Genomic DNA, 143,722 nt, shown 5'->3' with positions numbered 1-143,722 from the left:
ACAATGCTTCTGAATGCCAATTGCTGGAAACCCCAGGAAGGGAGATTGTTGCTCTTGTACTCCAATCCTGCTTGCTGGTTTCCCACAGGCATCTGGTTGGCTACTGTGAGAGCAGGATGCTATATTGAATAAGTCATTGGCCTGATCCAGCAGGTTCTTCTTATGTTCTTAGGGATGACATGGACAACTTTGAGGACTGACAGAGAAGCACTTTAGACCATTACAGATGTGCTTTGACACTAGCGAGCCCCAGGGACTAAACCTGCCTTAATTATTCATGTCTCCATTAAAAATGACTGAGCAAAGTTCTCATTCACCACATATAGCCATTGCCTGCCTTCCCTGAAGACATTAGCCTTTCGATATTTGATGCTACTTTGGACATTACACCCCTTTGCATTGTTGAAAGGGCAGTGACTAAGGGCATTTGCGCATTACTCCAACTGAATATAATACATGTGCTCTTCCAGAACTATCTAACCTCACAATCCAGACATGTGAGTTTCTTTTATGTTACTGGTGCTCCCTGCATTTCCCACAAAGCTGGCAGAAAAAGGTGGATGTGCATTTAATGTTGTTTTATTTCATTTATTGACTTTCTATCCCACCCTCCCTTCCCAAGGAACCCAGGATGATAAACAAATACAAAATTTTCTAATAAAAAAGTGATAAAAACATTTGAAAACAATTATAATTAAAGACACCCAAAAGCTGTTTCAGTTAAAAACATTATTTCATCTAACGATCTCAAGGTTGCAAGGCACAGTATTCTTCAGCTACCAAATGCTTGAGTAAAGATGGAAAACTGTGAAAAACAGTTTTTGTTCATTAAACAAATTAATAACTGACTTGAATGGATATAAATGGCTTGGTTTAAGGAAATGAAATGCTGTTAATCAAATTTGCAGATGACAGCAAACTGGGAGGGATACTTAATACCTCAAAAAATAGAATCTGGATTCAAGGTGACCATTAACAGATTGAAGAACTTGGACAAAACCAACGAAATGAATGTCGATGGGGACAAATGTAAGGATCTACATTTAGCTGGAATAATCAGATGCACAAATAAGATGGGGCGCACTTGGCACCTGGCTTGACAGCACAACATGTGAAAAGGATCTAAGGGTCTTGCTAGACCACAAGCTTAACATGAGTCCACAGTGTGATGCAGCAGCAAAAGAATGTAACATGACACGGCTATTCAGTTGGAAGGCTGTGTGGTACATCGTCATGACCGAGGCATGGACTTCGGAAAAACCAGAGGAGGGGGGCTGTGTGTATATGTGAACAAATGCTGGTCCAATAATTCTAAGACCGTTGGCAGTTACTGTTCACCGGATTTGGAATATGTGGCTGTTAAATGTAGACCAGCCTATCTCCCTAGGGAGTTTACAGCTGTTATGCTAACTGGTGTGTACGTGCCACCAGATGCCAATGCCAACTTGGCGCTGGGATGCCTGCAGAGCCTTATCAGCAGCCAGCAAGACAAGCATCCTGAAGCTGTGCACATCATTGCGGGAGACTTTAATCATGTTGAACTTAAAAAAGTGCTCCCAACGCTCTATCAGCATGTGAAATGTCCCACAAGAGGGGACAAGACACTGGACAAAGTTTATTCGAATGTAAATCACGGCTATAGGGCTTTACAGCTGCCACATTTGGGCCAGTCCGACCATATGTCTCTGTTCCTGGTACCAGCATATATCCCACTCAGGAAACGGGCTCCCACAATATCAAGGACTGTTAAAATCTGGCCTGAAGGTGCTATCCATCAGCTGCAGGACTGTTTTGAGAGAACCAATTGGGACATTTTCGATCGTTCAGACCTGGAGGAGCACACGGCGGCAGTTCTGTGCTATATCAATCATTGCACAGACACTGTCACAGTAAATAAATCCATCCGGTTTTACCCCAATCAGAAACCCTGGATGAATAGAGAGGTCCAGTGCCTGTTGCGGGAAAGGAACAGGGCTTTTAGGTCGGGCGAGGTGCAGCTTTACAGTGTGGCAAGAGCAAACTTGAAGAGGGGTATTCGACGGGCAAAACTGGTCTATAGGCAGAGGATTGAGGATAATTTAAGGAGTAACAACACAAGACAGATGTGGCAGGGGATTCAGCATATTACCAACTACAAACCTAACCTTGGTGCTGTCGACGGTGACCCTTTGCTGGCGGAGGAGCTTAACTTCTTCTTTGCTCGCTTCGAGAAGGAGCCACCTGAGACGCCGGTATTACAGCCACCAGCCCATAGGGGCCCCTCATTCACTGTAGAGGAGCATGAGGTGAGACAGGTATTGAGGATGGTGAATCCGAGGAAGGCTGCTGGACCTGATGGCATCACGGGAAAGGTGTTGAAGGGCTGTGCGGATCAGCTGGCGAGGGTCTTTACTAAGATCTTCAACAAGTCCTTACACCAGTCTATTGTCCCACCCTGCCTGAAGTCGTCAACTATTGTTCCTCTGCCTAAAAAATCCACAATCAGTAGTCTGAACGACTACAGACCAGTTGCACTGACTCCAATCATTATGAAGTGTTTTGAGAAACTGGTGCGCCGTCACATTATTTCCTGTCTTCCATCAACTTTTGACAACTACCAGTTTGCATACAGGGCAAATAGATCCACGGAAGACGCTATCACTACCACTCTCCATGCTGCTCTGTTCCATCTGGAGCAGCCGGGGAGTTATGTGAGGCTGCTGTTTGTGGATTTTAGCTCTGCTTTTAACACTATCCTCCCCCATAGACTGGTGTCCAAGCTAGAGGCGATTGGACTCTCCAGCTCCACCTGTCTCTGGGTTTTGGACTTTTTGTCAGAACGTTCTCAGAGGGTTAGAGTAGGGTCACATATGTCCACAGCCCTTAGCCTTAACACCGGCTCACCACAGGGTTGTGTGTTGAGTCCCCTGCTCTATACTCTCTATACGTATGATTGTACAGCCATTTATTCCAGCAACAAAATCATCAAGTTTGCTGATGACACTACGGTGGTGGGGCTCATTTCAGGAGGGGATGAGTCCGCCTAGCGGGACGAGGTGGAGCGGCTTTGTGCTTGGTGTGGAGAGAACAATCTGGCTCTTAATACGACTAAGACCAAGGAATTGGTGGTGGATTACAGGGAAAAAAAGGCGGACATTCAGCCCTTGTATATCAATGGGGAACGGGTGGAGAGGGTGGCGGAATTCAGGTTTTTGGGAGTGACTATCGATCAGGGCATGACTTGGAGCGCAAATACCACTGCTCTGGTGAAGAAGGCCCAGCAGAGAATTTATTTCCTCAGACTTTTAAAGAAGAACAATCTGAGTGAGAGACTGCTGGTGTCCTTCTACCGAGGCTCCATAGAGAGCATTCTCACATACTGTATTTGTGCCTGGTTCTCCAGCTGTACAGCTAGGAAGAGGAAGGTGCTCCAGAAGGTCATAACCACAGCCCAAAGGATTATTGGTCATCCCCTCCCATCTTTGGAAGAACTGTACGGTTCCCGTTGTCTTAGGAAAGCAAACAATATCCTGCAGGATGCATCTCACCCGGGACACAGTCTGTTTGTACTACTGCCTTCTGGCAGGAGATACAGAAACATCAAGTCAAGGACAAATAGACTGAAAAATAGTTTCTATCCAAGAGCTGTGGCCTTCTTAAATGCAGTAACTCGATAGTGTGACCTGGGAGTTTGATGGGTGTGGGTGTGGGTGTGGCTGGAATGTGGTTTGTTTGGTTGTTGTTGTTGTGTTGCTTTTGTTGTTTTTAAGGGATGGCATCCAATTTCGTTGCACTTGTGCAATGTTGCACTTGTGTAATGACAATAAAGAATCTATCTATCTATCTATGGAAGCTAGGACCCGAACCAATGGGTTTAAATTACAAGAAAGTCATTTCTGATTAAACATTAGGAAGAATGTTCTGATTGTAAGAGCTGTCTGACAGTGGAAGGGACTACCTCAAAAAGTGGTGGGCTCTCCTTCATTGGAGGCTTTTATTTATTTTTTAAAATAATATTTATTAAGGGTTTTTTAATTACAATATGAATAAACAAACAAAAATATTACATATCATAACATATTTTCTTATCTCCTTTGGACTTCCTCACATCTCCCGCTCCTGCGTTCCAAATTATAAAAATTAAACCAGCAATTTATCACCTTGTCTCCATCCTAACTGTCTATTTTTCCAATGTTATATCTCAAATTTTAGATACATTTATTTCACTCTTTAACAAATTAAACTTAACCTAATAATTATCTAAAAGTTTGTTTTTTCTTAAATTTAACTTATCTTCATAATTCACTTCGTCTGTTTTAATGGTGCCAAATTGTTTATAATCAAGCATCCTGCTTAACATTCATACAATTGACAATATTTTTGCAAATAAATCTTGAATTTCTTCCAGTCCTCCTCCACTGCCTCTTCTCCCAGATCTCGGATTCTGCCAGTCATCTCGGCCAGTTCCATGTAGTCTATCAGTTGCATCTGCCATTCTTCCAGTGTGGGTAAATCTTGGCTTTTCCAGAGCTTAGCTACAAGTATCATTGCTGCTGTTGTTGCATACATAAAAAATGTTCGGTCCTTCTTTAGCACCCCTTGGCCGACAATACCCAAAAGGAAGGCCTCTGGTTTCTTAGGGAAGGTATACTTAAATACCTTTTTCAGCTCATTATATATCATTTCCCAGAAAGCCTTCACTCTAGGACAAGTCCACCAAAGGTGAAAGAACGTTCCTTCATTTCCCTTACATTTCCCTTCATTGGAGGCTTTTAAACATGTTGGGTGACCATCTGTCAGGGATTATTTAGCTCTGGTTCCAGCATTGTCAGGGGGTTGGATTAGATGGCCCTTGGGGTCCCTTCCGACTCTTCAATTCTGTGATTCAATGGCTGCTTTACAACAGAAAGCCATTGGAGTGGTGTTAAATTGTACAGGCAGACTAAAACACAGCAATGCAAGCTCTAAAAATAATGAAATCAATTTAACAAACTCTAAAACAACAAAACCTATGGATCCTGCAAATCTTGGGCTGTCCTGCTCCATTTCTGACCCCCAGAAGGGCCTGGATGGACAGAGTCTCTACCACATCTGTGGGTGCATTAATCAGTGAATCTCCCTGCTCTCTTTACTCATTAATGCTGCCTGCTTAGCTACTTATTAAACATACTGCTATCCTTTGTACTTTTAATGTGTTTGTAAGTATCTCATTACACATTATTATTGTCCATGTGTAATCATAATAACTCTGAGTTAGGTGTCTGGATTTAGATATTGTGTGGCAGTTAAAACAGGATTCTTCCTGAACAATTTGATGGAGGCTTAATCTTTTATTTTCCACATAACTCAGGTTTTTAAAACATGTAATAGATGCATTTATCTCCTTATGCATTTAAGTAAAAAATAAATAAAAAACGGACCTGTCTCCAGTTTCACTCACTGCTGACTTCCCTGATTTCCCATGTGCTCTGACCAACCCATTAATCAAGGGTGAGAGCCATTGAAAGAAACGGATCCTTTTAGCAAAGCAAGTTACACAAGTTGTAGGGGGAGGGCTGTGGCTTAGGATCACAGATCCCATACTTGGGTTCTCAGCATAATTTTTCCCAAAGGCTTTATTCAAAAAGTCAGTGCATGGTATAAACATAAATCAGCTCATAGGCTACACTATTCATAAATTCAAAAGCAGAGCTCTAAGATACATGGCTCCATGCAAGCTAAGGTGTCTCAACTGCGGTTGGAATACTGGGTACAGGTTTGGTCACCTCACCTAAGTATGGACATTGTGTAGTTGGAAAAGGGATAGAAAAGGGCATCTCAAATGACCAAGAGGATGAATCAAGTACCCTATGAGGAATGGCTGCAGCATTTGCGGGTTTTTAGTTTAGAGAAAAGGCAAGTAAAAGGTATAATGGTGCTAGTTCATAAAATCATACCTGGCATGGAGAAAGTGGATAGAGAAAAGTTTTTCTCCCTCTCCCATAACATGAGAATTCATGGAAATTTGATGAAGCTGAATGCTGAAAAATTCGGGAAAGATAAAAGAAGGCACTTCTTGATGCAGTGGATAGTTAAACTATGGAACTCTCTTCCACAGGAGGCAGTGATGGCCACCAATCTGGATGGCTTTGAAAGTGAATTAGACAAATTCTAGAAGAAGAAGACTCTCAATAACTACTAGTTGTGATGGCTTTGCTCTGCCTCCCTAGCTGGAGGCAGCAATGCTTCTGAATACCAATTGCTGGGAACCACAGGAGAACAAGGTGCTCTTGCATTCAAATCATGATTTAGGGTTTCCATCTGGTTGGCTACTGTGAGAACAGGATGTTTGGCATCAGATTATGTGATCTCATCCCACTTCTCCTCTTCCAACCAATCCTGCCAGAATATTCCCAGAGGTCTTACAAGAATATCGGCACAACCAGATGCCAGGCTCATGACACCTATGCCCAATGTCTGGTCACAATCCAGTGGTCACAGCACCTGGGCTTGTATGCTATGCTTGCCCTACTCAAAGGAGACCCATTGAAACTAATGACCATTACTAAGTTAGGTCCATTAATTTCAGTGGGTATGCTTTGAGTAAAACCTAGTTGGGTGCAATCCATTGCTGGCATACAGCCCCTGACCACCATAACCATCACCACCCAGAATCTGACCAATGAAATGTTCAGGCTTCCCATGACTTACCAGGACCAGCCAAAATGCCACAAGTTTCGCAAGCCAGTTAGTAAATCGAACAGCTCAAAGCTGGAGTTCACTCTTTATTAAAGCATGATCTTCACAGACTTGGCAGAGTTTCAGGCATAATGACCACAGCAGCCCTGTAGGTCATGCCCATTGTTAATAAAATCAGTTGCCATGACTAAAAGTCCCCACACCGCCCCCAACCCATCTATGTCTACTCCTCTCTAGGGTTTCTTGCAAGCAATTGGAAACTGCACTTGCATGTAGACTGCCCTTGCTCCTCCAGTTTCATGCCTCTCGTGGTTCTGGGAGTCACTGGAGGAGGGGAACTTATCACAGCAGGAGTAGGAGACACCTGTGACTCTTCAATAGCCAGACTCATCTCTGCCTCTTGATCTCCCTACTCTCCTTTTCCTGCTTCTGCTCTGATTCTGGACCTGCTGTCCGCCACAGACTCTCCCTGCTCACCAAACACTGTTATCTCTTCAACTTCCATTGCCGCTTCCTCCCAGTCTTCTCCCTCTGACCATTCACCATTGTCCCACCACCACTCCCCAGGCTCTGAGCCTGGTTCTCTTGGGGGTTCCCCAGCTGGTTCCTCCCACCAGTCTTCTGTGTCCAACTGGTCCATGACAACTGCATGGGCAGTTCCAAAGTGTCCCCGACCTTAAGGAACTCAGCCGCATCTGCTCCCAGTTAGACTCATTTGAGAAAGAAAGGAAAGGGAAATGAGCAAGCCACACTTCACTCTGATGGCATAAACATTCAGTCAACAAAGCACTGCAGGCAGATCAGCCGGCCAACTGGCCAGCTTCCTCTCTGGCTGCTGCAGCTCCACGTTGTTCCCCCTTGTCATAATTTATACGCATCCCTCCGTGCCACAAGCAGCTTGATGCCAGACAATTAAGCCACAGCAGCCTGTAAAGGACATCAACAGGCCTCAATGAGCTCCTTGGGAAGCCACTGGCGGAAGCTATTGTTTACCAAATGTTCAAGAAAAAGCACCAGAAAAGGGCATGAATACTGGCAAAAGAGACCTTGTTTTGTTTTGTTTCCAACTAAAATCTTTTCAAAAGGGAAAAGGGAAAAAAACCACAAACCTCACCTGCTACAGAAGATGAAAGGTGAGTCATCCCTTTAAACTCTCCTGTTCCTTATTTAGATATCTGGTTTTTTTAGCAGAGGGAGGCATTAATTCCCCTCAACTTTCAAACAGGCCCTTCATTTATTCTTTATGCTTCTCTTGGTGACATAAATAGATGTACGTTAAATGCTGCCACAGCACTCTCCCAAATTGCCTGGCTGTCTCCACAGACACAGCAGCAAAGTTTATAGCATCCTTTCAGATGCACCTGAAGGGTCTGGTGGCTTGAGGGAGGGAGGCAGGGAGGGAGGGAGGGTGGGTGTTGGGAAGGAGGGTATCTTTTGGCCACCATAGCTGAAGGGAGGAAACATGAGAACAGGCTGCTGTACTCACATTGGTCACTCAGATGCCCTAATGGGAAACACTCAAGCAGGACCCAAGCACAAGAGCTCTCTCCTCTCACAGGAACGGGCCAGGATATTTTGCCTCTTGAGGCAAAACAGAAAATACTGGTGGGGGGTCCTGAGAGATCTGCATTGGCACCCTCACCTCTTCCTTCATCGCTGCCACCTGTGGTGGCCGGAGGTGGCCCAGGGAAGCGTCAGCACATTGAAGGTGGAGAAAAAAGGAGGCTGGAGAGGAGCATGAGTCAGTGGGGTGGGGGGAAGCAGTGGGGCACAGAGGCATATCTAGGGTCCCTTGCACCCTTGACAAGGAGATTCTGTATTTGATGAATTTTGGTAAGTAGGAGAGGATATATTAAGCTTAATTTATTTCCCCAGTCCAGTATCACATGAGTGAGGTTTAGATTTAGATTTGGAGGGATTAGACAATATGTTTGGTTGGCATGCATATTTATGGAATGACAAGGTAAAGGTTCATAAAGCTTTTAAAAACCATGCAATTAGAAAACCATTGTATAATGTATGGATAAAATATAAAGACCTTTTAGAAAGAAAGACGCCCAGATGGCTATCACCAATGGAAGCAAAGACTCAGAAAAAATTGAAAAAAATGTTGAAATATACATTTATAAAGAAACCAGAGGCCTTTCTTCTTGGAATAACAGGTTTGGAATTGCCCCCAAAAGATGTTAAATTATTTTTGTATGCCACAACTGCTGCTTGAATTTTACTAGCTATAAAAGTGGAAAACGCAAGAATTACCAATGGTGGAAGAATGGCAGGTGAAGATGATGGATTTTTCGGAGCTAGCGACCAGAAGGAGAAGGAGTATCAGGAAGAATGGGGAAAAAATAATGATTATTTAGTTAAATATGTTAAGTTAAATTAATGGGAAACAGCTTGCAGATACTTAATTGGCTAAGGACTATATATAAGTTAAGTGATGAATTAATATGTTTAATTCCAAAATGAAAAGATTTAAGGATGTTAATGTTCAAGTTAAATTTTATAAGAACTGTGATTTGGAAAACTGTTAAAAGGATATGCATTGAAATTCAACCAAGGGGAAGCGAGGAAGTCACTTAACAATGTTAATAAGAGTAATTTTTAATAAGGTTATGATGTTTGTTTTTCTTTGTTTATATTTTTGTGAAAATTAATTTTAAAAAATGGGGGGGAAGAAAGTCCTTAGATGGTGTTTGCTCTCAGGAGAGAGCAAACAACATGTCCATCCCCATCAGCAGATAAATGGAAAATGAAAAAGAACAGTGTCTGGGCAACAAGCATAGGAGGCAACAAGTGGTGCACCGCTGGGGTCCCAGATCTGCCACCCCTCCCAGCTATCCTCAGCCTGCCACTTGAGGCAACCGCCTCACCAAGCCATTCCTGCTTCCTTGTCAGGATTGAGAAGTCTGTTTGCAGAAACCTCATGGTATTCACATGCTGGGAATGTGATCTCCTATACAAAGAGAAGAGTCCTGCCCTTTATTCCAGCCATTTTTTCCCATCTGGTGCAACTGGACTTCTCTGCGACCCTTCGGATGGTCCGCACCCACCACTTAATAGATCCAATTGGCTTTCAGAGAGTGGTAGGGGATGTTCCAGAGAGTGGTAGGGTATGTTTTATCCCAAGTTGATGGCCTTTCAGCTGATTCCCTGGTGGCCCGCTGGAATGTGCAGTTAACCAGGGCTATTGACTGTCTGGCTCCGAAGCACCCTCTCCAGTTGCATGAAGCCCAGACAGCCCCATGGTTTTCCCTGGAGCTGAGGGTGATGAAACAATTGTTGAGATGGCTAGAGCGCCGGTGGCGGAAAACTCATTCTGAATCAGACCGGACACAGGCTAGAGCTCAACGTCGAGCCTACCAAGTGGCAGTGGTGATGGCGAAGAGGGCCTTCTTCGCTGCCTCCATTGCATCTGCAGAAAACAGCAGCAGGAGACTCTTTCAGGTGGTTCGCAATCTATCGGAACCACCTTCGTCACCGGGGCCTGGTAGGGACCCCAAGATCTCCTGCAATGCTCAGATTCAGAAAGAGGTAGACTCCACCATGGGAGCAGGGCCAGGCAGGAGAGTGCTAGAGTCCTGTCTAGTCCTGTCTAGTCTTGTTACATGGGATCAATTCCAATCTGTTACCTCCGAGGATGTGGACAGGCTGCTTGGACGAGTGAAACCGACCACCTGTCTCCTTGATCCTTGCCCATCCTGGCTGATAAAAGTGAGCCAGGAAGGGCTGGGCGATGGGCTCTGCAGGGTGGTGAATGCTTCCCTCTGTGAGGGAGCCTTCCCAGACCCACTGAAAGAGGCAGTCATTAAACCGCTTCTTAAAAAAACATCTTAGACCCAGCCAATATGGCCAACTATCGCCCCATCTCAAATCTACTATTCTTGGGCAAGGTGATTTAGCGGGTGGTTGCTGAACAACTCCAACCACGCCTGGAGGATGCAGACCATTTGGATCCCTTCCAATCAGGATTCAGATCTCACCACGGGACTGAAACTGCCTTGGTCTCACTCGTCGATGATCTCTGGCGAGCTAGGGACAAAGGTGAGAGCTGTTTCCTAGTTCTGCTGGATCTCTCAGTGGCCTTTGACACCATCGACCATAACATCCTTCTGGACCGTCTAGGGGGCTGGGAGCTGGGGGCACTGGAATTCAGTGGTTCCACTCCTTTCTCCTAGGCCATGTTCAGAACGTGGTAGTAGGGGATGAGTGTTCAGACCCCTGGGCTCTCACTTGTGGGGTGCCTCAGGGTTCCGTCCTCTCCCCCATGCTTTTCAACATCTGCATGCAGCCTCTGGGAGAGATCATCAGGGGGTTTGGGCTGAGTGTTCATCGGTATGCAGTTGACACCCAGCTCTACCTCTCTTTTAAATCAGAACCAGTGAAGGCAGTGAAGGTCCTATGTGAGTGCCTGGAGGCGGTTGGAGGATGGATGGTGGCTAACAGATTGAGGTTGAATACTGACAAGACAGAAGTACTGTTTTGGGGGGACAGGGGGCGGGCGGGTGTGGAGGATTCCCTGGTCCTGAATGGGGTAACTGTGGCCCTGAAGGACCAGGTACGCAGCCTGGGAGTTATTTTGGACTCACAGCTGCCCATGGAGGCACAGGTTAATTCTGTGTCCAGGGCTGTTGTCTACCAGCTCCATCTGGTACACAGGCTGAGACCCTACCTGCCTGCAGACTGTCTTGCCAGAGTGGTGCATGCTCTAGTTATCTCCCGCTTGGACTACTGCAACGCGCTCTACGTGGGGCTACCTTTGAAGGTGACTCTGAAACTGCAATTAATCCAGAATGCGGCAGCTAGACTGGTGACTGGGAGCGGCTGCCGAGACCATATTACACCAGTCCTGAAAGACCTACATTGGCTCCCAGTACGTTTCCGAGCACAACTCAAAGTGTTGGTGATGACCTTTAAAGCCCTAAACGGCCTTGGTCCTCTAATTCTGAAGGAGCGTCTCCACCCCCATCGTTCTGCCCGGACACTGAGGTCCAGCTCCAAGGGCCTTCTGGCGGTTCCCTCATTGCGAGAAGTTAGATTACAGGGAACCAGGCAGACGGCCTTTTCGGTAGTGGCGCCCGCCCTGTGGAACGCCCTCCCTTCAGATGTGAAGGAAATAAGCAGCTAACCTATCTTTAAAAGACATCTGAAAGCAGCCCTGTTTAGGGAAGTTTTTAATATTTAATGCTATATTGTTTTTAACACTCGATTGGGAGCTGCCCAGAGTGGCTGGGGAAGCTCAGCCAGATGGGCGGGGTATAAATAATAGATGATGATGGTGGTGGTGATGGTGGTGGTGGTGATCTGGCAGGCAGACTCTGAAAAGTTGTCCAGGGAGGAATGCAGTCCTCTGAATGCAATCTGTGGAAAAGGCCATGCAATGGGGAGATGAAGGACTCAGCTACATTAGTTTAAAAAACCTGTGTTTTGAATGTGTTATAAACAAGCAACACCAGATAGCACTGGAGAGTAAAAAGAAATTCCACATGATTTTCCACAGCATTTTTGTTTTGCTTTCTTACAACAATTTAATTTTTGACTTATTTATAGCTGGGGCTTTCCTGTGTTTAGATTCACCCGAAAGAGGGAGCCATGTGTCAGTTAAAGAGAGGCTGCTGGAGTGGGGCTGGAAGAAGAATGCTGGAAGGGAAAGGAGCAAAGTTGAGAAGAAACTGAAAAGAGGCTTGAGGAAGAAGATCAGGAAAGGAAGGGAAGGAAGTGGATTGATGAGGGAGCAGAAGGGAGAGCGGACTCCGACAGACAACCTGCCACTCAGCTAGCAACAACTAAGTGGCACTGTTTATTTGTTAATTCAACAAATCCGCTGTTGCCAAGGAACCAGCACTGGTTTGAGCTGGGTCATTGTGGGGTGTTTTGTTTTGTCTGTTTATTGTTATAATTGTTCCCTAATTGGCTGCACTAACTGCTCTCCCTCTTAAGAGATGAAAAAAGCATTGCTATATTCATTAGACTTCTTGCATGATTGCCAGCTCACCCATTCTCACCCTAATTATGGGACCCCAAGGCACTGAACATCAACTTCATAGCTCAGAGGGTGATGCCCTCTGGCTTAGCAGGATGCAGATTTATAGCAAGTTCCACATCTGGGCACCTGGACCACAGGACAAGCAATTGGCACCTTTCTCCCAACCTTCACAAAGCAACTCCCTATCTGCCTTTTGCTAATTCTTGCAGGGAAGGAAGCCTATTGTGGTTGCTTAAGGATGCTTAATGTCCAGGTGACCTACTTTTACTGTTGGACGCAACGTGCCTCTGAAGACAAGTTCTTGGGGAGCACAGGTGGGGAGAGTGGCTGTTGAACCTCAGCCCAGCTTACAGAATTACCACCGGAGCATCCAGTTAGCCACTGTGAGAACAGAATAGTGGACTAGATGGGACTTCAGCCTGACCCAGCAGCACTTTTCTTATGTACTTACTTGAACTGTGGGCTGCAGCCCAGTCCTGGGTCCTGAACCAAACCGGGCCAAGGGGATTTGTCCAGAGCAGGTTGAGGTGTCTCCGGATCACCCTGAATCAGACTGGGTCCACTCAGAGTGATCTGCAGTTGTCAAAAGTGGGAGGTTCAGCTGACAAAGAGAGTGGGAAGCAGCCTTCTTTCTCCTTCACCCCCCCTGCCCCACACAACTGCATGTTAAATTGGGTTTTTAAACCCAAACATAAGACTGCCCAAGGCCCCCAATGTGGTTCAGGATCCAGAGCCTGGTTAGATCAGCCCCAGATCATTCCAGGTCCAACTAGGGCTATTTCAAAATGCTAGACTGGGCAGGAGGAGGCCATGCACAGCTTCACTTATGTACTGGTGTGTCCACTCTTAAAAAAAACTTCATTAGATCCCTTAGACCTATCCAATTACCGCCCAGTTTCAAATCTTCCATACCTGGGTAAGGTAATTGAGAGAGCGGTTGCTGAGCAGCTTGGTAGGTTTCTGGAGGAAACATCGGCATTAGATCCATTTCAGTCCGGTTTCCGTCCTGGTTTTGGGACGGAGACGGCTCTGGTTGCCTTAACAGACGATCTCCGTAGACAACTGGATCGAGGCGGGTCAGGACTGCTGATCCTTTTAGATTTGTCAGCAGCCTTTGACATGGTCGATCATGATCTTCTGGACCACCGCCTCGCAGACGTGGGGATACAGGGCATAGCCCGTAACTGGTTGTGCTCTTTTATCTCTGGTCGGGGACAGAGGGTGGCACTAGGGAGGGAAATGTCGTCGCGCCACTCCTTGGTGTGTGGAGTGCCGCAGGGCGCAATTCTCTCCCCGATGCTTTTTAACATCTTTATGCGCCCCCTTGCCCAGATTATCCGGAGCTTTGGGCTGGGCTGTCACCAATATGCTGATGACACTCAGCTCTATCTGCTGATGGATGGCCACACCGACTCGGCCCCAAACACATTGACCAGATGCTTGGAAGCTGTGGCTGGATGGTTTCGTGGAAGCCGATTGAAACTAAATCCTTCGAAGACAGAGGTCCTATGGCTAGGTCGGGATGGCATGGGGATGAGGGACCAACTCCCTTCTCTTGCGGGGGTCCAATTAGTGCCATTGCCTTCCGTTAAGAGTTTGGGTGTAATCCTTGACTCCTCCCTTTCCGTGGAGGCGCAGGTTACAGCAACAGCCAAGGCGACATTTTTCCACCTTCGCCGCATCAAGCAGTTGGTCCCTTACCTTTCCCGCCCTGACTTGGCCACAGTGATCCATGCGACGGTCATCTCCAGGCTTGACTACTGTAATTCGCTCTACGCGGGGCTGCCCTTGAAGCTGTCCCAGAAACTCCAGCGGGTACAGAATGCTGCAGCGAGGCTCCTCACGGGGTCTCTGCCATGGGAGCATATTCACCCAGTGCTTTTCAAGCTGCACTGGCTCCCGGTGGAGTACAGGGTCAGATTTAAGGTGCTGCTTTTGACCTTTAAAGCCCTTCACGGCCTAGGACCCTCGTACCTCCGGGACCGCCTCTCCTGGTATGCCCCACGGAGAGCCTCAAGGTCCATAAATAACAACACCCTAGTGGTCCCGGGCCCTAAGGAAGTTAGATTGGCTTCGACCAGAGCCAGGGCCTTTTCAACTCTGGCTCCGGCCTGGTGGAACGCTCTGCCTCATGAGACCAGGGCCCTGCAGGATCTGATTTCTTTCCGCAGGGCCTGTAAGACAGAGTTGTTCCGCCTGGCCTTTGGCTTGGAGCCAGTTTGATTCCCTCCCTCCCCCCCCCCTCTCTCTCTCTCTTTTTTCTCCTTCTTTTCCTTCTCCTCCTGCGATGAGGCTACATTTTAATATTTTAATGTTCCATTATTTTAATTGTTGTGTTTTATTTTTGTTTTTAAGTTTGTAATCATTCATCTTGTTTTTATTATTGCTTGTAAGCCGCTCTGAGCCCGGCCTTGGCTGGGGAGGGCGGGGTATAAATAAAAAATTATTATTATTACTATTATTATTATTACTGCTGACTGAGTTCCAACAAATACAGATTCAGAATTGAACTCTCATTTGCAATGCAGGTTGTAAGATACTGGGGGCAGGGACCTTGCTGCTCTTGCCTTCAAACAGGGCTGGACCATTTACAAGGCAAGCTGAGGCAGCTGGATCCATAGGGCAGGAGCCTTCTGCATCCCCTGTAGATCTGCATCCCCTACCCCACCCCCTTGTTCCTGGTGTAGATCTTCGCTCACCCCTTCTTCCCTGCTGGAGAGGAATATACCTTTTGTGGTTCTCCTCAGGAAACAAAATGTCCTGGCCAGCTCTGCCTATGAAATGCTTACATTCCTGCCATCAGTGAATAACCCATCATTACTAGAAGTACCGGTAATAACTGTGCGTGACTGTTGTGACTCTAGGTAGCAATGCCTCTTTAATCTTCCTTTTCTGCTTTTTATTCAGGGATTTGTGACACAACATCTCTGCCCTTTGGATTTCAAAGGCTGGGACCAGGGGGAAAAATATATTCTGGTAAAAGGTGTCTTCACAATGTGCCTATCCCCAGAGATTCGCTGCTGCCCCCCACCCACCCTGCCAAAATGCAAATGGGCTGCTTTGATCCTCCCCCCCCCCCCATTTTAAGTGTGAAGAAAGCCATGCATTGTTACATACAAAGCTGGGCTTAATTTCAGAGCATATGGACCACGCCGTGTGTGTGTGTTTACTTCAATTGGAAGGCTTTAATTTGTCTTGGCAGCGGCTTCTGTTTGGGATAAGAGAGAGATGTATGGACACAGTGTAGGCTATGATGGAACATAATTAGGCAGCACAAGCTCTTAACCAAAAAAAGAAAGAAAACCCAAACCCTCCTTTCATCTAAAACAGTTGCGCACATTATGTAGCGCTGCAATCTGTAATAATACACTTCCCCTGCAGCTTAGCACACAGAGTCTCGGAGCTGTAGGCCACCTTATAATGCCTGTTTTTCAAAGAGACCTTCAGCATGCAAAAATAGAGAGCACTGGTGGTGCAAAATCCAAATTAGAAAAAGATTAGGTGGGAGAGCGGTAGCCCAGGAGTTGTAGAGTACCTGCTTTGCATGAAAAAGGCTCCAGGCCTCAATCCACAGCAATAAATTAGAGCTGAGAGTATCCCCAGCCTGAAAACCCAGGAGAGCAGCTGCCAGTCAGTGCAGACAGAGCAGACAATACAGAACTGAATCAGCCACTGGGCTGACTCTATGAAGCAGCTTCCAATTTTCCTCTGTCTTGTGCATTAAAAGTCCATTGAACAGTCCACAAAAGCCTTATTCGGTCAGCCCCAAAGTTCTCCTTTAGCTAGTCTTCCTCCTGCCCTAGCCAGCCAAGATTTAAGTTAAATTAAAATTCAGCACCCATCCCCATGCACCACTGAGTCTTCTTGTGTGCTGAGCAGCATGGCATTAGCACATCAAATTAGCCAGAGTTGGCTGGGGTACTGTTTGCTTTTTTTCTTTTCTTTTTTCATTCTTTTCCTTTTAGTGTCTGTTGCTTGATTATTCCCTCCTCTCTACATCTGTGTTTGTGGCTTGGGCAACTGGTGGAGAATCAAAAAGATAGGATTCCCTGGAACAGGAAGGAGATCATCCTGCCAGCAAGCTGCATGGAGCTGTTTCTGTGCACTTTATCCAAAAACCTGAAGACAGCACGTCTCCCTTCTTCTCCAAAGCATTTGGATGAGCAAGGCAGACACCCCTGGGACTTTGACACTCTGAGCAGCTGCCAGATTTGCTTCTGTGACCAGGCCAGCCCCGGGACAAAGTTTCAGCCAGTTGGCAGAGTAAAGTTGAAAGCAAAATGAAATTAGGCACAGCATATTGCCAGTGGGCATCCAACACCAGAGAGTAGGGAAGGGAAGACTCAGAACCAGTGTGCCCTCCTCGCTGCCAGAAGAAGAACTCAAAATTGGGTTTCTGTTTTGAAGGAGTGGAGACCAGAGGTCCACTTTGGAGAGCCAGGCTGGAGCCATTTTATAATCCAAAAACGCCATTTTAAAAGGAGCAAGCTACAAAGGCTAAAAGCTATCTCTCTTCTGTTTGCAAAAGCATTCTTTGCAAATGCAGCATGTGTGGTCAGAACATTTCACACCTGTAGCTAGCTATTGACCCAATTCCCGTAAACAGACCGAGAATAGAGCGAACAACAGGAAAGATGTAGCCCACCACAAAATAAGGTGAGAACACAGATGGTCAGGATGTGGTTTTACAAGGAATTGCAAATAGGTCAAGAGGATTATAAGCTCGCAGCGCCACCTAGTGGATAATGCAGCTTGGAACCGAAGGGCCACCATCAATTCTTTAATTGGTTGAGCTTCAATGAATATGCATAAAGGGGAATGTCGGGGGGGGGGCTGAACTTTGCTTTGCCTAAGGGGATAAAAACTGTCTGCCCCTGGTGTTCGGGGGCATTCTCTCATTTTTCCTGAATGCACCCCTTTGCTTTATTTGTCTGACAAATTAAACCAAAGTCAATAAAACTTGTGTTTAAAAAATATTGCTGCCTGGATTTTTCCATTCTGGTCTAGATTCTGAAGTTTCTAACATTTCTGGTGCCACAGGTGACTCGGATCAAGGACCTTAAGTCCTCAAAAAGACCAGAAGGCAGCTCCCTTGTCCTTTTCTAGGCAGGACGCAGGGGAAGAGCCAATAGGCCGCTTTCCTGGCGCCACCGAGGTTTTTCTTCGGAGGAGGGTGAAGCCAATTTGACCCTTCTGCTGGATCCTGTGAGAGGAGACAACGGATTGAAGGACCGAGGTTGACAGGGCAGGAGGAACCAGCCGGCTGGGGTGAGTACATGGCAAAGGGCCCTGAGGACATAGGAAGCCTCCTTATTTTAAGGAGAAGGGAGATCCTGATCACATCTCCAACGTGGCCAGTGGCATTAAGGGGAAAAGGATTGTCCCCTGATAACCACCCACGTTAAGGTATTAGGAAGAAGGAAATGGGGCAGAGGGAATTGGTGTTGGTGTTTGTGTGTTGTGTGTCAGATACTCCGGTGACTGAATTGTGAATGAGCGGTCAGGGTTTAGCATCCCTTTGGCCAAGCGAGTGCAGGGTTGTGCAGTTCCTAGTAGGGCGACCTCACCTAGGTCACAACCTGAAGTGTCTGGAGAGTGGAAGGAATTTTGAAACCCGGTTAGGAGCGGAGTATCTGAAAAAAAAAAAAGGGGTCTGAAGCAAGCCAATGTAGTCCTTTTGAATGCTTTTGATTTGGCCCAAACTGCTTGCAATCAGAGAGAGGAGGCCTCAAAGGAATAACCACCCCCAAATTTTTCTGATGCCTGTTCCTCAGTCATCAGGCATCAAATCTTTCAGAAGCATAGGGGCCCTAGCTGGGACAGGGCAACAAGGAGTATCTCTTTGAGGCTGAGTATCTATTTAGGGAAGAGTTTCAGACTCAGATTCAGCTTTGGGAGCGATGGAGGGGATCGCTCCAGAGATCCCTTAGGTTATCCAAGTTAGTATACAGAACTAGAGTGTATACAAAGGTTTCAGATCTCTGGACCTCAATGAAGGCAAGAGTTCAGCCAGGCAGAGCTGGAGAATTCTCTGCTGAGCTGTGGCTTTGGTAGTAAGGCAAGCCTCCTAGTTTCTCCAAAGCCCATTACTGAACTGGGAAGCACATGAGCCTTGCAGACCTCCAATAGTTTTGATCCCTATAGTAACTACAGCTTGACCAGGGAGGCCAACCTAAATCCCAGAACTTAGTTAGGGAAGAGCTGGGTACCTCTGTGACCAGCGGCAGTTTGGAACACATCAGGGAAACCACCAGCAGCCCCCTACCTTCTCTGATGACCAGTGAGAGGTGGTCTATGGCTAGGAAATACGAAATGGTTTCAGACCTATAGCAGTTACAGTTGAGACAGGGAGGGCAATTTAATTGGTGTCCTTAACCAGGCACCAGCTGGATGGCTCAGTGTTTAGGTGTGTCTCAGAGAACACTGCAATAGACCCCTAGTTTGAGGCTCAGGCAGAGGAGCCTCAAGAGAGGACCTGCATCTTTGTGGCCACCACAGTTGACAAGTTAGTTGCCACAGAAAAAGATGAAGGAAGAGATGAAGAAACAAGTCGGACACCTGAAGCTGACACAGGGTGTGAGCAGCCATGTGGCAGGTGTCTGTTGGAAGAAATATTAGAAGTTAAAAAACAAACAAAAAAAAACTGCACAGAACCAAAAGAGGAAGAAGAGCTTTCTCCATTTAACTTGGATGAGTTTGTGAACATGGATGAAGTTCTAGAGGTTCACGTGATAATAGAGAACCCCCCCAACCCCCTGGCTGAAGAAATATAAGACTGATCAATGCAAAATTAAGGAGCACAGGCAGGAAAACGCCTCAAGAAGCCCATTTACCAGGGATCCGAGGCAAAAGTCCTGGCCCCACCCCCATATGATCCAAGTGCCGTGGTGGCCCCCCTTGGGAGGACAGGGACAGCCCCATATCCTCAAAGCTCCACCGCTGCCCCGATATGCGGCCCCAGGAGCCGAAGCAGGAAAGGGGGGGGGCTGCCAGCCAGCCCAGAAGTACACAAGGCAGAGCCCAGTGACCAGGTCCTGGATGAATTATACCCCAGTCTTAAAGAATTGAGGAAAAAGATGAGCAAATACAGAAGTTCGACCACTATGTATCGAGATGCTGCAGACGCTTATCACAGGGGTCGAGAAAAAGCCTTTGGAAATTACCTAAAACAGTGCAGATCCAATCAGCCCACGTCCAATGTAGAGGCAGGGACAGCAGTCCTGACCCCCCTTCGCGTGGTTTTTGACAATCCACCACCTCCACCCCCTGCACCTCCGGCAGGGCAAGACGGTGCTCAAAATGTCCCTGCCCCACCTGCCCCGCCACCGCAGCCTAGGACATTCACCCTTCAATATGTCCCCTTCACCACCATTGATTTGATGAATTGGAAGACCAGACCCACACCCCTGCGTTTGCTGAGAAGCCCCAGGCAGTGGTGGACTTGCTGTCCTCTATATTTGCAGCACATGAGCCTACCTGGACAGACTGTCAGCAATTGCTGAACACTCTCTTTACTTCAGAGGAAAGGAGGAGAATTAATACACAGGCTCTAGAACACCTAAAAGAACAGCAGGTTCAGGAGGCAGAGTGGCCTCAACGATATCCCTTAACCAACCCACAGTGGGACCCAAATAATGTGGACAATCGCAATGCTCTAAGTACCTATCATAGGACAATGTGCAAAGGACATTAGAACCAAAATCCAAAAACAGCCTGGGTTCCAGGGCATGTCCAGATCTCAGATCATGGCCATCGCCCAGAAGGTGTTTGAACAAAGAGGAGATGTTGAGAAGAGGGAGAAAAAGCAGTGGAGGAAAGAAAAGGCAGCAGTGTTAGGCACGGCAATGGCTCACAGCCCAGGGATCCGAGGGGTCCGCCGTAGCCATTCAGAGACCCGCAGCCAAGGGGGAGGAAGATGCCTGCTCAGCAACAGCAAGGCCATAAGAATTACCCCTGTAAAAGGCTACATGGAGCCAATTGGGAAGCCTGGTCAAAACGCATGTATTACTGACTGGCAGAAAAGCAGCTATGGGAAAGTACACAAGCTGAAACAGGCTTTGCCCAGCCCATTAAGAAGTTTACAGGCGCAGTGGAGGCTTGTGAAGCAGACGTGGTTGATGCTCTAGAGCAGCCCTGGGTTGCGTGGCAGGGACTGAAGACGGCATGTCAGGCCGCAGTAGAAGCCAAACCAGAGGGATCTGGAAGCCCAGAAGGGTCTGTGGGATGCCCAGAAAGCCCAGAGGGGCCTAGAGGATGCCCAGAAAGAGTACCAAGCCCAGAGGGGGCTGAGTACCAAGCCCAGAGGGGGCTGAGGCTGCTTTGGGAAGTTGTTTCTACGGTTCAACGCATCTGTGTTGATGGACTGTGTGTTGGAGAAAGGCTGAAAAGGCAGTTGCAAGCTGTTCCTCAGGCAATAGAGCACCCAAAAGTGGGGGTGCAGGCCAGGCAAGCATTCCAAGAGTTCTGAGGAGGCCAAAGTCTCCAAGAGTTATTTGTCCTTTGAGGTGAAGCCCAACAGCGAAAGGCATTGCCATGCAATTGGCAGCTGGATGCAAGGCTAACATCTATACTGATTCTAAATATGCCTTCTTAACCCTGCATGCGCATGGCACCCTATGGAAAGAGCGGGGCTTGATTGGAGCCCACGGGAAAGCTCTGAAATACGGTCCAGAAGTTGAGACGTTACTAGAAGCTGTATGGGCCCCCAAAGAGATTGATGTGATGCACTGCAAAGGCCATGGCAGAGGTCGGGACATGGTCACTAGAGGCAACCGGAAAGCAGATAATGCAGCTTGTGAGGCAGCTCTGAGACCTCCACCAGTGGGCACCACCGCCCTCAACCCAGCTACCCTGTTGCCGGTAGGAGAAGGTGAGGAGCAGACGCACGATTGCATTGAGGTTATGGACACAAGACTGGACCAGGAGAAGTGGCCAGAGGAAATCGATTGGCAGACAGAGTGGCCAAGGAAGCAGGCCGGGAACCGGCCCCCGCCTCAGTTATTGGAGCAGTGGTCGCAGAAGTGATCTTAAGTACTGCTGACAAACCAGATACTATGAGTCCACCCACATGGGGCCAGATGCCACAACCAAGCAGCTGGAAAAGTATGTCTATATAGCCAACCTTTATCAACTGGCAGCCCAGATTTCCAGGAAATGCCTGCTATGCCAAAAGAATAATCCCAGAACTCACTCCAGATGATGTGGAACAGCGTTACACCCTTGATGAACATCAGTGGGCATGTCAAGAAGGAGCAACGCTCCAGGAAGGACCAGACAGCCGTGTTTTTGGTGCCCCAGCATCTGGCCAGCGTGATTGTGAAGGATTGCCACGAATCCAACCATTTGGGAAGCCCAGCTGCTAAAGCACACCTTGGGAGAATACTTTACATCACCAACCTATCTCGACTAACTGCTGCTATAACTAACTGCTGCTACATCCCAAAACTGTGTCCTGTGCACCAACCAAGAGACTGAGACTATCACCCTTTGAACTTTTTGTATGGCATGCCACCCCCTTTCGTCCAAGACATCCCCGCCAGTTTGGGGCAGATGAAAAAAAAACACATCACTCAAGGACAAGTACAATCCCTTTGTTTGTCGTGTGTGTGTTTGCTTCCTTTCCAGGTATTCCCTCGAGCGTACATCGTGCAGTCCCGCGGCAGTCTCGCTGAGCCGGTTCACCAGTTCCTCTGGGTGACAGCGTCTGGCGACCCCCTCATCCCCTACTGCAGTGAAAGTAGCCGAGGTGATCCCCTGGGTACATCACACGCGTCTGAAATCCTGCTGACCCTCTGAAGCTGATCATCACCTTGTGTCTGACGCTACCAGGAAAAGCGTTGGGCCACGGGCAACGAGATCCTGCGACTACTCATCACAAGGACAGTCACAAAGACTTTCTCTTTTCTCTCTTATTTTCTTTATTGACTTGCTCTATGTCTTATTGCCCTGACCCTACCGAGCCATACCAACCCTATTGGTCTGCTGATCTCTGCTATGACTGGTTCGTCTTGCCGGTGGTAAGAGACGGCATACTCGTTGGCTCTTGGGAACGAGGGTTCAATAGGGCGGCCGCAGTACAGCATCCCACTCTCCCACTGTGGCTCTTTATTCACTGCATTGCCCAGCGCACTTGGATGTGGCTCCTCCGGAGAGCTGCAGGATCGGTCGAAATCTATCGAGTTCTAGACTGCTCTTGTGGTTGTGGGAGAATAGCCCGCTGGTTGCATGGTAAAGCGATATATCAACCCCATTTGATAAACCAGGCCCAAATCTTACTCCGGGTGTTGCATGGGAGGGTGTCTGAATCAGGTGCACATTAAAATTGCTGAACAGGTGCCTGTAGATTCTGCAGTCCCACCTGTGACTATCGTGGTGGCTCGAGTCTCCCAAAATCCCAGAATACTGCCTGAACTACTGAGCCTGGTAACTCCACACCTAATACCCTTGAATGTGGCAGGGTATTCTTGTGGCTGCATAAAAGTTGCCACCCAATAGACAGACAGGGCACCTAGTTCCAGAAGAATTGGATGGGAGGGGTGCCCGAGGGCAGCATCCCCAACGTAGAAACTTGCTCTCCAGCAAATTTAGAGGCACCACTAGGACTTTTGGTATTGGGACCAGAACCCCTTGATATAGTCACCCCGTGTGTCAGGCCATTGCAGGGGTGAATATATTCTTGTGGGTGCAACATCATTTACGTGGAAGAAGAAGCCCCTTTTGGATATAGTACTCTCCCAGGAAACCACAGGGGTCCCCACCCACCGGGAATAGTTGGGAAGTTGATCCAAGTGGCAGGAGCTTCCGAAATAAGGTGGAAAATGACCCCAGAGGCCCAAGCGTTTATTGAATACGAATATCAGTGGGCCCTTCAGCGGTAAAAGAACATTAGGAATGGCCCCGAGTATTGGTGGGAGGAACTATGGAAATATTGAGGTTGGTGGGTAGGAGTGGTATGTACTGCCCTATTTCTTTGGATGTTCATGTATTTTTGCTGGCATTGGCCAAAGCGGGAAAGAGTCCCCTGGCCTCCCATGCCAACTTTTCCCATCTGGCTCTCTATGGCCTATAGATCCATCAAAACGAAAATGGAGACCGTAACGGTCGGCATTTTCGTGATGGAAAGGGGGGAATGAAGGAGTGGAGACCAGAGGTCCACTTTGGAGAGCCAGGCTGGAGCCATTTTATAATCCAAAAACGCCATTTTAAAAGGAGCAAGCTACAAAGGCTAAAAGCTATCTCTCTTCTGTTTGCAAAAGCATTCTTTGCAAATGCAGCATGTGTGGTCAGAACATTTCACACCTGTAGCTAGCTATTGACCCAATTCCCGTAAACAGACCGAGAATAGAGCGAACAACAGGAAAGATGTAGCCCACCACAAAATAAGGTGAGAACACAGATGGTCAGGATGTGGTTTTACAAGGAATTGCAAATAGGTCAAGAGGATTATAAGCTCGCAGCGCCACCTAGTGGATAATGCAGCTTGGAACCGAAGGGCCACCATCAATTCTTTAATTGGTTGAGCTTCAATGAATATGCATAAAGGGGAATGTCGGGGGGGGGGCTGAACTTTGCTTTGCCTAAGGGGATAAAAACTGTCTGCCCCTGGTGTTCGGGGGCATTCTCTCATTTTTCCTGAATGCACCCCTTTGCTTTATTTGTCTGACAAATTAAACCAAAGTCAATAAAACTTGTGTTTAAAAAATATTGCTGCCTGGATTTTTCCATTCTGGTCTAGATTCTGAAGTTTCTAACAGTTTCTGTCAAATTCTTTATGCCTATGTCGGAGGGCTCGGCCGCACTTCTACTTGTGCCATGCCTAGAAACCAAGCAGTTTCCCCCTTGTCCAGCACTGACTGTATGTGTTGGGATGCATGTGGAAGGTAGGAAAGGATATATTATTTATTAATTATCCTTCCTCTTGCTCACTTCAGTAATATTAGTGTCTAATTTAGCAGAGTTAAAAATATACCATACTCTGCAGCATTAACACAGAAACTTGGGACAAAGCTGTGCAGCTTTCTATAATTATGCAAGATGCCATTGGCAGACAGGATCTTCCCCTTTATTTATCCCTCCAAACAAAATAAGAACACAGAAGTCTGCAATATAAGAGTATAAAAATATTGTTTGCTTACATAAAGTTGCAGACTCGACTCAGGCAGAAAATAGCAGCAAAATAAGTTGGGCAAAATATCTTTCTAGATTACAAAATATATGATTTAGAGCAGTGTCTCTAAAACATGGATCTCCAGCTGTTTTTGGACTACAACTCCTATCATCCTTAGCTATCTGGACTAATGGTCAGGAATGATGGTCAGGGATGTTGTTAGGGGCCTCCTAACAACTCTGTGCCCTTGATGAACTACAGCTCCAAGAATTCTTTTGGAGAAGCCAAGGCTGTTTAAAGTAGCATCATGGTGCTTTAAAATATGGGGTGGATGGGACTGGTGCCAGCTGTTTCAGGTCTGGTCCTGATGGAACAGCTGTTAGGAAGGAGTCCAATTTGGGGAGAATTTTAACTGATTACTTTATTGCTGTCTTGTGGCACAGAAACAAAGCCCACCCTGCCACAGGGTAAGCATGACTCTGGACCACTCATCCACGATGCTTGAGATCCTTGAATGCCCTTTCCCAGGGCTTTTTTTCATGGGGGAAGTCACAGGAACTCAATTCCGGCACCTCTCAGGTGGGCATCATTGCCATTATAAGAGAACAAGAGAGGCGTTCATGGTGAGTTCCGGCACCTCTTTTTCTAGAAAAATAGCACTGTCCTTTTCCCTCTGCTGCCCACCTCCCTCTTTTCAGCAAGCAAGTGTGCACCATGCAACTAATGTCTGCAACTTCCTGCACAGTGAGAGATGCTCCAAAAGGGTTAGATGGATCTTGCTCAGGAGAAAGGAGTGGTGGTGGTGGTGAAGCCCAGTTCTTGTATTCCAGCAGGAAGAACAGCTGTAAGTCAACAATAAAGAGGTGTAATTATCATGACACTAAGTAAGAGCTCCAGTGATTTAAACTTTAGAGCAAAGCTTTGCCAGTCATTGCAGCGATTCCTAGTGCCATTAAACTTTAACATCTAAAGCAGCAAGAAGCATCTGGGCTCAGGAACAATTTTCACCTCCTCCAGCACCGACAAGATTTGCAAATGCTAAAATATGGAAAGGGATATCACTGTGCTCCCCTGGTTTGGCCTTGCTTCTCCCACTACCCACTCTCCCACTGGGCAACAAGGCAGGGTGCAGCCCACAGGTTCCATGTCAAAGTACTCTTACAAACCAGTTGGTATGAAAGGGGGGCTGCTAATAGGCAAAGAGGCAGCAGAGGGAGCTGGAGGTTTAAATGACTATGAGGCTTAGAAAAACGGGTATCCCTGGATAAAGTTCATTGATTGGGTTCAATTAATTAAACTAAATAGTTTTTAATTGGATTTTAAATAAATGTGCTATTAATTTTTTACTGTTTTTAATTTTATTGTATTACTAACTTTCTTAGTGGGTCATGCAAACCGCTATCCTTAATACTGTAATGCTTTTTATACTGCAAAAGGAAGTTCACTCTGTGTGCAGGAATCCAAAATAATACAGAAGCCCATGAATATCCTTCTTTTTTGCTGTAAGCATCCACACATCCTGAAACAACAAGTGTGGGACAACATAATCTCCTGCAAAAACAATTTTTACATCAAGATCCTGTTTGCCACAAACCCTCAATTTTTTTTAGCTTAGCCATTTTTAATTGAAAGCCTTTGGAAGCTCAGACCCTCAAAATTAGCAAACAAAAGGGAAAGTGGGATGTGGAGGAGGACAGGCAGGCATAATCCAAAGCGGCAACCTGTAGTAAGCATATAGTAAATCTGAAGGCAAACTCAGCTTGCATGCCCAAGCTCTGCACTCCCCCAGCTCTCCAAGTGGATAGTAAAGAAGAACACAACACTACTGCAAAGGGATCAAATCAGACCACAACTTTATTGACAACAGATGCGAGAGGTTTGGCATAGACATTGTGCAACCAGTTACTTCAAGGACTAACCCAAGAGTGGGGGATTCCTAAGACTTGCATCAAATATGGGGACCTCTGCTGGGATCATTGGCTCTGGCTCAGTCACCACTGGCTCTGGTGCCACCTTCTGTTGGGCTCCCTTGCCTCCTGCCCTGTTAGTTTCAGTGGGCACCATCCATCATTGGTCGTAGTGCTTTACAAAGTGACGGGGGGTGTCCCTTCTGCAGATGGGAAACAAGAGAGGAGGGGGTGGAGGCTGAGGGGGGGAAGTGCAATTATCTCAGTTATGCATACTTCAGCTTCGTTACATACTCTGTCTGTTAGGGCAGTGGGTGCATCTCTTTAACCTTGTGCAGTCATTGTTGTTGTTGTTTAGTCGTTTAGTCGTGTCCAACTCTTTGTGACCCATGGACCAGAGCACACCAGCCACTCCTGTCTTCCACTGCCTCCCACAGTTTGGTCAAACTCATGCTGGTAGCTTCGAGAACACTGTCCCACCATCTTGTCCTCTGCCATCCCCTTCTCCTTGTGCCCTCCATCTTTCCCAACATCAGGGTCTTTTCCAGGGAGTCTTCTCTTCTCATGAGGTGGCCAAAGTATTAGAGCCTCAGCTTCACGATCTGTCCTTCCAGTGAGCACTCAGGGCTGATTTCCTTCAGAATGGAGAGGTTGGATCTTCTTGCAGTCCATGGGACTCTCAAGAGTCTCCTCCAGCACCAGAATTCAAAAGCATCCATTCTTCGGCGATCAGCCTTCTTGATGGTCCAGCTCTCACTTCCATACATCACCACTGGGAAAACCATGGCTTGAACTAAACGGACCTTTGTTGGCAAGGTGATGTCTCTGCTTTTTAAGATGCTCCCTAGGTTTGTCAATTGCTTTTCTCCCAAGAAGCAGGTGTCTTTTGATTTCGTGACTGCTGTCACCATCTACAGTGATCATGGAACCCAAGAAAGTAAAATCTCTCACTGCCTCCATTTCTTCCCCTTCTATTTGCCAGGAGGTGATGGGCCCAGTGGCCATGATCTTCATTTTTTTGATGTTGATCTTCAGACCATATTTTGCGCTCTCCTCTTTCACCCTCATTAAAAGGTTCTTTAATTCCTCCTTACTTTCTGCCATCAAGGTTGTGTCATCTGCATATCTGAGGTTGTTGATATTTCTTCTGGCAATCTTAATTCCGGCTAGGGATTCATCCAGCCCAGCCTTAGGAAGGGAAAAAGAACTAGGTTCCTGTGGCCCCAAACATAGCCATAGCCTGCTATATTATGGAAATAATAATCAACACCAACAGCTTTTGCATAGATTCCTAGGGTCCTTGGGATATGCAGCTCAGTTTGCCACAAGTAGTTATTTATTAACTTGTGCCTAACTTAAACAACAGCAATTATTCATTGAGCAGGATATCCATGCAAGGAGGTACAAGAAGGAAATGCATGAGGGAAGACAGAAGTCATTCCCTGCTCTTGTTATCCATGAATGAACACATGAGACTGCTGTGCTCAAGTCAGAGCATGAGCTCAGTACTGTCTTCTCCAGCTGGGCTCTCCCCAAGGTCCTTCTCAGCCCTTCTATCTGACATCGCTCAAGGGAATGAACCTGGAACATTCTGAAGGCAGAGCATGTGGCCTCCCCTTGAACACAGAGGTTTCTCCTCAGCCTCAGCCAGAGAAACTGGGGCAGAACCGACGGCAGATTGCTGTGACTTATTTGCAAAGCATTTTGCAAGATCCCCACTGGGATCTTGACTCTGCTGTTACAGTAGATGAACCTCTTGTGGTGTCCACAGCACTGTCTAGTCCTTTTGTGTTGGATGAGTTTCACTTAACAAGGCTCAAGGATGAAGGCAAGGTGCTTGGATCGGTCAGAGCAACCACTTCCGCTCTGGACCCTTGCCCCTCTTGGCTGATAAGAACTAGTAGGGTGGGGACAGCTGGCTGGGCCAGGAAGGTGATGAATGCTGTCATTTCATGCTCAGGTGACAATGGTGGCACAGAGTGCCTTCCATCAGCTTTGGCTGGTACCCCAGCTGCAGCCCATCTGGAGAGGGATAGCCTAATTTCTGTTACCTATGCCCTGTTAACCTCTAGAATGGATTACTGCAGCACATTATACATAGGTCTACCTCTGCAGAATAACATGGCCAAGAGAGTTTGAGCATATTACTCTGATCCTGTTCTGACTGCACTGGCTGCCAATTTTCTTATGGGCCCAATTAAAACTGCTGGCTTTGACCTATAAAGCCTCCCCCTTATAAACTTCCCCAGACCCTGCAGCCGTCATCTGAGGCCCTTCTTCATGTTTTTCCTCCACGAGAGGTTCAGAAGGTGAAAATGCAAGAGCGGACCTTTTCTGCAGTGGCTCCCCATTTGTGGAATGTTCTCCCCTTATTTCTTCTATATTTTTAGGCACCAGGTAATAATGTTCCTCTTCAACCAGGCCTTTGGCCAATTAATATTCAACAGACTTTAAAATGTGTTTGTGTGAGTGGGAATTTTTGTTTTGTTCTGTTTAAACTATTTCTTTTTGTTTTTATTTTGCATTTTTATCTTGTGAACTGCCCTGAGATCTTTTGATGAAGGGTAATATATAAATCTGATAAGCAAATTGAACCCAGGATCTTCTGCATCCAAAGCAATTACTCTACCCACTGAGTTAGGGCCTGATCCATTAACCGCTAGAAACATGGGAACTTTCCTTTAGCAAGCCAGACATGGCAGCATTTATTTATTTTTCAGTTTAATGGATTTTCCCAAGAAAGGGAAAATCTGGATTAAACTGGGAAGGGGGAGTTTGTAGCCATGCATTTTGATGTTATGTGGATGCTGCAAAAAGTATGCATGCATGAGGATAAAACAACTGTTAGGTAGGTGGAATCCAGTTACTTTTCCCAGGAGGGGAACTGTCTTTTGAGAAATTTCTGCCCTGTTCCATAGAGCACGGGTGGTTCCTACCTGGTATATTTAGAGATTAAAGGTAAAGGTATGCAGATTAGTCATGTGGGTGGCGCTGTGATCTAAAGGACTGAGCCTCTTGGGCTTGCCGATCAGAAGGTCGGCAGTTCGAATCCCCGCGACAGGGTGAGCTCCTGTTGCTCGCTCCCAGCTCCTGCCAACCTAGCTGTTCAAAAGCACACCAGTGCAAGTAAGATAAATAGGTACTGCTGTGGCGGGAAGGTAAACGGCATTTCCGTGCGCTCTGGTTTCTGTCATGGTGTTTCAGTGTTCTGTTGCACCAGAAGCAGTTTAGTCCTACTGGCCACATGACCCGGAAAGCTGTCTGTGGACAAACACCGGCTCCCTTGGTCTGAAAGCGAGATGTGCGCCGCAACCCCATAGTCGCCTTTGACTAGATTTAACCATCCAGGGATCCTTTACCTTTTTTATTTCGAGATTAGCAGATTGCTGCCCTCTAGTGGCAAACATGAGTGAGAGCTGCCCTCACTGCATTACTAGAAAGGAATACAATCATGCATCCTGTAGCTTCGCTTTGTTATTTTAAACAGGCATTTGAATTGGGATGTGCGCACGAAGCTACTGTTGCTTCATCTCTAGCAACGGAGTCCTGGAAAGTGTTCTGCAGCACTTGAATCAAAAAGCTTGCAATCCCTTAAAGAGCTGCCTTTACTTAATCAAGCAGGATAAGTGGGTTTTGTTTTGTTTGTTATTTAACTACCTTAGAACACAGAGAACCATCGGCATTCAGAAATACCTAAACAAGAGATTTTCAATTTTTTTGAGTCCCACGGCTTCCTGCACTCTCACCTGCAGCTGCAACTACATTGCCACCACAATGCTGCAGTGAGGGTGCAATATTAGTGGTGAGAGCAAGGGTGTTGTGGGAGCAGCAGTGGGGCCACAGGCAGGGGCACAGCAGTGGTGGAGTGGGTAGAGGATTGGGTCAGATCTGCTGCCCGTGGCAAATTGCTTCACCTCACCTCACAGAAAGGCTGGCCTTGCAATGGAGGTAGAATGCAGCCATCATGGTGAGCAGCCATTAATAGTCTCATCCTCTATAAATCTTTGTACTGTTTATGATTCTTTAGCTTTTAGTGGGAGTTGGGTGACTGCTACTGGGGTGAGCTTGCTGAACTGCAAACAGAACCTTTTGTACAGATGGTTTTAGTACTATTGTCAGCCACCCCAAGAATCTTTGAAATCGAGTCGAGGAAGGTGTATATCAGGGGTCAGTAAACTTTTTCAGCAGGGAGCGAGGCCACTGTCCCTCAGACCTTGTGGGGGGCCAGACTATATTTGGGGGGGTGAATAAATTCCTATGCCCCACAAATAACCCAGAGATGCATTTTAAATAAAAACACACATTCTACTCATGTAAAAACACCAGGCAGGCCCCAAAATTACCCAGAGATGCACTTTAAATAAAAACACATATTCTACTCATGTAAATACACACTGATTCCTGGACCATCCACAGGCGGATTTAGAAGGCAATTGGGCCAGATCCGGCCTCCAGGCCTTTGTTTGCCTACCCATGGTGTATATGTTTTAAAACTGCCTTTCTCAACTTTGTGCCCTCGAGATGTTTTGGAATACAGCTCCTATCTGTCCCAACCAGTACAGAATGCTCCATCAGGGGCTGATACATCATACGTTTCATTTACTTAGTCATAGTTCAACATAAATCTCTAAGCAGTTTGAAGATCCTAACAAAAAGAATTGTGTGTGTGTGTGTGTGTGTGTGTGTGTGTGTGTGAGAGAGAGAGAGAGAGAGAGAGAGAGAGAGAGAGAGAGACTGTATAAAAGCAACCAAAAATCAAGTTTTAAAAAAAACTGGCCGGCAGGCAAGGACTCCTCAAGAGTCAAGGTCTCCTCAGGAGTAAGATCCTCCTCTGGAGGGGGACTGCTGATACCAGTCAGACAAGGGGTCATGATGTGTTTCTAGAAGCTCCAACTAAAAAACTCCAGTGCTAGGCTAGAAGAGCTGCTAGAACTCCGTCTATGGCTTCGGACCTTGACTAAATTGCACCTACTGGACATGTCCTTTGACTCCACTGAGTTAACCTCATCTCTCAACTGTGCCCTGTTTCCTGACCTTGACCTTGACCTTACCCCTTTCCTTATTACCTCGGCATTGACCCAGATGGGCCTTGGACATCACTTTTGCATTTGTCAATGCTGGTGTTGTTTCCATAGAGTACTTTGATCACTCAAGACCCTGTACAGAGCTGGGGGAATATTTTGATGCACTTTTCCGTAAAATATGCACTTTTAAGCACAACATTTCTACTTCTGCACACTGAAACTGCATTGCAGAGAAGTACATTATCTAGTCAAGACTTATGTTCTGATCTGCAAACACATCTGGGACCATCAAATCAGGCACTGAGGAAAGCAGATGGAGCCAGTTTCTCCCCGTTTGCGACATCACTCTAGCCTCTGAGCATCCATTACTACTGAGTCTGTGCCTTCTCCTGTCAAGCTCTCCATGCCTGCAATAAACCCTGCCATTCTGACAGGTTTTGGGAGCCTGCGTTGCGTTTAGATAAATGGCAGTGAAGCAGAGAGCACATCCGTTTCCCCCTCCCATTGTGTGCAAGGCTGCATTGTTTTTATTTCCTTTGCATTGATGGATCTGCGCCTCCAATTCAAGCTCAGGGCCCATCAACACAACAGCTGGAGAATTAAAAGATTAAGCTCCCCTCTCTGATTACTAATTATTTCCTTCTATTTTCAGTTATGAATAGAGGGCTGTCAGGGATGGAAACGGTCTGTGCATCTCACAGTTGATTGCCTTCATGCATACCCTCGTTTCTATCAGGATAACATAGATGACAAATCTCCCAGTGCAAAATAAAAATAAAAAATCTGTCTTTCTTTCCACCATTTGCAAGCTTCTCCAAAGCCTCTGTGAAAGGCTTTCAGGCAGTCACATTCCAACTTTTTCAGAGTCTGTGGTGTTCTGCCTGCTAGGAGGCCTTGTGTTCTGTAGCACAATTATCAGAGCAAGTTTCAGGGTGAGTGCTTGGATCACTCTGGAATGTAGGAAGCTGCCTTATACAGAACTGGGTCATTGGTGCATCTAGCTCAGTATTCTCTACACTGACTGGCAGCAGCTGCCCATGCACTGAAAGAGGAGACCTTCCCTGCTATAACTGGATATGCTAGGGATTGACATTGGACCTTGAACTGCATGCAAAGCAGTTGCTCTATCACTGAGCAATGGTCCTGGGGGGGGGGGGTGAAGGGCAGTGTCATCCTACCCACAGAAGTATCCATGCCGGAGTGTTACGCTTCCAGGTGTTGTCAAGGACCTTGAAGGCAAAAGGTGCTTTGATTTTGATGCTCTGCCCTCAGTTTGGGCAGACTTCACCTTTGAGGCTAAATGCCATGCGAAGGGTCACAGCTCAGTGGCAAAGCAACTGCTTTGTCCTGGGTTCAGTCCCCAGTGGCATCACCAGGTAGGACTGAAACAGACTTCCAGGCAGCTGCTACTGCCAGACAGAGTCAACAATACTGAGGTAGATGCTCCCATGTTCCTAAAGCAATGAACTGGAAAGCTACAATTCAGTAGGATTTGGCTAAAGAAGGCCAGTTATGATATGCCAGTTACGGTATGCCAGGCAATGAATCACACAGTTGTAAAGTTGAAAGGGACCCCAAGGGTCATCCAGCCCAACCCTCTGCAATGCAGGAATCGCAGCTAAAGAATCCCTGGCAGGTGGCCAGCCAACCTCTGTTTAAATGCATCCAGTGAAGGAGAGTCCCACCACCTTCTAAGGTAGTCTGTTTCACTGTCAAACCAGAGCCTTTCCCCATCCTAGTTGGAGATACTGGGAATTAAAGCTGGGAGCTTTTGCAAACAAAGTGAATGTTCTAACTTGAGTTATGTATGGCTCCTCGCAGGCAAATCAACATGCCCATGCGGTTTAGCCTTCTGCTTTCTACACTGGCCAACCAGATGCCTCTAAGACGTCAATGGCCAAGGCAAGAAGGTAATGAGTTCTCTCCAACTGTTGCAACCTAGCAGCTGTTATTCAGAGATCCATTGGCTTTGAACAGGGAGGCTCCATACACGTGACTCACTTCTTGTTTTGTACTAAGCTTGAATCCTAGAACAATAGGCAAGTAGGATCCTAGAATGCAACAACTGATTGGCTTGCAGCAGCAGCCCAATCAGACCCCAGGAGAAAGCTAATCAGCCTATTAGGCTGGTAGGATCGTAGAATGCAACCCCCTGAGGTTTGGGGGGAAATTCAATCACTGTTTTACAAGCTGCAATAAAGAGCATCAAATCACTGCAGGACTCCGAGTATATGTCACTTCTACTCCCCTTGTGTTCAACGGGACAATAAGATTATATTTTTTTCTAAATAAAAGAGCTGGGAGCTAATGAGAAGAGTTCATTATTTCTCTGAACATGCCCCACATCCAGCAAACCAGATGGATAAATGACCACATTTTGATTTTTCTTTTTAAAAAATGCATTTTCAAAAACAGGAACATAGAGCATATTTAACCCCCTCCCCTGCCCCTCCCCCACTTACGACTTCGTACCAAATACAGCATGTATACATATACCATATATACTTCCCTTTCACCCTTTTCCTAGTTCCTTTGCTTTTCCACTACTCTGCGTAATCCACTTATCATCCAGTTTGTTATCTATTAAATACTATTTCAAATATTGAATACTATTAAAAATCTATTTCAACTCCACTGGATTTACTCAAGACCTGCTAAGCTATGTATTTGTCTATACTGGTTCTTGAAATAGTCAATAAACCCTGTCCATTCTTCATCTTCGTTGTCTTTTATCCTGTTCGTCAGACCAGCCAGATCAATATACTCAAACATTTTACACTGCCATTCTTCCTTAGTGGGCACTAGACCTGTTCTCCACCTCCTCCAACTTTTATTTATTGAATTTTCAAATTTTACCCTTTTTTCTACAGAACTCCTCTTGTGATCTCCCATCAACTGTTCCATGATATCCTATGTTTTCCCTTAAATGCTGCATATCTTTGGCTCTTAATCTCTATATTTATTCATCTTAATATTTCTAAGCTGTTACTCATATTTCGAATCCTTCTCGCATTTTCATTTCAATTTTTCAACGGAAGATGCTAAGATGATAGGGGGGGGTGGAAAGCTGCAGAAAAAGTCCTGTGCTGCTGCAGCACATACAAGTTTCCACGAGTATTTATTACAAAAGATATTTTCAATTAGCACTGAAGTGCTTCTAATAGAGCAGGCTGGTATGTAAGAAATTGCTTTTCTAGGAACCAAAATAGGTTCTAATTGCCTGAAACATTTGCCAGGGAACTGGAATAGCTCCAACGCTCTGCAGATAATTGATTCTCACCTCAGAGTGCCCCCGTATCTTTTGTAAAGGGAAAGCACAGCCAAGCCATGTGCCCCAGAAGTGGAGTCCTCCTGCCACCAGAGAGACACCCTTCACACACACAACACTGGCTGTCCTCAGTTCCCCTTCCAAGGTTGCCAGGGCTGGCCCAAGACATTTTGGCACCTGAGGAGAACTACAAAATGGTGCCTCTGCCCAAGAAGAAAGGGCTAGGGAAGACCTCAAAAGGTCCCTCTATCCCAGCAGCCTGCTTCCCACAGTGGCTATAACTCAGTGGTGGAGCATCTGCCTTGCATGCAGAAGGCCCAGGGTTCAATCCCCAGCATCTCCAGGTACGGCTGGGAGACACCCCAGGCATGAAACACCAGAGAGCCACTGCCAGTCAGGGCCAGTCCACCCATGAGGCAAAGTGAGGTGGCCACCTCAGGCAGCAGGATCCACAAGGGTGGCAGATATGGCCCTGCAGTTCCCAAGCTGCATCTGCCCAGCGTGATTCAGAGCAGACACCTTTCCCCCCACAATGGGTAAGGCAGATCTGATTCCCCACCCACTTTGTTCCCAATGTGGATCTTCACTCCCTGCTTCTACCCTGCTGGTGGTGCCATTTTATGCTTTGCCTCAGGTGGCAACACGGACCAAGGGTCTGAGGAAATTTCTTATTTAAATCGGCCCTTTATGCAGAGCCATGAAAACTAGAAATCTTACTTTATTTTTAAGGGAAGGGAAATAGGTCAGTGGCTGAACATCTGCTTTGCCTGCAGAAGTTCCTGGGTCCAATTCCCAGCATTTCCAGGAAGGGTTGAGAGAAATCCCATGCCTGAAACCCTGGAGAGTCACTGCCAATCAGTGCAGACAATCCTTAGCTGGATGGACCAAGGATCTGACTCAGTATATAGGGCAGCCTCCCATATTTCTAATTTGCCTCCACTATGGTCCCAACTCAGAGCTGGTGGAGGAACCAAGCCTGGACTTGTTGCTACCAGCTTGGGAATTGCATACTCTCCAACCAGTGCTGTTTTTCTAGAACTCACCATGACCACCTCCCTTGTTCTCTTAGAATGAAAAAGGTTCCAGAACTGGGTTCCCACAAATTCCAGCTGAAAAAAAGCCCTGCCTCCAACATTCCTCAGATGAAAGTAGGAACATTTCTCACTCGCCCCCGACTGACCCTCCTTAACCCCCACATTTTTTGTGTGTTCCCACCCCACCCCCACCCCCCGCAGAGCATTTCCTGTCAGAAGAAGGCCGAGCGCTTCCACCACGACACTAACAGGACACAGCAGCAAACCTGTGCCATCCTGAGAAAACCCCTTTGTTATGTACTGAGTTGAATAGGATCCAAACTGCAGCAGTCTGATTGGTCCTAGAACAATAGGATCCAAATTGCAGCAGTCTGATTGGTCCTAGAACAATAGGATTCAGAATGCAGCAGTCTGATTGGTCCTAGAACAATGCAGCAATATGATTGGTTGGCAGGAACCACCCAATCATGCTCCAGATATAAGTGAATCCACAACCTGATTGGCTTACAGTAGAATTCCAGAATTAGCCAATCATGTGCAGCCCATTGTGTAAATAATGTATATAAAGCAGATACTTTGAGGGGACATCCATTCATTCCTCCTCACCACTATGAGCTGAATAAAGAGCATGAAATCACTTTGCGACTCTGAGTATATTTCACTGGCGACGAAGGTGGGATCCCGCTGAGCTGACTGCCACACACAGCACCGCAGCACCGCCACCTGCCGCACCGCTGCCTCGCACCGTGTATCCAGGCTTCAGCTCCGGGACACAAGGAACTCAGAATGGCAACCGACAGCAGCTTCTCGCCGTTCAACCCAGCAACGGGAGACTGGGAAGCGTACGCCTCCCGTTTCACTTTCCTCCTAGAAGCCAAAGGGGTCACCGATGAAGAAGACGCCAAGAAGAGGGCGATATTCTTCAGCGTCTGCGGAGAGGAGACGTTTGAAATCGCCCGGGCTCTCCTTGCGCCTGAAGACGTCGCTACTGTTCCATACAAAACAATAATGGAACAGCTGAAGGGGCACTTTTCGCCGCAACCCTCAGTGGTGGCTCGTCGAAATGCCTTCTATGCAAAGCGGCAAGCCCCTGGGGAAACCATAACTGGGTTTGTGACCTCTCTCCGCCAAGCCGCCCGGTTCTGCAACTTCTCAGAGCTGGAGAACATGCTTCGTGACCGCCTCGTCGGTGGCCTGAGGGATGAGAAACTGCAACAACGACTCTACGCTAAGAAGGACCTAACATTCCAGGTCGCTCTGGAGGAGGCCCTGGCAACGGAAGCTGCCAAGAGGTCGACGCAAGAGGCACGGCCGAGCCTGCCATCCCAACCGAGGGTCCACCACGAAGACCTCACTGACGACTCAGGATCTGACAGGGAGGAGGTGCACCGAGTACAGCAGCGCACTCAAGCAGCCCACATACCACAGCTGCCTCGACGAGAAGGAGGGAACTGCGCAAGCTGCGGGGAAACTCACGAGAGGAGGACCTGCCGTTTCCGCAATGCAGAGTGCAGGCAGTGCAGAAAATTGGGACACATCGCCCGGGTGTGTCGGGCTCGGCCCACCCGACGCCAGGCATCAGAGGACCAATCCAAGAGCCCCAGGTCCCGGGGCCCAACGCACCAAGGCAACTCGACGGAGCTCACGGACTTCCAGGTATACCAGTTGCCCTACCCCAACATAGAGAAAATTTATGTAGAGGTACGGATAGAGGGGGCCCCATGCCGCATGGAGCTTGACACGGGTTCAAATCTATCCATAATCTCGGCAAGGACCTTAAGGAAACTGTGTCCTACTGGGGGTCCCAAACTCAGGCCGGCCCCATTCACCCTCCGGGACTTCCAGAAACGTAAGGTCCCCACAATGGGGGTGGGGACCTTCAGGGTGCAATACCGAGGGCGGACGCGGCAACTGGACTTGCTTGTGGTCAAGGGCCCCTACATTAGCTTACTGGGATTGGCATGGTTTGGACCACTGGGACTAGCCATCACCGGAGTGAACCACACTACCTTACAAGTGGATGTGGACGCTATATGCAAGGAATTTCCAGGGGTTTTCGATGGGAAATTGGGACAGTATACGGGCCCCCCCATTGCTCTACAGCTTGACCCCGCAGTACGACCAGTCAGGCTCAAGGCCCGCCGGGTCCCGTTCGCCCTGAAACCACGTATAGACGAGGAATTGGACCGGCTAGTGGAGCAAGGAGTGCTGGAGCCGGTGCCTAATGCCCCCTGGGAAACCCCAATCGTCACACCCGTCAAGCCTAATGGTTCGGTCCGCATCTGCGCAGACTACAAATGTACTATAAACAAGGCCCTCACGGCCCATGCATACCCAGTGCCAGTGGTCAGCCATGTCCTTGCTACCCTGGCTGGGTCGAAAATTTTTGGCAAGCTGGACTTGGCCCAAGCATATCAACAGCTGCCAGTAGATGAGGCCACAGCAGAGGCACAGACGATTGTGACGCACAGAGGAGCGTTCAGGGTAAAGCGGCTGCAATTCGGTGTCAGCGTGGCACCAGGCATATTCCAGAATCTAATGGACTCGCTCCTTAAAGGGATTCCTGGCGTCACCCCCTTCTTCGATGATGTGTTGATTGCCGGGCCCACACCAGAGGAGTTTGAGGACCGCCTCCGCACCGTTCTGCACCGTTTCCAGACAGCGGGTCTCAAGGTGAAGCGGGAAAAATGTCTACTAGGAGTGCCTCAGGTGGACTTTCTGGGATTTATGGTGGACGCAGAAGGGGTCCACCCGACTGGGGACAAGGTACGGGCCATTTGTGATGCCCCAGCGCCCAAGAGCAAGACTGAACTTCAGGCCTTCTTGGGACTATTGAACTTTTACCATTCCTTCCTTCCCCACAAGGCGGCGGTAGCGGAGCCCCTACACAGACTCCTGGACAAGCGGGCCCCTTGGGTGTGGGGCCAGCGCCAGGAGGCCGCATTCCAGGCAGTCAAGGACTTGCTTGTCTCAAACTCGGTCTTGGCACACTTTGACGAGAGGCTGCCGGTGGTGCTAGCATGCGACGCCTCGCCCTATGGCATTGGCGCTGTCCTGGGACACCAACTCCCGGATGGGAGAGAGGTACCGGTGGCATACTTTTCCCAGACACTCAACGCAACCGAGCGGAACTACTCACAAATCGACAAGGAGGGTCTGGCAATTGTGAAGGGAGTAAAAAAATTCCATGATTTCTTGTACGGGCGGCCCTTCACCGTGGTGACTGACCACAAACCGTTGCTTGGCTTGTTTGCCCCCGAAAAGCAGACCCCCCAAGTGCTGTCTCCTCGTGTCCTCAGGTGGTCAATTTTCCTTGCCAGCTACCAGTATGCGCTGATTCACCGCCCGGGGAAGGCGATGGGCCATGCGGACGCCCTCAGCAGGCTACCACTACCGGAAACAGGCCCCGACCCAGCACCTGCACAAGAGGTTATGAGCCTGGAGCTGCTTCCCGACCGCCCCATTCAGGCACAAGAAGTGGCACACCACTCCAAGAAAGATAGGGTCATCTCCCGGGTCCTGGACTGGGTGTGGAGGGGATGGCCCAGCAGCAGGCCTGGGCCAGAATTCGCGGGCTACACAACCCGCAAACATGAACTGTCGGCCCACAAGGGGTGCCTTTTATGGGGAAGCAGGGTTGTTGTTCCATAGCCCCTCCGCAAAAGGGTCCTCACAGCCCTACATGAGACACACCCAGGGGTAGTAAGAATGAAGGCCCTTGCCAGGAGTTATGTGTGGTGGCCGGGGATCGACGGAGAGATAGAGGCCTGGGTCAAACACTGCCAGGCCTGCCAAGAATCCCGCCCAGATCCCCCAAGGGCCCCAGTCCAGTCCTGGGAGTCCGCCCGAGCACCATGGTCACGCCTGCATGTGGACTTCGCTGGCCCCTTTCAGGGGAAAACATTCTTCATAGTGGTGGACTCCTACACCAAATGGCTGGAAGTCGCACTGGTACCGTCCACTTCTACGTCCGCAGCCATCCGGGTACTACGCAGGCTGTTTGCAACCCACGGGCTCCCTGACACTCTCGTCTCAGACAACGGGACTGCATTTACGTCAGGAGAATTCCAAACCTTCACAGCGCAGAACGCCATCCGCCACATCCGTTCGGCGCCATTCCACCCTGCCACCAATGGCCAAGCAGAACGCATGGTGCGGACCACCAAGGACACCCTTCGCCGCATGACGCAAGGGGATTGGGAGTACCGCCTTGCCACATTCCTCCTAGCACAGCACAGCACCCCCAGCTCAACGACTGGCCGGAGCCCCGCTGAACTACTAATGGGTCGGCGCCTTGCAATCAGATTGGACCGCCTTCACCCCGATAGAGCTCAGGATGAGGTAGTGGTGGGGGAAGGCAGGAACCCCCGGACCTTCGAGGCCCAGGACCCAGTGTACGCAAAGAATTTTGGGGCAGGCCCAGCATGGGTACCCGCCACAGTCACCAGGGTCACTGGCCCTGTGTCGTACGAGGTGCTAACGGATGGAGGGCAATGCTGGCGCCGCCACTGCGACCAGATACGGCGACGATTCCCGGGAGAAACCCAGGAGGAGGAAAGGGCAGAGGAGTCCCAAGGGAACAGTGGGGCAGTGAGGCCCATAGAGCAGCAGGGGCCAGCAGGAGAGGCAGAATCAGTAAATACAGAGAGGACCCGTGAGGCCGAAAGGACACCGGAACCAGAACCACGACTGAGCGAGCCGGTTGCGCCAGACCAAACAGCCCCATCACAGCCAGCATCCTTGGAACACGAGCCAGAACCTGAACACCGGACCAGGGAACACCACAGGCCGCAACGGACACGTAGGCCGCCAGCGTACCTTGAGGACTATGAATGCGACCTCCCGGGCAGGACTGGAACTTAGAGGGGAGGGGTGTTATGTACTGAGTTGAATAGGATCCAAACTGCAGCAGTCTGATTGGTCCTAGAACAATAGGATCCAAATTGCAGCAGTCTGATTGGTCCTAGAACAATAGGATTCAGAATGCAGCAGTCTGATTGGTCCTAGAACAATGCAGCAATATGATTGGTTGGCAGGAACCACCCAATCATGCTCCAGATATAAGTGAATCCACAACCTGATTGGCTTACAGTAGAATTCCAGAATTAGCCAATCATGTGCAGCCCATTGTGTAAATAATGTATATAAAGCAGATACTTTGAGGGGACATCCATTCATTCCTCCTCACCACTATGAGCTGAATAAAGAGCATGAAATCACTTTGCGACTCTGAGTATATTTCACCCTTAATCCCAGTTTTGTTTTGTTTTATTCTTTGGTAGATTTGCTAAAAGAAAAACACACACCAGTAAGTACATTGCAAAATGGGCAAGATTAGATGTGGGCACACAAAGCATTTTTAAAGGGGGGAATCATGGCTCTTTGAGCCCCACTTTGCTCCCCCTTTCTTCCGGCCCAGGGTGGCCCTGCCCTCTGCCTGCCCCTCAGACCCAGCACAACGCTTCCTCCAGCCTCTCCTCTTCTTCACCTGCTCTCCAGCAGCCACTACGAGATGCCCTGGGGAGGAAGCTGGAAGGATGCTCCCGTGCGCTGCTGCCATTGCTCAGGACAAGCTCCAGCTCCTCCTCCTCCTCCCTGAGCTCAGTGGTGGCAGCTTTGGTGGGGGAAATAGGGGCATTCCAGGATCAAATCAGAAACCGGTGTGGCTTTTGTAGTTCCACGAGTGTCCCTGCAAAATTGGGACACTTGGAGGGTATGGAACTGGACCAGGCTCCTGACGTTGCTTGGGGCTGACGGGAATCGTAATTCCAAACGTATGGCGAGTATTGGGTTGGCAAAGCTTGACCAAGCAAGGCGTTTCTCCCAGAGCCTGAGCTTCCAAAGGCAAAGGAGGCAACCTTTGCGGAACTGCAATTATGGAGGCACATTAGTCAAGGAGCTGTTCTAAGTAAAACAAATTGAAATGGCCCTTGCAAGGGCAAGCTTCATTTCGCTTTAAATCCCAGAACCATGAAGGAGAAAAGGCTTCCATTGCCTGAGAAATGAAGCTTAATTGCAGCAGGAAGAGTCTTGGAAGCAGCAGACCCACAGTTATCAGAAAACATAATATTGTAAATAGGCAGCGCTGTTATTTAAAATACTTTAAATAAATGCACACTGAAAGCAGCTTAGGACAGAAGATAAAAATAGCATGAAATTTTAAAAGTTTTAAAAATCAGAAAACCAGCTGTGTTTCGTGACAATTTAAAAACGGGTGGGATATGGACATCACTGCCAACACTCGTAAAGGCAAGCCTGAAGGACATGTCCAAGCAAATATTATCAAAAACCAGAATCTCTTCGTTAATCATTGGAATGTAAAATCCCAGTTCAGTATCCAAGCTTATATATTATTATTTTCCCTCCTGTAATCTGACGCACAGCTAAAAATATAATGGTTACTAAGGGCACCTAAGAAGTGTATACAACACTTCTGAAGCTGTAATTGGCTTTTTGCATAAGAATACATGATATTATGAAATCATGCACATTAAATATATTCTTTGCAATTATCTTTTTTTTTACAATTATTTTTTTAACACTACACATTTTTAATGGAACCAGAGAGAACATAATTGAGATGGATTGTGAACCAGTTAATGATCTTCACACCTGGAAGGGCCATTGCCTGCTCTGGATTCATTTCAGTTGATCTGGCCACACTCTTGTCTACTTAGGGCAGGCAGGTAGGCATGTCCAAAGTCTGTTCCGGGGGCCCTGTGGCTGGCAGTTTACCTGGGGTAAAATCCTCAACAACTTCAGCCCTAAAAAAAGCTCAACAACTTCATTAATCCTTCATTCCTAAAAAAAAGGTTAACAATTTTGGTTGGCTTCATCAGATTCATCAGATCTGGACACCACTGTCTTAGGGAGGTGCTCTGATCACATAGAAAGGCTGCTGTGACAAGAGCAGAGTCAAGGCAAAAATGTGCCTTCAGCCTGGCACACTGTCAGTAATGGTAGAGGAAGTGGGGGGGGGGAGTGTCATGCTCTTGGGCCCAGAGTTCCTGAGCAACAGAAGTTCCAAGGAGGTGGGAATGTTGAGCAGTAGGGCGTCCATGTTTCCTGAAGGCATCAACAGAAGACTGACAACTGTGGGCAGGAAAGAGAAGTCCTCCATCACATTGGGGGGGCTGCTCAGGTCCAGCTTGCAGGATCCCCACAGGCATCTGCTTGGCCTCATTAGAACTGGATGCTGGACTAGACAGCAGAATCATCTTAGGTTCTTTCAACAGGTGTAGCAAGAACCAGTGACAGGAAGAGCCAAATAAATCTTGTTTTGTTCCCTCCTTCCTCCCTGAAGAGTTCTACGGTACAGGGGTAACACGGATACTGAGGAGAAGCAAGCTAGCAGCAGGTGCCATCTGGACTGGTTGCAAGCAGCAAGGCAGCTAAGGGGTGATAACATTGAAGGCAGATTAGAATGGGCAGTGCCCCATTCCTCCTAAGGAACCAGCCTCCACTCTCTTACACCATTAAGGTGTTGGGTTTTCTTATTATTGATGTGGTCAATGGTGCTACTCAGAGGTGTGTGTTTGTAATTATAACCTGCATGGCAGCACATCTGTGAGTTCTTGACAATTCAACACGCCTGTAGTATCTTAACAATTTAACTAATTAACTAATTAGCAGGGGGGAATTTACCTGCTGCACCAAATGCACCAAGGTGTGATAGGGTAATTGATTATTTTGAAAACGGTATTAAAGTTGACCAAATGCTTTGTATGGTACTGGCAGGTGTAGAGTGGTTAGTTGCAGCTGTTTGATTATTATCTTAAAATAAAAGATAAGCAAAGATATTGTGGGCAAGTTTTTATTCCATTGCCCCTGTCACTGCACAAACTCGGTTGGTGAAGAAAGTCCAACACAGGGCTGCTAGGCCTGCCCTCCCCCCACCCCTGCAATCACCAGCTCCTTGCACCCCAACCTCCTGCAAGTTAGCCTGCAGAAAAGCCTATGTTCTGGAGAGTGCAAAAAGCCTTTGGGAAAGCCTAGCTCTGCGACTTTTCCAGAGAGGCAGAGCTGCGCAGATGCCCAACACTTGGCTGATCTCCAGCCACAGGATAAATACGGTAATCAGGAAAGAGGTTATGGCCTCCCTCTGCTAGCAGGTGGGACGTAATTTCCCGCAGCCTGCTGGTCTGTTTACAAGAAAGGCAGCAGGTGCTTGATGGCCTCACTCAGTGGAGCAGCTCATAGGTTAACTGGACTCTCTGCATCACTGCAGAATGCTGGATGCTTACCTGCTTGGCCAGCGCACCAGCTCTATGCCCAGTGTGGATGGGTCAGAGAGGCAAGGTTGTGTCTGTTCGACCAGCAAAGTGAAAAGTCAGAAGGTTTGAATTGAAATGCCTGTTTCAAGTTTTCAAGTTTCCATGTAGAAGAGCATAGCTCAGAATGTGTGTGTGTTGGGTTGAATACAGACTTTGCTTCATCAAGCATGGGTTTTTTTGTTCGTATTTTGCTCCAGGGCTCATTATGGGGTGCAGCCCTCTTGTGGGTGTCTCCCCTCCCATCTTTAGCATACAGAGCCTTACACAAAAGTGGGGATGGGGGAGAGGTTTGGTTTGGGTTGCATTTTAATGCAAAACTACCTAATTTGCACTTGCCAAAACAATGCACAAACCAAAAGGCAGCCATCCTTTGAAATATGCAGTTCTGAATTTTATGATGCAATTATCCATATGGACAGAAATGCATGTATAGGGTAAGGTAAAGGTACCCCTGCCCGTCCGGGCCAGTCGTGACCGACTCTGGGGTTGCGCGCTCATCTCGCTTAAGAAGCCGGGAGCCAGCGCTGTCCAAAGACACTTCCGGGTCACGTGGCCAGCGTGACGAAGCTGCTCTGGCGAGCCAGCACCAGTGCAGCGCACGGAAACGCCGTTTACCTTGCCGCTATAAAGCAGTACCTATTTATCTGATTATCTGCTTGCACTTAGGGGTGCTTTCAAACCGCTAGGTGGGCAGGAGCTGGGACCAAACGACGGGAGCTCACCCCGCCGCGGGGATTCAAACCGCCGACCATGAGATCAGCAAGTCCTAGGCGCTGAGGTTTTACCCACAGCGCCACCCGCGTCCCTATGTATTAGGGTAAAGCGTGCATTAAAAAATAAATGTGTGAGTGAACATAACATACTAAATTGCATTCTGTTAACAGAAATTGCTTACAAAGGCATGTACATTACGGGGAACGTGCACTAAAACACTGACAAATTTTCTACTAGCTGCAGCAAGGTTGGAACAATTCACTTATTTGCCAATAGTGCATATCTATGCTGTGACCACATTTGGAATACTGTATAGAGTTCTGGTCGCCTCACCTCAGAAAGTCTACTGTAGCAGCAATGTAACTAAGGTTGCTGGGGCCCAGGATGAGCAAGCCACCAACACTTCCAGAGTCAGTGTCCCCCCCCACCCCACCCTTGAGCCGAGTAGGGCTGTGCCACCCAGCCTGCCTGCCTGGGCAGGGGGAGGCCGGGCCAGCTGAAGCGACGCTTAGCAAACAAATCCTATCAATGGCATTTTCATCTTGAGAGAATCTGCAGCTTTAAAGTTCCCCCTCAAGGAACAGAACTCCTAGACATGTTATAATGTACAGAACAGCGTACTTATTGCTTTAGTTTTAGGTTTATTAAATTTGTCTATCTCTTCCTGCTAAGGAAGCCCCAAAGTGGTTTACAATCAAATCAACAATTCAAGAACAAAATTGCATAAACATTATTAACATTACAATCATATAATTTATCCCCCTGGAGTAATTTTTCTGATATAAATTCCAAGAGGCACAAATCATTAAATATTCTCTATGTTGGTCCTAGGAGACCTCTCCCCACCCTCCAAAAAAATTGCATTTGAAGCCCTTCTGAGGTTGATTCAAAGCATAAACTCCCCCCTCCCCCAATTAAATAACTGTCTTCATTATCAATTGTGCAGGTCTCGTCATCAGCATAGAAAACTCTAAAATGATGTTTGGCATTTTTAATTTCTTGAAGAGTGCAATCAAGTGATAATGGAAAGTGCCTTGTTAAATGCACTGAAATCTTGTCTAAGAAATTCTCAGTTCATCATTAAGCAAAAATGTTTTCTCACATTCAAGCAGGGGGAGGAGGGAGTCAAATTAATCTTCCTTCAGATCATAGAATCACAGAATTGTAGAGTTGGAAGGGATACCAATGGCCATCTACTCCAACCCCCTGCAATGCGGGAATCACAACTAAAGTATTTGTGGCAGGTGGCCATCCAACCCCTGCTTTAAAACCTCCAAGGAATGAGAATCCACCACCTTCCAGTTCTTCCTGATGTTTAGTCAGAGTCTCCATTCTTGACTGAAGCAATTGTTTTGAGATTAGCCATGGCTGAAAAGAGTAAGCAGGAACCATCAATTGCAACAAGACAGAAAGCAGCAGAAGTGAAAAGAAGGGCCTCTGCTCAAGAAGAAACTGAAAAAATGGCCAAAGCAGATTTTTCAGAACTCATGGCATTACACTTTGCAGAATTCAAAAAGGGAATGGACCAGTCAGTGGAAAGATTAACTAGGGAAGTAAAAGCGGATATTGAGAATAGTACTGAGGTACTTTCTCAGAAATTTGATAAATTAGATGAAAAAGTGAATACCATAGAATCAAAAACTGAGAAATTGGGGAAGTCTGCTGGGGAGGTGGAAGATCTTAAGGAGGAACAATGTGCTGTGGGGGGGGGCTATAGGGGGTCTCTCTAACAGGCAGAATGAGCTGGAAGAACAGATTCTTCTTCAGTTAAAACAGAATGCTAATATGGTTCAAATAAGGGGATTGCCAGAATCTGAAAAAGAGCAAGGCTTGGCCACGTATTTAAGTAAAATTTTGGCGGACTGGATGGGGGAAGGGCAAGCATGGATGGAAGAATTAATTGAAAATTCTTACAGAATCAGGACAAGAGCGTCCAGAGAAAGAAAACAGGCTCCAGACATCCTGGTAACTTTTGTTACAAAAAGAGTGAAGGATGCAATCCTTCAAAAAAATTATGAAGAAGGTCTGCAGGTTGAGGGTAAAATAGTGGATATATTCTGGGAAATCCCCTTTAAATTAAGAATTAGGAGACAGAAGTATAAGATTTAGAAAAGCGGATATAAAATACAAATGGGAATTTCCAGGAGGAGTTTCCTTTACTTACAGAAAGAAGAGATACAGACTGCTAACAGAAAGTCAGGCCCATGAATTTCTGGAAAAACAAGGCAGAGACTTCGAGTTTAGAGAAGGGGCAAAAGAGTTGAAAAGTCCCTTAAAACAGCCAAGGGAGGCACTGGAACAACTGGAGGGAGCAGTAGGTGGAGAAACAGAGTTTTTAAAACAAAACTGACAAGGGCAAACCTTAAAGTATTAAGCTGAATGGATTGAATAACAATTGAATTGAATAGCAAAGTAAAAATAAATAGGATTGAACATGTAATTCTCAAACAGAACCTAGACATAATTTGCCTTCAGGAAACACATGCAGCAAAGAAACACAAAAGAATTCTGATTAATAAAAAACAGACAATGCTAAAAGAGGTGGTGTAGTATTTTATATCAAATCTGCACTTGAACCCAAACTAATCCAAAAAAATGACAAAGGGAGAATTCTAATGGTACAAATTAAAGTCCAGGGAGAAAAAATAATGTTGATAGAGTAGGTATTTATGCACCAAATGAAAATAAATCAAAATTCTTTCAAAAATTGGGAACACATCTCTTGGAGTTTGCCAACAAGAAGGTAATATTAATGGGAGACTTAAACGGAGTACTATCATTAGAGATGGATAGAACAATTAGGAAAAAAGATACTAAAGAAGGCAGGCTCCCGAAAACCTTTTTCGACATGACAGAGACATTGAATTTAATAGATATTTGGAGGGTAAAACCACCTATACATCATTTTCATGTAATTCTCTTACAACAATATGCAATCTGTAAATTTCAAATTCACTTTCCAAAGCCTTATCCATTCCTCAAATTGTATATTATGACATAAATCCTGTGCCCATTTAATAATAATAATAATAATAATAATAATAATAATAATAATAATAATAATAAATTTTATTTATATCCTGCCCTCCCCAGCTGAAGCTGGGCTCAGAGCGGCTAACATCAAATGTATAACACATTAACATAAAATCAGACAATCAATTAAAATACATCATTACTGATTTGACTTCTTCATCTTTAGCTTCCCATTCCAACAATGGGAACTATTCCTTCATTGCCTCGCTGACCATTTCTTTTCCCAGAAGGTGGAAGAAGCAACAAGGCGGTCATCTCTCTTGAACCTGGTTCTCGCTAACAGGAAGAAACTGACTGATGAAGTGAAGAACTGGGAACCTTGGTAGGAAGTGACCATATCATCTAGTGCATCATTAAACATGGGCAAGGAGAAGTTGAGTGTAGCCAGACATGCACTCTGGATTTTAAAAAGGATGATTTCTTAAAAACTTCAGGAACTACTGTGTGAAATTCCATGGTCAGAAATGCTCAAAGAGCAGAAGATGGATGGGAATTTCTTAATGGTGGTATACTGAAGGCAGAAAGGTGGACAATTCCAACAAGAAGCACCTAAAGAAACAAGTGTGAATACATAAGGAGCTTACAAATGAGCTAAAATGTAAGAAGGGCATGTATAAGAAATGGAAGGAAGGAGACATCACAAAGGAAGAGTATACACAAGTAGCCAACAGTTGCAGGGAGAGGTTCAGGTGGGCTAAAGCTCAGAATAAGCTCAGGCTTGCAAGAGAGATTGAAAATAATAGAGAGGGTTTCTTCAGCTATGTTCAAAGCAAGTAGTAGGTCCCTTGCGTGGAGAAGATGAAGAAATGCTACTGAGGGACAGAGAGAAGGCAGAACTGCTAAATGCCTACTTTGCCTCTGTCTTCACCCCCAAAAAAAGCATTGCCCCACCTGTTGATAACAGACTAAATAATGAAAGGAAGAATCTGCAACCCGATATAGGAAAATAGGTGGTAAGGGAACACCTGCGTACGTTAAATGAATTCAGATCTCCAGAGCCTAATGAGCTGCACCCAAGCGTACTAAATGAGCTTTCAGATGTAATCTCAGGGCCTCTCTGTCTTTGGGGATGATTAGAGAACAGGTGGTGCCAGGCAGCAGTGTCAGGAGAGGGTGCATCTGACTGTGTAGGCTTTCCTTCCTTTGATCTCTGTAGTTTAAGGGACTGCCAACATTAAAAACCAATTTACATCCTCCTGTAGTCTCTCCTCTTTCTTCATTCTCAGGCTTCTATCCATGGGGCAGGCATAAGTCATGCTCCTTTTGAACAAGGCCTTGAATTATTATGGTTGTTTAATGATAAATTGAAAAGCTAAACACTCTCAGACAGGGGTTTCTATCAAGCTGTGAGATCTTCTGCCTCCCTCTTGAGCAGATGATAGATTAACTTGGGATTTGGAATTGCCCAAAAGTCTTGTTACTGCTTAATGAATATTTCTTCTTTTTGTTGACTCTCTTTCTATATTAAGGGCAACATTACTCCTTCCTGCTTGCGTTTATATGAGCTTGTCTGGTGCTGTTTATCTGGCAGTCTTAAAACACTTCCACACTTCCCTTGAAAATCACCTGGGGCGACCATACATTTGCGCGCACACACACACACACACACACACACACACACTGGTACCTCTAGTTCAGTGTTTTTCAACCTTTTTTGGGCAAAGGCACACTTGTTTCATGAAAAAAATCACGAGGCACACCACCATTAGAAAATGTTAAAAAATTTAACTCTGTGCCTATATTGACTATATATAAAGTAATTCTCTTGAATAGGAATCAAATAAACACAAAGAAAGTATTTTATAATTACTTTATTATGAAATAGTAAGTAAACAGAAATACGAAAAATTATAAAATACTTTATTTTTAAATCTTTCGAATTTTCAATTTTTCCCACGGCACACCAGGCAACATCTCGCGGCACACTAGTGTGCCGCGGAACAGTGGTTGAAAAACACTGCTCTAGTTGCGGACTCAATCCGTTCTGGGGTACCGTTCACACCCTGTAAGTTCACAGCTAGAACGCCGCTTCTGCACACGCACATGGCATGATAATGCACTTCTGCACATGCGCAAAGCGTGCAGATCACTTCTGCGCATGAGCACGTGGTGAACCCGGAAGTAAACACTTCCAGGTTTGCCACATTCGTAACTCAAAAAGACGCAACATGAAGCGAATGCAACAGAAGGTATGACTGTATATCATTCAGAAGTGATAGTTTCTCCCACTTCAGAAACAAAAGTCTTGTGGCTCCTTAAAGACAGGCAAATGCCTGTTACCTTAACCAGTGTGACACAGTTGTTAGCGTGTCAGACTAGGGCCTGGGAAGCTAGGGTTCAAATCCCAACATGGTCATGAAGCTCATTGGGCGACGTTGGGCTCGTCCCTGTCTCTCAGTCCAACCTTCCTCACAGGGTTGCTATGAGGATGAAAGGGAGAAAGGAAGAGCATTACACACCACTTTGAGCTCCCTGGAGGGAAAGTGGGATAGAACAACAACAATAGGAAGAAGAGCAGGAGCAACTCAATGCAGTGCCAAGTTTTGGTCCCTTAATGGTGTATTTCTCATGCTAGTGGAATGGCTTGCACAAGAGAAGGGGAAGGATGTCAGCTTGGTTCTCAATGTGGGGTTTCCAGTCAAAATCACGAATGCATGATTTCCAGACAGGCACATGAGGGGCAGACACTCACAGAGTTCTGGAATCAATATAGAAAGGACTATATGGGGTCACTTCCTCAATACTTTGGCAGGAATTTCTAACAAAGAAGATAATCTTATGTATTTTCTTCTTGCCTAAGCTCTCTCTCTCTTTCTTTCAACCCAACAATGTGAGCAGACATACCTGCCTGGGCTCTGGACAGAGCCCAGACTCCATTTTAGAATTTCATAACTAAGAAGCATTCTTCTTTAGAAGTAATGGCTTCCTGCCATTGAATGTAAGCAAACCTTTTTATTTTTATAAATCTTTATTTTTATAAACCTTTTTTATTTTATAAACATGTGGGGGGTTTTCTTAGTAACAGGGACAAACAGCAGACAACAAATAAACATGGATTAAAAGTGCAGTTGCCTAATTTCCAGTTTCCAGGAACCTGCAAAAGCACCTACGTGTAAAAACAGAGTAAAAACTCTGCTAAAAAATGACTTCACAGCTGAATTACTCTCATATTTCTCCTGCATACATGGGACAAGAGGTTTAAATTTTAATTTAAAGATTTAATCCTCAGTCCATCTCCATCACTTATGGCTGGTTGCACAACAGATTGCTGTCACCCTGGATACACCGTTACACAACCTGTTGCACCACAAATCTCCATTAGTGCAAGCACTGCACTGGATTTCATATTATGCAACCATTATTCCAATGCTGACGCAACAGCTCTTGTACCAGTGGTCAGATAATGTTGGATCTGGAATCATAATCATAATATGCAGAAGGTCTCGAGTTCAATCCCTGGCATTTCCAGGTACAGCTGGTAATGTACCCTGCCTGAAATCCTGGACAGCAGTGGCCTGTTATAGAATTGTAGAGTTGGAAGGGTTCCCAAGGGTCATCCACTCCAAACCCCTGCAGTGCAGGAATCGCAACTAAAGCATCCATGCCAAGTGGCCAGCATAACCCAGGGTCACCAGTCTTTTGGGGAAGGGCAACAGCTGAGCAGCAGAGCTGAAGGCCCCTGTGCTTTTTAAGTGCACCCCCAAAACATCCTCCATAATTCTATGAAATATGCTCTAGTTCTTCGGCAAGGGTGTATGGGTTTCTCAGCTGACAAGTGTATTTGGCAAAGTGTTTCTGTCTGGAAAACACCCTCCTAAAGCATTTCAGAAATGCTCTCGGTGGCAGTCACCAGCTCTGCTCTGAGCAGGAAAACTACTCTTCCTTGACAACACTCGGCAAGACTGCCAGGGATGTTTGTGCTAATATTAATTAATCCCTGTCATTATCAGAGAAGAAGCGGTGGTAATTACAATCCCCAAATAAATGAGGGATCACAGGTAGCCCAGCAGATGAGTCAAGCAAAATGAAATGGCATGGAGAAATCAGGGAGAGAAAATGGTTCTTTCTCCCTCTTGCATAACACTAGAACACATGGGCATCCACTGAAGCTGAATGCTGGAAGATTTGGGGCAGGTAAAAGAAAGAGCTTCTTCATGCAGTGCATAGGTGGCTTCCCCAAAGAATCCTGGGCACTGCAATTCACCCCTTACAGAGCTACTATTCCCAGCACAAACTACAGTTACCAGGATTTAGGGGAAAGTAGTGTGATTTGAATGCAAGGTGTGTTTGCATCCTTAAGCCCACTATTCTTACCACAGACACCTGAGGAAGCAAAGAACAAATCTTTGCCCTATGAGATAGGCTTCTGATATTGGAATTACCCCCACACCACAGCCATCACTCCTAAGCATACCCATTTTGTTCAGTCTCTCCTCTGGTCCTGTTCCAATTTGTCCACCATAGATCCTTCTTAAAAGTGCAGCACCTGGAAACAGACACACTTCTCCAGACAAGACCTGACTACTACAGAATAAAATGGAACAAATTGCTTTTCATGACTGATTATATTAATGCAGCTTAAAAACACATTAGCCTTTTTTGCTGCAATACCACACTGCGGGCTCATGCTCAACAGCGAACTTGAAATCCTCTTGCTTGGCTGATTGGAGACTTTCTGAACCTTGGTCTCCAAGGTCCTAGCAGAGCATACAAACCAAGGGAAGGGAAACATGATGCCCTCCAGATTTTGCTGTACTGCTGTTCCTATCATGCTTGATCTGTGCCCATACTAGCTAGGGCTGATGGGAACTGGAGTCAAACTACATCGGGAAGGCTATTGGTTCCCCATGCCTGCAGTAACCAATACAATGCTGAACAAAGACTTTCTGTTTGTCCAGACATTTCAGCATTTTGAATACTTGTTGGTTGCTGCTGTTCCAGGGTTTCATGTTGCTTTACCATTAATGATTTGTTGTTATTATTTTATAGGTTTCTTCCTTCCTTTCTTTTCTCCTCTTAAAAGTCTGTTGCCCTGAGAGCTCCCTCTGAAGGACAGCTTATAAGTTTCCTTAATAAATTCAATTTAATTTAATAAGAGAGTCAGGCACCACCATCAAATCATCCCCTTACAGTAACAGCTTTCATCTCCGTGCAGATGCTGTCCCATTGGGAGGAAGGCCAGTTGGCGTTTATTAAGCCTCTGGCCACAAAGCCTTCATTTGCTAAATGTAACAGTGTCCACCTTGCAAGGCGCAACTGTTCTCACCCAACTCCATGCTCTAGGTCTGTATTCTCCCTGGGGCCAAGTTCTATGCAGCAGCAATAGAAATCATTTCATGCCAAATCAAACAATGCTGTTTGAATATGGAGATTCATCCAGTCCTTGCTCTTTGATGTCAGTGTTATCAACTCCTGTCAGAATCCCTTCCTTGCCAGAGGGAATATGTTGCCAGAACCCTGGAATAGGAGGCACTAGTGAAGAAATTAAATTTTGTAGCATTTTGAAAAGGAACTACTTAATCCAGTGGTTTTCAACCAGTGTGCAACCCTGGCCTCTGTCTCTCTTTCTTTCGTTCCCTCCCTCCTCTGATGCCCTCTCTCAAGCCTGCCAAAGGCTTGCCCAGCTGTTTGTTGCAGCAACCCTGGTTACAAGCTCCGCAGGCCAATGGTGCCTCTGGGGCTGGCCAGGGAGTGCCGGTTGCCAGGAGCAGAGGCAGCCTCAGAGTAAGCAAGCAAGCGGGCAAGGGAGCCCAGACAGCCAGTCCACCAGGCCCTGCTGATGAGAATGGAGAGACAAGTCTCAGGGCCCTGTGGGGCAGTGTGAGGAGGCACCTCTCTTTGGGGCAGGGGGGCAGCTCAGAGACTGGGGTGGCAGCAGTGGCTGCCTGGAGGACTCCTAAGGAGAGGGGAGAGGAGGAGACAAGGCTGAGGGAACATTCCACAAGGGAGGGTGTTCAATAAAGGGTGAGAGGCTGCCAGCTCTTCAGGCAAGGGGTGACAGAACTGGGCTCCTGAAAGAAAGAATGTAGTTGGTCAAAGGGATTGAAAATCTCTGACTTAATCCAATGCATGAAAGAAAACATGGCTGGATAGCCTTCAAAATTTGCACTTATCTGGATTCTGAGATGTAGTTATTTAACAGAAAATGCTTACAATGTGGGAAAGTGTCATATAAACAGAAATATTTCAATGGAAATAATTCACAAAAATGCATTACATATGGAGGAATTGTATGTTGGAAAGTGCCCAGAGTGGCTGGGGCAACCCAGTCAGATGGGCAGGGTACAAATAAAACAATAACAAAGCCACTCCCGACCTAAGGAGGGGGGGTTGCTGGCTCACGCCCCCGTCTACATTCTCGCGGGGCTAGCTCCCGCCCCGAGGGACTCAGGGATTCCCCACTCCGATTATTATTCATTACACACAGCGCCAGCCAATCGGCTGGTGGTAGGGGCGGGGTTTACAAAGGGCATTTAAGGTCGGGGCAGCCCTGGCTCGCCCCTTTCTTTCCTTACAGCAGCTGCGGTTTTCCCACCCACCCACCCTCTGGGTTGGCATTCGGAATTTGCTATGGGCTTCGGCTGGTCGCCGCAAGGGGCCTGGTAGGAGTTTTTCCACTTGGCTAATTGACTGTATTTTAAAAGCCACTTGGTTTTTTCGCCTACCTCGTAGCAAAACGCCACAACTCCTCGGTGTTGGCAGTAGGCATTGGCAGGGGTATTGTTATCCAAATGAAGTTGGGGGGGGGGGAGCGCCATCACCTCCCCAAAATCTTGAAGGGTAGTTCGTTAAAGGATTCCAGGGGGCGTCGCCTTGTCCGAAACCTATGGAGGCTAGGGCCTAAAGCACGCTCCCGAGCGGTAAGCCCTTGGGGAGCGCCTAGGGATGTGCATCTCGGGGGCTCCCCCTGTTGGTGCTTAACCCTTCCCAGTTTTATACCGGTTAGTCTGATAGGGCCAATGCCTAAAGCCAATACTGCTCTTACCTGTAATCAATAAAGTTGTGGCCATTTTCGCCCATTAACCTAAATTCTGGTGTCCGGTGTCTTTATTTACTCCATCTGTGGGAGGGGGCGGGAATTGCCACCCAATAACTTGCAAAAAACAACAACCATGCATTAGTCAAAAATACATACAAAAATATGTTTATTAAGAGAAATTTGCACTAAAATACTGGTGAATTTTTGCAAGATTGATTTTTAAGAAACAAAAGCAAATTGCTGCAGAAATCTGGGGAACTGAATTGAAAATGAGAATCATAAGAGCATCAAAACTAGCAGATTCTTTAGTCCCTACCCAGTAGCAACATACCTGCTTTGTGTGTTTTCCTTCTGAAGACAAGGATAAACTGCAGACTGACAGGGGAACAGGGTCTCCATTTCAGTCTCCGAGTATAATATATGAAAGCAAAATGCTCAGCCAGTAAGATTTACTGTGCCAACTAACACATTCATAATCCCACAGTTCTGCTTTCCCTGGACTGATTCTGATAGATGCTTCCAGGCAGCTTTAGGCATCTATTTATAGTTAAAACATGTCAAAAGTGGAATTTGACCAGAATAGGTTTGTGGTGGCACTGGGACTACTCTTAGGGAGGGGTGAGGAAACCTCTTTGGGTCCAAAGGGCCACATCATTCCCCTTGGGGCCACAACCTCTGAGAGTCACAGGGCAGTGGTGCCTTGTTTTTCAAGTCGGTATACTGGTGGCTAGTCTCCTTGCAAGAGAGACCCATAATCAAGATACAGCAACCAAGAGCCTGGCCCTTTAGTTGCTCTCTAAAACAGGGGGCAGGCAACCTGTGGCCCTCTAGATGTTGTTGAACTCCAACTCCCATCAGCTCCAGCTGTCAGAGATGGAGTGTGTTGTGTACAGCGGTGACACAAGACAAAGGAGTCTTGGTGGTGGCCCACCCTTAATAGAATTTCCTCTTGGGGGTGTTTTATTTTCTGAGGCCTTCAGGAGATAGAAAGTAATATCACTGACTCTTATTGCTGACTGTTCTATGTTTGAAAAATGGATGGCAATATTACTGTCTTTAGATACTGTTTTATGACTGTATTTGTGTTGCTTTGTGTGCATTTATGTTGTTAGTTGTCCTCTGTGTTAAAGTTGTAAGTTTAATGTACATAAAATGTTGTGTTTGAAAGCATTGTGTTTGACATGTTGTAAAGGGAAGCTTACCTTAGGCAAGAGGTTCCACTCTGGCGAAAGCATCAGAGAAGGCAGGTGTTTTTCCATTTCTGTGAGATAAGCTACCTAGTGACTCATCACAGGAAACACATGCTAAAGAGCTCTCATAGCGGGAAGCTGAAACTTGCACCTGTGTGTGTTTACTGGAGATGACTAGTAGTAGCAGCAGCTGTTGCAGAGAAGCTCAGGGGTGATGAACAAGCTTAGGATCTATCTCTGAGACTAGAGAAGGGAACGTTTACTGAACTACAAAAACCTCATTTCTTGTCTGCAATGTGTTTCTTGTTGTTTTGTTTGTTTGCCTTATTGTAACTAGTATTTAAGACTGTCCTGCAGTAAAGCTGTGAAACTCATTCTTGTTGGTGGAGAGAATTAATTTCTACACAAGGTCCAGATTACAGGTTCTGCTGATCAACTCTAATGCTCTAGTCTTTTGGCAGGAAGGGTAGGAAATAAAACGGATGTGTTTCCCCTCCCCCCAAAAAATTAATCAAATAAATAATGGTGAATAATTATAATTATAATCAAATAATAATTCAGAAGCTTCTGGAGGGCAACAGCTTTTCCACTGCCCCCCCCAAAATTCCACAGATGTTGAGGTTGCTACATAAACAATGAATAGTAATCCTATCAATTTTTCTGACTTCTTTGGGAAATTATTTGGGAAACACAGCAAGCATCTCTCCAACTGCAAAAATATCTGAAACCCCTTGGAACATAGGAAGCTGCCTGATACTGAGGAAAACCCTTAGTCCATCTAGTAGCTTCTGCTGCTATTATTATTATTATTATTATTATTATTATTATTATTATTATTATTTCTATACTGCCCTTCATCTGAAGATCACAGGGCAGTTCGCAATATTAAAGGGTCTGATATAATGGGTAGTCCTGTTTCTACCTGGAGATGCTGGGGGTTGAGTCTGAGGTCTTCTGCATGCAAAACAGGTGCTCTACCCCAGCAGCAGCCATCCCCCAAATTAATCCTTCCAGCAGGGAGCCTTGTAGAAACACAGCTTTCAGCAGTACAGCAGCAGCCGCAGCAGCAGAAAATATTCTGGCATAAAACCAAGATCCCCCTGAGAAAGGTTTCAAGACGACAGCCAGAGATATGCTTGACATGAAATGCAGGACCAGAGTTGGCCCTCGGGCAACACCAGATGCCAAGAAACTGAAAGCACATTACGATGCTCAAGGGGCCTGGGCATGCGCACTGGATGTTTTGCAGAAGCTGCACATTCCCCATAACCCTGTCCAAAGAAGCATCGCTCAGGCAAGATACAAGGAGAAAGCAGGGATGTCAAGGCATGTAAGATGCCACTTTCATGGGTTTGCCAATTTGACCATCTGAATGTGTTTGATATTTTCTGCTACAAAAGACATTTATAATTTCTACTGCAATCTCAAACCACTGGGATGCTTTCGCTTCTAGAATGACCTCCTGCAACTCAGTGACTTCCAGATGTTTTGGACAACAACTCCCATCAGCCCCTGCTAGGAGTTGCAGTCCAAAACATCTGGAAGTCACCTGTCTAGGCGAGGCTGCTGAGAGAAACAGCTTTATGCTTTGAGAACCATTTGAATTCTGCACCAAGCTGCCACACGGTGTGTGTTGTTCTGCAGGAATTCTATGATTCTATGAATTAGGCAGTCTTCAGTGCCACCTGCTGGATTTTGTATCAGCTGTTGCCAAAAGCATCACTCATCTTCCACACACAAAAAAGATGGATCAGGAAGAACATTAAGCACACCTTGCAAGGCAGCATTTCTAAAGGGGATAAAAATCAAGCATTTTCCATATAGGGCACTTCATCACTACCCCAGCACCTCGTAGAGTTTAAACAAGATCCTCCACGAAAAAGAAGGGGCTGGGAATTAAAATGTCAGCACATTTATGGTTTTGGGACCTGAATCAGAATACGGGTGAGATCGCAGTTGCATAAATGTAGTGGTAATTTAGACTTCACGAGCCCCAGCCCATGGCAAATGCCTGTGTTATGTAGTCACCCAGGATCTGCAGCCAAAAGCTCAGTGACAGGTTCATTCAAGCCCAGTCATGGCTGCTGACTGATTTCTCATTGTCCATAAATGAAAAGATCTTATTTGTTCTCACAGGAGCCCCCAGTGTTTAGAGGACCTAACCCTGTGTTCAGCATTCTGAGGAAAGGGTTGACCTGTTATCTGGGCCACAGTTTCTTATGTTTCAGAGAGCAAATAGCCAATAACTGCTACAGAGGTGTAGAAAGGTCAGGTGGTACCCGGTGCGGAAAATTTCTTGTCACCCCCCCCCATTGATTCCCCCCCCCCCCACTGCAAAAATGGTTTTGCATTATTTCATATTTACTTTCAAAGGAATGTGGATTCTGGGCCTCTTATAACAAGTGGGAGACCGTGGACAGATACTTAAATCTACAGGATGGTGTTTTTGCTTGTGTTATTTTATTTATATTTATTGTTTATTTATTTAATAAAATTTATTTTTAAAAACCTGCAAAGTGGTTTACCAAAACAAAAAACAAAAATACACCACATCAGTAAAATCAAGAAAAATAAACAATCCTACCTTAAAACATTGAAAAGCTAAAATATTAAAATTAAAATTACTTCAACTTCCTAAGCATCTAGGTATGCTTGCCTATAGAAGAATGCTTTTATCAAGTGCCCAAAAAGAGTCTAGCAAAGGCACATGCTTTGTTGCAATAGGCGGGGAGTTCCAAAGTGCAGGTGCTGTCACAGTAAACAATGCAGTACAGATATTATGTGGAACCTGTAATAGTGCCTGAAACTACTGAAGGGGAGGTTTTATTTATTGTGATTGCACTATGGTCTATATTATCTGAAAAGGAAAACATTTATTTTTTAAAAAAGGACTGCACAGCAGCAATCTAGTCTCATCATGATCAGTGGGACTTATTCCCGAGCCGACGGTGCATAAGATGGGCTACAATCCTATGCACCCCCTGCATCCAAGTTGTACCTAAAAATCTTCACAAACCTGCGCCAGAGAATTGTAGAGTTGGAAGGGACCCCTGAGGGTCATCTAGCCAAACCCCTGGGGCAATAAAGGAATCTCAACTAGAACATCCCTGACCAATGGCCACCCGTCTTCTGTTTTCCCCCTCAGCCAGGACACACAACGGATAAAGACACAACAATGAAGACTGGAGGTGGGGAACGGTAGGGCAGTAGGGCGGTTCATTTAAAAACTTTTTTTAAAAAAATGCCTGCTCCAAAGCTCATATCTTACTAAACTAGGGATTATATATATAACTATATCTGAAATTTCATGCATATCAGTTAATATCTTGACCCTGCTCCACTGAATTGAAATTTCAGCCTTCACAACATAAGAAAACGGCCAAGTAAACAGCTGTTTTCATGGAGGAGGGTCAAGATATTAATGGATATGCATGAAATTTCATATACAGCTATATAATCCCAAGTGTAGTAAGATAAGAGCTTTGGAGCAGCATTTTCGAAAAAAAAAGTTTTGTACTAACCACCCTAGTAGGGCAGAAGTTGTTCCTTGATAATTTGTCACCCCCTCCTCCATGGTGGTACCTGGGGTGCCCCCCCCCCCGCCCCCTTCCTATGCCTCTGAACTGCTATACTTGAGGCCTGAAAGAATTAGGATGTAGGAAAGCTTTGCAGGTCAGGCCTCACTGAATCCTATTTGGCTGCTGAGACTGAGGTTTCCCACACTTACTGGGCTGCCCAGACAAAAAGACTCACCCCCTCGGCCTCATTGATGTGGCGCAAAGGAAAGGAGAGCAAGATGTTTGGCACCAGCTTGGCTGCAGGACTTGCCGTAAGGAGGCATAGAAAATGCCATCCAACCTGGACCTCCATACTCAGTGCCTAAGCTTGTTGCCCAGGAAGGTTACCTCTCAAGATAGATGGATGCCAACAATGACTCTAAGAGCAAATGCACACCATCCAACTTTTTTCCAATGCAAATCCAGAACACATGTATTCTGGGATAGTCACATGACCCGTGCCTCACTCTCACCCCGAAAAAGTGCTGCTTGTGGGGCAAGAGCATGCAAAATCGTGGCAACCAAAATGGTCCCCAAGATATGAAAACAAATGGGATGTCCCTTTTTTCTAGGGCACTTGGAAGGTATGAGACAGCCTATATGTGAAGAGGCGTTTTTAAAAAGCATGTGGCAGGATGCTTTTAGGAGAGTCGGCTTACCTAGAGATTATTGAGAAAATGTCAAGGACGTTTGTGCTGGGAAAACATGGCCTTGTACTTCTGCCTGACAATTCTTCAGCTCTGATAATGCAGGCTGGCTTTTCTCTGAGAATGTGAGTTAAAGCTAAGGTGAGGGAACATCTGTGTAATTTTTAGGCCAGTGAATCCCACTTTTGTGGGTTCCCCAGCGGCCGTTGTTGTTGAGACCAAATAAAGCAGTCTCAAACATCACAACTGATGTGGCTGATTGAAGAAAACCCAACCTGGGAAAAAGCCTAATTGAACACAGTGGGCTTACTTCTGGGTAGACATTGAGAGGTTCAGCAGAGATTGGGGGTGGTGCACAGCCTTCATAACAATATGTCCTGGCTGCCACTTTCAAGCTGCCCAGAGTTTCTGGGATGGGATAATTTCATAATCTCAGTTTGTTAGGAACTTGTGCACCAACAGATCTCACAGTGGTTTGACACTTCTAACATCCTGAGAATAGTCACTGCCTACAGATCAAAGTTCTCCTCCAAGTTTTTGTTGCATTTCCCAGCATGCCATGGAAAAGAGGAGTGGAGGCTAAGCTTTTCCATTCGGCCCAAATGCTATGAATTGTTTTGCCAACACTTCTCTGCCTAGCGGCTGTCTTCAGAAGATGACATCGTGTCAAAGCAAGTGTTTGTCCCACATTTCCAGGACATTTCCCCCTCACTTTCCTTATCATCAAAAGTCCAATTTGGGGGGCAAAGCAGGTTTGTTGCATAAGACCTCCAAATCAACTGTAATTGCACAAGCTGGATTAGCCAGTACATTATTGAATCCCATGTGAAAATAGAGATGGCCTGGCAGTGCCCTTCAATCTGGCTTTTTTAATTTTCCTAGAAAAGGGAAGGCTTTGGGTTCACTGTGTAGCCAAGAAATATAGTATTTCTAGCCTTTGTGTGTTGTTTTCTCTCATGAAACAAGAGCCAGCAGCCCTAATGCAATTCCCTCTTACAGACTGGATGGGAAAGGTCTGCTTTTCCAAAAAATTTGAAAGGAACAATAGCTCTTAATCTTGCACATTTAGTTGTGTTTGTGTGGATCGTAGCACTGTGTGTGTGGTTTATAAATGCAATTTGCCACTTTAATCAATTCTCAGGCTGAAGCCTTCTTTTCTTCTTTAATAGAGAAAGCCCACTTTCAATGAAGAGGTGGCTATTACCATATGAATAGGTGTCTAATTGTCCCCTCTTCTAATTCTGGGAAGGAATTGGCAAGCAGTTTGAGTGGCAGGAAGGTTAAGGAATGTGCCCCATTTGCATTTATGATGTGAAATTGTTCCATCTTCTAAATTGCTCTTACCTCACCATTGTCTTCACTGAACAAAGTAAGAACTTGTCATTGCCAAAAGTAACAATAGCCAGAAAGCTTCTCTTAAAAGAATTCAAGTACAGGCTCCAGGTACATACTGCAATTAATGAAACTGTAGATGGGGCACTTAATTGAATTGGTCTGAATCCACAGAGGATACCGTAAGTCCCTGATGGCTCTCCTATCTGGAAAAGGAGGGATCATTACACCCATTCAACAGGAGATGGTGTTGAAGTCTCACTGCAGCAGTTTCCATAGACCAGTGGAAATCTCCAAAGGCCAAGGAAGAAGAATGCCACTGTTACTTTGGCTTCATATTTTTGCTCTTCATGTTCTCCTTTCAGATTTGTAAGCTTTAAACTGAATTAAGCATTTATTTTGCAAAAATTTGTTCATTTCCTTCACATATATTGCTTGAAATACGTAGTAAAAAGAAATTCCCTGTCCATTTCCTAGTCCAATATACAGCATGTTTTGGTTATAAACATAAAAGATGATATACTTATTTGATTAGTGAATATATTTACAGTTCTTGTTTGATATTATATTGTGAACCACCCTGAGATCCCTGAGAACCACCTGAGAACCACCTGAAAATTTCCATTACTTATTTCCATTAACTTATTTCCTAGACCTCCTCATACCTCCCTTTTTTGTATTCCAATTCAGATTGTTAGTTCAGCAAATCCTTATCAATAAATTTTAACCTGATTCTAAACCTTATTTTCCATATTCTCTTAAGGCATTACAGCTGGAAACCACTTAGTTTCTATCCAACATCATTCTAACATTCATTAATTTTGCAATATTTCTGTAAATAATCTTTAAATTTCTTCCAATCTTCTTCCGCCGACTCTCCCTGGTCTCGGATTCTGCCAGTCATTTCTGCCAATCCCATATAGTCCATCACCTTCATCTGCCATATATAATGAAATGAAAAAGGTATTTAAATATACCTTCCTGAAGAAACCAGAGGCCTTTCTCCTGGGCATGGTCGGCCAATTGGTGCCAAAGAAGGATAGAACTTTCTTTATGTGTGCTACAACAGCAGCAAGAATACTCATTGCAAAGTACTGGAAGACACAGGACTTACCCACTCTGGAAGAACAAAATTAATTTCTATAGGGACAACTTTAAGGTTCTGCACTTAGGCAGGAAGAACCAGATGCACAAATATAGGATGGGGGACACCTGGCTTACTAGCAGTACACGTGAAAAGGATCTAGGGGTCTTGGTGGACCACAACCTTAACATGAGTTAACAGTGTGATGCAGCAGCAAAAAAAAGCAACACTATTCTAGGTTGCATCAAGAGAATCAAGGAAAGTAATAGTACCACTCTTTTCTGCCTTGGTCAGACCACACCTGGAATATTGTGTCCAATTCTGGGCACCACAGTTTAAGAAGGATGTTGACAAACTGGAACGTGTGCTGAGGAGGGCAACGAAGCTTATCAAGGCTCTGGAAACAGCCTTAAGAGGAGCACGGTATGTTTAGCCTGGAAAAGAGGAAACTGAGAGGAGATATGATAGCCATCTTCAAATATCTTAAGGGCTGTCACATGAAAGAGGGAGCATGCTTGTTTTCTCCTGCTCTGGAGGATAGGACTCAAACCAATGGCTTCAAGTTGCAAGAACAGAGATCCCGACTAAACATTCAGAAAAACTTTCTGACAGTAAAAGCTATTCAGTCGTGGAACGGACTCCCACCAGAAATGGTTGACTCTCCTTCCTTGGAGGTTCTTAAGCAGAGATTGGATGGCCATCTGTCATGGATGCTTTAACTGAGATTTCTGCATTGCAGGGGGTTGGGCTAAATGACCCGTGGGGTCACTTCCAACTCTAAGATTCTATGATTCTACGAAGATTACCCAGGGGGCACTAAGAGGCAATAGGGTTTTATGTGGGTGCTAGAAGTGTAGATTACTATCAATCAGACTTTGACAAGCTGGTATCACTGGATCAAGTTCTTCAGTTTTGTTGAAATAATTAAACCAAATAGATTTAATAGGATTTTGAATAAATGTTCAGTTAATTGTTACTGTTATTAATTTTATTGTGTTATTATTTTCCTTCGTGGGCCATGCAAACTACTCTTCTGAATAATGCTTTTCTATAAGGTGCGCTAGAGGCCCCTGGGGATGAGTTTATGGAAGCAAGGGGGCAGTGGCACAAAAGAAATTGGGAACCACTGGACTAGATGCTACACAAACCAGAAGTAAGAGAAGGGGGATAGAATAGAAAAATTAAGCTGGGTGTTGAAGCCCTGAGGTCTGCATGTAGACTATCTGAAGATGGGGGCCAGATTAATCTCTAAGAAGTGCATGAACGTATCAAGTTAAACCCAGAATTCTGGGATGAAGAAGCAAGGACTGATCCCCATTTCTGAAAGCATAAAATGCATATGTTATACTGATCTCATGCCTTAGGCTTAATGGGAGGAAAACTGTGGCCCTCCAAATGCTTATTCGGCTCACAGATTGCCACTAGCCCCAGCAAGTACAGAATGGTCAGGAAAGTCAGAGTCCTCAATCAGCAACATCTGGAGAACTGGAGGTGCCCCAACCATGCCTTAAAAGGGGGAGGGAAAATACTGTTATTTAATTAGATGCTGGCATCCATCTGCGTAGGATCCACTACCCAGCACGCTCTTGACCTAACATCTTGTGGAATTATTCCCTGTTATAGATGTGCTCCTAACTTTCTGTTTATAATTTTTCCCATAGGCAGCCAGGCTTCATGGCAAGATTGCCACCAGCCCAGAGTAAAAGTGTCTGTGGCTCCAATATGCATGTAGCCTCCACCACCAAATCTGGAGCCACGGTGTGAATGTTTCCTTCTGGTCTAGTGATCCAGGAAGGAACAGAAAGCAACACATTGTTGGCAGAGGTGCAAGGCAGACAATTCCCTTCTCAAGCTCATGGGCCTACCTGCTCTTGTCCAAGGGGATCACAAGCACTGGTTGCCTCAACCTCATGCAGCACTCTTGCCACAGTTTAACTACCCACAATGCATCTTATCCACAAACCATCCTATACACCAGCAGCATGGAACCATCCTGGATAGCCACTGCCCATCCAAAGTAGAAATACTGTGCTTGATGGACTAATAGTCTGGACTGGTATAAGGCAGTTTCCCATGTGCCACAGACTTTGCATGCAGAATGTCCCATCTGCAAGCTAAAAGTTCTAGGAAAAGCCCCCTATCCTGAGATCTTGGAGAATAGCTGGCTGCCAGAACAGGCTACATGAATCGGCATATGCTTATATGTATAAACAGAACTTTGTGTGTCTGGCTGAGTGTACTAGCTCAGAGCCAATCTTCTCTTGCTTACCACAACATTATATATATATATATATATATATATATATATATATATATATATATTCATTTTCTCATCAAACAATAATTTCACTTTACATCACCAATCCAATCTTCCCTCCCCCCTTCAACAAGCTTTCTATTACCAATCTATATATCACATTTATAACTTAAACTATAAAGTCCACGTCATAGGAATTATTTCATTCCTGCTAGTGTCTTCAAACTTTAACAATGTAGTCAATAAATTTACTCCAGTCTCTCTGGAATTTTGTGTACTCCTGGTTCCTGACTCTGCATGTCTGTTTTGCCAGTTCTGCATAGTCCATCATTTTCATCTGCCACTCTGCAATCGTTGGTATATCCTGTAATTTCCACTTTGGGGCTAATAAAGTTCTTGCCACAACTGTGGCATACAAAAATAGTCTTTGATTTGCTTTCGCAATTTCTTCCCCCATCAACCGGAGCAGAAATGCTTCCGGTTTCTTGGGGAAAGTATATTTGAACATCTTTTTAAGTTCATTATATATCAGATCCCAAAAACATCTTATTTTGTCACATGTCCACTACATATGGTAAAAATCTCCATCCTTCTCTTTACATTCCCAACACATTCTATTATTCATTCTATACATTTTAATAATAATAATAATAATAATAATAATAATAATAATAATAATAATAATAATTTTTATTTATACACCGCTCTCACCAGGCAAGGCCGGGCTCAGGGCAGCTAACAAGCAATAATAATAAAAGTTGAATGAATACAACTTAAAAACAATATTAAAATACAACATTAAAATACTGAAACAATAATATATTAAAATGCAGCCTCATCACAGGAGGAGAAAGGAAAAAGAAAAAAGAAAGAGGGGGAGGGAATCAAATTGGCTCCAAGCCAATTTTAGCCAATTTTACTGGTGTCATATACCATCTGTACATCATTTTCATTACATTTTATTTTAATACACGCAAGCTGTAAATTTTAAATTTTTATTCCACAGTTTTAACCACGCATCATATTCAATATTATACCCAAAATCTATTGCCTATTTTATCATAACTTCTTTCGTCTGCTCATCCATTGTATACCATTCCAATAACAAATTATACATTTTTGATAACAATTTACATCTGCCTTCCAACAGCTCAATTTGAAATCTAGATTTTTTATTCTCAAAACCAATTTTCTTATTTCCCATAAAAGCATCATTCACCTGATGATATTGCAAGCATCTTGTAAAGTTCTCTTCTGTTTGGTCATATGGTTTCAGTTTCAAACCTGTATCAGTTTCCATCAATAGGTGGCCCACCTCCCTTCCATATTTAGTTTTTAACCATCAATACCTCTACCAGTGAAATCCACCAAGGGCCAGCACCACAACTTTAAAGTTAAAAACATTGGGAAGGGAAAATGCAGAGCATTCCTAATCCAGGTCAGCACACAGAGCTAAGGTAGACTCACCCCAGCTGCAGAATGGGAATGGCCTACTGCTGAAGTCACTAATATGGCGCCTCTGGTGTCCACAAAGACTCTGCACTCCCTCCCCACTAAATAACCCCTTTGTCATCCCATGGTGAGGGTGCTCAGCCTCCCACCCACCCAGAAAGAACATAGAGCTGAAGAAAGAATTTGGAAGAGTGGCATTCTTTCCCACCTCCTCTTTCAGCTTATGTTTTTCAAGGTTCAGTTTGGCACCTGAGCAGCTGAAGAGCAAGCAGAGTGAGAAGAGCATAGAAGTGAAAGAGGAGGGGTAAAATGCCAGAAACGGAGAGCGAGAGAAGGCATGAAAGCTACAGATAATCCTTATGGATTCTATACACTAGCTATGGTGGAAGCAGCTATGACACTTTTATGCTGTATCAGATTGCATGCATGTTTAAAGGTAAAGGTAAAGGTAAAGGGACCCTGACCATTAGGTCCAGTCATGACTGACTCTGGGGTTGCAGGGCTCATCTCGCTTTATTGGCTGAGGGAGCCGGCATACAGCTTCCGGTTCATGTGGCCAGCATGACTAAGCCGCTTCTGGCGAACCAGAGCAGCGCACAGAAACGCCGTTTGCCTTCCTGCCGGAGCGGTACCTATTTATCTACTTGCACTTTGACGTGCTTTCGAGCTGCTAGGTTGGCAGGAGCAGGGACCGAGCAATAGGAGCACACCCCATCGCGGGGATTCGAACCGCTGACCTTCTGATCAGCAAATCCTAGGCTCTGTGGTTTAACCCACAGCACCACCCACATGTTTACTTATTAGTAAATTCCAACGAGTTCAAGGGGATTTGTTTCCTTGTAAGTATGCTGAGGATTGTTGTTCTACATGACGACAATTGGCCCTTTAACACGTCGCAGAAAACCATAATGATTTACCATGAATGCACTGATCTCACCCACTGAATTCCTTCCTACTAACATGCATGGAAAACAAGCAACAATCTCCAGCCAAGCATTACATCAGGTATATACTGTGGGGGGTTTTGAGCGAAACAAACTCTGGGGCTTCGATGCAACGCGAAGCCAGTGACAGTGTGGGTGAAAGTGGACTCAGAACTAAGTTTTCCTCCCTCCCTCATTTGTAACACTAGAACTTGTGGAGGAGCAAATTGGGTGAGATCCATGCATACACAGTATACCATTAAGTAGCATGGCATGTGAACTGGACCAGGATCTTTCCTTAGGCAATCTGCCTGTACAAACTGCTCAGAAGCTTAGGCAACCAACTATTAAAAGTGTCATTTATTAGGGCGCCACAAACATTTCAGAAACAAAAGTAAATCACAAGTTAGAACTGAATGAGGGAAAACAATAGACTTGCTCAGGTGTGATAGTCAAAATGTCACCAGACCCAAGGCTGTGGATGGAACTTATAGATGCCTCTCAGCAAAGCTGAGTCACATCAGCACCATAAAACCCACTTGCATTTTTAATCAGTGCTTCTTCTTTTTCCCCAAAAAATTCCAAGCTACAATTCCAAGCATTTCCAGGGGAATGCCATTTTTTGATTCGCTTCAGTGGCAAAAAGTCTTGGACCATCAACATAGGCCACACTACAATATCCTTGATAGTTGCTTTTGCAAACTCAGCTCAAGCAATGTCACCTCAGTTTACCAGAGGCTCATGGTCCACAGTCTCTTGCATAATTAGCTTTATTATTTTTGGTTCTATATTCTCTAACCATTCATCTGTTGGACAAGGCAGCTCTGTAGATCCAGCCACATAAAATTTACACAGTGTTCCGAAATTTCCATTTCCCTCTTCTTTTGGCAAAGGAGGAACAAACTTTCCAAATAAGCACTGAGAGCTTCCAAGCCCCAGGCTGGGGCTGATTTGGGTAATTCTGCTTATCCACTCACAGCTGTTCTTTTGCTGTTTTGAAACCTGATGCTCGACTCTCACTGTTTTTGCTTCCACTCGCTGAAACGTTATTTCCTTCTTATTAGGATCAAAGGCAGAAACGGTATTACAACACACTTTCCTTTTCCTACGTGGCTCATCGCTGTGGGAAAGCTGATTAATTGGAAGATGGTGAATTCTGCCCTAAACCAGAGTTTCTCATGAGTGTCAGAGAGCTATTCAATGTTTATTCGGAATTTACAAAAGAAAAGGTTGCATGAATGGTTACATCACACACTTTACTTCTAGGCATAGGTGACAAAGAGGGAGCAGCTCCTATCTTCATTGAAGAAAGTATCCCCCCACTTTGATGACTTCTTAAAGCTGGTGGGATCCCAAGGATATCTGGTCCCCAATTTACACAATTTGATGAGGCAGCCCCAAGCATAGATCCCCCATCTCCACTGCAGAGGGTGAGCTTGGGAAGGCCTGAAATAACAGAGGCAGCAGTTCCCTTATCAAAGCTGGCATCAGAAAGCTCTGGGACTTTTTGCAATCCTGCCTCAACTCTTGCACACACCTCAGTTCCATCACATTACTTGTTGTCAACCCAGACTGCCACTTGTCACTGTCATTTTGCTGACATCTTGCCAGAGTTGTAATGTCTTTACCACAGTTATTCAAGCCAGTCATGGCACTGTCGCAGTCAATAGCTGTCAAGTATTTTTCTGCATATATTTTTTAATGGGTTCACAGCACGAACCTGGGAGATCTCTGATCTTAGCTACGTGTACTGAATGTGTAAAATCTGTGTATCATATGCATCCCCCTTCTGTCCTGGTGTAGAGGAGCAAGAGATAACAACAAAGTGATTCTTTTGCCATTCATTCAGGTGTATGTCACTGAGACTATTGGTCTGCATTATCAATGGAGAAACAGTAAAAAATGTTATGATGAGCAGTGACAGATTTACGTATAAGCTAAACAAGCTATAGCTTAGGGCCCCACTCGCTTGGGTGCCCCCCAAAAAATAAAAGGAAAAAAACTGGATATACAGTTCCAAAATATAAGATAAAAAAACAAATAAAATAAAACCTACATATAGTTAGAGCTTAATAATTATGTCACTATTAATATACTTCTTAATTGTATTTCACTAGTAATATACTTCTTCTTAATTGTATTTCAGTTCAACAATTACTTTGATAAAATACATATTTTGTTATGTGCAAATGGCTTTAGATACCTATTAGGTCCATCAATTGCCATATAGCATATATTCAACACAAAAAACAGTGACAATTTGTTGTTGACAAAAGACAGCTGGACATATGAAGGGCCCCATTACCTTTAGTAGTTTAGGGCCTCATCAAACCTAAATCCGGCCCTGATGATGAGGAGCAGGGGTGGAATTTGCCTTTGCCATTAGTTCTAGCTACAGAAGAGGCAGTCAAACTACAGTAATTTCTGAAGGAATACCTCTATTTTAAACACCGTGTTCTTAGCAAATATGCCACACAATCAAGGCAATCCAGCTCTGTATTACAGTGTTTCCAACCCTAACATGAGGACAAAGTCTTGAAAGTAGCATTCGGCTGGCCCTGGTTTCCAGGTGACTTGCATACAACAGTATTTATTATCAGACTCTGGGTGATCCAAACGCAGCTGGAAAGATCCAATTATCTTAGGGGCTCCAGATTTGTATAGGGTTTACTCTAGCTTTTTCTCATCCACAGCTGTCCAAAGCTTCTCCCCTCTCTGGGCCTAGAGCCAAGCATCCCAACATCAAAAGATAAGTGAGCCAATTAGCCGACATCAGATCAGGTGAGTACATAAACAAATATGAGCTCAGTCAAACAACTACCAATTATTTTTGGGGTTATCTTGACTGCCAAGATGGCGCCTGCAGACCTTCCAGATAACATCTTCACTTTTGGTTCAACACATTAAGTTCTTGCATTTTTCTCAGCTGGTGCTTTGTACCCATGGGATGCAGTGCTTTCCCCTGAGATTAACATATTTTCTTTTTTTAAAAAAAATATTTATTACTTTTAGAGGTTACAGAAAAAGAAGAAAAAAGAAAAATAGAGACAAGAAAGAAAGAAGAAAAAACGAAAAAGTGAAAAAACACCACAATACAATACAGTATACAAATAATATAAAACCCAACCCAAACCCATTAGACTAAACACATAAATAAATCAAAACAGAAACAGTTTAAAATGCATCTCTCCTTTTCTATGTTCTATCCTTCATTTCCTTGTTTCCTCGACTTCCTCACACCTCTCTTTTTGTATTCCAGTTCTTAATTGTTTCAGCAAATCCTTTCCATCTTTCTCTGTTTTTTATCATCTTGTAAATAACATATTTTTTTACCTTATTTCCCTTTAAGACTAAATTACTTATCTATACTTAACTTCTACTAACATTTCTATACTATCATTCCATGATTTTTCTAACAGCCATTAATTTTACAAAATTTCTGAATATGAACTTTAACTTCCCAATCTTCTTCCACCCTCTCCTCTCCCTGGTTTCGGATTCTGCCAGTCCTTTCCATCAGATCCATATAGTCCATCAACCTGGAGATCTTATGTCCGAGGCTCTTAATTCTTTTCCAAGTCCCTTCTGCGGATCTTCTTCATATTCTTTAATGCTCAGGAGCAAATCTCCAACCAAACAGAACTTTTATTCCTTCTGAACAGCTCAGCCAAGTTTCCATAATTGAAACTAAGGTCCATAGGGTATTTCAGGACGTATTTCAGGATTCCTCTAAATCCATAGGCCCCCAAAGCTTCAAGCTCCTCCAGGCCCAAACCCATGTCCCAGAAGTCAGTTAGTCCCTGGATAAAGGGATCTTTCCAACTTTCGTTCTTCAGTCCAAGCCAGGGTCCAATCCTCAAGATCTGGCTTTTGCTAGAATCAATCATGCAAGGCCTCAATTTATAATCCTCGATTTGCTTCTGTAGAACTGAGGATCCTTCTTGAACTACTTTAGGTTTCGCAGCGGCATCTTTCTCCTTTTCCTCCACCATTTGTCCTACCAAGGTATATTCCTGTACCAAGTCCTGAGTTATTTCTGTATTGTTGCTTGATTTTTTATTCAAGTTGGTCACTTTCTGCTCCCGGCTGTCAATTTTGGAAATCATGTCATCTGCCTTTTTATGCAACTGTTCAAGTGAATTGTTTATCTTATATAATACAGTCACAATAGCTTCTCCTATCAGCATTTTGAATAGTCCAAGGTCAATCTCTGATTCTCAGAAACTTTATCTTGCAGCTGGAGCTTACCCTGTTACACTCCTGTAACAGTTTCGCATGCTCCCTCTGGAGGGAAACAGTTTCAACTTATATCAGTTCGTTCAGGCACAGAAACAGTTTCGATTTTCAGTTATTTTTTTCCTCCCTTTAATAAACTCAGAAGAGATCAATGGAAACAGTATCTTTCTAATTTTAAGTAACTGTCAAATCTGTTCTGTCAATGAACCTTCCCCAAACGTCATAAGGCAGACCGCTCCCAGGCTCAGAGCAGTGGTAGTTTGCTTTTCACTCTCTCCTGCAGGTTCTCCCTAGGTCCACGACTTCCCCCCTCTTCTCCTGCTTCCAAGGAGGGTTTGATATTTTTAACCAATGGAATCTTAATCCTTTGTCAAAAACTTTCAGAGACTTTAGTTTGTAACGTCTTTGCTTCAGTCTATTTACAAAAGCGGAAGGCGGATTTCCTGTTTAGAGCGTTCCTGCTTCGTTGCCAAATTAAAATATTTGAAGATCCAAATTTTCCGGTCTACTCACGGGTAGTTGTTTAAGGTCCAATTGTCCACAGGAAAAAGTCAGCGCTCTCCGGCAGCAGCAATGCGGCGTCACTCCGTGAAAGAAGCAGTCGATTCAAAGCACCGCGCCACTCACCCCACGTCACTCCGGATCCCCAAAACAGGGTTTCCCCGCGAGTTGGGAAGGCGCAAGAGGTGCCAGCCAAATCCCAAGTTCACAGGCTTCTCCCGCCTGTGATTTCTATGGGTCTCCGCCTTCGCCGTGGCGGTCAGACCCTGCTTATCACAGAGCAAGTTCCTCCCGATCGGAGGAGCTCCGCCATTGCCGGAGGCGCCAACCCGGAAGTCCGATTAACATAATATTTTCTTCTGAGCTGGATTATATTGTAAAATGGGAGGCATTGCCCTCCCATTATGAGGTAGTTGGCATCAGTCTGTTTCAAGACGCAATAGAATACACCTCCAGGACTGAAGTCTATCTGCTGCATTAGCAGCACCAACGTAACATCTCTGGGTGCAAGCCTGGGCAGATGACAAGACCCCCTCTTGGCCTCACTGATGTGTTCCAAAGCAATATGTATGGCACTAGCTTGGCTGCAGGAGTTGCCATGAGAAATCACAGAATCATGGAATTGTAGAGTTGGAAGGGACCCTGAGGGACCCTTAGTCCAGTCCTCTACAATGCGGGAATCTCAAAAGAGGCATAAAAGAAGACATCCAACCACCTTACGGACTCCAGATTTGTGTAGGGATTACTTCTTCTCCTGAAGATCTCCTGCAAGGCAACAGAGGTTTAGGATCAGAGCTTTTCTTGTCCTAGATGAACTACCTTCTCAGGTTGACGAACTCAAATTGCCCCTCACTTCCCTCTGCAGCACATGCAAGGAACCAATCTCTTGACCATTGGACCCACTACTGGTTTCATCTACTCAGTCTACCATAAGCTGTCTTCACATGCAGGGGAAATCCCTAACTCACCAAGGGTTTGAGAGCTACCCTCACTTGGTTTAATTGGCCAGTTGAAGCAGTTTCATGAGGCACGGCCACTGTCTTATGCAGACAGCTTTTGGGAGCCCCAGCTGAGAGATGAGTGCAGGGTGGGGACCAAAAGTGGACAAACCACCCCAGAAGGAGGAGGTGTCCCCTACCAGAGGAACTACCCCTCCACTATCACCTCATGCATTCCTATATATAATTATATCAATTGGGGGGGTTGTTTGATATTGTATATACAGTGGTACCTTGGGTTAAGAACTTAATTCGTTCTGGAGGTCTGTTCTTAACCTGAAGCACCACTTTAGCTAATCCCGCTGCTGCACGATTTCTGTTCGTATCCTGAAGCAAAGTTCTTAACCTGAGGTAATATTTCTGGGTTAGCGGAGTTGTAACCTAAAGCATATGTAACCTGAAGCATATGTAACCCGAGGTACCACTGTATGAAGTTGGGGGGTTTTCAGCCGGAACTTGCCAGAACTCAGTTCCGGCACCTCTCAAGTGGGCGCCACAGCAGAGGTGTCCGACACCTCTCTTTCTAAAAAAATGTGTGTGTTACATTGTTTTTAATGAGACCTATCTGGAGTCGCTATTAGGGGAAAAGGCGGGGAATGAATGAATGAATGTTAAAGTTAGGAGAAAGAATCCTGTAGTAGCAAGTAATATAGGACAAAGAGTCTTGTGTAAGCCTTAAAGATAAACAACTGGCTGTCCACGTGTTCTGGGAACCAGGGCGCTCCATGAAATTTACTCCCAATTAATACAGTACTTCAGTATTAAGAGCATGGCAGGTATGGAAAAGACTACAATTCCCAGCACACCTTGCGCGGAGTTCCTGAGGCATAAGGCAGGATGATGCTCTTTGCGCTTCTTTGAGGACCTTTTCTCTCCGCCACGGCTTCCTTTTTAAAACCCCGGCCAGGCCTTCGGAGAGGCCCAGCCACCTGCTCCCTTGGCGGCAGGGACAACCAAAGCACAAGACGGCAGAAGGGCATCGCGGCTTGCAGTTCCCATGGCGATTAACGGTTCAGACGGACTACAATACCCAGCGTGCCGCTGCAAGGGGCTACTTCCGGCAGCCCTGTGCTGACTTCAAAGAGCTGCGTTTAAGCGGACTGCGTTACCCAGCATGCGCAGCGGTACAAAAGGGAAGCTGGAGGCTCAATGGGCGTGCTGGGGGATGCTGGGAACTGTATGCCTTGCCGCATGAGGGAACTCTTCAAACCCAAAAGTTGGGCTTGGGCCAATCACTGTCTCTCAGTGACTTGCGTGAGGATAAAAACAGGATAAAAACAAATGCACCTTAAAACAATTAAAGCAGTCTGAAGAAGATGACGTACTTCTAAAAGCAGTTGCCGTTCAAAAACATTCTTGGATTCAGTGATCTTTGGGGTGACCAGGAATTGTGCAGTTGTTTTTTTTTTTAAATTCCTGGAAGTTAATATGGTTGTTTTGTTTTGTTTTTAAATTCCTGGAAGTTAATATTGATGGACACAGGTGCATGCACCTCAATAGGGAAGCCATTCCGCAAATGGGGAGCCACCACTGAAAAGTCCCTGTCATGTTTAAGATAACTTTTGCAAAACAAAAAAACCGGAGGCTTTTCTTTTGAGAATTATGAGAATTACCTAGACAATATAGAAATGTATTTATGTATGCAGCCATGGTCTCCTGGATGATCTTTGCCCAAAGATGGAAAGCAGAAAACGTCCCAACAAAAGAGGAATGGTTACAGAAACAACTATGCAGAAATGGCCAAAGTTACCAAAAGAATAAGAAATCAAAATGATCGAAATTTTAAGAAAGAATGGAAATCATTTATAGAATACATACAAAATTATTATAAACAAATTAAGGCATTAGCAGGCTTAATATAAAAACATGCAGCAGTTGTGAGGGGAAGTCTATGGAACACAGGGGAAAATGATAATTTGGTTTAATTTGGAAATGCAGTAAAATATTGGTTTAATTTGGAACTGCAGAAGTGGGGAGGGGAATCGAAGTAAGAGATATATGATAAACCTTTTGCTTTTAAAGTTGGGGTTTTTTTGTATGTTGTAAAATAAATTATATAAATAAAATTATTTTTTAAAAAAAGAAAAGTCCCCGTCATGGGCCAATGATGACAGTGGTGGACCAGGGAGGAAGCCCAGAGTCAGTGGCTACCAGAAGGCTCTCTCATTAGGGGTCTACGGTACTTTGGAGGAAGGGTTTATTTTGGAGAAGGGAGAAGACCACCTGGAGGGAGAAGACACAATGTATAAGAGGTGACCCATGCTGTAAGCAATGAGCAAGGTAAGAATAATAGAATCATAGAATTGTAGAACTGGAAAAGACCCCGAGGGTCATCTAGTCCAACCCACTGCAATGCAGGATTCTCAACACACAGTTGCCCACCCCATTTGAAACCATACTGGACCCAGCTTAGCTTTGCAAATGTGCTAGCGGCTTTATTGCTACGCCACTAGGATGATGGCCCTATAACTAGATGAGCTTGGCTGCTACCGCCACTGGTCTTCTGCTCTTGGTCTTTCCTTCCCTAGGAATGACCTTCCAGCATTAATTCCAGGCTGGCCTTTAACTTTGTGGGTTACCCTGGAACCTTCCATCCAGCGCGGGGGCAGGGACTCGCTTCCTCGGCACTGTTACCACCAGAAATCACGTCTGCACACGCGCAGATGCTGAAAATCACCGGCATGCTCGCTTGCACACGCGCGCGCACACACGATCCAGCCCACGGAGGGATCTCTGCGGGACCGATCCAGCCCAGGCAAGATAAACCTTGCCAACTCCTGCCTAAGAGGGTGCAAGGCTAATCACACAGTGGGAGGGGCACCATTGCTTTCATCTCCCTCTGCCTCTGCCATCCTGCCTCCTCTCCATGCTGATAGTCCCTCCTTCCTCAATTTAGTTTTTGGCTTTTTGCCTCTGCTTTAGCACTGGTGGCCAATATCTCCCCATTTTCCTTCCCTGTCTTACTTTGTGTCATTTTTTGCACCCGGTTTAACACTGTTGGGCTCCCTCTCCCTGTTCTCTCCTTGGCTTTATTTGTGTTGTTGTTTGCAGCTGCAAAAAGTGCCAGTGGCCTTCCTCTCTGTGTCCTTCACCCGCTAACTTGAAATTTCTTGTTTTTTGCAGCCACTTTAGCTTCGGTGGCCTATTCCCTCCTTTCTTAATCTCTTGTTTCTTTTGCTGCTGCCTCCGCCCGACTTCTCTGCCTTGCTCTAACAAGTGAGGAGTTTGAGAGGTTATCCAGTTGGGTAGGAGACAGCAAGACCAGCCAGGAAGTTTGGGCTACTGTCTGTGCCACCAGTGACAAGCAGGGGCGTCCAAAGTGTGGGGCCTGGGACAGTCACCCCTATTCACACCCACCTTCCCAGGGCCAGTCCTGCATGCCCCTGCTAGAGTTGGTCATCTCAGCCTCCTGCCACCGCTCTCTCGGCTGGGACAGGGTAGAGACATAGGAACCTGCATTACACTAAGCTGGACTATTGGTCCTGCTCTAGCCCAGAGCTGCCTGCACGCACCGGCAGCAGCTGTCCGGGGTTTCAGACAGAGGTGTCTCCCAGCCCAACCTGGAGATGCTGGGGACTGAACCGGGAGCCTTCTGCATGCAAAGCAGATGCTCTACTTTTGAGATGCGGCCCTTTGCCACTAATGCCCAATTAGTGCCATTGCCTTCCGTTAAGAGTTTGGTGTAATCCTTGACGCCTCCCTTTCCATGGAGGCGCAAGTTACAGCAAGAGCCAAGGGGACATTTTTCCACCTTCGCCTCATCAAGCAGTTGGTCCCTTACCTTTCCCGCCCCGATCTGGCCACAGTGATCCATGCAACGATAATCTCCAGGCTTGACTACTGTAATTCGCTCTACGCGGGGCTGCCCTTGAAGCTGTCCCAGAAACTCCAGCGGGTGCAGAATGCTGCAGCGAGGCTCCTCACGGGGTCTCTGCCATGGGAGCATATTCACCCAGTGCTTTTCAAGCTGCACTGGCTCCCGGTGGAGTGCAGGGTCAGATTTAAGGTGCTGCTTTTGACCTTTAAAGCCCTTCACGGCCTAGGACCCTCGTACCTATGGGACCACCTCTCCTGGTATGCCCCATGGAGAGCCTCAAGGTCCATAAATAGCAACACCCTAGAGGTCCCAGGCCCTAAGGAAGTTAGATTGGCTTCAACCAGAGCCAGGGCCCTCTCAACACTGGCCCCGGCCTGGTGGAACGCTCTGCCTCATGAGACCAGGGCCCTGCAGGATCTGATTTCTTTCCACAGGGCCTGTAAGACAGAGTTGTTCTGCCTGGCCTTTGGCTTGGAGCCAATTTGATTCTCTCCCTCTCTTTCTTTTTTCTTTTCCTTCTCCTCCTGCATTGAGGCTACATTTTAATGTTTTAATGTTTCAATATTTTAATGTTGTATTTTGTTTTAAAGTTGTAATCATTCAACTTGTTTTTATTATTGCTTGTAAGCCGCTCTGAGCCCGGCCTTGGCTGGGGAGGGCGGGGTATAAATAAAAATATTGTTGTTGTTAATTATTATTATTATTATTATTATTATTATTATTATTATTATTATTTTATTATTATTATTATTTGCCTACAGCTCAGCTGCTCGTATAGCCAGGGACTATGCTGTGGCCTTGAGCAGGCACACTTAATCCTACTTGCAGCAGAGGCAGACATGAGGCAGCGTGATCAGTTCCACTGCACAGGGCGCCACAGAGCCCTGCGACTATGACAGAACTGAGCAGAAGGTGAGAGGCAGGAGCATGCTGAATTTTAACCTTGCACACGGCGCCACTGAAATTTGAAAGACTGAAGTCTGACAGCATATATGTCTCACCTCTGGAATTTTACTGGGTTAAGATACTCTTTTTTCAGTTCATTAATTCACACATCTTCTTGGCTCCATCAATGGGCAATTTATAGTATAAAAACAGAATACTTGTGGACGGTCAGTTGTTATTCCATAGCACAGAAACTCCCAAACCTGCTTTATATATTTTGCCTAAATTGTTCTAAATCCTTGCCTAAGTAATCTGCATCTTATGAGCCCCAATCTCTGAGAAGTATAAGATTCTTGGAATTTCTAGTGCTTACCCAGGGTTCATATTTCCTTCAAGGATGAAGCTCAGCGAAGACTGTGGTGTCTTTAAGATATATGGTTTGTTTACACATATACAGCCTGAGCCTATGATGGAAGGGCCCATAGCATTAACCCCCCCAAGAGGGACTTGTTTTTCCCATAGCCACAGTCTTGGATTCCAGCAGAAATCAACTATGGCTGTCTCTCTTCCTTTCCAGCTTCTAGGTCACATAACTCAACTCTAAACTGTCTTTTGTCCTCACTTTTGCAAGTTGAGGGAGGGACCCCACCCATTTTCTGCCTAGCATAGACCCCACTTTCCTTTGTTCTCTTAATGACCCATCACTCAGACAAGCACCTCAACACAGGAAGCTAGCCTGTCTTATATTTTAATACTTGCTAGGTCCAGGGGTTTGAAAGATCTCAATTCCCTCCCCCCACAAAAACCCAACTTCATAACAGTAGAATCATGAAATTGTAGAGTTGGAAAGGACCCCGAAAGTCATCTATTCCAACCCTCTGCAGTGCAGGAATCTCAACTAGATCATACATGACAGACAGATGGCCATCCAACCCCTGCTTAAAAGTCTCCAAGGAACAAGAATCCAAAACTTTCTGAGGCAGTCAGTTCCACTGTGGAACAGCTCTTACTGTCAAAAAGTTCTTCCTGATGTTTGGTCAGAATCTCCTTTCTTGTAACTTGAAGCCATTGGTTTGAGTCCTACCCTTCGGAGCAGGAGAAAACCAGCTCGCTCCATCTTCCATGTGACAGGCCTTGAGATACTTGACAATGGTTATCATATCTCTTCTCAGTCTCCTCTTCTCCAACCTAAACATACCCAGCTCCCTCAACTTTTCCTCATAAGGCTTCTGTGTTAGGTTGACTGGTACCAGAGTCGTGGCCTTCTCAGAGGTTGCCCCTTAGTTCTAGATGCTCTCCCCCATGGCGCAAGCTGAGTTAGAAGAGAACATACATTTAATATGTTATTATTCCAATCTTTTAATTAAGTTACTTTTCTTGATCAAGTTTTACTGCTAATTTTAAAGGGTTATGCTGCCAGTTTTAATCTTAGTATAAAGAAACTTATATAAGTTTCTCAGAAACTGTCCATACCCCCCAGGGAAGCTTTTATACCTATTAGGCAGGCAGAGGTTCTCCTTGAGGAGGAAGATGTGAAGGAGTATCATTAAAGGGCTACAAATGGTCAGACAATTAAGTTTTATGAATGTTTTACTACAAGAGAGGATATTGTTTGGGTTTCTTCTTGCCCTTGGTCCTGAAATAACTTGCGTATGCTTGTTAGAGCTCCTCTTGCTTGCTAGAGGAAGACAGAGTGGAATGAGCCGCCTGGGTGGTGCAGAGCTCCTTTTCTCTCCTTTTGGGGCAGCCCTCTCCTTTGTCTGCCTCCCTCCTCCGTCTCCTCCACTCGGAGCGTGGGCTGCCTGCAAACTTCAGGTCTGGGCTCTGAGTGAGTGACTCCCCCCACCCTCCGCCCCCCACCTTGGGCCTCTCCAGCCAGCCACAGAACAAGCTCCCCTGGCCTGTGAACTGAGTGGCTGAAGAGTGTGGCACAAAAGCGGCACCTTCCTTGGCCTCCAGCTGCAGCCCTTCAGCCAGTTCACGCGCTCTTGCCTCTCCCTAGTGCACCTAGCCTGCCTGGCCCTGCCCATAGGTGGCACACACACGGGTTTCATGCCAGCTACTGTGCAGGTGAGAGGAGACAGCCGGTGAGAGCAGAGCGAGGAGGAGGAGGAGGAGAGGAGGAGGAGGAGCATCAGCAGCAAAAGTTCAGTTTGGAAGAATAAAAGCAGCTGTCAGATAAAAGTGCCTCATCGGACTGCCTGCAAAAGAAGGGAGATCTGATCAGCCAGCTCTTTCTCAGCCTGTCCTCCAAGGGGACTGGGGCCTTGGTCAAGGTGAGTGAGGGGGCTGGGAGGAGCACCAGAGGTGCTGCAAACTGGGCAGTAGGCAAACTGCCTTGAAGCAAAATAGGCTCTTTTCTGGGACATAGAAAAGAAGGGTCCCTCCTTTCTCCAGCCCACCCAGCAAAAACAGGGGATGGTAATAAAGTAGGAATTGGGTTGTTTTGGTGGGGCGGCAGGAAGGGGCTGGAGAAAGGAGCTATCTTGTCTTCTGAAAATAAGCGTTTTAGTTTCACTTTCCAGCTTTAAATGGGGTAAATATTTGGTGTGGGATTCTGAAGGTGGGTCAAGAAGTTTCTCTCCAAGTTTTCCTTTCTTTTAAAAGAGCGAAACCATGACCTCCCCCTTTCTCCCCATCGTGGGAATGGGCACCACTGTGTGGAGTTTTCCTTAATAATTATATGCAATTATTCCATGTGCATTCCTCCACTTTCTGCGCCACATAGGGATTGTGTGTGAAGTTGGGCTGGAGAGGGTGGGGGAGGGAGAGGATACAATTAAGACTAGTTTATTTCCTAACTTTCTCTCCCCTTCCTCTGACTAATGTAATATTGGTCATTCATACTTAAAATAATTTTGTACAGCCAAACTTTTATTCAGAAGGAAAATGAGTTTTTTTCTAAACACATGACTCCTCAAAATGTTGCAATCTCTCTCCCCCCCCCCCCGGAAATAAGCTGGGGCCATGGCTGCCAGGTTTTGCAAGACTTGCAGTCACCCCACCCCTAGCAGCTCCTTCTGCCCCCCTCAGTGGGTGCCATGCTGTCCCCACCTGCAGTGGCAGAACTTGCAGTCTCAAATTTAAGCAGTGCCCAGTGCCATACCAAACCTCAGTGCCCCACTGCTTCTCACGCTCCATTGTAAATAAAAATTGTGGTGTCCCCCAGGCTCCATGCCTAGTGCAACCAAACCAGGGGTAGTCTCCCCCCACGCCTCTGCCCACCTGCCTTTACCCTGGCACTCTCAGATAAGGTGGCCTGAGAAGGCTGGTGTTTTTTGAGCAGAGTAGCCAAATGGTCGTGTTTTCTCCTCCTGCACCCCCACCACTGCCCCACATGCCCCTGTGCACCAAGGCCTGAAGTCTCTTTGGTATCCATAGCAACACCTTCCCCATGCCTGAGGGGCCTTGGCAGGGCGGGAGTGCTCCTTCCCTCTCAAAACTGCAGCGCCTTTGCATCTCTCAACTGCTCCACACATTACATGATGCAGAGACCATCCCCGTGTAGAGAGAGCGAGCTGTATCGCCATGTGTGAAAAGGAAGATCGTATGCGTTTCTGTTCTTGCTTCTTCTGACATTGGTTATGGGTAACTGCGGTAAACACACTTGTGCGTATTATGCCAGGCGCTGGATACGTCTTTTCCCAAAGCAATTATCTTGACATGGGGAGAAACTTAACCCAATTAAAGCAGGCTTCTGATTTGTAAGAGCATTTTGGGGGCTCATAGGTATTACTGGCATCATCATTATGAAATACCGTATACTGCCATTATGGTTTTTATTTGTGATTATTGTTACAGTGCCATTTGTGTACATCGTACTTTCCCAAGAGCAAGAATGCAGGTCCCTGCCCCAGTGGCCATACAGTCTGGGGGGGGGGGGACAGAGGATGTGGAGAGGGACATGGAGACAGGGTTTAATGGGAAAAGAAGCAGGTCTGCATGTTTTCCTTGCCCTGTTTGTGTGGCTGATGTTAGGTAGCTTGAGTGTGCTGGAATCTGCGTTTTGATTCAGCTGAGGACTTAAGAAGAGCCAGTGACCCATCTAGTCCAGCATCCTGCTCTCACAGCAGCTGGAGGAGGAGGAGCTGCAAGTAACAGGCTTCCACCCTTCATGTGCTTCACCTGTTCTGTAAACAGACGCTCCATAGGGGTTCCAAGAGCTCCACTCAGAGCTGCGACCTAGAATGCAGGAATAGCCTTTGCTTGTGCATGAAAGAAATGAATGAATGAGGCTAGTAAGTAGGGTTAAGTGAGTACGCAGGAAGCAGACTCTTCTCTCCAAAATGTGACTTCCGAGTATAAACCCTAACAACACCAGAAGCAGGGGAAGGAGGGGCTGTGTTTGTGGGTTTCCCCACACCCTCCTGTCCCGTTGCTCTCGTGTGTTGTGTCTGCCTCTTTATCTTTCACTCTCTGGAGGAGAGAGGTACGATTAAGCTCCATACTAACCCGACTCCTTGCAACGTGGGCCTGCCCCAGCTTGCAAATTTGGGGTGGGGTGCCCGGGGTGCAACTCACCAGGCAGGTTGAGTTCTCCCCCCCACCGCCGCCGCCACCGTGCGCAGGTTTCCGTTGGCCTGGTGCCTGATCTAGATTAGCCTCTTCTGGTATTGCACCCGCAACATATGCGCTGGGTGATGACAGTGGGGGAATGGAGCTTGGGATCTCGTTGAACTTCACACACTTCCGCACTCCCTTTTGCAAACCGCAACTGTTCCTGGTGAGTGGAAAAGAGCAGGAGAGGCGGAAGGCTGAAGACCCATTCAAGCCAGTGTGGTTTCTTTCCTTCCTTATTCCCCCCCCCCCCTTGCCACACCTATTCCTGCATTATCTGCCTCCTCCCTGCAAACTCCACGTGCCCTACCATGCAGTACCAATAGGCTACATGTGTTCCCCCCAGCAGGGCCTGGTGTTCTCCACTACTTGATGCACCATGGTGAAGGACGCAGGTTGCTGCAGCCGGTGTGCCACCTGCCTGCTGTGCCTCTACAGCTGCCGTTGGACTCGTAACAAGAAGGGCCTGGTAACCAGCAAGGTGAGTGGGCAACTCTTCTCCAGCATCTGTAGGGATGTGTTTAGAGAGTCCTGGCTGGCCTGGCTCTGTTGCGTCATGAGGCATGAGGAGAGCACTGGCATGTCCTGGAGAAGAGGGTCAGGGGGTGCCAGCCATGGACCCTTTTTCTGTCAAGGGGTTTTTTAAAGTTCATTTTTCACAGCATTTATTCCCTACCCCATCACCAAAAGGGCTCTCGGAGAGACTTGCAAAAATCAAGACAGTCCCTGCCCTCAGGCTCATAATCTAAAAAGGCATGACACACAAGGAAAAAGGAATAGAAGGGAGGAAAGAAACAGAAGCTCCAGCAAAAATTCAACAGAAGTCTTTGTTCTTAGGCAGCTGAGTTTTGACCTGTTTTCCCTAGTGTCCAATATGGCAGGATCCTCCAGCACTCTCTCTCTCTCTCTCTCTCTCTCTCTCTCTCTCTCTCTCTCTCTCACCACCCTCTCCTAGCATCCTCAGTTTTGGCCCACTCAGTGCTGTGCTCTCAAAAGTTCCAGGAGACCTGGTGCTGGAATTGGTCGGTCTGCCTGACTCTCACAGAGAAAGATGGCTTGCCTGCCCTGACGTGTTAGGAATTCCCTCTTACTGACTAATCATGGCCCCCTTCTCTTTCTTGACAGCAAAAGACAAACTGGTTTCCCAGCACAGAGGGGGAATGTAGCCATGCCTGTAAAGTACCCTGGTCCTCATTGTATCATTATTATCATTTCATCTTCATCATTATTTAGTTCAACAATTTTTAATGCTGCTTAAAACCCTTTTTCTAAGCAATGTACAATGTGGTTACAAATATATATATATAATACAGAGGGGGAAATCAGTTAAAATCAATAATAAAAAGCTTACTTAAAGTGCCTGCTGAATATTTCTTTTTTTTTAAACAGAAGTCTTCATGGAGGGAGGGAGGGAGGGGCCGCCTGGTAGGGCTGGCAGTTTCTGGTTTTCATCATTGTGATATATCTGCAGCTAAACATTGTGATATACTGATATATCACAATATCTGAAATAAGGATGTAACTATGTAGAGGCAAATAAGGCAATGTCTTGGCAACTGCTACTACTTAGGGGTCTAAGGGGTTTACTCACCTTTAGCATATCATTACAACTGTTATTTTATAGTACAGAGAGCAACAGGGGCAGCAGGAAACATAAGAGAAGCGATGACTGGCTTCACGGTTTTTCCCATTTCACAATTTTTTACATAGCACCCTCACAAATTGTGAATCGTGATATGTCGCCATGTCAAAAATTATAGAACCGTTCTCACAATGTGGACTTCGAACCAACTTCAGACGATGTATTGATACATGGCCCAGTCCTGCTGTCTGGTCTCAGTCAGGAGAGAATTCCACAATACGGGAACGCTTGGCTCCTGGCAGATGCAGGCAGTGCCATTCGGGACCCCTAACAGCGATTCCCCCAAATACACCAGGGATCAGGCAGGGATCGGGATCCAAGTACTTAAGGGCCTTGTGAATTAATGCAGGAACTTTGAACTTGACCCAGTAGCATATGGGCAGCCAGTGCAAGCTTTTGAAAACTGATAATCCATCTCCATCAACAGCCTAACTGCAGTGTTTTGCACTAGATGGAGTTTCCAGACCAGGCCCATGGGCAACCCCACATAATAATTATCATTATGAATTTCTAAACCACCCTCTACTAATTAGAATCCCTGAATGGTTTGCAACAACTACATTAAAACCATAATTAAAAAACAAACCATGGCAACACAGCAGGGCTAGGCAGAGGTGGGCAGGCGACGGGAGCTTAGAGGAAGTAGCAGCCATGGGCAGCCACAGAGTCTGTGGCTCCAGCTCCACCCCTTTGTATACTGGGTGACACAGGGGCGGAGGAAAGGGGTGTGGTGGGGCGGGCCACCCCGGGTGTAACCACTGAGACAAAATGCCAGGCGACACTCACCACGGGGCTTGCACCATGCCCGAGCCACGCATCTCTCCTGGGAGTGCCGCAGTGGCTTGGGTGCCCTTAGGCTCCACACTGCCCCCAAAGGTCCGCCCACCACCTCCCCCTCAGTTGTAGGGCAGCTGAATGGGAGAAGGCAGGCAGACTCCTCAGAGGCCCAGCGGGGCGTCCTGCCCCGCAGGTGGCTGGCCCCGCCCCTGGGTGCAGGGCATGCGCACTGCCCCAGGCGCCCGACTGGCTTGCTCCACCACTGGGGTGGCATGTTCAGCAAAAGTGAGAAGAAGCATTATCTGATCACGTGGCGGAAAGTGAGTTCCTGAGAATGTGGGTGGGAGGAAGCCAGGGGGGTTGGCCAAGGGGGAAAGTGTTCTTTCTGCTTCCCATCCCTCCTGCAGTGAGTGTAGGCCCTCTAAGCAGTGCAGGGCTGGAGACAGATGGCATGTTTTTCCCTCCAGAGAGTTGAAGGCCATTTGAAAGAGGGATTGCTGCTCACAATGTATATATTCTGCTCAGGTATGCCTCCATGTATAGGGCTTTTTGTGCGCTTTGGCCGGCTTCAGTTTATCTGCATGTTGCCTTTCTGTGGTAAACCAGCTCCTAAAGCATCAGTATACCATGCAATAACAATGTAATATAACAACACCTAGTAAAATATTTAGCATCTACTTTCCAAGGTAATCATTAACAATTCAAAATATATTGCTAAAATATAAACATAGAATCAACATTTCAAAAGGCCCACCGAAACACACCTAACAATCAGCTCAGTATTATACAACTGGGCCAACAATTAATCCTAAAGCTTGGGAATAAAACTACTAAAGACAAAATCCAAATTAACAGCAAAATAGTCTATCTACCCTTACTAAGAAGAAGCCAAAAGCATGGAAGAAAATACAAGATCTTTCATTTCAAGGCACATCAGCAAAATGATTTCAGAACTAATGAAATATGTATGTTCCCCAAGCGATGTAAAGCTCCTCAAATCACTTTCAAAATTATTATCTAATCTTCAGTCTAAGGCTAAGCTGTCCTCAGAGCTTGATTTAAGGTGGGCTATAAATCAGAATCTGCTGTCAGTGCCGCAGCTCAGCCTTAGAGCAAGCAAGGCAAAAGCATAATTTCATTCGTTATTTTTAACCCACTTTTCTGTGTGGAGACACAAACTGGCTTACAAGATTAAAACACGTTGTGTACAAATTTTCAGGTTTAAATATACCGTAGCTATTTGAATCTTTTCTCTCTCGCTTTGGATCAAAGCTAGTTGGGGAGGGAAGACATACCAAAGTTCAGATTTTATAAGGAATGACAGGATTGATGCCGGATAGTCCTGTTTTAAATGTATTCGGAGCTGTCGTTTTTTTATTTTAAAAACTGTTTTAAATTATTATTTTTGTAACTCACCTTGAGATGGCAGTTTAGAAGGCGATTAATCGGTGATTATGGTGATAATAAGGAGAAGGACTAACATCATATGTACACCACTTCCCAAACCAGTGGTGTTCTGCATCTAGAGCAAATGGGAGTGTGTGCACAGCCACAGCTTAATGGCACCAGATAAAAAACAAATGCAGTACCACAGGCACAGCAGATGGTAAGAAATAAAACCAAAAGCTTGCTGAAACAATTTCCAGGAAGTGTCTAAATCAGCCCTCAACAACTTGGTTCCCTCCAGTTGTTTTGGTGGGAACCACTCTCATTATCCCTTAGTGGCTGGGGCTGATGCAAATTGTAGTCCAAAACATCTGGAAGTCACCAGGTTGATCCAGATACTAAAGGAGAAGGAGGCTGATAGTAGGAGGAAATTCCACAGCAATGTCACTGAAAAGGAACCTGTCACAGGTACTTTCCTGTCTGATCTCACATATGACCACCTAAAGCACCTAGCCTAGGGCATGCCCTCCACTGTGTAGCCACAGCCAGCCTTGCACATCTGGAGATGCAAGTGGGGCTTCCAGGCCAGAGGGTGTGTCATCCAAGAGTCAAGAGCCACCTATTAAGGTGCATCTGCCGGTGGTTCATTTTCTAACCTGTTCCTCCTCTTCACAGTGCGACTGTGCCTGGTTCTTCTTCGTCTTCTGCGTGTGCCTTTTCGCCCTGGCCTGGTTCTACCTTGCCTTTGTCACCCTCAATGATTTCCACAATCTCAATGAGTGAGTAGAAGGCCCGGGGTGCCCCCCCCCCCACCTAAGATTCTCTCCAGCTCCCTTTGTCATAACCCTTCCTCACCTCGGGTTTTTTCCCCTGCCCAACAGATTCATTTTCCGCAAGACAGGATGGTGGCTTGACTGGTCGATGGTGATACTGTCTGGAACAACAACTCTAGTCACCTTCTCCTCACTGCTCCTGGTACACCCTTTTTATTTGGCTCTTTTCCCAGGATGCTTGCACCGTACCTCCAGAATTCCCTGGTCTCACTTTGGGGAGGTTGGGGGGTGGGGGGAAATCAACTTCTTAAAACCCATTTGAGAACATGCTGTTCTGTCTACTAAGGGCCATATAACCTATTTGTAGAGCATTTATCCTCATTTGTTAGAGGAGACGTTACATGATGTTGCATCAAAACAAGGGTTATCCCATACTCCAGCACATTTTCCCATCACTTTCCTTATTAGAAAAAGTCAGGTCTTTGGGAAAAGCAGGTTTGTCACACAAGACATACCTATCTATCTGAATTTGCTAGTATGTGATTAAGTCTGGGAACTCCAATTTTTTGAGAGAGCCAGCAATATCTAAGCCCAACATTTCATAAAACTTAATAAAGCTTTTTGGGAGAAAGTTAAATCAGCACATTGGGAATACCAGTGTACATTGGTACCTCGGGTTAAGTACTTAATTCATTCTGGAGGTCCGTTCTTAACCTGAAACTGTTCTTAACCTGAAGCACCACTTTAGCTAATGGGGCCTCCTGCTGCTGCCACGCTGCCGGAGCACGATTTCTGTTCTCATCCTGAAGCAAAGTTCTTAACCTGAAGCACTATTTCTGGGTTAGCGGAGTCTGTAACCTGAAGCGTATGTAACCTGAGGTACCACTGTATAAGTGAACATCTCAGAAGCCAGAAGGAAGGTTCTGAGAAGGGTGTCTAGTGGTTAGTGGCTGAGACTTTTGTGACAGTGGAATTTGTAATGCAAATAGGAAAGTATCTGCCAACTTTCATAATACAGGTCTGAAGGGTTTGGGTATAGAAAGCAGGTTGCCTAACTGCAGAGTTATGGCTTTTCTTCATTTTTGAATGGTGTCAACACCATCATCTTCGTATGAGAATGTGGTCCTCCTGCAGTCCTTGTCCCAGAATCCAAAGTGGGTTCTTGGTCCCAAGTCATATCACTCTCCCATTTTAATTATAGGTTCTGGCACTCTGCCTGCAGCTCTGGCACCAGCCCCTGAAGCTCCATTGGATACACAAGGTAAACCCCTGCCCCAAGCACAATTCCAACTTCCTACTGGGTTCCTTTGTGGAAGGCACAATCCTACACAAAAGTTTGTGCTGCTGCTGCATAATGTTGGTGCACACCAGATCACCACCATTAGCTAGGTGGATTCCCAGTATCAAATGAGCATGCGTTTATTTATTTTTGCACTTAGTGCTGAGATAAAGTACAACAGATCTCTTCACCTGATGTCATTTGATGTTAGGTGAATGACATGTGGGTGTGGTTGGCCCAAAATGGCCTGGTGGTCCTCCACTTCCTTCTCCTTCCTCTATTTCTTCTGTTACATTTTAGTCTGTAAGCTCCTTGGGACAGGGTTTCACTTTGCACAGTGCCTTGCACACTGATGGCACTATGTAAGTTTATTTTCCTTATTAAAATGTTTAGAGACTGTCTTCCATTATAAGATAACAAGGTAATTTACAGAATAAAAGCCAAACAATTAAAACGATAAGGCACTGTAAGCAAAAATACCACAGATTTCCAGACTTTTCCAATAAAGTCAGTAATGAGCTAATGTAACAATACCATTGAAGGGGAGAGGACACTGGGGGCTTGCAATGTTTTGTAAGGATGGAGGAAAAAATTGATTCACCTCACATTTAATAGAAACATGACTACAATGTGAGAACCAAAATACTGCCGTGCTTTGAAATTTACATTTCTCTATTTTTTTCTGTGCAGTTCTCCAGCCAAGCAATATGTTCAAAAATGCATACAGTAAAGTGTACATATAAATATGCACTAAAATGCTTAACGGCTTTTCACAAGGACTTGTAACTGATTTGGAAATGTAGGGAACTGAGCTTAAGACTAGAAAGATAGGAAACTAAAATAAACTGAAACTGACATATTCACCATTCCCTACAAAAATGCAAGTAGAACACACAGGTGGAAGTGAAAAGGATACACACATCAGCTTCCCCAGAGAGAAGCCTCACTGCACCCCAATATATGCATTGCAGGGGACTGGATAGCATGACCCTCAATGTCCCTTCCAACTCTACCATTCTATGATTTTATGTTCTGTTACTCACTCTCTCTCTCTCTCTCAAACACTCACAAGCAAACTGATTACTTTCCCATTCCAAATGCACAACAATCTCTCTAAAGATGTTCAACAACACTAGGCCCAGATCAGAACCCTGCAGCTCCCTACTTTTCACTCCCCCCCCCCAAAAAAATAATACATTTGTTGCCAAAGCAAGCACACTTTTTTTCCAGAATGGTGAGAAACCAATAGCTTTATTTAGTTGCAACAGTGTACAAAATAAACAAAGTGGTACAGTCCTTGCAGAAAGGTCTTGACAGTCTATACCAGGGGTCGGCAAACTACAGTCCGCGGGCCGGATCAGGCCCGCAAGGGTCGTTAACCCGGCCCAGCTGCTTTCTGAGCAGACAAAAAAGAGGGAAGCTGCCGGATGTTCTCACGCAAAGTCCTCCTACAGAAGGAGGAAAAGCAGGTGGAGGAGGTGCCGCTGGCAGGAAAAGAGGCACCACCCAGGGAGGGGGAGGGGGCAAGAGATTTATGCGGGGAGGGAAAAGAGAGAGGGTGGGGCCCCACCCCCGAAGCACGGAAGAGATGCCAGCAGCAGGAGGCCCAGCAGGCCGCAATGCAGCACCAAACCCAGGCAAGGACTCCTCATCCAAACAATGACTATCATCAGTGCAGGTAAGAATTTTTTAAAATTTTAATATTTATCATCTACAATGCTGCCTGGCCTGCATGGTGCTCTTGCGTGGAATGTGTCCTTTTAAAATGCATCTGTGGGTTACTTGTGGGGCCTGCCTGGTGTGCATAGGAATTCGTTCATTTTTTCACCCAAAATATAGTCCGGCCCCCCACAAGCTCTGAGGGACAATGGACTGGCCCCTTGCTGAAAAAGTTTCCCGACCCCTGGTCTATACATATTGCCTTCTTTTCAAAATAAAGCCCTTAAAGTGGCTTGAATACAATTGTCCCCGCCCCCAGGCACTTGATGCTGTCTTCTCTTCCTTCCAGGTTCTCCTGATCCTGACGGCACTTGTGGTGGCTTCTGCTTTTGTGGGGGTGGAGGTTCAGTGGGAAGAGCAGTGGGAAAGTGCCCGCATCTCCCTGCAGGTAAGAATCCACAGCTGATGGCATGATCTCAGAGAATATGAGCCATGGCACAGCTGCCACATGAACGCTGCCCAAAAATGAATTGAATGGTGAGCTTTTGGATATAACAAGTGTTTGCCATGTGATTTTGGCACAGGTTGTGTTTTTTTCCTTGCCTTCCCTTCTTGCTGAGCTGCTGCGCACGGCGTCTCTTGCAGCAGCAACTGAAACATGGAATGATTCATAGCAGCTTCTACACAGCAGTTAACTTGTGAACCAACCCAGTGGGTACATTCAGCAACAGTTGCTTGTGCACCTGTTGGACCTTGTTGGCCAGGCAACTGACAGACCCCCAGGAAAAGTCTGATACCCCCTGCCCTCTAGCATCCTACCCAATACAGGTGGTACGAAGCAAGTCAGGCAATCTGCCGGTGGTGGGGTGGTTCTTATGGCTGATGAAGACCGGACAGGAGGAGGCAAAGTTGATTGGAACACAGAATACCCTTGCGCATTTTGACCAAGTTTTATATCACAAAATAAAGGGGCTACAAAAATAAAATAATAGATATGTAATGTCTTAATAACATGTATATACAAAATGTCAGTTATGGTTTAAGGAGCATTATATAACCAGGCATCCTTGCTCGCTATTATATTTTAAGCAAAATGTCAAATTATAAGACTGAGAATACTAGATAAGGTTCAACATTGTTTTGGAATTTTGCATTCCAATAATGAACAAACGTACCCCATTTTTCAATAAAATTGGTTTTGTGCACATCCTTCAGCATCTGTTTTATAACATGCAAGTTTTGTCAACAGTGGTATATATTCCATATGTTTTATTACCATTGCAAGATGTCAGCTGGTTTATCTGATTTCCAGTTCCTTGCTGTGGCTACTCTGGCTGCAGTTTGCAAGTTCCAAACCTTCCACATTTGCTATGCATTTCAGACACTCCAGTAAAACATATTTGGTGGTTAAGATTATATCACCATAAAGAAGTTCGTCTATAATCCTCAACGTCTCTTGCCAAAAGCTTATAATCTTAGTACAGTTTAATTTCCAGATCATTTATTTAATTTATGAGTCATTCCTTGTGAAAGCATCTTGCAGCAATTAACACTAACTGTGGCTTTTCCTTCTGGGTGGGGACTCCAGCCCTTGATGCCCTCTGCCATTATCCTGCAGGGAACTCTGGGTTAAAAGCTTAGCTTCAGGGCCAGCCTATTCCCTGGCATTGCCCCTTCATTCTACCTGCTCTGTTTGTTCAGCCTGATATGACTCCCTTGGAAACTCCAAACCAATGGCTAACTCTTGTTTCTGCCCTGCCAGGCAACAGGCCCCTTCCTGCACATCGGAGCTGTGGTGGGCATGACACTACTTGCCTGGCCAGTGGCTGACTGCTTTTACCGTACATCCTGCTCAGGTACCAGGGAGGCCAAAGCTCTTCTTGTTCTATCCCAGTACAGGCCCCTGCAGCAGGCATTTCAGGGTCTTCCTTAGGTGCTGAACAATGTTTCAAGGCCACACGGGGTCCCTCCTAGGACTCATCTACCCTCATCATTTAAAATGTTAGAAATGTGTTATTAACATGTGACACCGGATAGTGCTGTAGAACAGTGAAATGTTGCCAATGAGAACTTGCATTGGGAAATATATAGTTTTCCAGATCAGTGTCGATCCAGCCCTAGTGTCTTTTTTTACCACTCATTCATGATTATTTGTGCTAGTGATGAGGCTACTCGGACAATTACACACAATCTCACTTCAAATACTGTTTGCACCTGCAAATGTTTGGGGCAGTCATACTGCTTCATTTCCAGCCAGTGCATATCCTGTTGAAATCCTATTTATTTGTACCAAAACTGAGAGAGTGAGGAGAAAGTCATCCCACTTTTGTCGTTTTATAGCCCCTCCAGACAACAATGACATAGTAGCGGTGGGGAAGCATCACAGAACAACTAACAAAGCAGACTAAATTCACCACTAATGCACCACTATTGTGCCAAGAGCATGTTGCAGACTACACTCTAAATAAAATGCCAGTATGGAGGGGCCCTACTTCTTGTGTATTGGCAGTATTGCATGCTGCAGTGTGGTGCTCAGCTATTTCTTTAGGGCTCTAGCAGGTGGCACCATTGCATTATTAGAGTTCCACTCTGAAGAAACAAGTAACCTCACTGGTGGGAAGAGACTAGGATGATCCCAAAGAGCTGGGGGCCCAATTCTGATATCTTACCTGGAATGTCTTCTCAATGCTAGTAATGAAGGTCTAGCTTGCTATTATCTTCTTCCAAGACTGCTGTTGCATTTTACCTGCATGTTCCATCTGTCTGTGTCTCCACAGTCCTCAGAACTCTTCTGTTGCTGTTGTATCTGGGTGCAGTGTTTGCTCTGTACTTAGCCCCACTGGGTATTGATTCCCCCTGTCTGTTGGAGTACAGCCAGCTGCCCCCCAAGCCAGCTCTGTTCGGGCACCGTGGAGCTCCCATGGTGAGTAGCCAGCACCTCCTTTGCACAGCAAGAAGCAGGATAATAGGTGGCATATCCAACTGGGGACAGGGAGACTGACTAAAGGGATCCAGAGGTGCCTTATCTCTTCCTCCACCACCACCACCACCACCTCCTCTTCTTCTTCTTCTTCTTCTTCTTCTTCTTCTTCTTCTTCTCCTTCTCCTTCTCCTTCTCCTTCTCCTTCTTCTTAGATTTATATTCTACCTTTCCCCCCAAAAGGACTCAAATAGCCTACAGACAAAAACAAGAAAAGACATAGAAAAATCCATCATTAATATACGATTTAGCATTGGTAGAATTAAAATTATACAAAAATCTATGCAGATAATTACAATGAAAGCAGCACAGTACCAGCCCTTTCATTAAAAGCAGTCAGTTCCCAAAGGCCTGTTGGAACAAGAAAGTCTTCACCGGCCAGCAGAAAGACAGCAGTTTAGCTTCTCTAGGGAGGGACTTCCAAAGTTTGGAAGCAGCCACCAAGAAGGCCCTCTCCCATGTCCCCACTAAGCATTACTTGCCATCCAGCACCAACCTTACTACCTTTGTCCTTCAAATGCACCTGTCATTTTATGTCCATTTTTAATCTCCATCCAGCTTGCACCTGAGAATACTCTGATGTCCTTCCGGAAGGCAGTTGACTATGGAGTGAGCGTCTTGGAGACAGATGTCCTGGTGAGGTAAGGGGAGAAGAGGTGGCAGATCAGCTGTCTGTGGGAGATGAAGAGACTTCCTGGTCCCCCAAGGCAACTTCTCCCTCTGGCAGTGAGATGAATCCATTCCCCAGACCAAGCTCTTTTCTCTTTCTCACCTGGCAGTGCCGATGGGGTCCCTTTCATCATGCATGACGAGAAGCTCATCCGGACCACAAATGTGCAAGAGGTTTTCCCTGCTCAAGCCCAGTCCAATGCCAGCTCCTTCAACTGGACGCAACTGCAGCAACTTGATGCTGGCAGCTGGTTTCTGCAGGTGAGAGCTGTGTGGTGGTGCCAAGTCAGCCCTGTGGAAGCTTGGTGGGGTGAAATAGGTGCTGCTGGGCTGACTTGCATGAGTGGAAAGCATTGGTTGCTCCCTGTGCATTTGCTCTCTGAAGGGATACAATACGGTGGGAAATGACTTCCTGTTGTGTGGGATGGAGAACAGACAAGAAGGTGCTGTATATCTGGCTATAATTCTTACTACCAGAATACACAGACCTGGGTTTGCCAGTGTGGACTTCTCCATTGTGCCCATCTGTACCTTTACGGCACCCGCAAATATCTCAGTATATATCTGCTCAAAAATCTGCAATACATGGGAGACGTTTAGTTCTTCCTGCTCAGCCCCTGTTTTCACCAGTTCAGCCTCTCCTACATGGGACATACCCTCCAGAATTGGACACCCACCCTCTTTTCCATTCTGAACAGAGGAGAGGTGCAAAGGGCTTCTCTCTGTCAAGATGCCTCCCCCCCCAGTGATGCTGGCAGGGGCTTGCCTTCAGCTTTCTCTGTTCTTTTAGGTGTGGCAGCCAATTTGCATTACACAATGTTTCCCTGCAACTCACACACAACAACATTTTGTGACTGGTGCCCATGGTACTTTCTCAAAATTCCAAATGTTCCTGTGGGCCCAGAAAGGTGATTGACACCTGGCTTAGTCCCTCAATAGGACCAGATCTAATGAATCCAATAGGGGCATGTGGGCTGTGGTATTTGCTGATGATGATCTGATCCCTACTGAGCCCGTGTGCTCAATAGGCTGTGCAGATGACTGCTCTGAGGTAGCAGAGCTCCATAGGCTGCATGCTAATTGGGTAAATCCTTTGATATCCTGATGTGGTCCTGCTCCAAATTCTGTCTTACTGTGAAGGTAAGTATCCTTCACAAAAGACCAGGGCTTTCTTTGAGCAGCCCTGATACTTCAGAACTCTCTCCCAAGGGAAGCTTATTCAAACACTTTCAAAACACTGTTCTTTTTCAAGAGGCCTTTGGTTTGGTTTGGTTTGGTTTGGTTCTTGTTTTGTATCACATACCCTTGCTTTGCAACTGCTTGTCAAAATGGTTATCATCAATAAACTGTTTCTATTGTTTACATTTTGGTTTGTTGAGCAATGCTGAATACCAGTAAATATCTTGTTGAATGAATATTATTGTGATTACCAGTCCCAGACCATGGAAACAGCATTCTCTCAAGTGCAATTGCCCTCTTACTTTCTCTTGTCCCATAGTAGTGAATGGTACAGTGTTCATTATGTTCCCTTGTAGGGAGCAAGATCCTTAGGTCTGACTGGGGAAGCCCTTGCATGCAGCAAAAATGGATGGGTGGTGATTGCCTATTCAGCCTCAATGGGGAACTAAGCCTGGGTTGGAGAAGCCTGGAGCTGCAGGGCTCTATGATGTCCTCTCTCACTGACTCCCTTCTTCCCCCCTACCAGAAGCCACCCTTCCCCACAGCACGAAGCCTCTCAAAGGCAGAACGAGCTTTGGCACAGGCGCAGCGTGTTCTGTCTCTAAAGCAGCTGCTGGTTGAGGCCAAGAGGCACAACGTGTCCATCATGTTTGACTTGCGTCCTGAGGAAGATCCCCACTACGAGGACCTCGTCAATGTCACTGTGGAGACTATCCTCCATTCAGACATCTCCCCGGAGCTGGTGAGTTGTCCTCATTGCTTGACAGGACACAGTGGGCTTCCCCTTGGAGCTGGTGGGGAAAGTGGGTGGACAGGGGTGAGGCTGGCATGCTTGCCTTGAGAAGTTCTGCCTGAATGCAAACAACAAGGAAGGCAAGTGCAAGCCAGCAGTAAATCACACTGACCTGGTTAGTGGGGTAGAAGTGGAAGGATCATTAGGTGCGAGTGATCATGCTCTTCTGAAGTTTACTATACAGCGGAAAGGAGCAGCCAAGCATACTAGGACTCAATTTCTTGACTTTAAGAAAGCCGACTTCATAAAACTTAGGGAAGTGCTGAGTGAGATCCCATGGACAGTAATACTAAAAGGAAAGGGAGTTCATGATGGCTGGGAGTTTGTTAAGAGGGAGATAGTAAAAGCACAACTTCAGGCAATACCAATGAGACGGAAACATGGAAGGTGCCTAAAGAAACCAGGGTGGCTATCTAAAGAACTTTTAACTGAGTTAAGATTAAAAAAGGATGTGTACAAAAAATGGAAAAGGGGGGAAACCACCAAAGAGGAATTCAAACAAATAGCCAGCACGTGTAGACACAAAGTCAGAAAAGCTAAAGCACAGAATGAACTCAGGCTTGCTAGAGAGGTTAAAAGCAACAAAAAAAGGCTTTTATGGGTATGTTCGTAGCAAAAGGAAGAACAAAGAAACAGTGGGGTCACTCAGAGGAGAAGATGGTGAAATGCAAACAGGGGACACAGAAAGGGCTGAACTCCTCAATGCCTTCTTTGCCTCAGTCTTCTCCGATAAAGAAAACAATGCCCGACCTGAAGAATTTGGAGCAAATGATTCAGCAGAGGAAACACAGCCCAGAATAACTAAGGAGATAGTACAAGAATACTTGGCTAGTTTAGATGTATTCAAGTCTCCAGGGCCAGATGAACCGCATCCAAGAGTATTAAAAGAACTGGCAGATGTGATCTCAGAACCACTGGCAGTCATCTTTGAGAATTCCTGGAGAACAGGCGAAGTCCCGGCAGACTGGAGGAGGGCAAATGTTGTCCCTATTTTCAAAAAGGGGAAAAGAGAGGACCCAAATAATTACCGCCCAGTCAGTCTGACATCAATACCAGGGAAGATTCTGGAGCAGATCATTAAGCAGATCATTAAGTCTGTGAGCACCTAGAAAGGAATGCTGTGATCACCAATAGTCAGCATGGATTTCTGAAAAATAAGTCATGTCAGACTAACCTGATCTCGTTTTTTGACAGAATTAGAAGCCTGGTAGATGAAGGGAATGCAGTGGATGTAGCCTACCTTGATTTCAGCAAGGCATTTGACAAGGTGCCCCATGATATTCTTGTAAAGAAGCTGGTAAAATGCGGTCTTGACTATGCTACCATTCAGTGGATTTGTAACTGGCTGACTGACCGAACCCAAAGGGTGCTCATCAATGGTTCCTCTTCATCCTGGAGAAGAGTGACTAGTGGGGTGCCACAGGGTTCTGTCTTGGGCCCGGTCTTATTCAACATCTTTATCAACGACTTGGATGATGGACTCAAGGGCATCCTGATCAAATTTGCAGATGACACCAAACTCGGAGGGGTGGCTAACACCCCAAAGGACAGGATCACACTTCAAAATGACCTTGACAGATTAGAGAACTGGGCCAAAACAAACAAGATGAATTTTAACAGGGAGAAATGTAAAGTATTGCACTTGGGCAAAAAAAATGAGAGGCACAAATACAAGATGGGTGACACCTGGCTTGAGAGCAGTACATGTGAAAAGGATCTAGGAGTCTTGGTTGACCACAAACTTGACATGAGCCAACAGTGTGACGCGGCAGCTAAAAAAGCCAATGCAATTCTGGGCTGCATCAATAGGAGTATAGCATCTAGATCAAGGGAAGTAATCGTGCCACTGTATTCTGCTCTGGTCAGACCTCACCTGGAGTACTGTGTCCAGTTCTGGGCACCACAGTTCAAGAAGGACACAGACAAACTGGAACGTGTCCAGAGGAGGGCAACCAAATGGTCAAAGGCCTGGAAACGATGCCTTATGAGGAACGGCTAAGGGAGCTGGGCATGTTTAGCCTGGAGAAGAGGAGGTTAAGGGGTGATATGATAGCCATGTTAAAATATATAAAAGGATGTCACACAGAGGAGGGAGAAAGGTTGTTTTCTGCTGCTCCAGAGAAGCGGACACGGAGCAATGGATCCAAACTACAAGAAAGAAGATTCCACCTAAACATTAGGAAGAACTTCCTGACAGTAAGAGCTGTTCAACAGTGGAATTTGCTGCCAAGGAGTGTGGCGGAGTCTCCTTCTTTGGAGGTCTTTAAGCAGAGGCTTGACAACCATATGTCAGGAGTGCTCTGATGGTGTTTCCTGCTTGACAGGGGGTTGGACTCGATGGCCCTTGTGGTCTCTTCCAACTCTATGATTCTATGAAATAGAGCAAGTAGCTGTTTATTAACAAAAACGGGATCTACACAGGAGTGTCTGGCCTAATGAGCACAGCAAGTCCTCTCTTGTAGGTCATGAAGCAGTGGGAGTGAGGAGGGATCACTTGCTTACCATTTCCCTCCTTCCCAGATCCTGTGGCTCCCTGATGAGTTTCGAGACTGGGTGAAGCAGCGGGCGCCCAGGTTCCAGCAGGTCTATGGCCGGAAGAAGCTGAGCAATGAAACAGAAGACCTTATGCGTATTAACCTGCCCTACCAAAATCTGAGCAGCACTGAAATCCGGTTAGTTGGGGGGAGCGATGCGCAGGAGGGAGGGCGGTGACAGTGGGGCAGGTTGGTGTCTGTCCCAGGCATAGGTCAAGGAGAGAGAATTGGCTAGCAAAGATAGTTTGAGCATCCTGAGACAATGTCTTTTCTTTTTGAAAAAAAAGTCCCAAGTTTTGTTACTCCATGGATAAGTTTGGAAATATAGAGTAGGCTCATCAAAATCAATGGACCCAAGTTAATCACGTCCATTAATTTCAATTGGATCACTTTGAGTGGAACTAACTTTGGACACAATCCTACATAAAGGAGAACAGTTTAGAACAGCACGTGCACAAAATCAATGCAGATCCAAGCCAGATATCTGCCAGGATAAAGATTTCCACTTAGAAATCTTGTTGAAAGAGGAATGTCTTTAGCAGGTTCCGAAAAGGCAATAGAGAAAGTACCTCTCTGATATGCAGTGGGAGGGAGTTCCAGAGGGGAGATACTTCCACACTAAAGGCCTGATTCCAACATGGTGCCGCTGAAACTTGAGACCCCAAAGTCCATCACTGTCTGCTGGATGCTCTCACACAGGGCATGCAGGGGATCTGACACCCTTTTGGGCTGAGCAAAGGATACAGTGGTACCTCAGGTTACATACGCTTCAAGTTAGAGACTCTGCTAACCCAGAAATGGTGCTTCAGGTTAAGAACTTTGCTTCAGGGTGAGAACAGAAATCGTGCTCCGGCAGCGCGGCGGCAGTGGGAGGCCCCATTAGCTAAAGTGGTTCCTCAGGTTAAGAACAGTTTCAGGTTAAGAACAGACCTCCGGAACGAATTAAGTACTTAACCTGAGGTACAACTGTATAAGATGATAAGCCCTGAACATTGTCCCAGAACACAGCAGCAAACTCTGTGGGTGAAAACTGTGGGGCTTACGCTCAGAGTCTCCCTTTGCCTCTGGGAGCCTGTCTTTTCCCTTCAGCATACCTTAGGCGCTGGGGTTTCTCCTCCCTTGAGACTTCATGGGAGTTTCCCTGTTCTGCTTTGGTGCCATGAATCCCACCTTCTTCCCTAGAGAGTATCGCCGTGACAACATCTCTGTGAACCTATACGTGGTGAACGCCCCGTGGCTCTTCTCGATCCTGTGGTGTGCAGGAGCCAACTCTGTCACCACTAACGCTTGCCAGGTGCTGCAGGGAATGGAGCGCCCCCTCTGGCTGCTGGTAAGACTGGTTGGGGCAGGGAAGGACTAGACTTGTATCACCACCACCACCCCACCCCACCCCACCCCCGTGTAGGCAGCTCCCCGGGGAAACTGAGAGCTGCCCGTTTGCCCTTTCTCCCACCCCAATGACCTCCGTTCCCCATGTTCCCTTCTCCACAGCCTCGTGCCACATACCAAATGATCTGGATTGTGACAGACTGTGTCTCCTTTCTGCTGATTGTCTGGGCCTTCTTCTTGCTGAAGTGAGTAGAGTGTGAGGAGCTCCCTTCTGCATGGGCAGGACGTCCTGCAGCTGCCAACCCCTAACTCGGCAGGGCTGGGGAAACCTGTGGCACTCCCGTGATTCATTGACCATTAGCCATTCTGCCTGGGGCTGATGGGAGTTGTGAGGGCCACTGATGATCGCCTTCCCTGCTATATAGCCATGTCTTCACAGCATCGGCTGGGCTCTGCCTACCAAGGGGGCATTTAGGAAAGCCAGTGCAAAAGTGTATTCACTTGGGCGCCACCCACCTGTCAGTCACCTGATGTCATGGACCAATCTGCCAGTCTTGCTGGTGTGTCCTTGCAGCCCTGACCTCACCTCGGCCCTGCTCTTCCCTGATCCAAACATGGCCTCAACACTGACACTGTTGACCTACCTAAAATATTTTTTCAGGTTCCTGAGCTCCATTGGATGGTTGCTCTCCTCTTTTTCTTGGAATTGTTGGTAATATGTTGCGGGTAAAATAATCCCCCTGTATTTGCAACATGGCTAGTGGCTGGTGTGATATATCCTAGCTTCCTCTATTCCACCAAGATCAAAATACTTCCCTTGTCTCTGGCAGAACCACAGACACTAGCGATGAAGCTGAGGGTGGGAGGGCACACCTGTCTCTGAGCTAACTTATTCCCCCTCCTTCCCCTTACAGAAAATGGTCCCGAAGAAAAGAGCCACAAGGTAAAGGGAGACGTTGGGCCTTCAGATCGGTGTGATATTTCTGCTATATTTTGTGTGTGTTGTGCTGTACAGAGAAAAGCGATCCACTTTCCACCATTGTTTGGGGTACCTGCACACTGACAGGGGTGACTTGAACTCTATTCAGCACCTGCTTCAACAACTCTATCAGTGGGCAGAGGCTGCAGTTATTTCTATTGCACCTTTCTTCGAAGGAGCTTAAGGGTAGTGTACATGGTTCTCACCCACAATGCTCCTGCAGGCGGAGCCTGACTGTTTAAAACATACTGTCAGAGCTGCCTCTAGGTCCCAGCTCACAGAGGACCAACGCTAGGCTGTAGTAATGTACAAAAGTCTTTATTGAAGTTCAGTTTCCATTTCAAAGCCACAGCGTGCAGCCCTACGTCTTAAACCCTAGATCGGCGAAGTCCCGTCTGAGTCTCCTCCCCTCTGACACCAGTTTAAGATCCTAGCCCTGCTCCACCTTTTCCGCTGCTCTCTCCTCCTCTGGGTCCTCCTGCCCGCTGGGGCATTGCCCTTTCTGGACTCTTCCGACGCTGAGTCGCTTAGCTCCTCCCCCTGCCTCCGGCGGGCTTTAGGACCCGGTTCCCACTCCTCATTCTCTGCTGTCCCGCGCTCCTGTACATTTGAACTTGCCTCTCGCGCCAACCCAGTGACCTTTCTCCTAACCGTTACACTACTTCTGTCACTGCTCCCCTCTTCCGTGATACTGGCCGGATCTGACCTCCCCTCCGTTGTCCGACTCTCCAATGGAGGCGTGGTCAGCCCTGCCTCATCTTCTCTCCCTGGTGGGGAATGCACTGGCCCCGATACTTAGGACTCTTCCCCCCCACTCTGCTCTGGTGGGGAAGCTGGTCCTGATTTCCAACTAATGCTCTGGGAGTCCCTGCTGCCCCCTTGCTCCTGGGGCGTTCCCCTTGGGAACCCCCTACCCCTGGCCACTGGCGCCCCCTTCTGTGAATCTTCCGATTCGCTGGAGAGGCTCATGGAATCCCTCGGGCCACTGTCCTCTTCTACGCTCCCCTCGGATTCTTCCCCTTCGCTCTCCATTTCCTCTCTTCCCTTTGCCTCTGCTCCTGAGCCCCTGACATCCATCCCCCCCGAAGCCCCCCCTTCCCCCCTCCCCCTCTTCCGGTGTGGGTTCTGGGTGCTCCAGTGTTGTGGGGGTGAGTGCAGGATACAGTTCTTCCCCCGTGGTGTGCAGCCAGCCGGTTAAATCCGGACAGTCCTCAATGGGCTCGTCGACGTCGATCTCCTCAGCTCCCATCTCTCTGGAGGTGTGTTCGAATCCTGGATCTTCCCCCAACGCGACCATGACCCCCTCTCCCCCTGTCGCCTGGGGTGACGCTGCGTGCGAGGGCCCACTCAGCAGTTCTCTGCGCCACCCCACCTCAGGTTGATCTTTCCACCAATAAGATCTGCCTGTGCCAAACCCTGAGAGGGATCCCTCTGGGGAGCTAGTCTCCGGCGCCGTGTCCTCAGCTGACGATAAACCCTGGAACGTGCTGGCTGAGAGTGTGGGTGTGAAAAGATATTCATCAAAATAATCTGCCGGCATGGGTCTGTGTGGGAAAAGTGCATGGAATTCGTCTTTGAGTAATTGCTCCTCCACGGCATAGTCCGGTACCCACCTGTTGGCACTGGCCGGGGTGTCTTCCCTGGCGAGGAGATATTCAATCCCTTCCTCCCCCCATCTCGAGTCTAAAATCTCTGTAGCCTTGTTGAGTGGCTCCACCCTCGGCGACCCCCCCTTCGTGGGCGCTTCCCTGAGCGGGTCTGGTGCTGTCTCTGGCGCCTGAAACCTGTGAGGTGCCTTGTAGGGCGTGAGCACTGATCTATGAAAGACTGGGTGCATTCTGGATCCCTCCGGGAGTGTCAACCGGAAGGCCACCGGGTTGATCTGTGCCTCGACTTGGTAAGGCCCTAGCTGCTTGTGTCCGAGCTTTTTCTTTGCTAACGATCTGGCCGGTACTGCCTGGGCCGCTAACCAGACGCAGTCTCCCACCTGTATGTCTTCCCCAACTCTCCTGTGTCAGTCTGCCTGCATTTTGTATGCGTGTTTTGCTAGTTCTAACTGCCTCCGGAGTTGCTCGTGGACCTCCTGTAACTCCGTTGCCAAGGCCTCTGCTCCCTGTGGTTCCCCCTCCCCCACTCTCTCTAATCCCGGGAAGGTTCTGGGATGCCGCCCATTGTTGACGAAGAACGGTGTTACCCCCGTGGACACGTGCTTCGTGTTGTTGTAGGCGAACTCGGCCAGCGGTAGGTAGTCCACCCATGTCGAAGGCTGCTGATTCGCGTAGCATCTGAGGTACTGCTGCATGATGGCGTTGACCCTCTCCGCTTGTCCGTTGGTCTGCGGGTGTCTTGCCGACGCTAGGTTGATCTTGATGTTCAGGATGCCCATCAACTTCTGCCAGAAGTTCGAGATGAACTGGCGCCCTCGGTCGGACAGAATAGACCGTGGTAGACCGTGCACCTTGAACACGTGGTCTATGAACAGCTTGGCGGTCTGTTCCGCTGTGGCCACCTTTGCGCAAGGAATGAAGTGGGCCATCTTGGTGAACATGTCCACGACCACGATTACTGCTGTTTTGCCCCAGGAACTGGGCAGATCTGTGACAAAGTCCAGGGCCACCCTCTCCCACGGTTCGAGCGGTGTCTGTAGCGGTTCCAGCAGTCCCGCCGGCGGCCTGTGTACTGGCTTGGCCCTTTGGCATGTGTCGCACCTCGTGACGTAATCCGCGACTTCCCCCCTCATCTTGGGCCACCAAAAGTCTCTGGCTACTAAGTCCGCCGTTTTGTCTTTGCCGAAGTGCCCAGCGCTGGGCGCGTCGTGTAACTGCTGCAGTACTTTCGCTCGGAGGTCGTCTCCTGGCACGTAGAGGGCCCCTTTTCTGAGGAGCAGTCTGTCACGTATCTGGAACTCGTCGTCCTTCGCTGTGCCGCTGCGCACCTCCTCCATCTTGGCTCGTGCGAAGGAGTCCATCTGCAGCGCGCGACGTACCGCGTCAAGGTCCACTGTGGCTGAGGCGCATGCCCACGCTTTCGGTGCGAAAATGTGCTTGGCCGCCGCCGGTGCCTCTTCCTCGAGATACTGCGGTTTCCTGGATAGTGCATCCGCCATGATGTTGTTGTCTCCCGGGATGTATTCTATCCTGAAGTCGAAATCTGCAAAGAACTCCGCCCAGCGGATGTGTCTCTGGTTCAGGAACCGCGCCGTGCGCCAGTACTCCAGGTTCTTATGGTCCGTGCGGACCTGCATTGTGTGTTTGGCTCCCATGAGGAAGTGCCGCCACGTCTTGAAGGCTGCGTGAATTGCCAGCAACTCCCTGTCCCAGATGGTGTAGTTCTGCTCTGACTTGCTGAGTTTTCTGGAGTAGAAAGCACACGGCCTCCAGTCCCCTTGCGGGTCTCGCTGCAACAGGACTGCCCCCACGGCTCTGAAGCGTCCATTTCAACCCTCATGGGTTTGCTGGGGTTTACGTGCAGCAGCTGCTCTTCGGACGTGAAGAGACGCTTGAGCGTCTGAAAGGACCGCTCCGCCTGCTCCGTCCAGATGAACTTCTTCTTCTTGGAGCTGAGGGTGTCCGTGATGGCCACCGTTTGCATGGCGAACCCCTTGATGAACTTGCGATAAAAGTTGGCAAATCCGACGAACTTCTGGACCTCCTTCCGATTGCACGGGCTCTTCCAGTCCAACACCGAGCGGACCTTGGCGCCGTCCATGGCGAGTCCCTTGTCGGATAGCTTGTAGCCCAGGAAATCCACCTCCGTCATGTCGAACTGGCACTTCTCCAGTTTGGCGTAAAGTCTGTGCTCCCGTAGTCTCTGCAGGACCTCCCCGACGTCTCTCTCGTGATCCTCCTGTGATTCCGAGAAGATCAGGATGTCGTCCAGGAAGCAGACGCACTTCTTGTAGAGGAGTCCCGCCAAGACGTCGTGCATGAAGGCTTGAAAACAGTGGGAACCATTTTGTAAACCAAACAGCATAACTCTATATTCATAGGTGCCTAGGGGCGTAAACATGGCCATCTTCCACTCGTCGCTCTCCCGCATGCGTATAAGATTGTACGCTCCAAGTAGATCCAACTTGATGAAGATGCGACCCTTCCTCACCGTCGCCAGCAGGTCGTCAATCTTGGGCATGGGGAATGCCGTGGGCTTGGTCCTCGAATTTATGACCCGGTAATCAACTACAAGCCTCTTTTGGGGCGTGTCTTTTTTCTTCACAAAAAACACGGGACTGCCCCCCACTGCTTTGGATTCTTGGATGAATCCCCGCTTCAAGTTGTGATCTATGAACTCCCTGAGTTCTTGCAGTTCATCCTCAGACATGGAATACAGTTTCCCCGTCGGCAGCGTCGCCCCCGGCAGGAGGTCAATCTTGCAGTCGTAGGGTCTGTGGGGAGGCAGCTTGTCCGCTTCCTTCTCTCAGAAGACCTCCAAAAACCCTCTGTACTTGTCGGGTACCGCTTGCAGCATGCCCAAGTGTAACTGCGGTCCATCTTCTTGCCCCTCATCTTCCTGGGCAGGCAGTATGCAGTTTGCTGCGCAGTAGGAGGAGCTGAAGGTCAGTTGGCGCTGGTACCATGATAGTGCCGGACTGTGCCTGTCCAGCCAACTCATGCCCAACACTATGGGCGTGTCTGACAGGTGGGTTACATTGAAGCTGATGACTTCCCGGTGATTTCCAATTTGCATCACCATTGGCGGCGTTTGCTGTACCACCTGTCCCCCCAGCAATTCTCTGCCATCGACTGTGACTACTTTTAGGGGCATCGTGGCCGGCAGGAGCGCTATGCCATGTTGCTGGATGAAATCCACTCCTATAAAGTCTGCATTGCTGCCAGAGTCAATGGTAATAGGGACTTCCATGGTGAGCCCATTGGGAAGTTGGAGGGATGCTGTGAGCTGCACCACTGGTTTGGGTGGGAGGGGGTCTGTGGGCTGTAAGATTCCTGGGGACTGCTTCACTGACTCGTCTGGCTGGGCCCCAGTGCCTCTGCCTCCAGCCAGACTTCGTCGTTTCCCTGCAGTGATTCCTCCTGCTGAACTGTTCCCTTTACTGTTGCTGAGGCTGCAGTGTGCTTGTGGATCCTCTGGGGACACTCTTTCGCCATGTGCTGCGCACTGTCACAGACGTAACACTTCCTGTTCCCTCTAGGAGCCTTCGTTTTGACTGCTCCCGGTGTCAGGGCTCTGGCTGCTGACTGAGCCCTGGCACCACCTATCTCCATCGGCTCCTCTCCCCCTCCCAGTGGAGGCGTGGATTGAGCGCGCGCTGTGTCCCTGGGAAAGAAAGGAGGTGCTCTAGCTGGCGTGCGTGCCCAACGCCCTTCGTCTTTGCTCCAAGGACGTTCCTCCAGCCTCACTCCAATCGCCAGCGCTCTCTGGACCACTTCTTTAGTGCTCTGGGGTCTCTCCCCCCTTGCAATTTCGTCTTTCACAGCCCCGTTCAACCCCTCCCAGAACAGGTCCCGGACGGCAGCTGAGTCTTTTTCCCATCCCAGCGCGTTGACCAATGCAAAAAAGCGGGAGTGATATTGCCTTACAGTGGCTCTGCCTTGTTTCAATCCATGTATCTCCTTTCTGGCGACATCTACATCTACCGCTGATAAAAAACAAGCGTCCATCGCCTTAATGAAGGCATCTGCATTTCGGAGGGCTGGGTCATTATCTCGCCACAGATTGCACAGCCACGCTTTAGCTTCTCCATGGAGATGAGTTAGTATGAAGCCTACTTTTTCCTGCTCATCTCTAAAGTCCTTCTCCAGTAACTTAAGTGCAAAAACCACATCTGCTCTGAAGTTAGGATACTGCTGCAGACTCCCATCGAAATGAGACACGAGGCTGCCTCCCCTCTTTCCTAGACCAATCCCCTCTGGTTTGGCACCCGGTAGCCCCTGTTTAGTCAACATTTCCAACCTGGTTTGCAGATCCCGGCAGGCAGCGGCTGCTTCGTCTTCTCTCTTTCTGGATGCTAATATTTCCATGTTAAGCCTTGTCACTGCGTCTTGCAGGGCTGCCATTTGTTCTTCGGTAGTCATCCTGTCCTGCTTTCGTGAGCTCGCGAAGCACCAATCTTCACCCCTCGCTGCGCCCACTCACGTTGCAAGGTTTTATGAGTGATGGGACTTACTGTCAGAGCTGCCTCTAGGTCCCAGCTCACAGAGGACCAACGCTAGGCTGTAGTAATGTACAAAAGTCTTTATTGAAGTTCAGTTTCCATTTCAAAGCCACAGCGTGCAGCCCTACGTCTTAAACCCTAGATCGGCGAAGTCCCATCTGAGTCTCCTCCCCTCTGACACCAGTTTAAGATCCTAGCCCTACTCCACCTTTTCCGCTGCTCTCTCCTCCTCTGGGTCCTCCTGCCCGCTGGGGCATTGCCCTTTCTGGACTCTTCCGACGCTGAGTCGCTTAGCTCCTCCCCCTGCCTCCGGCGGGCTTTAGGACCCGGTTCCCACTCCTCATTCTCTGCTGTCCCGCGCTCCTGTACATTTGAACTTGCCTCTCGCGCCAACCCAGTGACCTTTCTCCTAACCGTTACACTACTTCTGTCACTGCTCCCCTCTTCCGTGATACTGGCCGGATCTGACCTCCCCTCCGTTGTCCGACTCTCCAATGGAGGCGTGGTCAGCCCTGCCTCATCTTCTCTCCCTGGTGGGGAATGCACTGGCCCCGATACTTGGGACTCTTCCCCCCCACTCTGCTCTGGTGGGGAAGCTGGTCCTGATTTCCAACTAATGCTCTGGGAGTCCCTGCTGCCCCCTTGCTCCTGGGGCATTCCCCTTGGGAACCCCCTACCCCTGGCCACTGGCGCCCCCTTCTGTGAATCTTCCGATTCGCTGGAGAGGCTCATGGAATCCCTCTGGCCACTGTCCTCTTCTCCTACGCTCCCCTCGGATTCTTCCCCTTCGCTCTCCATTTCCTCTCTTCCCTTTGCCTCTGCTCCTGAGCCCCTGACACATACAAACACCTTGGCCCACAATGAATAGACCATAAAGCTAGTAGTCCCCTACCCAGGATCTCCTGTGTTGACATTCTTCTTTTTCCTTTCTGCACTTCCAGGTTATGACTCAGATGTGCTCCTGACAAAGATCCACAGCCTGTTGTCTGAGTGACATTTCAGCACAAACAGAGCAGAGGCCCTGTCCTTCCCATTGGTGAATGGGCAGGGCAGTTTTCACCTTTCAAAATGTCTTTTCTGGGGATGGCTTCTGGCTGTTGCTGAGACCTGGTTGTGGTGGCCTCTGCCCCCTGGAGCCAAGAGGCCTAGCCACCACAAGGCCTGTGGGGAGCATAGCAGGACTTCTGCAATTATCCTGCAATCATCTCTCTCAGCATGGCCTAGATCCTGAAACTGCCGGGAAAGGACTGTACCAGTTGTGGCAAAGAACTGGAGATTCCATCTGAAGGTTTAAGTGTTGTCCCTGGTTTGGGAGGTGATAGAAATTTTCTTTTTTCTTACGTGCTTCTGAAACTGTTATCAATAAAGCACCCTGCATGATTTGAGAAAGCTGAGTCAGGCTGCAATTCTTGTTCCAGGGGTGTGGAGGTCAAGGACGAAGAGAAAGTACATGCTTTCTTGCAGCTAGGCACTTTGCATCTCAAACATGGCTCTCATTCAGCCTTTGCCAGCCTGGTGCCCTCCAGCAATTTGGGACTGCACTTCCTATCAGCCCTAGCCAGATGGGAGTGTAATCCAAAACAGCTGGAAGGCACCACTTTGGTGAAGGCTGCTATAGGATGTGATCTAGCATAGAGCTACACTAAACCATTGCTTAACATTACATATACAAGAGTTGATCAGCCCAGCGCCAGCCTCTCCACAAGAGTGACGCCATCCCTTCCAAATCCCAACCTGCTTTGTCTGTGTCAAAAGTGCCAACCTGTTGTATCTCATTGTGCAACAGTGCCTTGTAGGGAAGGGAGGCCCCCCTCCCTCCCCATGAATCTGTTCTACCTGTGTTTCTAGCCAAACAGGCATACTTTTAAAGATACTTTGAGATCTTTCCCCTGCTCAAGAACCCCTTGCAGAATTCTTCACAGAAAAATGTGTCTTTTATTGGGAAGAGCAAACTTCTTAGTCTTTTGACATGTTGAATAAAAGAGGTTCTGGGTAAAGCTGGTGGTAGCGGCACAGTAGTGTTTTGTTCGCTAACCAGAATTAACAACCACATTTTGAATAAACATCACTTTGTTAAAAAAAAAAAAAAAAGCATTTACAAGTCTCAGGCTCGTACACTTCCCCCATCCTCTCCAATCACCTTGTAGCTGTGCCAAGCGCCTGCTTCCACTTTAAACTGCAATTTTTCATTTTATACCTGAAGGTGGACAAACTGTGATATTAACTGTGATGTATTGAGAGCAGCCAGCTTCAAGCTGTGGTTTGTGATCTTCACTCGTTTCAGTAAACCATGGGTACCACATAACCCCAAGGCTCTTCCCTGTGTGTTATGCTAAGGTAGAACCAAGCCAAAATATGCAGGGTGTGAAAAACTGCAGAATGCTTCCTGGAGGTTTAGTAAACTACCTCATACATTGCCATGCTACACCCTCCTCTGCTGTGTCAGGGACCAACTTCTAAGGGCCTGGAACCAGTTTACAAGACCAAGGTTTGGCTGCAGAGCATGTGAAAAGATTGTTTCTCTGTAGGTACAGAGTGCTATAGATAGTTCCTACTTGTTCCTGAGACCAAGGGCTTGAAAGAGGTTCCTTTCTTGGCTGCAGATTTTCAGACAGCCTTGAGGGATGCTGCATCAAGCACAAGAAAGGATCTTTTATTGAAACTTCACCATGGTTCTTTTAATAAGCTGAAGGAGCTGCTGCTGTTTTGATAAAGATCAAAAGTCACAAAAAATGTTGCAGCCCTAAGTCTCTGCTAATAGGACTTGCACACCTGCATAACTGGGCAGTAGGCTTATTTTTATGAAAGCGCTTCCTGTGACAAAGCACCATCTTAAGAAGCAATTTCTCTTCTAGAGGGAAAGCATACTTATTGTTTTCAAAACACTTTTACTGGTGTGCACATTTAGTTTGCTGATTAATTAACCTGCTTTGGAAGTGAGTTGATTTAAATAAATTGTAATGAGGTTGCAGTCCAAGTTTTATTAAAAACATAGGCTTGCAAATGTTGCTTTGGTATGGGCAAAGATCTTGGGGTGAAGGAGACGATGGCACAGCTTAAAGGAGGAAGCTATATACTAAATGCTTAGCATGGAATCTGAACCCGCTTAACAGGAAACTTTCCACAGTGCTTCTAGGAGGTATTTAGGTTCAGACAGCAGCAGCAGCAGACGTCTCATGGAAAGGGCACACAATTATCTGGCTGCCCTTAAGACCCATTTGAACTTTCAGCATAGCTGCTAAGGGCAAGGTGTCACGCAACTGACTTCAATGGCACAATGGGAATGAAGCAATAATGCAGCTCCAGAGGCAAACAAGGCTTGAAGTCAAAAGCTGTACGAGCTACAGCTCTGCCAAAATGTGCTACCACTTAACCTCAAGCAGAGATGGGCTACTGCTTAAGCAGCCAAAGCACTAACTATAACAGACTGTACCAGTGCTCACATAAGTGAAAACATGTCCCTGGCCAGCCAGATGGAGAATGTCCTGCGTATTGTGTTTGGGTGGGAGTTGAAATATCTCCTGGAATTCTTGACCACCAGGTGGCACCGCATCTCCAATAACTGCTGATTTGTTGGAAGCAGTGAAGATCTGGGCTGCTGCTGCTGCTGCTTGCCACCACCAATCATGGAACTTTTGAGGAGAGAAAAACCTTATTCTCATCCAAGCACAGAGAACATAGCATGCTTCTTTATACCATGTCAGACTATTTATCCATCTAGCTTAGGACCTAACCCTTTTAACTAGAAATGACAGACAGGGTTGCCATCTTGGGACCTTTTGTACTCATGTGCAAAAGGGGCCTTTAAACCAAGGATAGAATCACAGAACTGTAGGATTGGAAGTGATTCCAAGGGTCACCTGGTCCAGCCCCCTGCAAGGCAGGAATCACATCCCTGACAGATGGCCATCCAACCTGCTTAAAAGCTTCCAGTGGAGGAGAACCCACCATCTTCTTCTGAGGTAGTCCGTTCCAATATGGAACAGCTCTTACCATCGGAAAGTTCTTCCTAACATTTAGTCAGAATCTCCTTTCTTGCAGTTTGGTTTGGGTCATATGCTCTGGAGCAGCAAAAAACAAGCTTGCTCAGTCTTCCATGTGACAGCCCTTAATTGATATTTGAAGACAGCTATCATATCACTTCTCGGACTTCTCTTCTCCAGGCTAAACATACCCAACATCCTCAACTATTCCTCATAAATTTTCATTTCCAGACCCTTTATCATATTGGTCACCTTCCTTTGCTCATGTTCCAGCTTGTCAATGTCCTTAAAATGTAGCTCCCAGAACTGGACACAGTATTCCCGGTGTGGTTTGATCAAGGCAGAAGAGATTGGAACTATTACTTCTCTTGATCGGGACACTAGACTTCTCTTGATGCAACCTAGAATTGCATTGGCTCCCCCCCCCCCCCCGCTGCACCACACTGTTGACTCATGTTAAACTTGACGTCTACCAAGTTTAACCCCTAGATCCTTTTCACATGTGCTGCTGTCAGACCAGATGTCCTCATCCTATATTTGTGCATCTGATGATTCCTGCCTAAGTGCAGAACCCTGACTTTGTCCCCTGCTGAAATTCATGTTTTTTGGTTGTTTTGTCCAGTTCCCCAATCTGTGCAGGTCATCTTGAATCCCGATTCTATCTTCCTCTAACTCCCATCATTTCTGGGCAGCGGACAGGCTGGCTGGGCCAGATGGGAGCTGGGAGTCAAACAGCAACTAAAAAGTCACATTCCCCATCCCTTCCATCAAGCTATTCCCCCCAAACCCATCTGTCTCCTTTCCTGTGTCTAAGGCTCGGATGAAGAACCTGTGTTCCTCCAGAGGTTTCTGAGTTCCTCCCTCCCACTATCCCTGACCACTGGCAGTGCTTACAGGGGCTGGTGGAAGTTGGAGGTCAGCATCTGGTTCCCCACCCTTGACCTAAACTGCAGAGTATAAGTAAAATAAGAGAAGAATGCATGCAAACTGTTAGTATTTCACTCCTCCCATTTTAAGGATCATCTGATCCTATTGTTTACTTTCTGTTCCATGAGAAAGGAAGCCTGTCTGTGTGACTTCTATCTCTGGTACTACAGTATTGTACTTTTTCTTTCTGCTCTGGCTCTGTCTTGCGACAAGACAGGATGTCTGTATGAGGGCTGCTCCTCTCATACGTGTTGTATTTGTTTGTTATGTTCTTTAATCTGTAATTGGTAGAAATAAAGTTGGTATGCCCAGATACCTCCTCACCTGTCTGTGCTGCTTTACTCTGCTACCGGGTCCTCACAAGAGAGCAGCTGTGAGTCCCAGAACACCTTCCCAGGAATGCTGTGTAGCTGTTCCAGTTGCCGGAGGAGGCCATGGGACCTGCAGGAGTATTCCATTACAAATACCCACTTTTAACTCTTTTTCCCGCAGTAACATACGCAGCTCTTGGCCCCTTCCTTGGCTACACTGACACTTAACTGAGCCAAGTTTCTGTATTAGCATGATTTAGGATTATTTTTCTTTATGCAAAATGCTGAGGTTTAAAAGCACCTCAGGATACAGCATGCAACTTTGCAGATAAGACATTGATTGGCTGACTGGAGTGATCAGACCAGTCTATAGAGCTCATGTTTTCCACAGACCTGCATAGGCTCCATCTGGCTATGTACAGCACCAGACAGTAGGTCACAGCTGGCTCGGCTTCCTGAGGGTGGAACAGGCAAATGCAGCTACCTACCTTGACCACCACAGGGAGCAGGCGGCTGTCTTGACAGAGGCAGCAGGCAGAGGCTGCTCCCAGTCCTGCTGGTGGGAGGAAAAAAATGGAATGTGCTGGCCTACAAAGAGAAGCTCTCTGTGCTGGAATGCAGCCTGCTCCAAGGAGTCATCGGCTGTTGGCTGAACCACAGCTGCTCACTCGTTTACTCCACAAAGCAGGAGGGGAGGCTCCTCTTCCTTGTCCTGCTTGCACCCTCCCCTTTCCCAATTTGTCAAGAGAGAAATTACAGGCAGCAGAGCAAACCATCTCTGCTGTCACACTAGCCTAAGTCATGCTGGTGGCACAAGGCAGTTATTTCACTGCTTTTTTAAAAAAATGGAAAGGCTTGCTGGGTAGATTTTGGGGGCTTGCAAAATGCTTTTTCACTATACAGTGGTACCTCGGGTTACATACGCTTCAAGTTACAGACGCTACAGGTTACAGACTCCGCTAACCCAGAAATATTACCTCAGGTTAAGAACTGCTTCAGGATGAGAACAGAAATCATGCAGCGGCAGCAGCAGGAGGCCCCATTAGCTAAAGTGGTGCTTCAGGTTAAGAACAGTTTCAGGTTAAGTACGCACCTCCGGAACGAATGAAGTACTTAACCCGAAGTACCACTGTATATCCAAGGAATGGAATCACTGCTGCCAACACTTTTGGGAGCTTGGCCACTGGCAAAGTCACTCAATATGTTGATAATTCCGCCCTCCACCTTTAATAAGTGGGGTTTTCTCTCTTCCAAAAATACATCAACTGTACACTTCACTGCCACCAGAAGAGGCTAATCTGTTGGATTTCCTTGCTGCACTTGGCTTTCAGCTCCTTCCATCTCAGAAGCAGCTCTCTCTCAGCTGCTCCTGGGTGAAGCTGGAGCTAGAGCTAGAGCTGGAGCAGGTCCCACCTCCTTTCCCAGGTGGAAGTGGAGAGTGCCAGATGCAACACGCACAAACTATTCCCTTGAGGAATAGGTTTAGTAACAGCTATTAGGCAGACTAGCAAAGAACAGAACTTCCACCATCAGAACAGACAGAGCTGGTTCTCCCTGTATAATGAGAGCACTTGGGTGGTGGCTCCTTTTGGGAGGCAAGTCCTGAACTAAATAGATGTGCCCTTCTGCAGGCCAACTTATGATCCTTACTCACATAACAGAACCATTTATTTTTTTTGCAGCTCCCACCTCCAACTTAACACCTGTGGTGAGGGGAAGACTCACTGCATGGACTGACTGGTGTGGCAAATGCAGTCCACACTGTGCTCAGACACAGTCGCTGTGCCATAACTTGCCCCAGGCTTAAGCTTTGCAACCAGCATGTGTTGAACCATGGACTTTTATCTCCAATACTAGGCCCAGACCAGCAGGCAAGATGATCGCACCCAGCACAGCAACCTTTGCCACGGGGTCAAAGCTTCTCCCATACTCAATTGGCAGACACATTCACCAGAATCCCCGTTTCCTGACTAGTTACAGGGATAGGAAGCAAGAAATGCTATGACACTGGCAGATAATAGAGATTATAGATATTTATTTGTCACGTTTTGACCTCCAGCACATTCCACACAGTTTGGGGGGGGGGGATCGCTGGTAGAGACTGTATTGCTACAATTTATTTATGATTTATTTCATAAAATTTATATACCGCTTGATTGTAGAAAAAACCTCAAAGCGGGTTACAAAAGGGACAAAAGCAAAATAGAGCATTAGCATGAGGGATCACATCCTCAGGAGAAACAGGGTAAAGCCTGTTTTGAACCAGCTTCTCCCCAAGCCATCAACTGTACCAGAGCAGTCCAAGGAGAACAGACACACAGCAGGGGCCTCTTTGCCCATGGAGTCCACAGGTCCGTCCTGGAAAGAGGCCAGCCGAAGGTCACCTGCTGTGTCTAGACATTACTTCTGGGGAGAAGAGGCCTCAGCAGCCCACCCTGAGAGACACACAAATATCCAACATGCAGCTTCCACCCTGCTGCTCCCAAATCACCAAAGCTTCCCCCGCTGACTGTTTGACAAGCTAACTTAGCAGGAGCCCAAGATCATCAAAGAGGAGTGCATTCTACCACTGCACCACACTCTGTTGCCTTCATTTTTAATTATTCTGAGGCACCAAAACCAGCCCCACCTTCCTACTCAGAGTCCTCTGAAGCAGCTGGGGAGGAAAAGGCAACAAGAAGCAAGGGGTTCTGGGAGATCAGTTCATCCTTCATGTACTTTAGATCACCAACTGACCCCTTTTTTAGTGTGAACGGCCCTAAGGCTTTGATGTAGCCCACCTTAGGCATAGAAGTGAAGCAGAGCAGTGGCGGTTCTTACACAATTAACCAACTCTAAGTTAGAGGATGTTCATGTTACTTATGCTTCTTCCCCGGGCCCAACCTGGCTGAGGCCTGCCATGCAAAGTGAGGCAGGGGACTTCCCTGAGCAACCCTGGCTCAGAAGCAGGTTAGTTCCTGCCACTGCATAGCACTTGCTGCTCAACTCTGCTGGCTTCCCTCATTTTTAAAGGTAGGCTTACTACTACAGCAATGGCTGTCAGGGAACTGCTCTACATGTGTGCTGGGAGAGGACAGGAGTGCCGTTCTAAGCTAGGGGAGGTGACAGGGCCTGGGCTGAACCTGCAAACACCTAGTGTGACTCGCTTGGAGGTCACAGCAGGAAACGGCAAGAGCGTGCTACCAAGGACCAGGGCTGCTGCTGCAAGCAGGGGGAGCCTGGGTACTTCCTCAAGTCATGCCTCCCTAGCTGACATATTCTGCACATGTGCTTCAGAACACACCCTTTGCCTTGTGCTAACCACAAAGGACCTTTGTTAACCTAAGGAAGTCTCTGAGGAAAGTTTTTTAGAAAGTAAGTGGCTGAAGAGAAGGCTTGTGCTGTTTGCCCTTCCTGAGAGTGCTTCAGGGGGCTGAAGCCTCACCTGCTCCCACCCACCTACAGTAGCTCAAGTGAGACTCCAAACATATCATCCCCAGGGCAGAAAGGATAGCCTGCAAATATCGCCCCTTTCCTGAGCGGGCCCATACCAGACAGGAATCCACCCACGGTCCCCGTTTCTGACACCCTTAATTCTCCCATCTATCCAAGGAGCTACCAGATCTCCTCTAGAGTTTCCCTGGTTCCTCAAGGTACTTTTCTCATGGCAATAAAGTGGTCCCCCAACCCTCAGAATCCTAGATGTTATTTTATTTGTTCTGCCTCCCAAGCTTAACCGCGAAAGCTCACAGCAGGCAACCCACCCAAGGCCGTCACAGTTGCTCAGCAGAGGTGGGCCTGAGCCAGCCACTGCTCTGCCAGGGCTCTACACAAAGTGGGCAAGGGCTCAAAAGGCATCTGCAGTGGCAGCTGTGACCCAGCTATTCTAAGGCTTAGAGGACCCCAACATGTCCTGCTGGCAATTCATAATTAGCTACTGAAAAGCACAAGGTTGAAAGGAGGACCCCTCCCCATCCTCCCCCCAGCAGGGTAGCTGTCCCATAATCCCATCTTCACACCCATCCCTGGGCCTTGTGTGCTTTAGTGTTTTGTCTGGTATCAAAAGGTGTAAAGCTGCAAGAAAACAGGCTGCACTTTTAGCCAATAATGTCATAGGATTCTGCATTAAAATATAGACAGTTCTTCCCAACCCCGCGCCAAGGTTTACAAAAGCTTCTATTTAATCTGCTGCTAGCTTTGCAGGTAATTATCTATAACGTGCAACTCCACCACCTGCCCCAGTTCCAAAGAACGAAGCTGCTTCCATGCCCTTCTCTCCCCATTCCCATTCCCACCCCCAGCAAATGCACCCAAGGAGTTGCCACATTGTTCTTGATGCAGTTTTGAAAAGCAACAGCTACTGCCAGTAGTGCCATCTCTGAGGGAAGGAAAGGCACTCATAATACAGAGACACAAATAATACAGTTTGAAGGCTGCCACAGAAAGCCCTGCCTTCTGCCCATGTCAGGGGGAGGAGAAGAAAAAGCAACCTCCAAAATAGTTCATCTGTAGAAAAATGCCCTTCTGGACTAGAAAAAGGGAAAATGCAGATCAGGGCTCTGGTTAAGGCCAGATATGGGTTTTCCATTTCTCAGCTGCAACATAAAACAGCCCAGAAACGAACCCAAAGAGAAGTCATTTTGGTTTCTTAGCAACAGCTTTTAGCACCTGCTTGCCTGCTTTGGGGGAGCCATTGTTTCAGGGAAGTGTTGCCCAAGAACACATAGGTGAGGGCTTCACAAGGTCAGACTGGGCCTTAACTTCCAGAAGGCACCTGTAGGCCAGGTGCACAGTCAATAATGAGTTCTACAGCTTCCCACCACCACCACCACCCCAAACAGGGCAACTTTACCTCCCTCAGCCTCCTCCTCCTCCTCCTCCACCACCACCACCAGCTCCCATCAGAAAAGGAACAAGGGAAGTGCTCAAGAGGGGAGGGACTTCTCAACTCAGACAGCCACATGATTCACAGACCATCTTCTCACCCCATCCACAGGGTGTCAAGTCAAAGGGGAGTTGAGGCTGAGATCAGCTGGAGGGGTGATGCCAGCTCAATGCCCTCCCCCTTCAGACAGCTCTCTGACCTATCGCGGCCAGGCCAAAACCCCATCAATCCGGAGAATGCTTATGAAGGGCAGGAAGTGTCTTTGGCCATGGGTGGAGCACTTCCTGGGCCTCTTCTCGGGCTCCTGGATGGGGCTTGCAGGGCTTAACAGTAGGCTCAGGAAAAGATGTGGCACTTAACAGGATCTCTCTCTTCCAGTTGCCGTTTGCTTTGCCCTTGCTTCCAGCTGGTTTGCAGAACAGTAAGACGGACACCAGGTGCTCCTTGCATTCCAGACTCCTCTGGGAGTGCAATAACTCCAGGACCAGAAGGGCACTGTGGGGGGAGGGGGGAGAGAGAAGATGCTTAGTGCACTACTGCACATGGATGTACAACAGAAAATACACACAACAGAGTAAGAAACATCCAGCCTTGAGGGAACTCCGGTTTCCAGATATTTAGTATCACTGTTCCTTGAGCACCTCCATTTCTGAAGGTCTGATTCCCAGTTTAGAGCCAAAGCCTGAATCCACAGAGGTTTGCGAGCTTCAAGACTCCCACACCAGGCAAATGTAGGTTAATCTACCCCCAACAGAGGCTCCATATTAATCCACAACTGTCAGATTGCTTCTAGCCCCAAAGCCCCAGGGATTGTGCATTGTGTAATTACTACAACCTCTTGGAAGCCCAGACTCTTTTCACCTCTTGGTTCAAGACCATTCTGCCGTCAGTATCATTTCTGCTCCAACTTCCCTGAAGTCTCCTTCTTCCATATATGCACCCTCCTGCCCATCAGCACCTTCCATCCAAAGCAACCCTTTTATCTGCACATGGCAACAGAAATCAGAGTTCAGCAGAACTCAAGGAAGGGATGAGGGATGGTGTGAGACAGAGCAACAGCTCACAGCTGCCCATCACATCTGTCATATGGCCACAAGTATCGTACACTTCTGGTTACCCTAGTTTTGGGCCAGGAGGGAGGGGGAGAGGATTAACTCATCTTCTCTGCCATGTCCTGGTCATCCTCAAAAATAAGTATGAAACAGAATCAAACATGTGAAATGGTTTGCTAGCAGTACTGTCTTGAAGACCGAAGCAGGAACTAAATCTATGAAAGCAATGCTACAGAGAAGTTACAGTTCTGAGTCTACAAACAGCCTGTCAGTCACCTTACTGCCTGTGGTAGTAACTGCATCCAGGTGATCAGGCAGAGAAGTATAGAAAGGGGCCCTTGCGAAATGATAGCTCACTGAACGCATGGAGTGCATTAGGCCCTGGCTCATTCCCTAGCACCTCCAGGTAAAGAATTCTCAGGCAGCACAGCTGGGAAAGAGTTCTGTCTGATCCTGGAAAACTGCAGCCATTCTGAGTAGAAAATAGTGGATTTTCTCCAATGAATCTGAAAAGACAACTTCACAAGTTCTTTACAAAAGTTGACTCCTTTTTTATTTTAGGCCACACATGGCACACTTTTGAAGGCAAAGTATTTTTTTATGTACTTGTCCACAATTGGCTGACCCTTAAATAAAAGCATTTCTTAATTGGTCAGTTTCCATCTTTGCCACAGTTGGTGATGTCCAGCCTGCATGAATAATTAGGACTGCCAGACCATTGAATTTGGTCCACAAGGCCCTTTTGGGCAAATGATGCCCAGCTGGCAGTCACTTTACATGCATAGTGGAGATTTATTATCTGATCTACATCCTAAGTGCCAAGAGTGGAGAAATGGGATACAGGTGGCACTGTGGGTTAAACCACAGAGCCTAGGACTTGCCGATCAGAAGGTCGGCGGTTCGAATCCCCATGACAGGGTGAGCTCCCGTTGCTTGGTCCCTGCTCCTGCCAACCTAGCAGTTCAAAAGCACGTCACAGTGGAAGTAGATAAAGAGGTACCGCTCCAGCAGGAAGGTAAACGGCGTTTCCGTGTGCTGTTGTGTTTCGCCAGAAGCGGCTTAGTCCTGCTGGCCACATGACCCGGAAGCTGTACGCCAGCTCCCTCAGCCAATAAAGCGAGATGAGCACCGCAACCCCAGAGTTGTCCGCGACTGGACCTAATGGTCAGGGGTCCCTTTACCTTTTACCTACATCCTAAGTGCCAAGAGTGGAGATAAGGGAGCTCTTGAATCTTAGCACATAGCATCACAGTGCGGAGATCCAATAAGGTTATCTCCAGTCTTAGGTCTGTGGTGCTAAGATTGGATATAAGCCTTAGCAGCAGCTTTTTGTCACTGAAAAGCTAGCAGAAACGCTTCTCCCAATCATAGCACTGTGGGACTACAGTACTAAGATTGGCAATAAGCCAGTGTCTGCTCCTGTGGCTGTAACTTTGAATTGTCTGATGCCATATGGCAGGTGGGTGGCCTTGGAACTCCCTGCCTACAGACATCAGGGAGCTTTTTTCAGCACCTGCTTAAAGCATTTTTGTTAGGTAATGCAAGCCTACCCAGACATGCATAATGCTTTATTCTGTTTTCTTTTTATTGTTTATGTCAATGGTGTTTGAATGTTTTAAATATTTGTTAATAACAGCTTTTACTGATAACTTTATTGGTTTGCTCTTTTTCTAAATAAAACACCAAAAAAAATTGCTGCAGGGTGCCCACACAAAGTGGCTGCCATGGGCAGCAAAAGAAGAGGTGCCAGCACTCCATACTGGTAAGTACTGTCACACATAAAAATGCCTGGCTACAAGAATGGGGCCAGCAATAACTTACAAGGCATAAGGAAAATAGCCAGCAGGGAAGAACTCCATAATACCCATATATCGCCCTCCTTTTGAGGAAGAAACAGGATTTCTTGTGCTGTACAGAGGGCATAAGCATTTTAGGAAATCCTGCTCCCAACACCTGCCATACACAATTCGGCTCAGTTTTGCCAACATGATTAGGAACTCATTCTTAGGCAAAGACTCCTGTCTATAACCAAGAAGGAAAGGAGAGTTTGGGGCACATTTCTACTCTATGTCAGGAGTGTGGAACCTGTGGCCCTCCAGATGTTATTGGGTTACAACTCTCATCATATCTAACCCATGGGCCATGTTGGATGGTATTGATGGGCAGTGGAATCACCATCACCTGGAGGGCCACAGGTTCCCCACACCCGCTCTACAACCTCATTGTGTCTCAGGATGGAGGACAATGCTCTGAACACAAGAAAACTGGGAGGCCAAATGCTTGGCTAGAATAGAGGCATATTTGACCCAACCATCTGGGTGCCTGTTGCTGCTGTTTATGCTGTAGCCCCAGTGACATTAAAACAGGTTTAGAGCTAGGCACAATAAACCACCATCTAACAGGTCACAACCCTGTCTAAAGACATTTGCATGAGGTGGTGGCAAAGGAAGGTGACCTCAGAAGTTGGTGGAGGGCAACACAGGAAAGGGCATCCACTGTGGCAACCCCTAAGTTGTGAAATACCCTCCTCACAGAAGTGTGTCTGGCACATTCATTATGTACTTTTTGTCAGATCCTAAATACACTCCCCAGTACCCTGGCCTTTGACACCTAAGATATATATTTTAGGGCCACCTTATTCCCATGACTGTAATCCATCTGAAGTGGTTTCAATGTCATATTTTAAAATTGTTGTGACTCACCCTGGCACCTCATGGTGAAGGGTGGGTAAGAAATCCAATAAAATAATAATTTGCCCACTCTCAACCCTCCCAGAATCTGAATCACACATTTACAAAGGGACAACTTGCTTCCATAATACTGGACAAGCTTTCATTTCACAAAATCTAGGGCAAATACTTGGGGGAGAAGGGGGCCAAACACATGATTTTAAATGAATTACAGTAATGTGTTTAGTATTCATTTATTAAATTTATTTTGAAAAATATGAATAGTTGCTGTGTGGGTCCCCCTGCACTGGGGGGGGGGGGGTAAGCCTCCCCACTGCTATGAACCTAAGAACTCCCCTCTGCTGCCTTTTTATTTAGCAGGAAAACTCTCGTTGGATCCATTCCAGGCCCCCACCCTCTAGACTAGGGGTTGTCAACCTGATCCCTACCGCCCACTAGTGGGTGTTTCAGGATTCTAGGTGGGTGGTAGGGGGTTCTATGGCTCAAACTGAATCCTCCTTCCATCGAGGACTGGTGGGCAGTAAGGAAATTTTAACATCAAGAAAGATGCATTAGTGGGTGGTAGGTATAAAAAGGTTGACTATCCCTGCGCTAAAAGGTAAAGGACCCCTGACCATTAGGTCCAGTCGCAGACGACTCTGGGGTTGCGGTGCTCATCCCGCTTTACAGGCCGAAGGAGCCGGCGTTTGTCCATAGACAGTTTTTCTGAGTCAGGTGGCCAGCATGACTAAGCTGCTTCTGGCGAAACCAGAGCAGCGCATGGAAATGCCATCTGCCTTCCCGACGGCGTGGTACATATTTATCTACTTGCCCTTTTTGACGTGCTTTCGAACTGCTAGGTTGGCAGAAGCTGGGACCGAGCAACAGGAGCTCACCCTGTCATGAGGATTCAAACTGCCAACCTTCTGATCAGCAAGCCCAAGAGGCTCTGTGGTTTAGACCAGAGTGCCACCCGCGTCCCCACCCCTGCTCTAGTCTAGACCAAATTCTTCTCATGGGTCCCTCAATGGCTGTTTAGGTTTTATGTATTTCAAGAATGCACACATTAAATGTAATAAATTAATTTAATGTCATAGCTAGTGCTGCCCATATTAACAGCAGCACCAAGATCAAAAAGATGCTGAGATGGATGGAATGGAGAATTATTATATCATACTCCCTGTGTTCCTCACACTTTCTAAGGTATTAAGCACTCATGGTTTGTTAGCTTGACCATGCAATCACTTTATTGCAGAACAGCTGGTGGGATTAAACCAAAGCTGGAGATTCTGATTCAGCACCTCAATACCTGAATTATTTTTCAGCCCTGTGTAGGTGTCAGGAACTGATTGGATGCAGAGGAATGGTGGGCAGAACCAGCCGGAGAACTTCCAATGGTAAAAGCCTCAGAGCCAGGAATTGGTGTGGGATGGCGATGAGAGGGAGAAGATGGGGAAAAGGAGGTGCTGGAAGCTGAAGAGGTAACAGGCTTAGAGAACTGGGAGAGTCTGTGGCAGAGAGCAGTCCAGACTCAGAGGCAGAAGCTGAAGCTGAAGCAGGAGAGTGGGTTGAGGGAAGCCAAGAGGCAGAGATGAGTCAGGCTGGTGAAGAGTCACAGGTGTCTGTTTCCCCTTCTTGCTGTGGCAACCTCCCCCCGCCCCAGTCTCCCAGAACCCGGAGAGGCATGAAGAGGGTGGAGGAGAAATATTTTTTTATAATAATAATAATAATAATTATTATTATTATTATTATTATTATTATTATTTTATTTGTAACCCCCACCCATCTGGCTGAGTTTCCCCAGTCACTCTGGGAGGCTTACAACATATATACAGTGGTGCCTCGCTAGACGAAAAGAATCCGTTCCGCGATTCTCTTCGTCTAGCGGTTTTTTCGTCTTGCGAAGCAAGCCCATTGACAACTTAGCGGATTAGCGCTACAGCTGTCAAGCGGCTTCCAGCGATCAGTTGTTAAGCGGCTTATCAGCGGAACAGATGCAAGATTTTTTTCGTCTTGCGAAGCAACCCCATAGGGAAATTCGTTTTACGAAGCGCCTCCAAAACGGAAAACCCTTTCGTCTAGCGGGTTTTTCGTCTTGCGAGGCGTTCGTCTTGCGGGGCACCACTGTAAAGGTAAATGTAACAGTCGCGGACGACTCTGGGGTTGCGCGCTCATCTTGCTCTATAGGCCGAGGGAGCCGGCGTTTGTCCACAAACAGCTTCCGGGTCATGTGGCCAGCATGACTAAGCCGCTTCTGGCAAACCAGAGCAGCACACGGAAACGCCGTTTACCTTCCCGCTGGAGCGGTACCTATTTATCTACTTGCACTTTGACGTGCTTTTGAACTGCTAGGTTGGCAGGAGCAGGGACTGAGCAACAGGAGCTCACCCCATCATGGGGATTCGAAATGCCAACCTTCTGATCAGCAAGCCCTAGGCTCTGTGGTTTAGACCACAGCACCACTCGTGTCCCTACAACATATATAAAACATAGTAAAATATCAAACGAAAAACTTCCCTATACAGGGCTGCCTTCAGAGGTCTTCTAAAAGTTATGTAGTTCTTTATCTCCTTGACATCTGCCTGGTTCCCTGTAACTTCACTTCTCACAGTAAGGGAACCAACAGAAGACTGTTGGAGGAGACACCTCAGTGTCCAGGCTGAACAATGGGGGTGGAGATGCTCCTTCAGGTATAATGGGCCGAGGCAGTAAATTAGTGCCATGCAGGTGCAGGCACAGATTGCTTGGGGAAACCTGGGCGAGGAGAAGAATTAGGCAGCTGTGGGAAGGAGGGACCTTCAGTCTCTGCAACCAAAGAAAATTTGCTAATGCTCATTAGGCCTGACACTCCTGTGCAGATCCTGTTTTTCTAATAAAGAGTTAACTTCACTTATTTCATGTGATTTACTACTGGCTCACTCCTGATAGTAGGGGTAACCCTCACCACTGTGACTTTTCAGAACCTGTGACAATCTGAAATAGGAAAGAGCAGGGATTGGAGTTGTAGTGCAAAACATCTGGAGGGCACCAGGCTGGAGAAGTGTGTGTTGCATACATCCACCTACCTTTGTCAATCCTGAAGTTAACTGGGTACCCAGGTATGGTTGGAGGCCTGTGACGTGTTGGGATAGCTGGGAGCAGATGGAATGGGTTCAAAATTGAAGTCCAGGCCTTCTCCATCCATGAGGTCAGTGTTGATTATGTAATCCACATCACATTCAAGGTTTTCCATGTACATATCGTCCAAATCATTGGGCAATCTGTCCTGATTGCCTCCACAGGGGGCAAATGTAGCTGCAGACAGAAATGGCTGGGTGCCCAGCTGGACCGCCTGGGCAGGCTGTGTGGAGCCCGGTGCCTTCAAAGCTGACAGGCTGACTGTATTCTGAGGAGATGCCATTGAAAATGCAGTCGGCAAGGAAGCAGTGCCAACGGACTCCAGCTGCTGCTCCGGAGGCTTTCTTAATGGGTTAACTGGCCTCATCCTGTTTTTGGAGGACTGCTCCCCCAGAAGCAGAAAAGTCTGGCTGTTCAACCTGCCTCCGCTCTGCGGGAGGATCGGATCTACCTGTGTCATCATCACATCACTGGGTGGTGGTGAGTTGGATGTCAGGAGGGCTTCCAGGGTCTGTGGGCCAGAGAAGTGGCTGGCAGAGCTGTGCAGAGAGATATCAACAGGGTTGAAGAGGGAGCTGCCAAATGACGACGCCTGAGCAGCTGAGCTCTGGCTTCGCAAAGAGAAACTGGGATTCCTCTGTGCCAGACCACCTGGAGAAGACTGCTGAGTTGACAGCAAGGATGAGCTTGATGACATCAGATTCAGGCCGTCAATGAGTTCCAGCTCCTCTGTCACTGTGGGTGGGACACTGCTAGATGCGCTGGAGTAGACAAGGGATGGAAGGAGCGCCTCGTCTCCAAGGTCATCTGGCTCAGTTAGGATGGGGGAAAGCCTTGCACTGATGGTGCTGGCATTGGAGCTGGTCCGAGGCCGGATGCTGGTCCACACATCAGAGTCCTCGTTGCTTCTGGAAGAAGGGCTGCCAGGCCACTTGGAGTACTGGGAGCCTGGGCTGTCGGCAGTAGATTCTGAGGCCACTGGCATGGCTGCCTTCTTCCTGGGGGCTTTTCCTCTGGGCTTGACCAGCTTGCTGCTGTTGTCCATGGAGGCCGCTCTCCTCCGTGGGGCCTTTCCACTCTTGCCGCCTTCTGGATTCAGCATCCACCAAGAGCTCTTCCCTGTAGCCTCGTTGTGTACTTTAATGAACTTGCTATGCAGGGAGAGGTTGTGTCTGATGGAGTTCTGGAAGGAAGTGGGAAAGGGCAGTGTGTTAGCATCATTCCCATACAGCCCATTAGACCAGGGTTTCCCAAACTTGGGTCTCCAGCTGCTTTAGGACTCCAACTCCCATCATCCCTGACCACTGGTCCTGCTAGCTAGGGATAATGGGAGCTATAGTCAAAAAACAACTTGAGATCCAAGTTTGGGAAACCCTGCATTAGACCATTCTCCTGTCTCAAGCAGATATGGACAATCTTTTACTCTCACCCCCATATTTAATTTATGTACTTAAACTATGTATAGCCCACTCTTTGTTTTTTAAAAAAATGTGCATCCCAGAGAGTTACATTAAGCACCATAACACACGAATGAATGAATGAAGAATGAAAAGAGTTAACATTCAAAGCAAATCAGCAGCAATAATTAATCCAAAGGCCTGGGTAAACTCACAAAATGCATAGTAGTGGGTGCCAGCCTTGTTTGGGGTGGGGGGAGGCAGATTCCATAATAGAGGAGCCTGGACTGAGAATGCCCTCTCTCATGAAGCCCCACACTGAATTTCAGGTCTGTAACTCCCATCACCCTGGGCCACTGGTCATGTTGGTTTATGAGTGATGGGCATTCAAGACCAACAAGATCTGGGGGAAGGGGAAGTTGTCACAGGTTCTGTGTCCTTGCTCAACATAGACTTTAGCAAAAAAACAAAAAGGAAGAGGCATTGCTTGGCATCAAAGTCCATGAACATGCCTTTTTTTCTACACCAATCTAGAAAAAAACCTGCACCCAGCATTTTAAGTCTGGCATCAGAGACTAAGGTGACAGAAAAGGCAATTTGCCTTTCCCACTGTAACCAAAGATGTTTGGGAACTTCTGCTTGGGAAGTTCAAACCAACATAAATATCCAGGAATATCCAGGAAGCAGGGTACAGCAGTGAGCCAACAGTCATGCAGTGAGTTGTCCTTTCACAGCTGCCCTCATGGAAAAACTATCTAAACAAATGAGACTGAGATGTAATCCAACCAACAAAAAAGGCACTTTCCAGGAAAGTTGCTTTTCCTTTCTTTCTTATGTGCTGCAAATGTAACGTGATTGAAGACTACCATTGACCTGAGCATCGTTACTGAGGGATACTTTAGGATAATTTCTAATGTCTTTACAAATTCATTGAAATGAAACTGTAATCATTTACTTGAGTGCAAAGAACATTTGAGAACATGAATATGCATTTTATGTTTGTATGCTTCTTATTCTTTTTTCCCCTTCCCTTTTTATTTCCTTCTTTTATATTTTATCCTATCTTCTTCAAACAATTTGAATGTTTTCCTTTATTATAAAAATTGCAATAATACATTTACGTAAAAAGTTGTTCTTTCAATCCTCTGCATGTAAGTCCCCCTCTACATCCTTTGCCTTCCTACCAGTGTTCAAAATTAGCCAGGCACCAGGTGCATTTTGCATCTGGCTTCCAACCACTTGTGACCAAGTGAAGATGCCTGGGCACCAGGATGGCACCAGGATGGCACCTCCACCATCTGGGGATCATTGGATCTGAACTGCTTTCACACCCTAATACCCCATCCTGTTGAATTATGTCAGTTATATTTTATCTGCACTATCAGAATAAATTTCTGGAACCAAATTGCTTTTTCTGTGCAGCCTGAGCAGGAGCAGTTACCTTTAAAAAATGAGAGGTTGGAATAGGCCAATATATATGTGGACTGTGCCCGAATCAAGTGACTTTTCTTCTTTAAGTTCTCAAAGCTCAAACATCTGAACCAGCCAGATGTTTAACTGAGAATCAATCACAGACAGTCCATCATTAGAAAAATTTTACTTTAGAGCCCCAATATGGTAACTAGACATTCCATTTTGGTGATTGCAACCTTGGTTTAAGAAGCCATTTGGCACCTAGTTTATTTATCTGAGTTTTAACACTGCTTCCTACTCCCAGCTGATTTGCAATCACCAGCTTTTGACTGCCAAGGGAATCAGCTGCCAACTCAATCACTGTGTTGTGCCACATTCCCGTCTCTTCTGGGTGGCCATCTCGGCTGATATCAGATCAAATTCCAAGAAGGCATTAACAATGGAAGATTCCAACTCCAGTTGTGTGGAATATTCAGAGAACTATCCCCATAGCTTACTTTCCCCATCAAGCCCAAGTGAAATAGAAGATAGCCCAGCTGGGGCCATTAGAACACAAGTCCTCAATTTCAACTGACCTAGGCCTCTTTTGGCGCAAGGGTGAACCCTGAAAATACTGATTTCTCTTCCAAACTGGGAAGCATGCTGGATCATTGACTTAGTGACAGCATAAGCAATTCCATGAACTGTCCATTAACCCCAACTGTGCCTACACCACCAGAAGTTTGTGTATTCCAATACACAATGCTGTTTTCAAAGCCTTTGCAAACAGCTACACCAGCCTGGAGCACAGCTGTCAACGTTTCCCTTTTTTAAAGGGAAATTCCCTTATTCCGAACAGGATTCCTCGCAAGAAAAGGGAAAAGTTGATAACTATGGCCTGGAGGTCTCTGGCTTCCAAATATCTCTTCTGCAGCTTTTGCAAATAAGAAAAAACCCACCACCACCCCATAGTCGTGCCATAGCTGCCCTTGATTTAGAATGGAATAATTATTTTCCCTCCCAGTGGTTTACAAGCTGCAAGTTGCTGCACAGCCCCGCCCCACAGGGAGTGAGTCAACCAGCTGACCAACAGGAGCCACCCTCCCTCCCCAAAAGGAACGACTGCAGTTTAATTGCATAACCACAAGACTTTGGCTCCACATGCTTCAGAGTGACTTGAAACCAAGAGGTTTAGAACAGCATGTAACTTCCTAGGAATAGTAGTAAGGTTTTGTTTCTGGGTAACGGGCCTCCTCAGACAGAACCACAGTGTGCTAAGCCTTGCGTCAAGAGATGTCCTCGGCCCAACAGCAGAACTGTTCTGGAACTACAGGATGAAACTATCAAGCCTTAGCTCAGGGGTCAGCAAACTTTTTCTGCAGAGGGCCAGTCCACTGTCCCTCGGAACTTGTGGGGGGCCGGACTATATTTTTGGGGGGGAAATGAATGAATTCCTATGCCCCACATATAACCCAGAGATGCTTTTAAATATAAGCGCACATTCTATTCATGTAAAACCACGCTGATTCCTAGACTGTCCACGGGCTGGATTTAGAAGGCGATTGGGCCGGATCTGGCCCCTGGGGCTTAGTTTGCCTACCCATACCTTAGCTCTGGGTTATTTGTGGGGCCTGCCTGGTGTTTTTATATGAGTAGAATGTGTCCTTTTATTTAAGATGCGCCTCTGGGTTATTTGTGGGGCATAGGAATTCGTTCTTTTTTCCCCCCAAAATATAGTCCAGCTTCCCACAAGGTCTGAGGGACAGTGGACCAGCCCCCTGCTGAAAAAGTTTGCTGACCCCTGCCTTAGCTTCTCTGATGAAGATAATACTGTACACAATGTACAGTGTATACACAATTTTAGTGTGTTGGTTTTAATAAGTTCAGAAACTAAGGCATGACAGCACAGACGGCTGGAACATGGAAAGCTACCCTTGGGTTCATCTAGCTCATTACTGTCTATACTGATTGGCAACAACTTTCTGGGGTTTCAGACAACAGTCATTTCCTGTTCTATCTGGAGACTGGTCTTGGGGGGTTCTGCATGCAAAGCAATGCTCTACCACCAAGCAATATCCCCTCAGCACTAGACTATGCCTCAGGCAACCCAGTGACTTAGTCACAGTCACCCCCGTAAGAATATCCAGGAGGCAGTTAAGGTAGAAGCCCAACACAAAGTTCTCTAAAAATCCAGAGTTTAAGGGTTGCTCAGTTTAGAATTACCATACTAGTCCTGAAACTACAGATGAAATAAAGGATTATTATTACAGTCACACCTCAGGTTAAATATGCTTCAGTTTGAGCATTTTCAGGTTATGCTCTGCGGTGACCCGGAAGTAACGGAATGCGTTACTTTCAGATTTCGCTGCTCGCGTATGCGCAGGTGCTCAAAATGACATCACGCGCATGCGCGGAAGCGGCATATTGCAACCCGCGCAGACGCAGGTTGCATTCGCTTTAGGATGCAAACGGGGCTCCAGAACGGATCCCGTTTGCATCCAGAGGGACCACTGTATTATTTATTATTATCATTATCATTATATTCTTATTATTATGGAGCAAGCAATCTTTGGAATACCCAAAGCAAACTTGGCGAAAAGATAAAAAGCTTGGAACTACCACATGACTAGACTCAACTATGTTTCTAGCTAAATGGTATTTAACGCAAATTGAGGGTTTGCAGGCTCCCAGTTAGTGAACATGTTTCCAACACTCACTTTCCCCCTACTCTATTGCTCTGTGACAAAGTGATTCCAACAGCACTTTCAACCACACGCAAAGGCTGCCTGAACATTCACAAAAACAAGCCACCACAGGGCGTTCCTAGGTAGGCTTCGTTTTTCTACATTTTGCTGAGAATACTAGTGAGAAGCGCTTTCTATTACGTGTATCTAGATTTACAGTCCAAGCACTCCACTACACCTCCAAGGCTCTGTGCGGCGGAGCAGATAATCCACTTGTTTTTGAAAGAGATAAAATACATCAGAGTGACACAATCAATTTAAATACCTTCCTACTGGTTTAATCCCAGGCTACCCATATATCCTCTTTGCAAAACAAAAAAGTCCATGTTTCAGCAAGAGTTCAGAGGGAAGAACAGCCACCTTGAATGCCTCTTGCTATTATACCCTCGCCATTTGGACACAGTACATGTGTGTTTTATGAAGCTACTAATAGGGCAATCCAATTTCATTGTAATTGCTGGTTGTCATGGAATACATGGAAGGAGACTGTCTGTAAAATTATAGTGAGCTGGAGCTACTTATGGTTTTATAGGGTTTAAAAAAACCCAGTTTCAGCACAGTGCTCTTCTGGTGCAACAGACTTATCATACTTGGCTTCTACAATAATAGCTAAATCTAGTCATTAAGAGACATCAGGACCCAAAGTAGAAGAAAACAAAAGCCAGCAAGTAAAACACAAGAGGAGTCCTGAGGGGGTCAAACAAAAAAATCTGGACAGAGTTGCACAAAATCTATATACCCCATATATGTGAGTGTGTGTGTGTTCAAAAACAAATATAGCAATATAACTGATCGATTAGGAAATCAGATACCATACCAACCACAAAGCCTTCCTGATCATTTATAGTAAGTCAGGGGTCGGCAAACTATGGCCCGGGGGCCGATGCAGCCCACCAGGCTCCTAAATCCAGCCCGTGGACCCTGCTGCCTGCTCGGTCAGTCCCCGCACTGAGCTAAACTGGCATGGCACAGCATTTCCTTGAAAAGAAGCCGCGGATGCCTCGCCGCGCAGGACTGACTTCTGCGACGCTGGCACGGCTTTGGACTGGCTGCAGAAAGCTCCTGCAGCCAATCCAAAGCCATGGATGCCTCTGGACAAGCGGTGATGCTGGCGCAGCTTTGGATTGGCTGCCGGAAGTTCGCTGAGGTAAACCCAGCGCAGCCATGGATGGAGAGGCCGGCAGGCAGGTGGCAGTTTTGGGCCATGCCATGTGCATCATGACGGGCACGTCACAGGGCTTCAGCCAGAGCTTGGTGCACCTGCTGGCCCCATGCCTGGCATCCGGCTCGGCGCTGCTGCAGGTGGCACACTCAGCAGCCGCACTGGAGCAGCTGGAGGGCGCGCTGCATGCTACCTGCCCAGCCTGCCGCTCCCTGGCCTTGGATGACGGGCTGCAGCACGTGGTGCATGCCACCTGGGAGCTCCAAGGCCAATGGAGCAGCTGCTGCTCGTCAACAACAGCGGTGGGCGGGCGGCGCAAGACATGCTTCTGAGCGCATGCAGAGTGCGTTCCTCCTCCAGGTCCAGAGCCAGCTGTGGGACCGGCTTGCAGGGTATTTATATTTTTCAAAATACAGTATAGTCCGGCCCCCCACAAAGTCTGAGTGACAGTGGGCCAGCCCCCTGATGAAAAGGTTTGCTGACCCCTGTGGTAAGTGGTTCTTTGAGTGTGAGAAGGGGGGAGGCAACAGTATCTCAGTTACTTGATCAAGCACCAAATTTGAAAATACTTTCCCCACCCTTTGTTCTAATTTGAAAATGCTGTATTGTTTTTAACACTCGATTGGAAACCGCCCAGAGTGGCTGGGGAAACTCAGCCAGATGGGCAGGGTATACATAAATTATTATTATTATTATTTGTACCGAAATGTAATTAATAGATAGTGCAGTTTTAATGGGGTAACTGTCTTGAACAAGCTCTTATTATTAATGCTCAGTCTCTGCTGACCCTCAACTCTCCCCTCACCCAACCCTAATTCAAACTTTCTGAATTATAAATATATTTTATGACATCAACCTGGATAGCTCAGCTGGTTAGAGCATGGTGCTGATAATGCCAAGGTTGCAGGTTCAATCCCCATATGGGACAGCTGCATATTCCTGCATTGCAGAGGTTGGACTAGATGAGCCTCAGGGCCTCTTCCAGCTCTACAATTCTGTGATTCTAAGTTCTGTGATGATGAGGGGCAGAGGAAAAACCAATAAAAGCCTCACACATCAGCCATCTTAAAGCAAATACTATTTTGACAGCACATATTGACTGTTTTTCAGGAACCTCTGGTGTGGTTCTTAAATGCAAGGGTGCTAGTACCTGTTTGGAACTCCTCAAATGTGTGGAGGAATTTGGCAGCAAGCTGGGGGGCAAATTGTCCTCACCAGGACAGACAGAAAATGATGTTTTCAAATAAAGTTTGATGTGCCAAATACTCATCGACTTTCCTGGAAGGAATGAAAGGCACCTCCCATATCAAATGGCAAGCCCTACCTCCATGCCAAAGAAGCAGCTTGCACTCTCTCAAATGCAGCTAGAAGAATTTCAGCCTTAGAAAGCATCCCTTCCCTAACAGCTACCTACTTTTTAACAGAGTGCTAATGTAGGCACTGGCAGAGGAAGAGGAGTGCGGGGGGAGCGCACCACCCCAGCAGCATGATCCCGGTGGGGTGCCATCGCAGCTGCCCCCTGCCCTGCGCTGGGCACCACACCCCCACAGGTAGTGTGCCACGCCCCCGGGATGCATGCCAGTCCCGCCCCGCCTGCTCTCCACACACTCACCCCCGGTGGAGCATGAAGTTCCGCCACTGAATGTAGGTGATGTTTGATAGCAAATGAGATCCTTACAATCTAAAGTCTAACACAGAAAGGGGAGCAGTGGAAGAAGGCAAGGGCAGCAGATGACAACGGGTAAGTGCAGTTAGCTAGCTTTGCAGTTGTTAGACAAGACTTGGGGAAGAAAGGCTTCGCAGAAAAAAGTGAAGCTTGAGGAAGAACTTGACAAAGTTGTTACCACAGTAACAGTAGGTTATTTCCCTCAAAGCTGTCATGGCCAGGATGCCTCTGAATGCCACTTGCTAGGGAATATAGGAAGAGAGTGGCTGTTGCACTCAGGTATTGCTTGTGGGTTCCCCAAAAGAATCTGGTTGGTCACTACAAGAACAGGATGCTGGACTACATCGGCCTTAGGCCTGATCTAGCAGACACGTTCTTCCTATATCTGTAAGTATAGTACACAAGCCTGCAACTGAAATTTCTCCAACTCACAACGTCGCAGAGCACAAGCCTCCCTCCCTCAAGTGATTATTCTACCTTACAGTGGGATTCTGACCTCCATACTACTGAGGGCTGCAAAGAAGGAGGTCATCAAAAGTTATGCTAACTAAGCTCCTAGTATTTCTGTACTAGAACAAGCTTAACCTGCTGACATTCTGCCTGCCACAACTGTTAAAAGCACAAGAACACTGCTCTTCCTCCCTTCCTCCAACACTAACCCTAAATAATGCAAAGCACTAAAGTTCCCAAGTTACAAATAAGTTAGCTTACCTAAACCTAGGACACACCACACAAAGCTCATAGGCAAATCTTCTATCTTTTCATACAAAGATCCTAGTGCCAGTTAAGTTCTCATTTCACAGCCAGGAAGGGAGTAAAAAGTTGGGGCTGTGCACAACATGTTCTGTAGAATGTTTAACCCAAAATCAAATCTTATGGACAAGAGGCACAAAAGCCAAAAGATAGTGAGTGGAGAGTCACTTCATATGGACAACTGGTGGCACAGTATAAGCACCTGGAAGCAGTTATTCTGGGGCTCAGTACAGCTGCAGGCCAACCTCTACACATGCTCTCTTCAGGGAAAACAGCTTCTTTCAAAAACTGGCAGAAACAGCACCAAGGTTTTCCAAGACAATTCAGCTTGTGTTATGAAGAGCAAGCAATGTGAGGAGGGAGTGGGAAAGTGCCCTCTGGGACTCTGCACCCAAATGGCTCTGGGGTGGGGCATGTTTGTCCTGTTCCGTCCTTGTTCAGTTAAGCACACCCTGCTTTTAATCTAGAGTTCACTCAGGAATAGGCATGGCTGACAACACCTCAGAGCAGATACTCTCTGTGGGTTCCCTAGCAAAGATGCCCAAAGATATTACTGGGATAGGATTGTGCTACTGTGCTTGCCACCTCATCTTTTTCTAATACATTGTATTTCCATTCATCACCCATCTCATCTGCCAGCTGGCATGCACTGTAAGTGAGATGCTTGTAGGCTGGGCCCACCAATATGCATGTAACTTGCATATCAAAAACATAACTTTTGCAAAGCTTCAACAGAACTGTTTGAGTCAGACAAGCCCAGGTGTTGCTGGAGAACCCTTTCCAATGTACCACACCTACTCCTGAACATCAACATTTAATATGAAGCAGTGCTCAAAGTATAGTTTACCTCTTTGGTGCTTACCTACCCAAGAGAATTATGTCCAAATCTTCTACTTAAATCATCTTGTTTTGGGAATGATACAAGTCATAACATTCCATACACAGAAAGAAGCCAAGCAAACAGCTATCCACACCGGCATAAAGCAGCACACAAGAACAGCCTCTGATCAATGAAAAACTGGAAGTGCCTTTCTTGGCATTCCCCAATATGTGCCTTGCAAATGAAGAAACACACTGGGTTTACAAGGAGGATGTCCAAGCTAAGTAGAGGAAATCAACTTTGATGATTTCTGGTGCATGGTGATTCTCACATACCATTTTTTCAGAGTACAGTGGTACCTCTGGATACGAACGGGATCCGTTCCGGAGCCCCGTTCGCATCCAGAGCAGAACGCAACCCGCGTCTGCGCGTGTTGTGATTCGCCGCTTCTACGCATGACATCATTTTGACCATCTGTGCATGCACGAGCAGCGAAACCCAGAAGTAACACGTTCCGTTACTTCCGGGTTGCCGCGGAGCACAACCTGAAAACACTCAACCTGAAGCAACTTCAACCCGAGGTATGACTGTACTGTTCTCTTTGCTACATCTGTGGGTTTCCATTCTAAAAGAAAGCCACTTTCCCCTGTAAGCTTATAAGCTTGCACTCTGATAGAGGCAAGTGACTCTACAAGAGTGAAGACAGCCACAGTGAGTGGGGATAACCAATAAATCATTACCCTGAAATTTATGCAGCCTAACTACTTAATTATTTCCCCCTTGTCCTTATTAATTTGGACTTGCCAATCCCATCTTGCCTGAGCTCAGTCAGTCAAGTGTAGGGATCCTTAAGGCAGTTTCCTGAAAGAGACAGTAGCTGGTGCAATAAGCCAACCTATGAAAGTTTCTATAAGATTGGGGCAGAATCTGGTATCTTATGCCAATCTTTTAACAGTCCTACTATGAAACCAATAGAAATGTTTTGCTTCCATTTAACAGATACAAAGTATAGCTTTACCCAATCAGCATTCAAAGGCAAAAAGATTTAAAATGCTTCATGATTCATCAAGAAAATTGCACAAGAGTCTACAGACATACACGAATGCTATAACATCCTTCCCCTAAAAAAAAAAAATTGAAGATTTTAGTTTAAAAAATATGTGCATTGTCTCTTTTCTCAAGTTGCATTTTCTACAGATCAGTTACATTTGTTGTGAGACATGAGTCTTGCATGCAGAATAAGGTCGGTAAGAAAAGAAGGGGAAAGAGGGAGGGGATGGTGAGAGGGGTGGGGTCAGGTGGTAATGCTTATTTTCTTTACTTAGTGTAAATGTGGGGTTTTGTGTCAGCGTCACTTGTGTGGGTTCTCTTTCTGTTCACTTATGTTCCCTTGGTGGTGAGAGAGGTTGGGGGTAGCCTAGAGTTTGGTTGGTTGTCTTTGGTTGGCTATAGTGAGAGTTGCTTATGTGTGTGAGAGGGTGAATTTTTTGGTCGTTAGCCAGAATGTTTTGTACACTGTTGGTAGATTCTTGTTGGGCTGTGTATGTGATGAAGGGGAACCATACTGGAGTGAGAACGTCTTCTTCTATTTATCCCAATGTCAGTTTCAGTTTATTGGTTAGCTTTTCTAGTGAGGCCGTTTCCCATAGTTTCCCATACTGTTTGATATCATTTGCCCATGTTTACTCCTGACAGATCTCTCCAGTGTCTAGCTATGAGGCTTCTGGCTGCTGAGATTAGGTGGGTTATGAGTTCTGCATAATGTGAGTGGGCATTTTAAACTTGGACGATGTTGCATAAGGCCAGTTCTGGGGTGCCTTCTAATACCTACTTATTTATTTTGCATATTTCTAGTATGACTGGTGTTCTTGTATGACTGGTTGGACTTTGGGACATTCCTACCACATGTGAAGATATGTGCCTATGGAGGTGCAGCCTCTCCAGCATTTTGGTGAGGATCCTGGGCATCTCAGCCCTAGTTTACCTGGTGTTAGGTACCATTGGTAAATGAGTTTCAGGGTGAGTTACCATAGATTCCGGCGCATAAGATGACTTTTTAACCCCGGAAAAGAGGTTAAAAAGTCAGGGGTCATCTTATACGCCGGGTATGGCTGCAGTGTGGCGGCGGGATCCGCTCTGCACCAGGAGGAAGCTGCCCGACAAAGCTGCCCAGTGATGCTAAGCCAGCTTCGCTGGGAGCTTCCTCCCAACATGGAGCCCACCCCCCACTGCTGCAGCGGCAACAGCTTTGCTGGGCAGCAGCAGTGGGCGGCGGGCTCCACGCCGGGAGGAAGCTGCCCAGTCGCCTAATACGCCGTAATCTACAGTATTTTCTTTTAGTTGAGATGGATTTAAGGGGGGGGGGAGTTAGACCACATTCTAGTCGATTGGGTGGGATTAATTTTATAGTCTATGTTACTCAGGCCTAACTACAGTGCTCAGATTCACTGGCATGATACAGAATGCTTCTCTAAAGATAGAAAATAAATAAATATTAAGGCACAATATTGTTGGCAAATCCTTGTGCCCCCCGTGCTAAAAGCATAAGCACTGGGAAAGGGACTTTAACCATATTCCTGACACCTGTAAGGGAGATGCCTGGCATAAGTGACAGCTCAAAACAGTTCTCATTGCCAAAACATGTGTTTCAACTGCTTTAGAACAAAACCTTTCATTAACTGTCTATCCATACAAGGGAATCCTGCAGAATAAAGGACTGGAAGAAATTGTTCAGTGTCTGCTTGTAGGACTGTTGTTAATTCATCTTTCACTAACAGAACATCTTCATTTACTTGGTGGACGGGGTTTGAGGGGGTGGAGGACAATGAGAATTGACTAAAGAAACAAAAGGCAGCCAGTTGGATAGATATGAACACAGGTAACCAAGTTCAAGTTCTGCTGAGCTTGAAGCCTATGGGACATCCTCAGGCAAGCTTCTGCACCACAGAATAAACTACAGGGTAGTTGTCTGTATTTGCAAAAGAGGGGAAATTAACTCCGAAATCAAAGAAAGTCCATGTGCTTCAAAAGCAAAAGAGTATTTTTGTTACTACAGTGGTACCTCGGGTTAAGTACTAAATTTGTTCCGGAGGTCTGTACTTAACTTGAAACTGTTCTTAACCTGAAGCACCACTTTAGCTAATGGGGCGTCCTGCTGCTGCCGCTGCGCCGCCGGAGCACGATTTCTTTTCTTATCATGAAGCAAAGTTCTTAACCTGAAGCACTATTTCTGGGTTAGCAGAGTGTGTAACCTGAAGCGTATGTAACCCAAGGTACCACTGTACTTTAAATGCGAGCTTGCAAGGAGTAGATCGTTCTGGCATGTGGTGCTATTCTGGGATTCTGAATAGGCCTGCGAGAGCGGGACAGCTACCTCATATGACGCCGCTAAAGGAACCAACTCCCTTTAATACAGAGATTTCCCACTTTTAGGACAAATAAGGCTCATATCTGAAAGAAAGAGTGGTCGTTCTAAGTGCCTTTTCAGCCTTCCTCAGCACAGAGCATGCATGTTCCCTCTCTGCCCGGAGTTCTTGTTCTGAAGGAAGGGTTGTGTGAGCCAGGAATGCATGCTATGAAGGAGTTATTTATACTGAGTATCAACGCAGCTGGGTGACAAAGAACTGAAGCCCAGTATTGAAAACTATTCAAGTGACACTTGCTCTTCCACAGCAGCTTGGCCTAGAGTTCCAGATCGAGCTCGTGCCTTTCCAAGAAATCTCTGAGAACATTTACAAAGGGGGCAGGGAGTGGCCTTTCTTGGAAGTGCTGAAACAAAGTGAACTTAAGGGTCACACTGGAGGGAAGAAGGAAAAGACACACATGGGTGGGGAAGTAGTCAGCTATGAAACCCCCCAAGTCCATCTCCTAATATTTGCTCACTACCCTTTATTAGATACTATCAGAGGCACTGCTGGCCCAGATAAATATTTAGGCTGATCCAAGGCAACGTTTGCCTAGGTAAAACGAGTCATTCTAGACCACCTTTGCCCAACCTGCTGCCCTCTGGGTACAACTTTCATCTGCCTCAGGAAGCATAGTCAGGCCGATGGGAAACATAACCCAAAACATCTGGAGGGCACCAGGATGAAGAAGGCATGTCTGGACTAACAGATTATTTAAAGAAATTCATATAAGAGAAAATTGTATGGAACAGAACAAAGCTGGAATTCCTTCTCCCCATCTCCCCAAATTCCTGTCTAAAAGACATCAGCTACCATATTTACTCAAGTCTAATTCAGCATTGAATCTAATGCGCACCTCAATTTTCAGAACCTTGAAACAAAAAAAGGATTTGCTGGAGAATGTAAATGTGCCATCGAATCTAATGCGCACTGTATTTTTTGCAATGTAATTTGGCCAAAAAAGGTGAGCATTATCTTTGAGTAAATACGGTATGTGCAGGAAGGAGGTGGGGGGAGGATGAGAGAACATTTCCAGAATATTTTCAGTCCCTAAAGACAGCGTTTTTACTATCATCCTCCCAATTTCTGGCAACAAGATTTCCCTAATCCAGCACAGATGACAGCTTCAGAAAGGGCTATCCTCTGTTAACTGTTTGCCCTTGGAATTTAGCTAAACTATGGGTATCTGGGACATCACACAGTAATCAGGCCAGTGTTGGACACAGGAAAAAGGAGACTGAACCAATCCACCCCTTTGTTCAGAGAGCCACCCTGCAGAAGTCAAGATTACTAGCACATGTAGAAATACACCAAGTCAAATCCAGCAGCCTCTTCATGTGGATCAAAAACTGCAGAAGAGTTAAAATCTAGGAGCTCCAAAGTCCCTACCACAATCGGTCGCAAGAGGAAGCAGACTCCTTTGTACGGACAAGGTTTATTTACTATCCTCTCTCTCCAACACTCCGCATTCATGTTCTGTGCAAGAGATGAATGCTTTTCCCATGCCTCCCTAGCTGGCACTGGAAATTGGCTTGCAGGCTGACTAATAATCCCAGTGCCAGCGCAATACTATGCACCTGTGGTTCTCAACCAGTGTACCGTGGCCCCCTGGGGTGCCTTGAATGATAGCCAGGGTGCCACAGGCAACACTGGCCTCTGTCCCTCTTTTCTTCTCTCCCTCCTCTGATGCCCTCTTGCGTCTCAACCTTCCAAAGGCTTGTGTGGCTGTTTGTTGCAGCAGCCCTGGCTACAAGCTCCAGAGGCGAATGGGGCTTCTGGGGCAGGCCAGGGAGCAGGCACCTTTGTTTGTGGGGGGAGCTCAGAGACCAGGGGTGGAGGCGGCAGCTGCCCCGAGAACTCCTAGGGAGAGGGAAGAGGAGAGAAGCCTGAGGGAACACTCTACGAGGGAGGGTGTGACATAACTGGGCTTCTGAGACCCAGAACGTGTTTCCCCAGAGGGGAGCCGTAGAAAGAATGTAGCTGGTCAAGGGAGCCATGGACTCAAAAAAGTTGAAAATCTCTGCTATACACGGTTCCATGTAAAAATCTGACAGTGCCCAATCCCCTGATGTCTCCACCTTTTAATTCTTTCAAGTGCCTTTAACATTGGCACAGCAACTCTGTCAAGAAAAAGTGTCACCTGTTGAGGTCTTTGGTCTCAAAAAAATTCTAAAAGCAAAGGGGCAGTATCCTAAAACTTTTATTATGAAAAGCCACAAAGTCAAGATGTTGCTGGTAAAGCAAGGTGGAAGCATAATCTGCTAAGCATTAAAATGTTGGTTCAGGATGATACAGAAACCCTGCCAAGAAAAGGTATTCTTTTCTCCTCCTGTATTTGCATTCTGTATTTGTGTTTTAGACCACATGCTACTATATGCCTTTGGGTGCCCTGGCAGAAAAATGGCTTGGAAATGTAGTATATAAGAATAAACACAGGGATGTTGGGGGATGTGGAAAGAGAGATAAGGAAGGAAAGTTAGAAGTGTCATAGCTCCATGTAGCTTAGCAACAAACAATCAGGAAGCAGTCAGCTTCAATCTCCCTTTCACCATACTCAGTGGTCAACAACACTCACTCAATCTTCCATCTCTGCAAGACAGGAAAGATAATACTGGCCTACCTTACAGGAATAGCTCCTGAAACAAGAGCACAGGAGGCAGCACTCTTAAGCACACCACAGGAACACTATCATCCATGTGCATAAAATGTAGCCACAATGGACCATAAGAAAAGTATCCAAAATCAAAATCTGAACCATTTGCTATTATTTGGAATGGCAAAATCATCACATAGGCACTGGAGCTCCTCAGAATTGTTCAGCAGGCTAAATCATGGGTAGGCAAACTAAGGCAAATTGCCTTCACAATCCGGCTGGCAGCCGGAGTACAACGTGCTCTTTTATTTAAAATGCATCTCTGGGTTATTTGTGGGGCCTGCCTGGTGTTTTTACATGAGTAGAATGTGTGCTTTTATTTAAAATGCATCTCTGGGTTATTTGCGGGGCATAGGAATATGTTCATTTCTCCCCCCAAAATATAGTCCGGGCCCCCACAAGGTGTGAGGGACAGTGGACCGGCTCCCTGCTGGAAAAGTTTGCTTCCCCCTGGGCTAGATGGTGAACAAAGCAAACTGGAGAAGGAAGGTGGCAGGGTCGAGAGAGCCCAAATGCTTTGTTCACCACTTTGCTGGATGGGTTCGGGAGAAAACTTAAGATCCTGCACACTCTCTTGTGGCCTTACTAAGCAGAAGAACTGCCCAAATTACAGGATCACATCCAATATGCCAGCTCCACTCCAGTTCAGACCCACCGAAATAACTGGGCACGACTCAATTTCGGCCGGCTGATTCTGATGGGTTTATATCAAGTGGAGTAACTTAGTGGGGCACATTATGCTGTTGTTGTTTTCTCTTTGCTAGCCACTTTGCAATTCATGCGAATGGAAAGCGGCATGGATATAGGCTTGCATCTAATATGCCACCCCCACTCCCGATCAGCCCCACCGAAATAACTGGGTACGGCTCAGTTTGGGTTAGCTGATTCCGATGGCTCTACTCCGAGTGCAGTAACTTAGGCGGGCACATTGTGCTGTTGCTGTCTTCTGTTTGTAAGCTGTTTTACGAACGTAAAGCGGCGTAGGTGGATAACAAACCGAATCAACCCCGCGGCGTGTTCTCTTGCTTTGTTATTGTCGGCTGGTTTTCTGCTGTCTCCCTTTCCCCACGAAGCCACTTCTTGCCCCCTCGCCACCCCGGGGACTCACCTTCCATCCGGCGGAGCTGTTGCTGTCGCCCTTGTCGCGGAAGTAAGGCACGGAGCGGACCATCCACTCGTAGATCTGCGCCAGCGTCAGGCGCTTGTCCGGGGCGCTCTCGATGGCTTGGCTGATGAGGTCCGCGTAAGACTGGCTGCCCCAGGCGTTGCGACGCGCCCCGCCGCCCGACCCCCCGCCGCCGCCGCCGCCGCTCTTCCGCGCTCCGCCGGACCCGCCACCGCTTCCCGGCGCCGCGGCCGCTGCCGCCCCGGCCGCCGCCACCCCGGCCGGCTCCTCAGGGCTCCCCAGCCCGCTGCCGGGCGCTGCCCCGGGCTCCGTGTCGGCCGCCGCCAGCTCCGGCCGGGGCAGCGGCCAAGTGCAAGATCGCGGCCGGCTCTGAGGGGGGAACTCCGGGTCCAAAGCCGCCGCCACCGAGGGAGACTCCGCCACTGAGGGGCTCCCCGCCGGCTCCGCCATGATGGCGACGCTCCGGGTCTCCGGCCGCCCTCAGCGCCGCCACATCACCCGCCGCGATCGGACCCGCGCGGCGATCTCCCCCGGTCCTCGCCCGAAGGTGGCGCGGCCCCAGCGGCGGCTTTGCCCGCGCCTCGATCTCGATCTCTCGGTGGTACCGCCCGCCCTGAGGGCCCTCCCGCTCGCCGCCGATTCTCGCTCAGAACTGAGCGCTCCGCCACGAGAGCAGGCGCCTCGGCGGCACTGTTTATCACAGACGGGGAGAGGGGCGGGGGGAGTTGGAAATGAGCCCGCGCGTGCGCACCCGGTGCACCTTGGGAGCCGTAGTCCCCAAGCGAGGCGACGGCGGGCGGGGGGGGGGGAAGCGTCTCGAAACGGGACGCGGTTTCCCGTCAGGCCAAGCGCGAGACTTTCTTTCGAGGAAGGAGGGAGACCATGCGGACTACAAATCCCAGAGTTCCAACTTCTCGCTTACCCTCTGTCTCCCTCCTCCTCCTCCCCCCCTGCCCCACCGTGCCGGCGTTACATAAGCAACCAACCAATCCGCTTCATCCAAAACAAGTGCGCCGTGCTAGGCGGCGCTGCGCTCCCACTCCTTTGGCTGGTGTGTCCAGCGGCTGCTACTCCCCTCTTTGCCCGCCACGGCGAAGCTCTGCCGGGGCTGCTCTGTCTAATCGCCCCCCTCCCGCGCGAGGACGATGCAGCCAGATTAAAGGCGTCTTCAATGATTGATTAGACGACAGCTAGCCAACTGATTTATTAATCAATTAAACCTACACAAATTCTCTCGCTTGTGTGTGTGTACTTATTACTATTCTACACAAAGTCTCTGCGTGTGGTTTTTCTCTCTCCATATGAGATAGACATTTAGAAATTGAAAAATACATTTGCAGTTTTTCACATGTGAATAAAACTGCTTCTGTGGGGGGGGGCGGGGGCGAGGGCGGGGAGGCAAGCTTCGCTCAAGTTGAGAAGATGCTGCAAGATTCAGCTTATCTCTGGAGAGGATGAGATTCCTCGGTTGGAGGAACTCAGGACAGATGCTGCCTGCGGTGCAAGGTGAGCAAAAGTCAGATCTTCAGCCATGAAACTTGCTGAAGAGGGGAAGGGGCACCTGAAGTGTACATTTTAAACCAGCATCATACCAGTTTAATGATAATGTTATTATTTATATCCCACCCATCTGACTAGGTTCCCTGAGCCACTGTGGGTGGCTTCCAGCAAAATATAAAAACACAATAAAACATCAAAAACTTTTGCATGCAAGGCTGCTTTCATATGTCTTCAAGAAGACATATGGTTATCTCCTTGACAACTAATGGGAGGGCATTCTGCAGGGCAGGCACCACTACCAAGAATGCCCTCTGCTGGTTCCCTGTAACTTCACTTCTCCCAGTGAGGGACCTGCCAGAAGGCTCTCGGAGCTGGACCTCAGTGCCTGGACTTTAAACAGTCATGCCTTCCCCCAAAAGATCCTGGGAAGGATAGTTTCCTTAAGAGTGATTAAAGTTGTTAGGAGGCCCCTTTCCCCCTCACTGTGATACAATTCCTAGAGTGTTCTAGGATTCAGAATGTCCTAAAGACTGCTGATTCACCTGCTGAAAATACCTTTCTTGTGTTGGCACACACCACCTTTCCCTCGGGGGGTACAAGGAGAAAGGCCTCTGATGATGAAAGTAGGGTCCAGGTGGGTTCATGTGGGGAGCTGCCCCAGAAATTACTCAAATGGGACTTGAGCACAAGAGCATTCTCCCTGTTTGTGATTCCCAGCAACTGGTAATCAGAAGTATACTGCACAACACCCCTTCGATAACTAAGCTGTGTCCATTTTGTGTTTGCACAGATCTTTGTGGCTCAGGACCCCAATATCTCCTGGAATGTCTCTCCCAAAATGAAAGTCTCTGGCCACTTAGATCTTCATCTAAGCCAGTGTTTCCCAACCGGTGTTCCGCGGCACACTAGTGTGCCGCGAGACGCTGCCTGGTGTGCCGTGGGAGGGAGGCGGGCGAGGCGGGCGGCGAGAGGCCGGTCGGCGGCGAGCACACGCGGGGCGGCGAGCTCCCTCCCCCCCACATCCCATCGCCGCTCGCTTCGGCAGGCTGCCCCGTGCTCCGCGCTTGTGTCGGCTGCCCCGTGCTCCCCCCGAGAGCGCAAGGCTTGCGGGCGGCAGCTGGCAGCGCGGAGCACGGGGCGCCCTTCGGAGGACGCCACGTGTTCCGCGCTGGTGTCGGCCAGCCTTGCGCACCCGGGGGATCTCCCCCCAGGAGCGCAAGGCTTGCGGGCGGCAGCTGGCAGCACGGAGCACGGGGCGCCCTTCGGAGGACGCCCCGTGCTCCGCGCTTGTGTCGGCCAGCCTTGCGCACCCGGGGGATCTCCCCCCAGGAGCGCAAGGCTTGCGGGCGGCAGCCGGCAGCACGGAGCAGGGGCGCCCTTCGGAGGCCGCCCCGTGCTCCTCGCTGGTGTTGGCCAGCCTTGCGCACCCGGGGGATCTCCCCCCAGGAGCGCAAGGCTTGCGGGCGGCAGCTGGCAGCACGGAGCACGGGGCGCCCTTCGGAGGACGCCCCGTGCTCCGCGCTTGTGTCGGCCAGCCTTGCGCACCTGGGGGATCTCCCCCCAGGAGCGCAAGGCTTGCGGGCGGCAGCACGGAGCACGGGGCGCCCTTCAGAGGCCGCCCCGTGCTCCGCGCTGGTGTCGGCCAGCCTTGCGCACCCGGGGGATCTCCCCCCAGGA

At 47.0% G+C, this 143,722-nt stretch overlaps 2 protein-coding genes and 1 long non-coding RNA gene across 7 annotated transcripts; 2 read left to right on the top strand and 1 right to left on the bottom strand.

The window, feature by feature from the left end:
* Positions 1–74,393: 74,393 nt before the first annotated feature.
* LOC310837034 lies at positions 74,394–77,825 on the top strand. The gene is made up of 3 exons (XR_014560356.1): positions 74,394–74,412; positions 75,242–75,438; positions 77,737–77,825. It is a non-coding gene; the product is annotated as an uncharacterized lncRNA (long non-coding RNA).
* A 24-nt stretch (positions 77,826–77,849) lies between these two features.
* On the top strand, positions 77,850–107,894 carry GDPD2 (glycerophosphodiester phosphodiesterase domain containing 2). Of its 5 annotated transcripts, XM_083722923.1 has the most exons (17): positions 77,850–77,887; positions 79,863–80,136; positions 82,764–82,898; positions 86,898–87,001; positions 87,104–87,197; positions 88,197–88,256; positions 90,283–90,381; positions 91,696–91,789; positions 92,711–92,856; positions 93,472–93,554; positions 93,693–93,843; positions 95,288–95,503; positions 98,075–98,226; positions 99,271–99,418; positions 99,580–99,662; positions 100,332–100,360; positions 107,447–107,894. In XM_083722923.1, the coding sequence occupies exons 3-17, from the start codon at positions 82,797–82,799 to the stop codon at positions 107,497–107,499; spliced, it is 1,614 nt and encodes a 537-aa protein (XP_083579049.1). In that variant the 5' UTR covers positions 77,850–77,887; positions 79,863–80,136; positions 82,764–82,796; the 3' UTR covers positions 107,500–107,894. The 5 variants fall into 5 exon arrangements, with proteins under 5 accessions (XP_083579049.1, XP_083579050.1, XP_083579048.1 ...); XM_083722924.1 differs by lacking the exon at positions 77,850–77,887 and having other exon boundaries at positions 79,606–80,136; positions 82,767–82,898; XM_083722922.1 differs by lacking the exon at positions 77,850–77,887 and having other exon boundaries at positions 79,607–80,136.
* Positions 107,895–113,741: 5,847 nt separating this feature from the next.
* Positions 113,742–141,241, bottom strand: FOXO4 (forkhead box O4). The gene is made up of 3 exons (XM_083722919.1): positions 140,528–141,241; positions 123,377–124,611; positions 113,742–117,085 (listed from the first exon to the last, which is right to left on the bottom strand). Exons 1-2 carry the CDS (start codon positions 140,993–140,995, stop codon positions 123,394–123,396), a joined length of 1,686 nt encoding a protein of 561 aa, XP_083579045.1. The 5' UTR covers positions 140,996–141,241; the 3' UTR covers positions 113,742–117,085; positions 123,377–123,393.
* Positions 141,242–143,722: the final 2,481 nt, after the last annotated feature.

Source organism: Podarcis gaigeae (assembly GCF_964106915.1).
Source record: "Podarcis gaigeae genome assembly, chromosome: Z".
Classification (NCBI taxonomy): Eukaryota; Metazoa; Chordata; class Lepidosauria; order Squamata; family Lacertidae; genus Podarcis; species Podarcis gaigeae.
The sequence above is the reverse complement of the archived record's forward strand: the minus strand, read 5'-3'. Positions and strand labels throughout refer to the sequence as shown.

Bases quoted from the DNA above. Each gene is read 5' to 3' on its own strand.
- GDPD2 (XM_083722923.1), top strand. From the start codon at position 82,797: ATGGTGAAGGACGCAGGTTGCTGCAGCCGGTGTGCCACCTGCCTGCTG. The intron at 87,002-87,103 runs GTGAGTAGAAGG...CCTGCCCAACAG, and splicing joins GATTTCCACAATCTCAATGA to ATTCATTTTCCGCAAGACAG. The intron at 98,227-99,270 runs GTTAGTTGGGGG...CTTCTTCCCTAG, and splicing joins CTGAGCAGCACTGAAATCCG to AGAGTATCGCCGTGACAACA.
- FOXO4 (XM_083722919.1), bottom strand. From the start codon at position 140,995: ATGGCGGAGCCGGCGGGGAGCCCCTCAGTGGCGGAGTCTCCCTCGGTG. The intron at 124,612-140,527 runs GTGAGTCCCCGG...ACTTCCTTCCAG, and splicing joins ACAGCTCCGCCGGATGGAAG to AACTCCATCAGACACAACCT.